Source organism: Sciurus carolinensis, chromosome 1, assembly GCF_902686445.1.
Source record: "Sciurus carolinensis chromosome 1, mSciCar1.2, whole genome shotgun sequence".
Taxonomy (NCBI): Eukaryota; Metazoa; Chordata; class Mammalia; order Rodentia; family Sciuridae; genus Sciurus; species Sciurus carolinensis.
Window position 1 is genome coordinate 179,621,567 of NC_062213.1, and position 143,886 is coordinate 179,765,452.

Consider the following 143,886-nt stretch of genomic DNA (forward strand, 5'->3'; position numbering starts at 1 on the left):
GACTGCCTGGGGGAGATGTATAAGTTTCTTAATATCAATTTTCCCAACTATCAGATAGTACCTTCCTCACACAGTTTTGTGATGATCAAATGAGTGGATGTTTGAACAGTCCTCAGAATAATGAACAGAAGATAGAAAGTAGTATGTAAATGTTAACTATTACATTTGTTTTCTTCTCCTTGCTCCTATTTTATACATAAGGAAACCAAGACTAAGAAGTCAAGGGTTTTGCCCTTGATGTCACAATTACATAACAGGACTAGGTCTGGACCTCAGGTCTCCTGATCCTAAGATCGATGTTCTGTCCATCACTGTGCATATCCTGTAACCAACACCTATTGCAGAGTTGCCTTGGAAGAGTGTTAGAACCCAGAGGGTGTGTTTTAGTCTGTTTTGAGCTGCTAGAACAGAATTACACAGCCTGAGAAATTCATAATTAACAAAAATTTATTCGGTTCATGGTTCTAGAGACTGAACAGTCCAAGACCCAGGAACCATATCTGGTGAGGGCCTTCTTGGTGCTTCATAACATGGTGAAAGGCACCACATGGCAAGATAAAGCAGGTTAAATTTACTTTCATAACAAACCCATTCCTGCAACAACAAGCCCACTCTTTTGGTAACATTAGTTCATCCAAACCTTGAACTCTGGGGGATATATTCAAACACAGCATTCATTCTCATAGGTGTTATGAGAACGAATGAGGAAGCATGCTTCTGCTCCTGATTGGAGTACCAGACTATTCCAAATTGACCTAGCTGGGCTTTCGTGCCTGTATAATTGAAGAAGAGGAAGAAGGCTTAGTAATAATAATAAAAGATTTTGAGAACTATTTTTCAAAAAATTCTGCAGTTGAAAATATATCTTCTAATGTTTTAGAAATCAGGAAGTGCATAAATCACAAAGAACCACTACCAATGATCTCATCAGCCAGAGGCAGCAAAGTAGGTGATTCACAGGAAGATGCCTGGGAGCTGTATTCCAAACTCCCAAATGCTGTTGTCTACTGAAGCCCTAGGCCTGTTCACCACTGATAGAATAATAAGGGCCTCTCCTTTCTTCTGTCCTCTAAATCTCATGTGAGCACCTCTTGTTGACAGAAAACAGTCGGCATCCTATTGTCAAGGGAGTCTGGGAAATGTAGTTCTGAGCCTTCCAGCCCTCAAAATATAGGGAAAAACCTAGAAGGAAATGAGAATATTACTAAAAATGTCAAAGTTTGGTATGATCTATACGTTGGCCAGTGAAATTCATGTATGCTCTTCCATTTATATCTAACTTTCAAATGATATTGATGACAATTTCATGTTTCCTCCTAATATGATTAAACTATCCCTCATACAAATAAAAGTATTATTATGGGATGAATTGTGTTTCCTCAAAATTCATACATTGAAGTCCCAGCCCCCAATATCTCAGAATGTGACTGTATTTAGAGACAGGGCCTTGACAGAGGTAATTCAACTAAAATGAAGGGGTTTGGGTTGACCCTAACCTGATCTGACTGGTGTATTTTTAAGGAGCCATTGGACACAAAGAGGGACATCAGGGGTATGCACATGTAGAGAAAAGACCATGTAAGAAAATAACCAGAAGGAGGCCATTTGCAAAACAAGAAGAGTAACCAAACCTGCTGACATCTTGATCTCAGACTTGCAGCCTCCAGAACTCTGAAAAATGAATTTCTGTTGTATAAACCATCTAGTCTGTGATATTTTACTATGGTAGCCTGCTATGCTTTGAATATGACATGCCCCCACCAAAACTCATGTTGAGGCATAATTCTTCGATGCAGCAGCTTGGAGAGGTGGGATCTGGTGGCAGTGTTTTGGATCACAGGGATTGAGCCCTCATGAGTAGAGTAATACTACTCATGCTCAGAGTGAGTAAATTCTGCCTTTCAAGGTAGCTACCACCAGAACATGCTATTATAAAGCAAGACTGCCTCTGCAGCTTTGTTTCTTCCACATGTTCCCTTCTACTTTTCTTTCTTTTTTTTGGGAGGGTGGTGGGCGGTTGGTACTTGGGATTGAACCCAGTAGGACTTTACCACTGAGCTACATCCCCAACATCTTTTTTTTTTTTTTTTTTTTTTTTTTTGAGACAGGGTCTTGCTAAGTTGCTGAAGTCCTCAGTAAATTGCTGAGGCTGACCTCAAACTTAGAAGTCTTCTGCTTTGAACTCCTGAGTTGCTAGGGTTACAGGTGTATGCCATTTTGTGCCTGGCTAGCTACTTTTCTATCATGAGGCCCTCACTGGAAGCCAAGCAGACATAGCTGCCCATTCTTGGACTTGCAACTTCTAGAACCATGAGCCAAAATAAATCTCTTTTTTAAAAAAGTAAATTACCCAGACTTGGGTATTCTGTTTAGCAACAGAAAACAAAGATGTAGCCCTAACAAACTAAGACCAGAATGTTCACACCCTCTCCAAAAGACACAAAGTCCCAAGGTTATTGTATCCATTTGAGGATGGCATCAATTCTTCTAGTTGAGTCACAATCCTACCTCAATATCTTGTAAGTTAAGGGGAAAGCACAAAATTAATCACTATCAATGTTCCCTACATAAGACGGTGAAGAAAGAAAAAAGAAAAAAGTGGTTAATATATACAAATATGTGGGCTGGGGGTATGGCAAGTGGTAGAGCACTTGCCTAGCATGCAAAAGGTCCTGGATTCAATCCTCAAAAAATATCCCAGGACTGGGGTTGTGGCTCAGTGGCAGAGCACTTGCCTAGCATACGTGAGGCACTGTGTTTGAACCTTAGCACCACATAAAAATAAATAAATAAAACAAAGACATTCTCTCCTGCTACAACTACAAAAAAAAAAAAAAAAAAAAAAAAAAAAAAAAAATCCCAAACAGCTGGGCACAGTGGCACACAACTGTGATCCCAGAGGCTGAGGCAGGAGGATTTAAGTTCAAAGCTGGCCTCAGCAACTTAGTGAGACACTGTCTCAATATTAAAAAATAAAAGAACTGGGATGTGGCTCAGTGGTTAAGCACCCTGGGTTCAATCCCCAGTACCCCTTCCCCGTAAAAAAAAAATATATATATATATATATATACACATGCATGCACTTGTGTGTACAAACAAAGAACAAAAGATGTAAAGTTGTAACAGTCTCTACTTCTGTATCAGGACACATGACAGTAGTCAGAATTTATAACTTACTTCAACTCCCCATTCCATGTTCACTTTGCTTTCAGTCAACAGCACCTCAATGACCATGACTTACTAACCCAGACACTGGGAGTGCTGTAAATGGCAGCAGAGAAACGTAGCGCTTCTAGAGAGAAGTCTTTCTCTTTTTTAATATGGGAGAAATGACATTACGGTTTTTGTTTGTTTATTTGTTTGTTTGCTGTGAGGAAAGCCAATGTTGCAGAAAAAACAGTAATTTTGGAAGCAATGACCTTGACAAGAGGAAATAGATTTGAGTGGCCTTGTAAAGAGATTGGCCTAAGGTAAGAGCACATTCAGTTTTATCCAATGAAACAGAAAGGAAGACAAAGAGCATGAGTAGAGGTGCCTGATAATGTGTGAACTTTAAACAGTGGGGAATTAATGACATTTTAAATAGGGGCGTCTTCACAGGACAGTCTTTGCTTAAGAAAAATCTCTCAGACTGGGGTGGGGGTGAGGGAGGCAGCAGGGTTCAGTGGTAGAAGTCTTGCCTAGCATTCAGGAGGCCCTGGGTTCTATCCCCAGCACTGCCAAAAAAGAAAAGAAAAAAAGAAAAAGAAAGAAAAGGAAGGAAGAAAAAAAAAAAAAAAAAAACCTCTATGCCTTCTATGTGGAAAATAGATTTAAGAAATCAAGATGGAGGATAAGGAGACTTGGAGGAGGGAGGAGGTTGCCATACCTTCCCAGATCAGAAATGCAGAAATGATAATGATCTGGACCAACAGGAGGACAGTGAAAAGTAGACAGATGTAAGAGGTATCGGGGATATGAAAATCAAGCTCAGAGAGCTAAGAGGAAGAGATGGACTAGAGCTTTAGCAGCCAAAGACTTTGACTGTATGTGAAATGGAAGTACTGCAGGCCTGCTCTGATCCAACGCATGTTTTTAAAATGATCACACTGGTCGTCATGCTGCCCATATAAACTAAGGACCATGGTGGAAGCAGGGAGACCATTTTGGAGGATGTTGTAACAGTTCTGGGAAGGGTAATAGTAGTTTGGATCAGGATAATGGTGATGGAAAAGAGTGATCAGATTGGAATGTATTTTGAAAGTAGAGTCAACTGAATTGACTGATGGATCAGACATAGGACATAAGAAAAAGAGAGGTCTTGGGGAAGTGTCTAATCTTTTTGATCTGACAACTATAAGAACGGAATTGCCACTTACTAAACTAAAATAAATCTGGGAGAGGAGAAGGGTGGAGGTATATGGGTTGAGGAAACTTAAATTTTCAGATGCCACTTAGTGATGTAAATAGAGACACTGAGTAGAAATTGAATGTAGGAAAGTGTACTCAGGACAGTGGGTGTGGATGTGTAAATAGCTTGGAAAGCATCCGTTATTTAAATCCACGGGGCCAGAGGAGATCCCATAGGCCAGTGGTTCTCCATCAGTATAATTCGCCCACTAGAGAAATTTTTGGGAAATTGCTAGAACATTGTTTCTGGCAGGGGGTGATTGGGATGGTTACGATGATCAGGATTGGGAGCACTACAAGGTTCAGTGAGTGAGGGTGGGACTGCCAGGCTTCCTGCAATACACAGGACAACCCTGCACAGCAAAACCTGTCCCACATTCCACAGAATTTTTTTTTAATGTTCTCTCAGACATTTATTTTGTGAAAACAAAGTTATTTATTTCAACCTAAATTTAACTCTGTTTTGTGCATGAATACTAAGTATTTTTGTATGGTTTTAATATACACTGAATTTTCCAGAACCCCTACTTCCATGTAATCCATGGAAGAGCTTACTTTGTTTTGTTCAAAAAGTCAGCAACTTGGCTGCTTGCTATATTTGAGGCGACAGACCATTTCTCCTGGATCAGTCTGCACGTGCAGCTTGGGCAGGTACAATGATTTTACGAATGACTGCAAGCATTTGACGATAACATAGGAACTCTGATGAAACTGCTTATCGTTTTTATATGTTCAAATTAATATTGCATGTGTTAATTTCCTCTTGTTTCTCCTTATATTGTGTTTAGGATATGAAATTCATTAGTTTGAAACTACACATGAACACTGGCATGGGGATAGTCTCCTTTCTCCCCCTCCAGATCCAACTGCTCTTTTGCACCCTGTTTCTTGCCCTAGGAGAAGATACTAAAGACGGCACCAGTCAGCTGTCTTGCCCAGTGGCTTCCAGTTGGGTTCAACCAAAAGGGAGCTACCACTTCCTCATCTTGACCCGTCAGGCTTAGGGGTGGCAGAGACTCTCCCCGGTGTTCCATCATTCCCTGTGGGTTCTCTCAACTTTGCCCACATCTTTGGCAATAGTCCCTTCATTAAGCTGGTCTCAATTGGACTCATTTTGAGTGCACCATCTGTTTCCTGCCAGGCCCTAACTAACACAGTAGTTATATTATCTCTGAATTTCATTTTAAGACAGTAAAGTTACAAAAGATTTGCTATAAAAAAAAGGAGTCAATCAGAATGTGGAACATTTTACAGGACAATTGAACTGGTTCTGCAACACATCAATGTCATGAAAAGTAAAGGGGAAAGGAGAACTGCTGCAGCTGAAAAAGCACAACAAAATGTAATGTGTGGACTTTTTCTGGATCCTAATTTGAATGAATTCAACTGTAACAAGACATCTCTGAGACATCAGGAAAAGAGTAATTATATAGATTGGTTACTAAATGACATCTAAGAACTATTTACACTTCTAGTAGGTATGATCATGGCATGATGGATATGTAGGAAAATAGCCCCTGTTTTTAGGAATGCATATTAAATACATAGGAGTGAAATGATATGATGCCTGGAATTCACTTTACAATATTTTGGAAAAGAAAAAGGAAAAAAAAGAGATAAATTAAAAAAAAAACTGAGAGAAATATGATTAAATATTGAATCTAGGTACAGGTAGTTGAAAAATACATTGTATTGTTTCCTCTACTTCTGTGTGTATATTTGAAATTATTTACAATAAAAGGTTTAGAAAATGGACTGGGAATATAACTCAGTGATAGAGTATTTGCTTAGCTTTCATGAGGCACTGGATTTGATCCCCAGCACAGTGAAAATGAGAAAAAAAATTAATTTGAGGTGGATCAGAGACCTAAATACAAAAACAACAACAGCCAACTTCAAAATAAAAACATAAGAAAACACTTTTTATATTGGGGTAAGTAGGTTTGATTCACTTAATTGGATCACAAAATAAACCAAACTATAAAATTAGACTTATTTAAAGTCAAAAACATCTGATCCAGATCTGAAGGGGAAAAAAAAAAGAAGACATCATTAAGAAAGTAAAGCAAATAAACATATTAAAGTAAATAAATTGATTTTAAAAAAAACTCATGCTCAGAACATATACAAAACCCCTACACATCAATAAAAGACAGTCAATTTAAGAGTGAAGCAAAAGACTTCAAAAACATTTCAGAAAAGAGGATATTCGAATGACCAGTAAATATGAAAAACTGCTTTAAATATCTCATCAAAGAAATGCAAATTAAAACCACAGTGAGGGTGGTAAGAATGGAGGAAGGAAGGACTGTATAGAGGGAAAAGAGGGGTGGGAGGGGTGGAGGGGAAGGGAAAAAAAATAACAGAATGAATCAAACAACATTACCCTATGTAAATTTATGATTACACAAATGGTATGCCTTGACTCCATGTACAAATAGAGAAACAACATGTATCCCATTTGTTTACAAAAAAAAAATACAGAAAAAAATCAAAAAAACAAAACCACAGTGAGACACCACATACATTTAGCAGAATGACTAAAAAATTTTTTTGCCAACAGTCATTATCAAAGGTTGCTGAGGATGGGGAGTTACTGGAAGTCTCATACGTTATTATTTGGCAGTTTCTCATAAAATCGAACATTTACGTACACTACCAATTCCACATCAAGACATACCGAGTATTGTCCTTCTGTGTTAACACAAATGACCAAACCCCATCTACTGCAAGTCATAGAATGTTGGGCAACTAGCTATGAAATCTGGGCCTTGATAAAAGTGAAGAGGGAAAGGAAGACACCAGACAAAATCTGATTTCTTAAGAAACTGACAAATTTGGTGGGAAAACAAAAAATTTGGTGGAGAAAAAAATTAACTCTGTGCAGCAGGTAACACCTGGATTCTATGTCTCTGGCTTATGTGCAATCTATGTAACTCCCTTGCTCTCTGAACATGGAGGTAGGCTAGGTGGTTCCTATGGCCTCTCCAGTCCTGGTATACTTTGAGGCTGCTTGGGAAACCCTGAGGGTAAAGGAACTGACAGCACAGCTGTCAAGTCTGTAGTGGCAGATGAGTCAAAGAGGCTCCAGGTCTCATTTACAGTGGACAGTCCAATCCCTCCATACTTCTCTCACCTTGTCACCCTAGAACATCACACTACTCTCAAGTCACTCAAACCACCTTGAATCATCTTGGGGCATGGACCTCTTTTACCCACCCTAGGCCAGTTTCAATAGGAAAGGCAACTTCCTGGACAGTAAGCAATCAGGGCTCAACCTAGGCTGTGCCTCTTTAGGGCTTGGGCGTCACCCCGGAAAGGGCTTCAGGCCACAGCAATCAGGGACTTCCTTGATTTCCCTAGAGATGTGAGTCCTACCCAGCACTGCCCAGCTGCCCTGTAAGGAAACAGGGAGAGGCTCTGGCCACTGTCCAAACTGTTACTCCTAAACCTGACTCAGAACTTGCCATCACTGCTTCTTTCTTCTCTCTTCCCTGCCTCCCTGTTTTTCTTCAACATATAGTATGATTCCACTCAGCAGGCACTGAGCTATATCCTAGAGGCACAGAGATTTGTGCTATAAGACAGGCCTTGCCCTAAGGAGCTCACGGTTCAGGGAGGAAAAATGAAGAGGCACATGGACCATTGATTCTCGTTATTTACCATGATTACGTTCTATAGACTCACCTCAAACACTGAATTAGCAAATGATAGACCATTGCTTATAGGGGAAATACAAGGTTGGGTTTCTATGAGACTCTGATTACATTTTTGTCAACTGATCGATACATAGCCTTATTTTATGTGTGTACTTTATTGGGTGGGGGGTGTGGCTTAGTGGTAGAGCACTTATCTAGCACGTGTGAGGCATGTATAAAATCACCAGAAAAGAGCACAAAGATGTAAAAAACAAAACAAAATAAAACAACAACAAAAAACCTGTGGAGAGCAGGCTATGTCCTGTTTTGAGTTACTCCACAATGAATAGAACAGTAGTATTCAGGCTGTACCTAATTTGGAGCTATTCATTTTATAAAGCAGTAGTTTGCCATGACCTGCTCCATTTTGAATATAAGTGCTGAGGTAGAATGATTCTATACCTTGTTTGTCCAAGTAAACAATCACCATCTGCCTAGCACAACCCGTAAGGCACAAACTGATAAATAAATTAACTATGCTAATAAAAATGACCATCTGTGAACTTATTGAATTAAATCATGCACATGGATACATGGACATATCAAACCCATACAGGAAAATCAGGCCCATGAGCTTATCAAACACACCAGAACATGAAATGAAGGAGACCCCTCACCTGAGACCCATAAACAGGGGAGCACCCCAAGACTGCTTGCAGCGGCACACATTGACCCATCATCATGCCATCTGGTGAATGTGTCACAAGATTGGCAGGCATTGAATCTCTGACTCTTTATCCCCAGCTTCGGCTCAGATCTATTTCTCTTCTTGATGTAGCTTACTTTGAAATTGCCTGCATCTGGACCCTGGTCTAGAATAAGTTCCACCTTCTGTCATCTCTGTGCCTTGAACAAGTTCTTCAGTTGGTGCTGGTTGGTGATCTTATCTGACCACCTGTAGTGGCTTTTACATTTGTATCTGCTTTCTGCCTTTCTCTCAATTCAACTTCCTGAACCCTATTGGCCACCTTAACCTGTTCTTAGCCATTCTGTCATATATATATATATATATATATATATATATATATATATATACACACACACACACACACACACACACACACACACACATATATATATACACACATATATATAATATATCACACACATATATAAATATGTAATATTCTCTATATATACATAATCTATGTGTGTTTTCTAATTTGTATATATGTATATATGTTAATATATGTGTACATATGAATATATGTATATGTTCACATATATACATATATTCACATGTATATGGATGATAAATCAGTGTATCAATATCTACAACATGCAAGTCACACAGTATTTTATGCATATGTATATATATAAATATGTAGTGTTTTTTATATGTATTTATGAAATACTGTGTGACTTGCATGTTATAGATTGTTAATTGTTACTAGATATTACTAGTTAAGATTGAAATAAGAGAACCCATGATTACCCAGTTTATGACCATCAGGTGAGTACTTGGTGAATAGCAACAAGTGAAAGTGGTGTAGCTTATGAATTTATTATTATTCAATAAATTTTGACATTGTGGAAAAAGACAAATGTGTTTGGTCTATGTTGATGGCATAGCTGGCTCACGACAACACCACAGCACTACATAGACCACAAAAAGGACACTTGAAAATACTGGAGAGTGAAGAAAAGAAGACAGAGTATTCAGCCTCAGCTGGGAACATGCACATCAGACAACTCAAATTTTTTTGCTTCTTTGTTCATGTTCATGAGTTACTGCAAGTATTGCTTTTGGGGTTACAAATAATTTTAGCAAGAAGGCAACTTCTCAAATATGAAATCTGTGAATAATGAGGATCAACTATATGTTGCACTGGAGCCCAGAGGAATCTCAGACCCATATTGGAGGAATCAGAGAAGACTCCGCAAGAGATGATACTCTGGCTCTGTTCTGAAATACAGGGAGGTCCCGGCAAGGGACCTGTGACCAAAAACTAAGTCATGTGGTTTGACAAAGAACTGTCTTTCCTTTTCCTAGGTATCATTTTGCTTCCATAAACGAGGTCATCTCTTTTCACAGTATCTTCTAACTCAGCACTGAACAATAGAACTTCCTGCAATGATGGAAATGTTTTATCACAATATAATGTGGTAGCTGTAGTCACTATCTATGAGAACTGAAAGGTGACCAATGTGATTGAGGAAATGAATTTTAAATTTTAATTATTATGGATTCAAATAACCACATGTAGCATTCTGCTGTCATGTATAACTAAATAGAACAAACAATAAAAAATACAAAAGAAATAAGCACATGTAATAGTGTTTATCAAGTTGAACAATGCAGTTCTAACTTATTGAAGTTAGAATATAAAGGGTATGGATATTTGTATGTTTTGTTTTATTTTTATTCTTTTATTTTATTCATTGTACCCAGGGCCTTGAGTATAGTGGTTTCATACCCCATTTTCTCTTCTTTCTTTCTTTTTTGGCAGTACTGGAGATTGAACCCAGGGACTCTATCACTGAACTACATCACCCACCCTTTTTATTTTTCAATTTTGAGACAAGGGCTTGCTAAATTACCCGTGCTGACCTCAAACTTGCAATCCTCCTGTCTCGGCCCCCTGACTAGCTGGGATTACAGACCATCACACACAGCAATACCCCCTTGTTGTTGTTAATAGTAGTTTTTCTGTTGATTCATTTGAGTTTTCTTAGAACACAAACATCAATGACAAATAAAGATAAATTTACCTAATCCCTTTCCGATTTTTTATTGTTTCTTTTCTAATGGCATCAGTTAGTACAATTTGTATTGGTCAATGGAATGTTACCTGGCAGTAGTGGTGATAGTATTTATCCTTGTACCTGACAGTGGACTTTCCAAATATGATTCCTTCCAGAGTTATTTGAAAATGACGCAAATGAGTAGCAAATAAATTGTTCTGTCTTCCATGCCTGCTTCACCTACTTCCTGCATCACTGAGTAGAGGTGCCACTCATTGTTTTCCAAATTAGAAATCTAGGTATCACCTTCTTCCCTCTCTTCCTTCCTTTTTTCTTTTCTTTTTTTTCCTCTGTCAATTATATCTAGCCCAACCAGCTGCTGAGTCAGCACTCTTCTTTCAATCTCCGCTACCACCACCCCAGGCAGGATTCTCAAAAGCGTTCATTCTTGGAAGAGTACATAAACAGCCTCTTCATTAGTCTCTCTGCTTCCACTCCTTCAATCCTTTCCCCATAGAACAGCTGACATTGTCTTTCTAAACTCTTCCTCTACCATGGTTCTCCTACCTGAAACTATTAATTACTTCACTTTACTCTTAGGGTAAGGACCAAAATGGTTACAGGGACCAAAAACCATGTATGCCCATCCTCAGCCTCGTCTTGTATCTCCTCTTCTCCATCTTGTGCTTCAGTCACCCCGGCTTTCTTTCCATTCCTTGACTCTATTATCTTCTCCCTGCTCTCTGAGTTTAAATGTGTATTGGACCTCCCCTCTAAAAGCCCCTCCTGCTCCTGTCTTCTCTTTGCCTGGCAGATTCCTACTCTTTCTTTGAACCTTGGGCCAAGAGATCTCAACCGAAGTTGATTCTGTTACACACTTTCCATAGCTCCTTCCTCTTCTGTGGAACATTCACAATGTGAATGTTCACTTAGTTAATATCAGTGTTACCAGGCAAGGACAAAATCCATAAAGTCAGGATCCTGCTGTATCCCCCCGGCACACGGGAGGGGTTCACCCAGTAGTTTTTTGAATAAACTAATACCTCTGCCCCTGGAGTTCTAATACGTAAGTGGCAGTGACACACACCTCATCTGATTTTAAGGAGTCAGTGTTGTTAGGCCCCACTCTGTGGATGGGAAGTTTTTGGGTGGCTATGTGGTATATGGGTCACTACCTCCAGAGTCATCAAAAATTTCACAGGAACTGTTAGGAGAGGCTTGGAGTATTCTCTTCCACTCAACTTTTGTCCCTCCCTAATGGATTTTCCACACAGAAGTCAGGGAAACATTTTTATTTTATTTTATCTTATTTTATTTAGTACTAGGAATTGAACTCAGGGGTATTTCACCAGTGAGCTACATCCCCACCACCTGCCCCCTTATTTTTTTCAATTTCAAGACAGTGTCTCAGTTGCCCAGCCTGGTCTCCAGCTTGCAATCCTCCTGCCTTATCCTTTTCAGTGGCAGAGATTATAGGTGTGTGCCACCATACTCAGCAATACCCCATTTTCTCAGTTCCTGTATCATATCACCCCTCTTATTTCTTTCATGGTGTTTTTTATAATCTGAAATTGTCTTATTTATCTGTCATTGGTTATTTATTTGTCATTGTTCTCCACAGAGAATGTAAGCTCTATATTTTTCACTACTGTTGTGGGAGGCTAGCAGGTACATGACATATAATAGACTCATTGTAAATACCAGTGGAATGATATTCCAGATCATTGACATCTGGAATTCCTTCTTTGCAATGTTGAGGTCTTCCACCTTTCTTCCAGTAGGTGGCACCAAATCCACACCTGGCCCTCAGCAGAGGTGTTGACGGGAGCGTAGTCGGCATGAATGAAAGCCTGGATGCAGTGAAGAGACAGGGTTTAGCTGTGATTATGCAGAACCCAAGTGTAGATGAAGTCAAGATGTGTTTCTCCCAAAGGATAAGTAGGTCTGAGCTGTCCAGAAGGGGCCTGGAGTAGCCAATGACCCAAGGGATTTCTAGGATCCCAGATTGCTTTTCCTTGTCCCAATCTGTCCCACCAGAACCCATACCCCATGAACTAACTCATCAGGGACGTTCAAATAGGAGAGCAATTTCCTGTGGGCATGAAAGATAGGAAGGCTTTTCAACCTAAATCTCCATAGAACATTTGGGGAAACTGAGCTCCAGGCAGAAGCATCCTATTGAGTCAGTAGGAATTTGGTCTGACTCCCAAAGCTCACTTTCATTCAGCTCCACATGCTCATCCCACCCTGCCATGCCTAGTCCTGGGCTTGTTGTAAGAGACCATGAAGAGGGAGGCTTGGACTCTCAGAGCTGGCCCAAGAGGCAGAGGAGCCGGAACCGCTTCAGAGAGGCTTTCTGAGTATAAGATGTATTGGAGAAGTGTCTGCCAGCTGAGACAGAAGTATATCCAGGGCAGGCAGGTAGGCTGGAAGGCTTCATCTAGATATGGAGCTGGGGATCTCATTAGGGCCCTCAGATTCTGTCCTGAAAACAAAGGAGATTCCCTTTTATCACAGGAGAGTTACTCAGTTGCCTAGGATAATTTGCAGAGGGAATGTGAGTAGATCCAAACAAAGACAAAGACCAGTTGGGATACTGGTGCAACTATCCAGGTGAGAGGGCAGCTACAGAGGCAGTGGAACTAGACTGGTGAGGGCCAAACTGTCAGTTCCTGTAACAGCTTAAGTAGTGGATAAGGGCACAGGACCAGGCCAATGAGCCTGGATTTAAGTATCAACTTATCCACTTACCACTGTCTGGTGATCTTGAGCAAGTTACTGAACTTCCTTGTGTCATTGTGTAAAATGAGCATTATAATAGTAACTTCCTCATAGGGAAGTTGTGGAGACTAATTGAATTAATATTTGTGAACACATAACAGTGTCTGTTAGTAATCCTTCATGGAATTTATAAAAGTGACTTGGCAAAACGTCATCAGCAACAATGGAGCCCCACATTCAAGGGAAAAAACCAAGTCTGAAGAATCTCACCACTTCTGCTTTCTGGGCTTCATTTGTCTGTCTATGAAATAATGAGGTTGGACTGGTCACCTCTGATCCTGCCAGCTTTGCTTTCCTGTCATTTTGGAACTTGGCCTATGTGTGTGAGAGCCAGCGGTGTGCTGGGAAATCCTACCAGGTTTTGGAAGCCAACTGGTAAATGTTCAGAAATTTGGCAAGATGGTACAACCATGGGTAACTTGAATTGGCTATGGTATGAGTATTCACACCACGGAAATGGGACAAATGCTACAACTAGGACTTCCCCATCCCCCTGCTCCCCACCAGAGGCAAGAGCCTTCCTCATCTGACACGCAGCCCCAGCCAGGTCCATCCTTCCCCCTTCAACACTGGCAATAACATTGTGGGAAAAGAATGACATGTCTCGAGGGATGCTTCAGGGTCCCAGTCAGCCTACACCAGCACAGCCAGTCCCACAGGCTCAGGCACCACAGACCAACCATCTATCTGCCAGTCCCTTGGTAGTCATCAGACACAGAGGAGTGAAGAGTACTAGGCAGGGTCCTAGAGTCACACGGCGCTGGGATGGGGTTCCAGTTGGATTGCTCTTGGCTGTGTGATGTTAGCCACGTCTCCCTCTATGTCAGAGCTCCCTTCTCTTATTTTTAAAACAGGGGCAGACTCGATCTGCCAGTTTTTTTTTTTTTTACTGTTTTTTTTTTTTTATTTTTTATTTATTTATTTTTTATTTTTTTACATTTACATAGGGTAATGATGTTTATTTTATTTTTCCCCTCCCCCCGATCTGCCAGTTTTGAGGGTTAAATGAGAACACCACTGAAGTGCATGCAAAGCCCCCCACTGAGCAGGTGTTCAGCAAATGTCAGCCAAAGCTGTCATCATGCTCCAGACACATTCTGCCCACACCGTGGTACTTGAGGCTTACTATACCCTCTATCAGTCTTGGCACAGAAGGGCTCGGTGAGTGGTCGAGGATGCAAACAAAAACAGGCAGCTCAGTTTTTCAGTTTTTATGAAAATTAATAACATTAATAGCTCATAGACATATACATACACACACATTGCTATGTACATGGTCATTAAGTTATTAATTAGTCTCTGTATAAAACATCTCTACATTAGTGTTCCGGGCTGGGCCCGATCAGTCCTTGGCATATTCACAGTAGCAGTCCCAGGGCTTAGCCCTGTGGGACAGGAGAGAGGAGGCAGGAGGCTGCAGGATGGCCAGCCCCATGGTGGGTACAGATGTTCTGGTCTGCTCACTCTCCAGTCTTCAGTCCCCATCCTGACACCTGGAGATCAGTTGTTCAGTGAGTGGGCAAGCAGGTCCTGGTCCTCATGTGGTCTGGTGACCCAGGCCCTCTCCATGGCAACTTTAGCAGGCAACACAGCAGGCCCTAGAGGATGCTGGCTAGTTCTGTGGAGTCTGTGTCAGAATAGCCTGAGCTGCTGGCTTCATCCCTGCAAGAAAGCCAGAGGAGATAGGTTGGAGGAAGCCTTCTTATCCTATCCCCACTGCCACCTGCCTCCTTCTGCAGGAATCGTGACCTACTAGTAAAAGTCATAAGGAAACCACAAGACAGTTTGCTCACTCCCACTTTCAGCCCAGAAAATTGCTGTTTCCTCTATTTGCTATTCTTGCTGTACATGGGGCACCACAAGCCCCAGAGCTAGGTACTGGCCCTGGCTGGTTGATAGGCAGAATGACTCACTCTATCCTACCCTCTGGGCTTGGTTCACACCCCAGGTCCTGCATGCCAGGAGAGCAGCAAAGAGTGCAGGCTGTGGTCAGGACACCTGCAAGGCTCAAAGCCCAGCTCCACCCCTTAGCCACTGGGCCCTTCACTCTTCCTGGTTAAGCCTTAGTTTCTTCATCTGCAGAATGAGAATCATAAGAATCTAGGACACCAAATGTTGTTGGAAGAATATGGGAGATCATGAACACCTAATCCTAAAACACAGGTTTCTGAAGGGCAAGAATTTGGCTTGCTTTGTTCACTAGAGCAAAGCTGGCACCCAGTAGGCACCCAGGAAGTAGTTGTTGAGTGAATAAATTTAAAGCCACTCAGTGCTGGCAGAAAGCCAAGTGCTGGAACTGTTGGGAGAAGGTGTAAATCAAGTGTGGATTTGGCCACAGGAGATTAGACTGGATGGCACCTCTCCCCACTCTCACCGCAGAGCCTGCAAGGCCTTCTTATTCTGCCGCCGCTTCTCCTCGTCAATGGGATACAGCTTGAAGAGCAAAAGGCCCAGCAGGATGAGGACTATGGGAGCCATGGTCACCAACATCTTCAGTGTAAACTTGACCCGTGCCGGCTGTGAGCAGCCTTGCGTCTTGTACCCAGCAAAACTGCAGGATCCAGAGGGCAAGGGATTGGTGAAGGTGCAGCTTTTGGGGTCTGGCTTTGCCCCGCCCTGTCCTGCCCCACTCCTCCCCAGGTTCCCACTCCACTCACTCAAGACTGAGGGTGGAGATACCCAGCGAGACTCCAGAGGCGAACTTGGTGAAAAAAACATAGAAGGAGAAGAAGATGGGCTCAGTGCCATGGGAGTGGGGCTGCTTCAGGTGGAAGTCGTCAATGACGTCAGGCAACATGGACCTGTGCAGAGGGGGTGATGGCAACCATGAGGACTCCACAAACAACTAGCTGCCACCCCCATTAGCCAGTATGGCCCCTGTGTCAATAAGAAGAGGCGGCCCTCTAGGAGCTTGTGGCACCACACAACTCCATGAGGGGATGGCACCTTCATGTGAATAAGGTTCCTTTCCCCAAGATGAAGGAGTCACAGTCTGGGTGCTCGATCTTGAAAATGAGGTGCAAGCTAGATTTTAGCTCCATTTCTCACCGTGTGACTAGGGTGCTCTTGCACAGAACACAAACTGTACAACTCTAAAGCACAGATCCTCTCCACCCCAACTTGAACCCATAGACTGGTCTATAGGAGAAGAAGTCCCCAAAGAATTCTCCCCAAGGAGCTTCAGAACTGGAGTGGGAAGGCTGGGGAACAGGCACAGCTAAGCTTGAATATACCTACCAGGGTAATAGGAAGGCAGCTGCCACACTGACGCCGGCTGCTATAGCCACCACATATGTGACAATTAGGTTACTCTCCATAAGGGCCACCAGGATGAGAAATGGCACTGCTGACTAGGGGAGGTAATGTGGGAAGATGAGTCAGCTGGGAGGCTCCCCCAGAAACCCCCAACTCAATCCAGGCCCTATCCCTAAAGCCCCACTCACTGAGATCCCAACATATACAGCTGTCTTCTTGCCAAACCGCGTTAGGAACCACTGCCAGATAGGAATGGTAAAAGTGGCAGAAAGCTGTGGACAGACAAAGTGGGTGAGGGAGGCAGGTTAGAACCATGGAATCCCTCTTGCCCTTCCCAGGTACCCAAAGATGTTCCTATCCCTGCCCAAGTGCAGCCAGATGACATCATCCAGGTGGTGCGGAAGTGAACAGCATGCTAAGGCTCCTGGGGAGCTGAGGGAGGTCCTTCTCCCTTCTCACACATCTGAGCACAAAGTTACAGAGTTCTTGGTCTCCATACTTTTGCTTTTGCTGTGCTCTCTAAACATTCAACCCTAAACTCCTGCTTTCACAGTCCTGCCTAAGCAAGTGCAGGTCAGTTCCAAAAAAATATTCCAAGAAGCTTCCCTCACCCCTTTCTGACCATGGACCAGTCTGGGAACATCTTCTGACTGTCCAAAGAACCATCCCACACAGTCTAAGCCATGTCAGCCCAGGCTGCCTGCCCCACCTTGAGTCCCACACTCACCATGATGGCCAGGAGTAGGTTCTGGAATTCATTGCGGAAGCCCAAGGTGTAGGTGCAAAACAAGGCAAAATTGCCCTCCACCAGCTGGGGAACAGGGCAGGGCAGGGGAAGGAAATGTAAGGAAGAAAGTGATGATGGGGCTGAACCTCCCCAAGACATTGCCCACGCCCCACAGACCTCTGCTCATGCCCTTTCGTTCCATCTGTCCCTCAGCTTCAGCACATCCTAAATCCTCTCCAACCCCCTCCCACTATACTCCCCTCTCAGGCTAAGCACTTCAGGCCCCAACTCACCATGAAAGCCAGGGAGGTGAAGAGGAAGCCAGCAATGAGCTTGACGTAGGGGCCATGACTCATGACCTGGCGGAGGCCCCGGAAAAAGGATATTGGCTCAGTCTTCTGGGTCTCGTAGGGTTCTGGGGACCAGAGGGGACAGTAAGGAGGAAGCAGAGAACCCTCCCAAAGCCTGAGGGTCAGCCAGAAAGACACAGCCACTCTGTGCTGGGGCCTGTACCTCTTCCCAGTTGGGCCCATCTCACCTCTCTGCTCCCGCACGCCCAGGGTCAGGATGACAGCACAGATGACATAGATGGAGGCAATGACCCCTGCTGCCAGCAGGTATGCATTTTGCTATAAAGGGGTGAAGATGACATACAGAGACTGTCAGTCTAATCTCATCCCAGCAGCCCCATTGAATGATCTTGGGCCAGTCCCTTTTCCTCTGGGTGCCTCACTATCTCCATCTGTGAAACAGGAGAAGCATTCTGGGTCTGCTGTTACTCTCTATGGTTGGGCAAAGTTCAAATGTACAAAATGTAAGAAGTCAGGCTGTGGGCAAAGAAAGCTGAGAGCCTGCAGTTCAAATCTCCCCCAAATCTCTGCAATCACCAGTTCTGTGACCCGTGGCAAATTCTTCAGCCTCTCAGCTTCAATTTCCTTATCAGCATTTTGGGTGTATTCATAGTTATGTATATCAAATGCCCCATAATTAACAAATATTAGCTGTTATTACTACTTTTAGGATGACTACAAAGCATCTCACTGTCCCCCGTCTTACCAAATCCCTGCCATGCCAGGGGCCTCACCGTTTCTTTGAGTGAGGCGGTGCTGTATGTGCGATTGGCACTTTCTGAAGCCACTGCAGAGCCATTGTGGTCCTGGAGACAAGGTGCGTTTGCTTGGCCCACGATTTGCCCCTGGATTGCCGTGCCCAGCACTGTGCCCAGCACCTCCACGGTCATCCCTGGGCAGTGAAAAAGTCTTTTGAAGGAGCTTCATGGCTTGTGGGCCCAGAGAGGAAGGTCAGATGGATGGGAGATCTAGATACAGGTATGGTGAATTCAAGGGACAGGGCAGATGGCACCTTGGCCTGTATTCATGGCCTGCTCTGTGTGACCTCAGGTTAGTCCTTTCATCTTTCTGGGTCTTACCTGGGCAATAAGGGGACTGAATTGTTTTTAAAATGGTTTCATGGGGTGGGGATGTAGTTCAGTGGTACAGTACCTGCTTAGCATGTATCACACCTGATTTAATCCCCAGCACCACAAAAAAACAGACAAACAAAAAAGATGGCTTCACACCCATGCCCAAGGCAGAGCAAAAAGCTGGAACTTCCAGGAATGGTCTGGGAGTGCAGAGGCTGGGGATCCCTGTGGGTGGGGTCAGGTGGGCTGACGAGACACTTACGATAGGCAGTGGCAGAGTCCCGCTCGCTCTGCTCGGTGCTGATGAACATGGTGAGGGCTGAGTAGGGAACGTGGAAACACTGGTATGGAAGAGAGGCCCTTGGCCAATCAGATGGATGGACAGATGTGGAAACCCTAGGGACTGCCCTCACCCCTGTCCCCAGAGATACCCAGGGGTACACTCACCGTGACTAGTGTCTCAAAGAGGCAATAGAAAAGCAGGTACCAAAGCTCTTGGCCCTGTGGGAAGTCAGGCACAAACCAGATGAGGAAGTAGGCGATGATGGCCAGGGGTGTGGAGAAGATGATCCTGAGGAACGGGAGGGTCTAAGTGGAGGCTGGAGGCCAGAACCCCAGAAATCAGGCCCTTCCAATACCTGCTGGGAAGGACACTCCTCCCCCTAAACCCACCTACCCCATCACCTCTGGGAAGAGGCTGATGGCCAAGTCAGTAAGCACAGACTGGAATGGGGACCCTGGACTGAAATCCTGCACATGAGGCATGAGAAGGTCAGACCCTGAGTCTCATCTACGTCTCCCCAGGAGCAACAGCTCCAGGACCAGGGGCTTCTGGGTTGCAAGAGCTAAGAATGAAGGCCAAGACTTCAGGGCAGGGATAAGGAACAACCCTAGCAACTATGTGTTCTTACATGTGTACATGTATCATCTGCACACACAGGGAAGCTGGGGTCGGGTGGGTAAGCCAACTCTGGGTGAAGGAAGACAGAGGAGCCACCTGGGAGGAATGGGCCTCATGACATAACTATAAAGGGGGCAAGTGTATGCCACCTACACATGAGTTGTACACATGTGTTAGGTTAAACCTCAGGATGGACTAACTTCACAGCATAGAAAAGCAGTAGAGCACAAAGTTAAGAGAAAGGTCTTAGAAGAAGTCTCACTTCTGGAACTCAATTCTGGTTCTACCAAATAACTATAAAAACTTAGTCTTAGGGATGGGGTTGTGGCTCAGTGGTAGAGCGCTTGCCTAGCATGTATGAGGCACTGGGTTCAATTCTCAGCACCACATATAAATAAATGAATAAAATAAAGGTCCATCAACATCTAAAAAAATATTTAAAAAACAAAACTAAACTAAACTTAGTCTTGGGTATCCAGGCCTGCTAGGTGAACAACTACAATGCCAGAGGCTTGGGAGGCTAAGGTGGGAGGATTGCCAAGATGAAGGCCAGCCTCAGCAACTTCATGATGCCCTAAGCAACTTAATGAGACCCGACTCCAAAATAAAAAATAAAAAGGGCTGGGGATGTGGCTCAGTGGTTAAGTGCCCCTGGGTTTAATCCTTGGTACCAAAACAAAAAACAAACAAACAAACAAAAAACACCTTAGTCTTGGGTTAGTTATTTAAACTCTCTTAGACTCATTTCCTCATGTGTTAAACGAGAATTAAAAAATAGCACATGGCTTACATTCGACATTTACTTGAATACTTATTAAGTGTCAATTATGTGCCAGGTCCTATTCTAATTGCTCAGGATATATCAGTGGAAAAAAAAAAAACCCACATTGCCCTGATAGGCACAGCGGTGCACATCTATAATTCTAGTTATTCAAAAGACTGAGGTAGGAGCATCACAAGTTTGAGGCCAACCTCAGCAACTTAGGGAGACCCTGTCTCAAAATAAAAAATAAAAAGGGTTGGAGATAGCTCAATGGTACAACACTCCTGGGTTCAATCTCCAGTACCCATCCCCACCAAAAAAAAAAATTTCTTTGTGGAACTTACATTATTGTTGATGAACAGAAAAAAAAAAAAAAAAAAAAAAACACAAAATTAAAAAAAATATATATATATATACAATTCAGCCTTAAAAAGGAATGAAATTCTGACATATGCTATAACATGGATGAACTCTGAGGACATTAAGCTAAGTGAAATAAGCCAGTCACAAAAGGTAACGATTATATAATTTCACTTATGTGAGGTAAGCAAATCTGACTGGCCAACCTCTTGGAGACAGAAAGTAGAATGAGGATTAGCAGGAGCTGGGAGAAAGGCAGAATGGAGATTATTGTAAAGGGTACAGAGTTTCTATCTAGGAAGATAAAAAGAACTGGAGATGGAGGTAGTGATAGTCAAGATGTGAATGTAACTTAATGTCACTTTATACTTAAAAATGGTTATAATGATTGATGATCATGTTATATTACATATATTTTGCCACAGTTTAAAAAATAAAAAAGGCTGCATAACATGTTAGAAGGTGATTAAGAGCTAAGGAGAAAAGATGTAAAGCAGCAGCCAGGTACAGAGGCACATGCCTATAACCCCAGAGGCTGGGGAGGCTGAGACAGGATTGATAGTTCAAAGTCAGCCTCAGCAACTTAGCAAGGCCCTAAGCAACTTAACAAGACCCTGTCTCTTAATAAATTTAAAAAAAGGCTAGGAATGTGGCTCAGTGGTTGAGTGCCCCTGGGTTCAATCCCCAGTACCCTAAAAAAAATAAATAAACCAGACTACAGGGAATTGGAAGTGAGAACGGGCGGGTGCAATTCACAATGGGTGGACAGCACAGGTCTCACTGAGAACGCAATAACTGTGTGGACCAAATGGGACCAGGGAGCAAACTTTGCAGGCATCTCAGGCAGGACTGGACAGGGCAAGGGGAAGTCAGTGCAAAGATCCTCAGGCAGAGTGTGCCTGATAGGGTTGAGGAAGAGCAAGGCTGGAGTGTGGTGAGAAAGGGAGATAAAAATAGGAGATAAGCTTGGAGAGGAAACTGGACATCTTAGGAGCCATGGGAAGGACTTCGGTTCTACTTCACAGGGTTGAAGTAGTCTTGACACTTAAATAAGTTGGTGTGAAAATGTAGAGCAGTGCTTGGGACATTGTTTACAGCGATCACATGAGGGAACCTAGCAGGAGCTGGACTGGGAGAAGTGGTGCAGGCCATGACCAGGGGGCTCCAAACACACTGGAGGTCCAGCCTGCTGCATCTTGGCCTTTCTGCATGTCTCTGCGGGCACCTGTCTCTAATAGGGTGGACTTGGCAACTCCAGGGAAAGTAAACCTCAAAGTCTGTCTGGTTTGAAGGACAGAATTTAAGTACAGATTTAGAGGGGGCTGCCCTGAGGCTTGGAAGGAGAGGGAGTTCTAGGGTTTATATACCCTGACAGAACCAGCCTCTTTCTACACTGAAAGGAAATGGGGTGCTACAGTCCCTGAGTTTGCATTCAAACATGTACACAGACACCTGCTAAAGCAGAAAGCAGTCTGTAGAGCCCCCAGTGACTTTTCCAAGCTGGCTGCCACACCTGCCCAGCAAGAGTCCTCAGATCCTGCCTCCCATAGGGTGGGTCTACTGGGTGCTCCGCCTCCTCCAACTCGCCCAAATCCACGTGTCTCCTCAGAGAGCAAGGGCTCCCCAGGAGCCTTCCTCCAACGTGGCCATCCTTGGTTCATAAGCAGACGAACAGAGCAACACTGCCCTGCCTGAGGAGCCCAATGTGACTGGGAGTAACCCCGCAGCTTCTGTGCTTCTGTGCCGGGGAGCCTGGCCTAGCAGCTGCTTCTCATTGGCTGGGCCTCATGAGGCGATGTGGCAGCAGGGCCCCGCCTTCCACTGGCTGCCAGGAGATGGGCACGTGGCCAAGTCTCACGGCTGGCGCTTGGGGAGCCCTGAGCAGTCTGCCCAGGTAAGGCAGGCCATCCTGCCCTCTGCCCTGAAGCCAGGATCAAAGGCTCCAACCTGGGCCTTTGCCAGGGGTTGGCAGGATTGGGTGGGTGGGGGGCCTCGTGGGAAAGGAAGCTGTGGGAATACAGGGGCTTCGGGAAGAGCTTTGAAGGCCGGAGACCAGGTATGGGCGCCCCTGGGGCAGGAAGGCGCCCACTTGAGCTTGGATGGGCTAGAGATGAAAGGGGTATGCCCCCCCCCACCCCCTGAAGCAGGATGTCCTGGAGGGAACCAGAGCCCCGGCCTGGCCTTGTCTTGTATGTCTCCCTTGCTGTCTGATCTATGGCAACCGCCTCCTCCCACCTTGCCCACAGCCTGAGTTTGAGTACTACAGGCTTTATACCAAGGGAAAAAGTAGTTCATATCATCCAAAGCACCAGAGGTTAGGGGCCTGCTACCCCATTCCCATGTAGTCCCCAACCCCTGCCCCACAAGAAGCCATCCTGAAGGAGTGCCAAGTTATACATCACTTAATATGTGCCAGGTAATCTGCTGAGTACTTTACACATTAAAAACCATTTAATCCTCACCACAACCCTGTGGGAATTTCCTTATCCCCATTTTACAGATGAAGAAAGTTGAGGCTCAGAGATATTGACTTGCTCAATATTGCACAGCTGTTATGTAGTGAGGCTGAGATTCAAACCCAGGCAGTCTGGCTCAACTATTCTGGAATACTAGCTCTGCCACTATGGAAGTGACTGAGTGGGGAGAAGTCAGAATTCCTGCTTCAGCAAGGGGAGTGAGTGGACCTTGGAAGTCACAAAGCCTGGGCTGAGGGAAGGTTATAGGCCCAGTACTTTGGCTAGTCTGGGAATGAACAGGCTAGGTGTCTCAGTGGCTGTGTATGTGGCAGCTGAGACCTCCAATGGGGTTTCAACACCATTTTTACAACATTCCTTCTCCTCACCCCCCAGCCTGTGACAAGAGATGAAAGGACCAAGGGGTAAACATGCCAGAAGCCTCATCTTCTGGTACCTGGAAGGAGAGCCTCTTCCACTCACCAGGGCATGAGGCGGCCCAAACGGGTCCAGGAAGATTTGCTAATGCAGAAGCCCACCAGAGGATCAGTGAAGGCATCCCAGGCTCGGCCCACAAACAGGATGATGGAAGCCGAGAAAGGGCCCACCTGGAATGGGAAGAGACAACTCCTTCATTCTTTGATTCACTTCAATTCTAACTGTAAAAGCAGGGACTCCCTCCCTGCCTCAGCCAGGCCTTGAGCTCCTATGCTGCTCCCATCTGTACTTTAATCATCTTCATTTTCCTTGTTAATAATGACAATAGTGGACCTGGGGGTGTAGCTCAATGGTAGAATATCTGCGTAGCATGTGCGAAGCCCTGGGTTCCATCCCCCAAAAATAATAATAATAATAATAATGACAGCAGCATTTCTCTGATAACAGTAGCACTGTGTACTCCCTTAGAAGTTTCCCTGGATTTATTTCCTCCCCTCTGCTGCCCTTGAAAACACTCCTATCAAATAGAATGAATCCGAAATCATTTCCTTCCCTCCCTCTCACACCCATGACCACCTGATATCAGAACTAGCATTCACTGGATAAACACAGTGGGTCTCAGTTTCCTCATCTGTATAATGGGAGTTACAATCTCTATTGTAGAGGGTCAAGCTCTACTTGGATGAGGAAGGAATCTATAGAAGCTTTTGTATATAAATATATATATATACACATATATGTATGTGTGTGTATATATATATATTAGTTGTAGATAGACACAATACTTTTATTTATTTATTTTTATGTGATGCTGAGGATCAAACTCAGTGCCTCATATGTACGAGACAAGCGCTCCACCACTGAGCTACAACCCCAGCCTGAAGATTTTTAAACAGTGGCCCATCATTACCTATTCAAGCTATTCCTCTGTCTCCAAAACAGAATTTAAATGCAGATTCCTTGGACTCATACTCAACCATCAGGTTATTGGTCTGGGAAGCTAGAAACTTCTCCCATACCATAGACGCCCCAGTCTGACCCCCAAGCTCTAACACTTACTACATTTTTATACTGCAATTGTAAATTTCTCATATTTGCACCTCAATTAAGGCCTAGTCCTTGGATGTTGCACAAAAACTATCTGCTGAATTAAATCATTTGTCCTTTCTGGGGCTCAGTGTTCCTTACCTGTAAATGGCTACAACCCAGACACTCTGCTTGCCGAGTCAGATGCTACATAGGAAAGACAGCCAGAGCAGGATCCCTGGTAGCCATGACTATTCAGCCTCCCACTTTCCCATCCAGACAGGGTGAATTCTCAGGATGCCAGGCTTCTGGCCAAGGCTTCTCACAGCACAGAGTAGCTCTGCTTCATCCTTAGAATCCCTCCCAATCAAAGCCCCTGTGCTCTGGGGTATTCTAACTTAGCCCAGCACCTGAGGGTCCCAATGCCCACAACATTTCTCTGCTCCTCAGGTGAAGGTGGGATACACATCCTCCACAAGCCTGGCAACATCCACTGGACCCTGAGCCAAGCCAGCTGACTGTCTTCCAGCCAGGGACATGGTGTGCCAGTCTCTTCTAAGAACAGCGTCACCAGCGGGTCCCATTCTCCCTCACACCACCGCCTACCCCTCCAGGCTCTATTGCTCTTGCCAGGCAAGGAGGAGTTGCCAGCTATCCTGGGGCAGATAGACTCCCCTCCTGGATACTTTCTAAAGACTTATTTCTCATCCACCGTGACTCTGAGAGGTAGCAAAGTAGAGATTTTAGTCCTAGTTCACAAATGGGGAAAACTTAGTAGTCCTACCCAGGGTGCCTAAATTTTCCCTCAGGATGCTGGAGGAGACTTAGAAGGCTCAGGCCACTCACCAGAGCCACGTCCAATAGGTAGATCTGCAGGAAGAACCCTAGAGCACAGCCCGTCACCTGGTAGGGGGCCCCCCCAACAGCATAGCAAAGCTTGTTGCAGATGGACAACTGCTGCTTCTTCTTTGGCTCCTTCTGGGAAGAAGAGGAAAGGATGAAAAGAGGCTCAAGTTCCTGGCCTCATCCTAGAGACAGGACCATTCCTCCAGTCAGCTTTGCCAGGAGGAACAACTCTGCCTTGTCCTGTTCCCATCCAGGGAGATTCCACTTCCCATAAGAAAAGAGAAAAGTATTCTCTATTCTTGGGAACCTGGAAAAAAAGGTCATTCATATTCCTGAGGAAGTTGCCCCTAAGCCACAGTCCCCAACCCCAGACTGAGGAAATCTATCAGCCCACCATCTCTAAATAACTACTCCCTCCCCTCTTCCCCCAGAGCTCAGCCACTGTTCCTTCACAAGTTACAGAGGGGGAGCATGTTCAAGCAACAGACCTGTCCCCACCCGGCATCAGCTGCCACAACCTGAAAATCCTCTTGCTGCCAAGAGCTGCCTGAGCCCAGCCCAGGCTCCCACCCTGGCTCAGAGGCCAGGATCCACCTGCCTACTGGGTGAGAGCTGGAGAGAACTCTAGAGGCCCATCCCAGCTGGCTGCAGGCACAGCTGTTCCTTCCATCTGTCCCAAAGTGTCCCTGGTCCCTATAGGCAGATGGAGCTTCAGGCAAACTTTGGAGTGGTCCTACCCTCCTGCTCCTAGGGGACCTTGAAGAGTGGAGGAAAGGACTCCAGGTGCAGGACTAGGCCCTCTCTGGGTGGGGCACTAGGGAGGCTGGGGTTGCCCAGGAAAAGTAGAGATTACTCATACTTGGTAACAGCATAATTGCTCACCCGGTTCCTTCCAAGGATCAGCTAATAAAATTAAAAAGAAAAGGCAGTCACCTCCCAAGCAGTTATCTATTGCCTGAGATCCGTTCCTGGGACAGTCTGGTTTTATTCGGTCGTTAAATAAGTCCATAGGGCAGGGGCTGGGACGGTTGGATGATGGGGTTGGGACGGATGCAGAGCACTGAACGCGTGAGCCCCCACACTTACAAACGCCGGAGGAATGCGGCTCCTTTAAGAGCAGAGCCCTTGTTCTTATGAATGAACTTGAGTGGCCCGAGAGAGTTGAGGCGCGAGAGTAGGTGGTGGGGGTGGGGTGGGGGGAATGAGGAACCAGTGAATCCCCCTGGGGGGGATTTCCAGATTTTTGGGGTCTCTCTAACTTTTAGGGCAGAAAATCCGAGCCGCTCGGCATAGAAGAACCAAAACCGGATAGGCAGAGCCCGACACCACGAGAAGCTGTCAGCAGGACGCTCCGCCGACACGAAAAGTGTGTAGGCAAAAGTGGGCGCCAGTTTCTACAGATCTCCATCACTTCCTGGCCCGGGGCATTCCCTGGCCTCAGGGCTCCCCCAGCTTCTCCTAATTCTAGGCCCTCCTGTCCCCAAATAATCCCGAGTGTCCCAGAATCAGGCCTAACTTCCGACGCCCCCCAGGCCCATCCTGGCCTGCCCACTGCCTCTTGCCCTCCACTCGGGGTACTGAGTCCTCACCTTCACCTGGGCCGGGCGTTCACCGGCTTGGAGGACACCGGTGGGCAGCAGCCCCGCCGCGGAGCCGCTCTCGGCGCCCTCTCCTTTGGCCATGACCCGCGGGCCACGCCGTCTGGGACCGGGACGCCGGGATGTTCCTCTGCTCCTCAGGCCACCTCTCTCCCGCGACTGCTGTCGCTGCCTCAGCTACGCTAGCGGCGCACTGGTAAACCCCGCAGGCAAGCGAGGCGAACACTCTCTGCACGCCCCCTCCGCGCTTCTTAAACGTTCGGCCCTGCCCTTTTGGATCAGGCCAATCCGTGAGCCCTACTACCCCACCTCTAGCCAATCCCCGCGCCTGCCGGCCCTCCCGCCTACCCCTCCCTCCCGGCGGCGCCTTGCTACTGAGCCACGTTCTCAAAGCCCCGGAACCGGCATCCGGCTGCGCGCAGCAACCTAGGGAAGTCTGCGGGACCCTCCTGACACGCCCGAGGAAACTGAGGCCCAAGGCTGAAAATGACCTGCCCGAGGTCCCCCAGAGTGAGTTCTCCCTGAGTCGAGTCTGCAGCCAGCCCATGAATTCTAACCCCCAGACCTAGGAAAGGTGGGGACTTGGTGGTCCACTGCCCCCTTTTAAAATCTGAAGTCAGGTTGCGTCTCCCTCTCCCTCAAACCTGAAGGATTTAGGCTGGCCCTTTCCCAACCGATGTCCCTCTTTAGTTCCCAGAGATCGACCATTTCCTCTTCCTGCCTTTGGCATCTATGGGGACCTTCCCGATGGGGCAGAAAAACGAGGCAACCCAGTGTCTGCCCCCGTTGGCAGGGAGCTCCCGAGCTATAGAGTCCAGTATGGTAACAGCAGCCTTTTATGGATAGCTTCCTCCACGCTTAACATGATCTCATTCAGCCCTCACAACCACCATATGAGGGTGGTACTATTATTATCCCCATTTTACAGCCGAGGAAAAGGAGATTCAGAGAAGGGGAACAGCTGTTACGTGGCAGAGCCAGGCCTGGAAGGTTTTGTCTGATTTGTCTTTGCTCTTAATAGCCCTATTCTGTTCCTTTAAGCATAATTACAGAAGGCTGAATGGGGTACGTGTGCCTCCCCAACAAGAAGCCCTGGGAGATACAAAGCTACAGACACACTCTGGCTTGAAACTATCAGGATAGGTTTTCAGAAAGAGTGTAGAGTAGTATAACCTTTGAAAGAAGATGGGAGGACATTATCTAGTACAGAGACCAGGCACAGATGCCAAAAAAGAAGTCTTTTTCTTCCAGCTCTGCCAGTGTCACCCCATTCTCTTCCCAGATACTCAGGAGACCCAGCGGAGGCCAGTTCTGATTAGTGATGGAACTGCTGAACTCTCAAAGACCACTCACCCATGTTCCTATGGTTCTTTTTATCAGACTGGTTTTGTTTGTTTGTTTTGGTTTTGTTTTGTTTTTTCTTTCTTTCTTTCTTTAAATCTCTGGTTACAGGGAGGAGAGATAAGATCCCAGGATGGCCACACTAAGCTGCCTTCTGTGCCCTAGTAGACCCCATTTGGGCACACAGTTCTTGGTCATTGCTGAGCAAAAGTGAGTGAAAGTGAAGCACTTGAACACCATGAAAAGGGCATGGACAGGCCCCTGTGATTCCACCCAGAGCTGGGTGACACCATTCTGTCTCCCATTCCTTCTATGGGCTTGAGATGGCCAAGGTGGATGCTATGAACCCTTCTGGCCTAAAATCTCCGTTCCTATAGAATCACACCATCTCATAAGTGATTTGGATTCCACTGTTAGATCATGATGTAGTGAAAAGGAATTACATCTTTTTCACTTCTATATCCCACTAACTAGTTTGAAGCCCCTGGTGCACTGTAGGATATTAACACATATGTGTGAAGTGAATGAATGTTCACATCTCAGGTGCAAGCACAAGAGGTGCCCATTTGGAAAAGCCTCAGTTTCCTCCTGCACTAGCTCTGTGGTTGATCCTGGATAACTTGGTTAACCTCCTAGTGTGTAAGGTGGGGACTTTAACAGAACCTAATAGGATTGGTTAGGGGATGAAACAAGAAAATGCACTGGAAGCATTTAGCACTAGTGCCTGGGAGCTGAGGCTGGGCTGGTCCCCCTCCTGGCCTGATTCCAGTCTGTCAGTGTAGCAACGCAAGATTCCAGATATGGCCTGACTAGGCCAGCACAATAGGCCTATTATTTTCCCCAGTCTGGACACGACACATTGTTAATGCAGCCTAAGACTGCTGGGCTTCAGAGCCTTTCTCTCCCATGATTAGTTCCCATCAGGTTGTGGTCAACTAAATCATTCAGATCCTTTTCACCGGAGCTGGGGTCAAGTTAGGTCTCTCCCCCATCCTCTGCTTTGTGTAATGTCGTCAAGCTCAGAGTAGAACAATGTCATCTTGCTTATTCCAGGCTGTGGAAACTGTTTTGAATGCTGGCTCTATTGCCCAGTGTTTTCTCACTCCAAATTTAGATCTATATGCCCCTTGCAACTTCAACTCCACGTTTCATATTGGTCAGAATAGAGCCCCGTACACACCACTAGAAATACTCATTCTCCATTAAGTAAATCAGGGCACTGTTAATTCAATAGCTCTCAGTTATCAAGCACCCTCTGTATGCTGGGCCAGCATTGTGCTAAGTAATTTTGCCTTATGTAGATCATCTTATTTACCTCTTAAAACACCCCTGGGGAGTGGTCCCATTCTATAGGACAGGAGAAATGGGGATTATATTTTACAAACCTCAAGCCAGCCCCCTTTTTCTTACGATGAACTTGGTGGTTGTCCTCCAGGTGCCTACAGTCCTGATGACACGACACATTGGGCCTGTAGGCACTCTCCTTCCACCTGCTTACCCCCATACCATCAGGCTTGGAACCCAACAAATTTTGTTGAGGCTCAAGTCCAGAGTAGGCAGCTGGCATTCTCTCCAGCTTGGTTACCTCAAGAGCCTGGAACAGAAACCTGGGCTCATTCTGTGCAGTAACATATTCTCCATCTAGCACAGCAGTGAAAGCTTCTCCCTGAGAGGCAAGCAGCTCCCCACTTTGTGGTGGGACACCCTCCCGGCCATCCTTATAATTTCTGGGCCTAGTTCATCCTCACAGCCAAGAACAAATGAACTGCAAATCTCCCCTGGGTGTTCTCTACCTATCTGTTCCCTTACAGGGCATAAAGGCCCACCTAGTAGCCTTCGCAACGTGCTCTAGCGCACTCCTCAGAGGGCCACTGGGGAGGCTACTGGGCCCCATGAGCTTCCTGGAAGGGAGAGAAGCAGTGTTAGGTGCAAAGATCCCAGAGATGATTACCTGGCTTCAGACCCCATCTTTATCATTGTATTTTACTCTTGGGCAAATAATGAATCTCTTTTAGCCTCAGTTTCCCCACCTGCCAAATAGGGATAATAACTATACCTATCTCCTAGAGTTGGCATGAGAAGTAAGTGGAACACTCAGTGTGCCTGACATGCAGTAAGCACTTAAAAATGTTGTTTATTGTTATTATTATCATTACTTGGACGAAAATTCATCAAGTAAGACCACTCAGGCCAGAGGGAAGGAAATTTGCTTGTAAATGATTAGGGGTTAGACTTATGTCTGGTCACTCAAGGTGGTATTTCTAGTATAGTGGGCTGATGCCAGGACAGGATTACCAGGTAGAGCTGTTGGGGAGTTGGTGCTAGGATATTGTTGCTGAGTGAAAGTTGTTGGTGGATTGCCATAGTTGCCAGGTGGAGTAGCTTTTGATCTGTTATCCAGCGGTAAGATCTTTTTAGTCGCTACCTGACAGACCTACCACCCTGTCTTCTGTAGAAAAGGAACCAAGCCCATGCCTTGAAACATGCATGTCTCAGCAACCATGAACAAATTTACATCCCAGGTGGTGGTACTCCAAGAGAATGGACAAGTTGAAGAGATAAGGGTTGGGCAGGCCCACAGCAAGGGCTTCCTGGAATAGCTGCTGTGATGGCAAGGCCTCAGCCTATTCCCCGTCTTGTCCCTTTGTTTGCCCTGTGGGGAGGAGGTAGGGCAGCAGGGTCCCAAGAGAGGTTCTTTGGGGAGGAAGTATCTGAGGGCCCTTGAAGTCACTTGAGGCTGCCAGTTCCTGCCTGGATACTGGTTGGGTAATTGTGAAGCAGGAGAGGCCTCAGGACTGACCCATCTGATCTCAGGAGGCTAGAGACCATGCCACAGGGAAGCCTCCTCTGCTGGCTTTGAACTGGGTTATGGGTCTGACTTCTGAGCCCCAGTTCTCTCAGAGATCAGGGGTATAGAGAGTGCCCAGAGATTCTTTGGTACAGCTCATGCCCCTCCACACACACTGCCCGCCACCAATCAGTGTCTTAGGGTCTTTCGATCTTAGTCTTTTTCAAGTTCACGGTCCTTTTCCCCAGAAAAAAGAGAGCCCTTTCTCAGACTGCTGAGAAGATGTAAGAATGACGGAGTGGAAGGAGTTGGATGATATCAGTTTTGGCTCAAAGAGCCACGCTTCTGAGGCCATGGTGCAACACGCAGGAAGGTCTAGTAGGTGAGGACACACTACTAGGTGTCCTCAGGATACCTTACATCAGGGAACAAGTTCCTTGAGCAAGAGCCCAGATAAAGCCTGGCCTTGGAGGAGAGGTCAGGGACTAATGTCTGAGCAATGCCTGTCCCTTTCTAGCTGGCCAAAACTCTGCCCTCCTCCTGCTCATACTATGTTCCTGCAAGGAAGCCCTGCCTTGGTCTACTGGCCTTGACCCTCTGAGAGTTGGAAGAGTCTAGACATGGGTCAGTTCAACAGGTGCAAAACCTTCCTTGGATACCTCCTAGAGTCCTGCCTCTACTTTGGGCTTCCTTTTTATCCGTATGCACGCACACACACACACACATCAGGCAACCTAGTACTATGTGAATTCTGTGTCCCACCCCCACTGTGTCAAGTCAGCGCCTCCAGCTTCTTGTGATAATGCTGTGATCTCATGCTGATTGAGAGCAAGAGATAATGGCATAACTGGGACCTAGAGTCCAGCTTGTCGGAGTTTGAATCCAGTTCTGTCTCTGGTTACCTGTGTGACTTTGGGCAGGTCACAACTTCTCTGAGCATCATCTATCTGATTTGTAGCAATGCCTTATGGTGTTATCCTGAGGATCTGGTGAGATGATGTTTATGTGCAAAACAGATGATAGTTTCTTTTTTTTTTTTTTTATCCTTTCCCTGATTGGCAGGATGTATGTCTTTGATTAACAGATACCAAGAAAACAAATTTCTTGCCATGCTCTGAGATTTAACACTTAAGCAGAATTGGGAACACCAGATTCTGTTTGAGGGGCAGAGGTCTAAGAAGGCTCCATAGAGGAGGTGATGGTGGAGCCAGGCCCTATCAGGTGAGTAGGAGTTCCTGAAATAAGCAATGGTGTATGCCCAGGAAGAAGGGAGCACCACAGGCATGTAGGTGTGAAGAAGGGTGGTGGGTGTTAGACCAGTGAGCAGCCAGGACTGGTGGGGCTTTTGGTGGATGAGAATCAGCACTGTGAGATTAAGATGGAAGCATTGCATCCTCATCCTAAAGAGAGTGGGAGCCATGGAAGGGACTGAGCATAGCAGTGAAATGACTACATCTGTGCTTTCTAAGATAACATTGCCATTCATCATCTTCAGTCCCTGAACCCTCACTGGTCTGATCCAATCTCAGGTGACTTTTTGAAAAAAAAAAAAAAAAAAAAAAATCTGACCATTTTATCCCCCTCTCTAAAATTAGCTATTATTTTGTTCAATAAATGATGGAAGGCTGGGGTTGTGGCTCAGTGGAAGCGTGCTCACCTAGCATATGTGAGGCCCTGGGTTCGATCCTTATCACCACATAAAAATAAAATGAAGGTAATGTGTTCACCTACAAATAAAAAATATTTTTTAAATAAATGATGGATTAAAGAATAATTGGATGAAGAGATTATAATAGTCCCTTCCTCTGTTTCTGGGTCTGTAGGTCTAAATAAAGGATATTCTAATATCCTTTCTGGGAGCAGTGAGACCAGAGAAGGGAAAGGACTTACCCAAGGCCACACAGCAAGTTAACAGCAGCAGGACTCTGCATCCTGTCCCTTTAGGATTCTGATGGGCTACCCTAGCAGAGAAAGCCCCAGGCTGTTTTGCCTGGCCTCTGAATTCCTATGATTTGGACCCTCCAAACTAGGAGTAGGAAAACCATCTGCCCTACCACTGATCCCCCTTCCCCAAACATCAGCTCCTCATCTCCTCCTACTAGAAGGGATGGGATCTGAAATTCCCTCTCTTCTGCTTATGGCCTTGGCCTCTTCTTTTGAGGCTACCCCCAGAAAGATCAGCAAGAAACTACTGGACTGGGTATAGAGTTCTAGGTCACATTGACTGTTAAACTGGATTCTGAGTTCTGGAGCTAAGTGTTAAGTTCTAGGCTTTGGGGTAGTTTCTGAGCTGGACTCTGGGCTGCCTTGGGCTCTAGATTTTGAGCTTAACTTTGGTCTGAATTCTGGGCCCTGACTCTATGAGCTGGGTTTTAAGTCTGGACTTGGCTCTAAGTTCTGATTCTTTTCTTTGGCATAGGCTGAACTTTGGGCCTGGACTGAGTTGTGCTCTGAGTTCTGTCTGGGTTCTGGGCTCTGAACTTTGGATTAGGGTTGGGCTGTCCTGGGCTCTGAGTTCTAAGTTATAGACTGTTATATGCACTGGAATGGCTTTGAGCTTTGGTGTCTGAGTCTAAGCTTTTGAGCTGAGCTGGGTTCTAAACCTTAAGTAGTAAGCTGCATTCTTTGTCCTCTGAATTCAGAATTCTGGGCTTATGTTGAATGGGAGAGGGAAGGGTATCACAGAGGACAGTCACAGCTTCTGGAGCCTCCCTTTACCCTACTTCTCTTCCTGGAGACTGTCAACATTTTCTTCTCCTAGGAGAGCAGACCCAAGGAAAAGTGGTAGGTAGTAGGTTCCTCCAGCTGCCCAAGGACTTCCTTGGTCACTAGGGAGAAGTGGGAGGTGAAGGATAGGGCAGGTGACAAGTGGGAGTTTCCTCAGGTAGCCAAAGACCATCCTGCTTGTTATCAGAACCTTTCCACCAAGCAGAGAGCAGTAAGGAAGCCTAGTTGCAGCCCATAGCCTGGCTTCCTGTGGGACATGGTGGGAGGGAGGCAGTACCCAGGGCCTGGGACTGCATCTGAGGGATGCTCTCCCTCACCTCCTTTACCTTTCACTGAGACTTTGTCCTGCCCTGGGGCTTGAAGTTCTCTATCCCCAGAAGGACCCATTGCTGGGCTCACCTGAACCTCTGCTGGATCCACATTGCTTACCCTGACTGCCTTCTCTATTCCAATGGACCTCTCCATATTTTATTCCCTTCAAGGTCCCCTTCCTCTCCCCTACCTCTGCTCCAGGGCATCCTGCCCAGCAGGATTCCTCACTCTGTTGGTCTTGAGCAGAGCCTGATGCTTCTTCCTGCCCATCAATCTACCCAGATCTGGCCTGGAGCAAGCTAACCTCCTTTGTAGTCTCCCCCAACAACTTCCCTTCCAGCACCAGAAACCTGAGGTCCATGTGAATGCAGTGAACTTCACTGAAGGGCAGGAATTCCTGTAGGGAAATACAACTAGAAGAAATAATCTCAAATTGTACCTGTCACATAACTACCCAAGGGGAAGACAATCGAAATCTGTTAAACTGTTTCACAGGATGTCCCCTTATGAGTTCACTTTGTTCCTAATTTTTTCCCCCTGTCTCAGATCCTTCTTCCCTACACACCCCAAAAGAAACCACCTTTTCATTTCCCCACAGGCAAAACCTCCATCAGGTTTGTAGGAAACCTCACCCCTACAAGCCACATGGGACAGGATCAACAGGATAAGAAACAGTCGAATATTTTCCAAAGTCTGAGTTACTTAGTCTAGAATAGTATCACAGCAGGAGAACATAGGGAAACAGGCTTCAGCCAACAGCCTGGGGGAGGTGTGGCCATTTTGATTTTTGAGGTCTTGCCCCTTTAAAGTCTTTATATCAGTGAGAAGTGACAAGCTATGCCTCCTCCTCATTGTTCTGACTTGGACTTTTGGAGAAAATAGGGATGACAATGGGGTGGTTGAAAGCAGATCAAACACACACACACATGCATACAGACACACATGCATACACACACACAGACACACACACACCTACAAAAGTGTTTATTCTCAGCAAAAATAGTCCAAATCCACATCGAGGAAGAGAACCCTTTTCTAAATGCCCTATATATAATCTGTTCCCTACCTATGGTAGTACTAATGCTCAAAAAAAATTTTTTTTTCCCCTTTTCTGCAGTGTTGGAGATTGAACTCAGGGCCTTGCACATACTAGGGAAGTGCTCTAAATTGAGCTAAGCCTCTAAGCCTCAAATGATATTTTAGAGCAAAGTGAGACCCTCTGGTTACATCCTCCTACTTCCATGCTATACTCCTGCCTACCATGCATATAAAAATAGGCCTGGCGGGCTGGGGATATAGCTCAGCTGGTAGAGTACTTGCCTTGCAAGCACAAGGCCCTGGGTTCAAATCCCCAGCACCACAAAAAAAAAAAAAAAAAAAAAAGGCCTGGCAAAGAGCATTAGCGCAGGTGGTTCCCTGTAAGACCTTTTTTTTTTTTTAAATCTTTTTTCAGTTGTTGATGGACCTTTATCTTATTACTTACATGTGTTGAGAATCGAACCCAGTGCCTCACACATGCTGGGCAAGTGCTCTACCACTGAGCCACAACCTCAGCTTCCCCACTCCCACCTCTGTGAGTTCTTTAAACTAATTATTTCCTTCATTTTAGACCAGGTACAAATTGTGGGATAGGGAGCGAAGTGTGGGGGCCTTTGGTTTTATAAGTATCTCATTCTTCTGTCCTTGTACCAACCTCCCATTGACCACTGAATTGCCCCTTGCAAGTCTGTTTGTCTTCAAAAAATCTCAGGGCTGTGAACCTCTGGTGATGCTTACTTCTTGACACATTTTCTGGTGGTTCATTCTGTCTCCCCAGCCAGCCTAGGAGCCTCAGGATGCAAGAACTAGGCCAGGATCCCTCCACTCAAGACAGCATTCACTACACCCTGACTATGTGTCAGCCAGAGTCCTCAAGGAGTTCAGAGTCTGAAGGAAGGTAAAGGATAAATAAATCATTACAGTAAGCATGTGATAAAAACCATGATAGAGGGAACCAAGAAAGATAATGAGCAAAGTTGTCACGTTGCACAATGCTGGGGGTCTATATGATTGGTCCTTCCTTCAGAGTTGTGCAATGAGATAGCCGTGGGCATATGGGAACCCAGAGGAGGCATCTGATCCAGGCTGGAGAAAACAGGCAAGTGCCTTGATTCTTGTTTCATTTATTTATTTTGGTGCTGGGAATTGAACCCGTGTCTCCTGCATGCTAGATAAGTACTCTATCACTGAGCTACATCCTCAGCCTGAGGGCAAGTGCCTTGAGAAGATCAGGCGTTAATTGAGGCTCACATTTCAAGTTTGCCAGCCAACTAAGGAGTGAAGGGCAATCCAGAAAGAGCAAACCACGTGTATAAAGCCAACATGTGAAGTGTTTGGAAATAGCAGGAAATGCATTTTGGCTGACACACTGGGTATATGTGAGGGAATGCCTAGAGCTTTTTGTTAAATGAGTTAATGAACGCAAGGACGATAACACAAGTCAGAATCACCAACATTTGTTACCCACTTGGTTTATATCCAGGTCATGCTAAGGGGTTTGTGTGCATTTTCTCATTTGAACTTTGCAACTACCCAGTGAAGGGTTCTTTGTTATCCTCCTCTCTGCAGTTCAGGAAACTGAAGCTGAGAGAAGTTAATCAACATGCTCAAGGTCACAGAGCCAGAATGAAAACCCAGATCTTCTGATTCTAGAATCCTGAGCCGTTAATCACTTCATCCCTCAACATGAGTGCTCTTGACTTTGGGCAGTGTTGTTCTTAATGCAAACAGTCACATCAGGCCTGCTTTGAGTTTTGCCAGTGGCAGTACCCTGGGTGGGTACACTGCGGTCTTGAGTGGGAGAGGGCCTCATGAACTAATTCTATGTGCATCTGGAAGAAGCCCCTGGGATTCTCAGTACTCTCTAGGAGGAATCTAAGTTCCTGCAAAGCCAGAAAAAACACTACTTGGTGAATTTAATTTTATCCTAGGCATGCTAGACATAGTTATACCCTTAAAAATAGTCAAAAGTCAAATACTCACCTTACTCAAGTCTGTATTCCCTCCTACATCACCTGTTTTCCAACCCCATTAGGTCTTCCCATCCCTCTACCATCTTTTTCCAGCCTAACAGCCCTCCTACTTTCACTCTTTTTTCTTTCTTTTATTTATTCATTTTCCAGTACTGGGGATTGAACTAAGGGGAACTTTACCACTGAAATACATATTTGGGTCCTTTTTTGAAAGGACTGGTGAGACTAGTCTCAAAATTTTTTACTAAGTTGCAGAGCTTGATCTCCAATTTGTGATCCTCCTGCCTTGGCCTCCCAGGAATTACAGGTGTATACGACTGTACCTGATTTCACTGGCATGCCTCTTACCAACACCTTTCTCTACCCTCATCCTGGGTCACACCTGAATGATTTTTTTCCTCTGCTCCTATCCTAAGTCACTACGTGTGACTGGAGGAAACCATGTGTTTGTATGTGGTCTCAGAGCTCCTCTGCTCTGCAACCTCAGCCTGGTCCTTGCCAGCTTGCTGCTGAGGTTTGTGTTTGTACAGTTTTTTTTTTTTTTTTTCAGCCTTATTTTAGGACATTTTCTCCTAAACTTGACCTTAAATGATATCAAGTTCAGGGGACCTCCTCCTTTAGTCCTCTCTTCTCTTCATCCTATCCTTTCCCACCACTTTATTGACATTTATACTAATAACCCCAAATTTATAGTCTCATCCATATCTGGATACCTGAATGTGTATTTCACTCTTTTATTCACACAAGTAACATTTTTTGGTTTTTAGATACTGTTTTTGGAAGACGACATAGACCCTGCCCTTGTGAGCGCAGTCTAGTGAACAGATAAAGCAAGCAATTAGTTGAATATAGTGTGTTTGCAGAGAGAACTGAAGGGACCAGAGAAAAGATAGTTAATCCAAGGAAAGTGTATCCATTAGACCCAGATTTGGTTGTGGGTGACAGAAAGTTCCAAATCACAGTCATGATAACTGGTTAGAAGTCTGAAAATTACTAATCCAGATGGTGGATCCATGATCATCAGAGCCCCTTATGCTTTCCATCTTATTGCAGTACCATTCTTTGTTGTTCTTTTTTTTATATATATATATATATATATATTAGTTGTCAGTGGATCTTTATTTTATTTATTTATTTATTTATATGCAGTGCTGATAATTGAACCCAGGGTGTCACACATGCCAGGCAAGCACTCTACCACTGAGCCACAACCCCAGCCCCATCTTTGTTGTTCTTAATATGCTGCTTCTACCTCATTATCCAACAGAGTTGCTCAAACTCTAGTCATCATGTCTGCATTCCAGTCAGCCTAAAGGAGGAAAGGGTGAAAAATGGCACACTGTCCCTTTAAAAACAGTTTTAAAAACAGCTCCTGGAAATCGTACAAAACACTTCTGCCTACAAGCTGTTGACTAGCACTTAGTCACATAGCCACACCTAACTGCAAGGAATTCTGGAAAATATGCTTTTTGTGCCAGGTCCACCATAGGTACATCTAAAAATCAGACCTCTGCAACTAAGGCCAAGCCCAATAATGGATATTAGCTGACAATGAGCAGTTTTAGCCTCAGAAAGCATCCTGATAAGCTGACACTTAACCTGAAGTTTGAGAGATGACCTGAGTTAACCAGGTAGAGAGGAGTATTTGGGTAGCAGGTTGCAGAGGGCATTGTGGGAAATGCACGTGGTCCAGGGTTTTTGCAGCATGTAGCATGTATCCCGACGTGGCAGGAGGTAGATGGGATCACACTGTTTAAGGTGTCATTCTGAGTCAGGTTCCTTCAGAGGTCAGCAACCTGGGTGCAGGTTGGACCTAGAAGTCCCTAAACTCTCCCCTCTCACAGGCCTTGAGTTCTGGGGGATGTGGATTTGCAGTTGGGCCAAGTCCCCTTGGCAAGGAGGCTCTGGAAGTTGTACAGCTGGGCTAAAGTGCTGAGGTAAGAACCTAGGACAGGGCAGTCACCGCAAGGCCATCAGCCCCAGTAGCCTCAGTTGCTGGTCACGGGCAGGGCATTTGTGGGGTACAGAACCCACATGAACTGCCAGCTGTGAGGCCTCCTGTCCAGACACATTGCAGGACTTCCAAAGGTCATGTTTATTCCCCTGACGTATTCACAGACATCAGGGCAGGGCAGCCAGCTGGGTGTGGGGTGTCCAACTCTCTGGAGAAATTAACTCAATCCCCTGATCCCCTCAGCTTAGCCCCTACTGTCCTTCTGTGTTCCTGCAGGAACAGAGTGAAAAATGACCTTGGTCCAGGCCACATCAGAGTTCAGCAGGGAATCCCAAATGCTCCAGCAACTGCCCACTGCCTAACAGCTCTTCAGCTCACAGGGCCCCCCTGCCCACTCCCACAAGACACATATCACATACAGACCCACAACATAAATTGCTTATACCACATTCCCAGTTCCTTGTCTTTCTCTACATATACAGTCCTTCTCACAGAAGTCACAACACACATGCTGCATACAGGCAGAGCCCTCCCATGACCCACATCACAGAGACCCACACATATACACAGTAAGCACGTGGTGTTCTAACATGCCTGTATTCACAGCATGCCATGCCATATATATGCCTTGCACATGCCCATCCATAGCCACCCACTCACACATCACACACAGACCTCCATTGATGTTTGGTCCTATGTTTGGGGAGTAAGGTCCCTAAGGGTTCTTATCCATAGGAATCTTTGCCTTTTGTGATGAAACAGAGACTTAGTAAGCAGTTGAAAGGGAGAAGGAAGCACCCTATCACCTCAACGCAAACACATCTGTTCATCCCACAGCAAAAAATGGAGGTTGACCTTTCCCCCACTGCCCTACGAACTGACGTTTGTCCAAATATCAGGCACATGGAGTTCTGGACAGGAGATCCAGTACAATACTTCAGCTCTACCCCACTGCCCAAAATGTCCTAGGGACAATAGTCCCAGCCAGCAAACTGGAAGCAAAGTTGTGCCATGCCCACCAATGTCATGGTGGCAGCGCCTTATGCAACAGGCGCTGTGAGGTATACAGGGCACTTACAGGAGCTGACTCAATGGATCTGGGAAAGGGTGAAGAGAAAGGTCCCCTGGGTAGTTATCGCTGTGCTAGGCACTGCAACCAGAGCTCTGCAGCCTTGTTTCATGTGGTTCACATGTCAACTGTTATCCCCATTTTACAAAATGAGAGAACAGGCCCAAAGAGGTGCATGAAGCCTCAGAGACAGTCAATGGGAGGGTCTTGCTTTGAACCCAGGACTCTTGGTTCCCACATCACTGATGAGTGCCCTGAGATGGGACTGGATGCTGCAGCAAGGTGGCTCCAGGCAGGCGTGATGACCCCAGGCTGTCTGGGCCTCTGTCCTAGGTTTCTCCTGCTTTCCCTCTCCCCCTCTGATTGGAAGCACAGAGACAGCAAACTTCTGCCAAGAATGAAAATGAGACTCAGAAGAGAGGGAAACAGTTGGATTCATCATGAATTTGATCCCAGTGCCATAGGCTAAGCCCACATTAGTCTGGGATACTGAGTCAAAGCTGGCAGCAGGCCAGGAGTTAGAGCTAAAGTTTGAGGCAGGTCAGAACTAGAATTAGAGTTAGAGCTGAATAAGGAGCTAGACCTAGAGTTGCCACCACTGCTGGAGCAGATCCAGGCTAGGACAAGGGGCTGAACCCAGACCCAGAGCCAGGAGGGAAAGGGTGGGGATGGAGGAAGGCACTCCCACCACACATGTACAGAACTCTCCAGAATGTCATCTACAATGCTGGGCAGAAAGGGTGGGACACAGAAGTTCACACTGCATACAGGAGACAGGCATGCAAAGCACTTTATTATTTTTAATGTTTTAGTTGTACACGGACACAACACCTTTATTTTATTTATTTGTTTTCATGCAGTGCTGAGGATCAAACCCAGTGCCTCACAAGTGCTAGGCAAGAGCTCTACCACTGAGCTACACCCCCAGCCCCACACAAAGCATTTCAATCCAAGGCCATTAGGCTCTGGCAAAAGGGCCCTGCATAGAGCTAGGCTTAAAAGGTGGCCAGTACTTCAGTTAGCAGAGATAGGTAAGAGTGTGACGGGCAGAGCTGGTGGTGGTGGTGAGAGCAAAGTCCCAGTGGCAAGAAAGCCCAGGCTAGGGCCTTCAGAGGAAGATGGCCAAGCTTTCTGTCTGGCTAGAGTGTGCAGCAGGGCAGTGGGCATGAGCTGCTGAGGTTGGCCATGAGAACCCACAGAATTTGGTGACCTGCTCAGGAATTGAACTTTATCCTGAAGGCAAGGGGATATCATTGACAGGAGGTAAGAGGACAGTGACGCGATCAGACTTGTGTTGTACAAGAGCCCTCTGGCTGCTGATGTGGAGTAGGAACTGGGGGTGGGGAAACCAGAGCGGAGGCTGATGTCATAGCCAGGGCAGAAAGCACAAAGGGAGAGTGACCCAAGCAAGGAGGGAAGGGGTCAGGTGCAAGGGATAGGACTGACATGATTTGGTGACTGTTGGGAGGTGGAATGTAAAGGAGAGGGTAAAAGATAGTAAGATACCTGGGGTAGTGTCAGGCAGGCTGAGAGGCCATTGCCAAAATGGGGCCACCTCAGGAGAAACCTAAAGGACAGAGCCAGAGCTCCAGACTTGTCCTCCCAACTCTGCTTCTTACCATTTATGAATCCTTATGTGCCTTCTGCTTTCTGAGCCCGTTTCTTCTTCTTTAGAATAGAGGAAATTGTGTTGTTCTCATAGGATTTCCATGAGAATAAGACAAAATACATATGAGGGCTGGCATATAACAAGTCAATGTGCCAGATCTCTAGCTCCCAAGCCAAGATACTGGCCTTCCTCAGTGATGATCCCAATACCTCCTGGCCACCAGGGGTAGGACTCTGTACCTGGCCTGCAGCCAGCCTGGTATCCCACCTGGGGCAGTCTGAGGGAGTCAGCATGGCAGCCCTGGGCACCTCAGACCTCCCAACTTCATTCTCCCAACAACCGAGAAGAATGTCCTAGGTGTCCTGTTTGCTCCCTCTCCAGCCACTGGGGCCCAAGAGGGCCCCTTCCTCTGAGCTTTCCTTCCCAGCAGTCCCCTAGGGGCCCACCAAGTGGCCCTGGAGGGCAGGAAAGAGCTACTGAAGAACACTTAGAAGTCCTGACTTGCCTAGGATATTGCCCCACCTCACCATTATCTGACTACAGTAAGCTCCAATCAGATTCCCTCCTCCTTGCCTGTTCCTCAGTCCACCTGTGCTGAGATACTGAGGAGAGGTGGAGTCCTTCAGAATGGAAGCTAAGGCCACTTGAGGAGGAGCTGGACCCAGTAGTGTTTCAGCCTCCTCTTCTACTTTAACATCCTTCAAACTCCCCATGAACATAATCCCTTAAATATAAAAGGTACTGCAAAATCTGGCCCTTTGCACACACTGCAGGGGGTGATTTTACAACTTCCCAGGCCCTGCCTCACTCCACCAACCCCATCCCATCCCACCAGATGTCTTACCAATGATGAATCTGAAGCCCTTGTATGAGTGAGCACCAGGGCCCAAAGCCCAGGTCCCTCTCCTGAGCACCAGAGTGTCGTCCACCTCCTCATGGTGACCTAGTTTCTCACACTCCATACACCTTAAAGCACACCCTTCTCTGGACCCTCAGGTCAGTGAATGGGTCCACCTCCCACTCATTCTCCCAGGACAGAAAACCAAAATCAGCCTTGTCTCCTCTCTCAGCCTGCTATCCAGGCTGTGCTAACTTACAGGCCTACAATTTTTTTTTTATTGGTTCAAGGGACTCCAGTGGCATATGCTGCCCCATTCTGACACATTTATGAAATCTTTCGTTAGAAGATGTCTCAGACGGCAACGTTTTAAATCAGTCAATCAAGAATCCCAGTCAAATAAAAAAAAAAAAAATCTGCCTTTTAAAATAAATTTGCCTTTTGGACCCTTGCAACAGGGAGATTGCAAGAATTTTTTCACCAGTTAACACCACTTTGCAAAATGCATGTGAAAATACAATATTAAAAAAAAAGAAACTGCCTCTAGTGTAACACCAATGACAGCTTATAAAACAGTCTCTCAGATCTTCAATCTTCGTAAGAAGCCCAAATCTGAGTTTCAGATGAAGCTGCACGACTTTTAAATGTTGAAGAATTTTTAAAACCACTGTTCAGGCCTCTAGTTTGCAACTTTGGATCCCTCTAATTTATCTTCTATAATGGTCTTTTGTAATTTTGCAAAAATAAAAATAGGGCTGGGGTTGTGACTCAGTGGTAGAGTGCTTGCCTGGCATTTGTGAGGCACGGGGTTCAATCCTCAGCACCACATAAAAATGAATAAGTAAAATAAAGGTATTATGTCCATCTATAACTAAAAAGAAAAATATTTTTTAAAAAAATAAATAAAAATAATTTTTAAAAAACCCTACTTTTAACTAATGCTCACTAGTTGCTGACATATTTCTAAGTGCTTTACATAAAATTCATTTAATCTACCACTCCACCAAGAAGTAGAGCTACTTCCACTCATTTAATCCAGCACTCACCAGCTGAGGCCCAGAGTGGTTAAGTAATTTGCCCACGCTACACGCTACACCGAGAGTCAAGTAGAGGAGCCAAGATTCCAACCCTGCAGTCTGCACAGAGCCACGAATTGTGAAGATCCTCGAGACCATGTTTTTCTGCACTAACTCCTGCCACAGCTCAATAACCGATGGGTACCTGAATGAGTGAATGCACGAGGCAATGAAAGTACAGCGCTCTTCTTGTCCAGTTAATACCCGCCTGAGAGTCGCCAGCCTGGCCTGTCGCCGCAGCCAAGAACGTGCTCCTGGGGGTCCTTGGCTGCTCGGCGGGGAGCGGGGCTCGCACAATGCAGGTGCGGGCTGCTCCCTCCCTTCCGCTGCTTTGAGGCTGTTGGACAGCCTGGACTGCTGCTTCCTGCGCTGCAGACCCGACTGCCGGCCCTCCCACCCCCAGGCTCCAGGCCGAGGTGCGGGGGATGGTAAGGGAAAAGGCGTCCCTTGTCGGGCACGGAACTTTGAGCAGAATCCTGGCCAGAAGGCTGGTGTCCAGTCCCAGGGTCTGCTTCCTGGCTGTGTGACTGGGGCACTTCTTCCAACTGTGCCTTCATGGAGTTGTTACCTCCTAGTCCTTCCCACCCGGTCCCCCGCTCCACCCCCATTCTCTATCTCCCTCCTTGACACACAGTGTTATGGTAGTCAGACACTGGGAACTGATTTAATTTAGTATCCCCCTTCCTCCACAAAGATGATAAGAGCTTCTACATCAGGAAATACTTTTTAGGTGACTGAAACAGCAGAGAGCTTTGCATGGATCATCTCATTTAATCAACCAGGTAGGATGAGTAGTAGTCTCCCAATTTCTCCAAATTGTTTAGGTGTCTTTCTCGAGTCACACAACTAAGAGGTGGTACAGCCCAGATCCCGCTTCCATGTCTTTTTGTTCTGCAGTGTTCTATGTAGCTGCTCCAGTATTTCATCCCAAGGATTTGAGCCAGGCCCAGGGATATAGACCCAGGTGGGGGTTTTCTCTGGCGCCAGCAAGCTCCCTTTCTGATGGGGAACATGTTCTAGTGCTGCAAGAGCTAGAAACTCACTTCCTTCCTAGGCAAGTAGAAAGGCATGCCTGAGCACTGAAGCACAAGAGGATTTCAGGAGGAGGGAGCAGCTGGCACAAAGCCTGAGCTGAGCCAAGCTCCAGCAGTGGGACCCCCTAATAGCCACTGTCTGCAGAAACAGGGTGCTTCTTCCACAGGGAAATCTCTGAGTGTCTCTGGTCAGACTTTTGGAACAAAATTGCATGCCCTCTGCACAACACCTGATGTGGGAAAAGGCCTAGGCAGTGTTTAACCCTGGGGATGGGGGTGGGGGGAGGGAACCCTGATTTGTAGCATCTCTGGGTTTCCATGTAGTAAATATTATGCATAGCCAACTTTAAGTTATCAAAGCTGATGACTTTAAGTTACTTCCACTGTAACAGATAGATACATATAGTAAAATACAGTAAAAACAATTAGGAAATGAATTTGGAGTCTTTGTTTTTTATCTAGTTAATTTAAGTGTAAGTTTACATAACTTAATTTTTAATGATCATGTCAACAACATGATTCCTAAAAATGCAACAACTAGCTCCCACCAAAGCCAACTAACTCCAGGACAGCTCTACTAACCCTAGGTCACTCAAGTCCTAGGGACTCTCAGCTCCTTGGCTTCCTCCAGTGTCAGGCCTCCTGGGCTCCCAGTCTCTCTAGCCTGTGTTTCCCTCTAGTGGACAAAAAAGTCATTTCCAGGTGATTCCCTTGCTCTACCTGTGCCCAGAGTCCAGCACTCAGAGCAGAGTGGATAGTGCTCGTCATCACTCCTGGCAAGAGTTTATTAAGAAGAGTCCTTACAGTTTCACAGTTGTCCTCAGGCACTGAGTTTGGTGGCACACATCTGTAATCCTCCCAGCTCAGAAGGCTGAGGCAGGAGAATCGCAAATACAAAGCGAGCTTCAGCAATTTAGCGACACCCTAAGCAATTCAGTGAGACACTGTCTCTAAAATACAAAAAAGGGTTGGGGATGTGGTTCAGTGGTTGAGCATCCCTGGGTTCAATCCCTGGTACAAAAAAAAAAAAAAAAAAATTGTCCACAGGCACTAGGCACTTGGTATTATGTGTCTGTGATGGGCAGTGCCAGGAGGCCCCACTGGGCTTCATTCATTATCAAAATCTCTAAAGCGCCTCAAAAAACCCACCTCATCCCCCATATGGCAGCTCAGGCTGGTGACATCAGCCCTTCCCCACCCTTCCCCATCCGTCTCTCTTTAAAAAGGCAAACTGGAAGAGCCAGTTTGTGTTGGGATTAAGCTCTCACACAATTCATAGCCCTCTGGGGAAATGCTGATGGCAGCGATTCATGTATTGGGCACATAGGAGAGAAAATGGAGCAAATCAGATGGGGTTCAGGACACACCCTTCTGCATTTCGCCTGGACTCTTTTCTTCTGGAAATGATTCTTCCAAAGCACAGGTACATCTGTGTCACTCTTTCCTCACAAACCTCCTGTAATTCACTGCTTCCAGTTTCAGTTCTAGCTCCTTAGCCAGGAATTCAGCTTTGGTTAGAACTCTACTAGACTGAGCCAGGCACGGTGGCACACACCTGTAATCTCAGTGACTTGGGAGGTGGAAGCAGGAGGATTAGGAGTTCAAAGCCAGCTTCAGCAATTTAGCCAGGCCCTAAGCCACTTAATGAGACCTTGTCTCTAAATAAAAAATAGAAAAAAGGGATGGGAATGTGGCTTAGTGGTTGGGCGCCCCTGGGTTCAATCCCCAGAACAATAACAAACAAACAAAAAACTCCACTAGACTGTTTGCCTTAAATCTCCCAAGAAAGAGAAAAAAACAAAAAAGAAAGAAAGAAAGAAAAACTACTGACATTTTGGGAACTCTCCTCTGGGCCAGGCACTCTACTGAACACATTGCAAACAGTTTAATTCTTCAATAGTGCTTCTAGATAGGCTGAACCACTTTACAGGTAAGAAAACTGAGGGTCTGTACAAGCCAGTTGAATGTGATACAGCTTGCATACAGGGAACTTTTCTATTCAACTTTTCTATTCTTATTTTTGAAAGTTGCTCTTCTCTCTCTGGGCCTGGCCTCTTTGGGTTGACTGCAGAGGGAGGTGCAAAGTCCTCAGAACCCAAGGAAAGAACTGCTTTGCAGTGAAACCCAAGCAGGTGCAACAGAGCCACAGACATGGGATGAGAAACCAGACTTTATTTAAATTCTTCTGGTGCTGACTGCAGGGCCCTTCCCCCACCCACCCACAATTCTCCTTTCTCATCCTCTCCCACCTTCAGGTCTTTACTTCTGCTGGAATCCTAGACATCTTTAAGGTTTAGATCAAATTTCCCTCCTCCAGAAAGCCCTCTCAGACCACCTGGCTCAGGAATCTGCCTAACAAAAGTAAGAATTGTTGGCAGTTTGAAAGAAAGGACAGATTTCTGCCTAAATATGAGGATTGATCTCCACTCATTCCTGAAATTCCACTCAAAAAACAGCAAATAAATTAAGGGGGAAAAAAGTTCAAGCTGGGTGAGGTGGCACACAATATTCTGGTGGTTGAGGCAGGAGGATGCAAATTCAAGACCAGCCTGGATAACTTAGTGAGACCCTGTCTCAAAATAAAATTATAAAACTCACTGAGGATGTAACCCAGTGGTAGAACACTTATTTAGTGTGTGTAAGGCCCAATACTTGGGGGGGAGGAGTTTAAACTCACATGAACAAAAAGAAATAGAGGGGCTGGGGATATACCTCAGTTGGTAGCGTGCACACACAAGGCCCCGGGTTCAATCCCCAGCACCAAAAAAGAGAAAAGAAAAAAAAAAGAAATAGAAGTTGGGCCAATACCTCATACCATAATGAAAATTAATTCAAATGGATTGAAGACCTAAATATAAGAGCTGAACCTATAAAATTCTTAGAAGAAAACATATGACCTTAGATATAGCAATGGATTGTTTACTTAGATATGACACTGAAACTCACAAGCAATGAAGAAAAAAAAATAGGTGTGTTATAAAGCCATTTGAAAACTAACTCAGCCAAGCTTGTGAATGGAGATGTAGTACCCAAGTCACTTTGTGCTTTAAAGAGTAATAAATACAGATGAATTTTCAAAAATAGATAAATTGGATTTCACTGAAATTAAAACCTTTTGCATATCCAAGGACACTAATAATAAAGTGAAAAGACAATTCAAAGAATGGGAGAAAATATAAGGGTCTAGTATCCAGACTATAATGAAATCTTATGACTCAATAACAAAAAGCTCAATTTAAAAATGAGCAAAGTATTTGAACAGTCATTTCTCCAAAGAAGATATGTTTATAGTCAATACATACATGAAAAGATATTTAATGGGTTGGAGATGTAGTTTAGCAGTAGAGTACTTGCCTAGCTTACATGAGGGCCTGGATTCAATCTCTAGTACCACCAAAAAAATGTTCAGCATTCTTAGTTGTTAGAGAATTGCAAACCAAAATCACCATGAGATATGATTTTATACCAATTAAAGATAGCTGTAGTAGTAATAATAGTAACAAACCCGAAAATAACAAACATTGGCAAGGATGTGAAAAAATTGGGACCTTTCTACATTTCTGGTGGAAATATAAAATGTTGCAGCCACTGTGAAAAACAGTTGCAGTATGACCCAGAAATTCCACTACTATGTACATACACAAGAGAACTGAAGACATATATTCAAATAAAACTTGTACACTAGGGTCTGGGAGTGGTGGCATGCAAGGCCCTGGGTCAATTCTCAACACCTCCCTCCTCAAAAAACTTTATATAGACTAATGTTGGCATCAGCATTATTCATAATAGCCAAAAACATGGGAAAAATTCCAATGTCAACTGGTTGATGAATGGATAAACAATATGTGACAAATCCATACAGTGAATATTATTCATCCATAAAAGGAATGACATACTGAATCACGCTAAACATGGAATTCCACTCAAAAAACAGCAAATAAATTAAGGGGGAAATTTTTTTTTTTTTTTTTGCAGTACTGGGTATTAAACCCAGGGCCTTGTGCTTCTGAAGCAAGCACTCTACCAACTGAGCTATCTCCCCAGTCCTGGATATTTCTTTATATAAAATATCCAGAATCGAAAAATCTATGAGACAGAGAGACAGAAATAAGTAGTCACCAGGGTACGGGGTTTCTTTTTTGGAGTGATGAAAATGTTCTGTATTTATAGTAGTGACAGTGCTTAACCTTATATACTGAATTGCCCTTTAAATGGTTATAAGGGTGAATGATACATCACATGAATTTTACCTCAATTTTTAAATAGGGTCAAGCCAGTCACAGTGGTGCATGCCTATAGCCCCAGCTTCTTAGTATGCTAAGTCAGGAGGATCACTTGAGCCCTGAGTTCAAGTCTAGCCTGGACAACATAGCAAGACCCTCTCTCAAAAAAAAAAAAAAGAAATTTTTTAAAAAAATTTTTCCTCAACTTAAAAAGAGAAAAAAGAGAAAATAACAGCATCTGAGAGAGGTCCACAAAGCTTGCCAAGCTGGAAAGCAGACAGATAAGGAACTAGCTGATTTAGCAAAAGGCCAGAGAAAGAAGAAATTGTAACTACTTATGGTAGGAATGGTGAGAAGAAGAGAAAAGTGTCAACAAGAAGCAAGTCCATTAGTGCATCTGAACCCAAGAACAGCTCAGAACAGGCATCAAAGACTTCTGAAGGGAGGTCTGTAGGAAGGGTCCAAAAGGAGCAGAATTGAAGTATAAGGAGTTCGATTCCTAAATCTCCCCCCTTGACCTTTGTAGCCAGGTGACTGGCCTCTACCAACCTGGCTGGAGACAGTTTGAATTGAGAGGCTCTGGATTTGGAAACACTAGGCACAGCTGAGAATAGGAGTGACAGACTGTACTGAGCTCAGGGGGATTTGCTGAACTATAAGATCCCCTCATCCTCTTTCCCCTCCTGGTTCCCAGAAGACTGGCAACCAGGCTTATAACCTTGCCCTGGTAGGGTAGAGGACATCTCTAAAGGAAAATTGAAAGACATGCAGGCAAGAGTCCCTGGTGAAACTGCCAGGTACCTGCCTAATAGCCCTTTAGTGAAGTTCAATAATCAACACCCTGCATCCCAAACACAAGCAAATAGAGCTTTCAGTTAGCTAGTCCCCTAACACCCCCCCCCCCACACACACACACACTCCCAGTACTAGGGACAGAACCCAGGGACTCTCTACCACTGAGCTACATCCCCAATCCTTTTTCTTTTTTATTTTGAGGCAGTCTGGCCTGGAACTTGTCCTTATCCTGACTCAGCCTCCTGAGGTGCTGGGATTATAGGTGTGCCTTACGGCACCCTACTCAGTTTTTAATGCCTTAATCTTTAATATAACCAAAAACAGACAGTAAGGATCATCCCACTTTCCATGAAGGCCTCTAACAAAAACCACAGTGCCAAACAAAAGGGGGAGAATTCAGTGGAAACAAAGAAAAAAGGGAGCAAGGAAAACTTTCAAAAGCTGGGTGCCATGGCACATACCTGTATTCCCAGTGACTGGGGAGGCTGAGGCAAGAGGATCGAAAGTTCAACAACTTAGTGAGACCCTGTCTCAAGATAAAAAATTAAAAGGGCTGCGGATGTAGCTCAGTGATAAAGCCCCTGGGTTAAGTCCCTAGTACAAAGAAAAAAAATTATAATTAACATAGACACTATTAATAGCCTCAGAGGGAAAAAAGGCAAACAATTATGTTCATAGAAAAAACAGAGGCTATAAATAGGGAACATCAACAACAACAAAAGTTCTAAATACTAAAAAATATATAATAATCAAAAAAATGTTAAGGCAATAGGATTGGAAGTTGAGAAATTCTTCCAGAAAGTCTAACAAAATACACAGGTACAGATGAAATAAGAAACAAACAAACAAAAAAGATTAGCAGGAGTTTCAGAAAGAAAGGGTGGGAATGAAAGGGCTGGGGAAATTTTCAAAGAAATAGTTGTAGAGTAAATGGATTTCCAGAATTAAAGGCTTAAGGCAAAGAATGCAAAAAGATGATGCAATGCAATTCTGAGACTATCGGGAGTTAAGTGGAATTTAACCTAATGGCACAGTTTTCGTAAGGCTGCCCTTGTCACTGGAGGAGGAGGTCCAAGGAGTTCCTGGAGAGGGGAACCTCAATTCAGGACAAATGAAGTTGCAGAAATGAACTTAAGGATGAGTCAGTGAGAGGCATAGAGATTTATTTAGGAAAGCAAAGACAAATTCAAGGGCGAATACGGGCCATCCATCTCAAGTGTGAGATGCGCTTTTGGGGTCCTCGGTTTCTTCTTTTAAAGGGAACCTGGTGAGGGGTAGCATGGGAAAGTATATGGGAATGATGTCGATCTGGTGGTCACAAGATGATTTATGGTGGTCTGGCATTTTTCAGGATCATTAGATTGACATGGTCTCCAGTATCTGATCACATTGGAAAGTACCCTAGATCAATAGATTTCTTAAAATATATGTCTTTGCTTAATCTATTTATTTCATAGGTTAATTAACACTGCACAAGGTTAATTATCATAAGTGAGTGAATTTCCAGTAACACTAAAATTATGAGTGAAGATTTGTAGATTTCCCATAAATTTGGGAGTGACAGGTCTGGGAGAAGAACTGAGTTGAGGACTGACAAGTCTAGAGACAGAAACTAGCTTGGGAAGAAAAAGTATCTGGAACTTTAACACAAGGCTTTAGATGAAAGTTATATTTTCCTTGTCTTCCCTTTTGTCTCCTTTCTTCCTATTTTTAATTTCTTTCTATCCTATCTCATCCTTACTCAGACACCAGCTACAAGCTCAGGGTTTCCCAGGTCACCTATATTTCTGACCAGTTTAGGACTTCCCACTACCCCCTCAGTTTCAATAATTCCCTAGAACACCTCCCAAAAATCAGGCAAGTACTATACCCTCAGGAAAGTGGTTACCATTTCATTTCAGCAAAAACAATACAAATCAGAATGAACCCCCAAAAGAGACACATACGGCAAGGTCTTAGAGCATCTGAAATGCAAAGCTTTCAGTATTTTCTTCCCATGAAATCTTCCTTCTTGCATACTGATGTGCAATACAAAATATTACTATCCAGGAAAGCTCAACAGAGCATCAGTGTCCAGAGTTTTCATTGTACTCCTTACATAAACATGATTGATTCAATCATTGTCTACATGATTGAACTCAGTGTCCAGCACCCTGCTCAGAGGTCATACGATATCACATGGCACAAAGCCACAGTCTGCTAGTCAAATTATAGGTCTTCTAGCACAGATAGCCCCCATGAGGAGTCATCTCAAACTATCTATGGGTCTACCTTGAGACACTTTATTAGCATAATCCATCAGAGAGGCCACCATGAATAATGAAGACACTCCTGATACTTGGGGAAATTCCAAAGATTTAGAGGCTATTTTCTAGGAACTGGAGACAAAGACCAGTCAAATTCTTTATTATAACAGATCCACACCAAAGCACATCATTGAAAAAATTCAGAACTCCAAGGACAAAGAATATATCCTAAAGGCTTCTGGAGAGAAAAACAGGTCATATACAAAGGTTTGTAGATCAAATGATGTCAGTCTTTTCAATAATAACTGGTTGCTAGGAAAAAGAACAGCAATACTTATAAAATTCTTAGGGGAAATAATTTCTAATCTAGTATTCTACACCCAGCCAAACTATCAACCAAAGGTGAGGGTGCAATAAAGACAATTTCGAAAATGCAATTTCAAATATTTTACTTTCCAAGCACCTTTTCTCAGGCAGATGTAGAGAATGTGCACCACCAAAGTAGGTAAGTGAATCAAAAAAGAGAAAAAGATGAACTACAGAAAAAAGGGAATCCAACACAAAAAGAGAAGCTGAGGGAATTTCCAGAATCATGTTGAAGGGAAGTGGCAAGATGACAATTGTGAAGCAGGCAACAGACCAATAAGTTCAAATTGGAGCAGGAAGACAAAATGTTCCAAGAGGAATGATTCCAAGAAAAAAAAATGTAACTGGTAGATTAATTACCTGATCTGTTTTACCATATGAATTGCTCCCTGTAGCTCTGATGGGATGCATAGGTTAAACTTATAATAGATACAAAGCAAAAGAAAAATGAGACAATTTAACTCTGATAAAAATGTATAAGTAGGGTTGGGATATAGCTCAGTTGGTAGAGTTCTTGTCTTGCAAGCACAAGGCCCTGGGTTCAATCCCCAGCACCGAAAAAAGAAAAGAAAAGAAAATGTGTAAGTAAGGGCCAGGCACGGCACGGTGGTCCACACCTGTAATTCCAGCTCCTTGGGAGGCTGAAGCAGGAGGATCACAAGTTCAAAGCCAGCCTCAGAAATTTAGGGAGGCCCGCCCTGAGCAACTCAGTGAGACCCTGTCTCTAACTACAATATTATAAAAAAGGGCTGGAGATGTGGTTAAGCATCTCTGGGTTCAATCCCTGATACCATTAAAAAAAAAAAATAATAAGGAAGGAAATGTAGTCAGAGTATACTTGAATAGTCAAAATGCTGTAAGCAGTGAATAAATATTCATTTAAAAATTAATTAGTGAGGCCCTAAGCAACTTAGGTAGATCCTGTTCCAAAATAAAAAGAGCAGGGGATGTAGCTAAATGGCAAAGTGTTCCTGAGTTCAGTCCCTAGTATTAAAAAAGAGAAAAGAAAGAAAAAAAGTAAAAATTGAACTACTGGAAGAGTAAGAGGAGACCAAGTGTGGAGGGAGGGAAGGGAAGTATAAGAAATATCTTCTTTTGTTATAGGATATTAATAGAAATTTAAAAGCCAGGAAAACAAAACAAAACATTATCTGCATTGCTCAAAAGTATTAGGAAGAAAAAACAAACAAACAGTTTTTAGGAACAGGACTCAGAAGTGGCAAAGGCAGGGCAGAAGACTGAGTTTTTTTTTAACATTGTCATGTGCCTAGTTGATATTCTAAAAAACTATGCACATGTATTATTGTGATTAAAAATATGTTTTAGGGGTTTGGGAATGTAAATTTGTGGTAGATTGCTTGCCTAGCATGTACGAGACCTTGAGTTTCAATTCCCATCACTGGGAAAAAAAAAAAAAAAAAGATTAAAGATACATTTAGGTCTTCCTTCTCTGCCATCTTTCCATGCTGCCATAATGGTGCACATGAATGTCCTAGAATATTCAAAATGTTGTGAAAAAGAGGCAAATGTCAGGGTTTGGTTGATTTTTGTTTTGTTTTGTTTGCCTTAGGAATTAAACCCAAGGGTACTCTACCACTGAGCTATATTCCTGGCCCTTTTTATTTTTTGAGTCAGAGTCTTGACAAATTGCCTATGTAGGCCTCAAACTTGTGATCCTCCTACCTCAGCCTCCCAAGTGGCTCGGATTATAGGTGTGCCCCTTTATGCCAGGAAAATGCCAGGTTCATATTAGATTGTGCTCCCAAGTCATCATCCAGTTTCTGATTGTGATGAAGAAGCAAAGATACATTGCTAATTTAAATTATTGATGACTGTGGAGCTGGGGATATTGTTATGAGCTTCACAGGCAGGCTAAACAAGTGTGGAAGGACCATCCCTAGATTTGATGTACAAAGATCTTGAAAAATGGCAGAAGAATCTGCTCCCTCCTGTCAGTTGGGTTTCATTATACTGAAAACCTCAGCTGGCATCACAGACCACAAAGAAACAAAACAAAAACATACAGGAGGGAAAATCCTGGGATTCTTTTTCCAGTGATACAATAGATAATACAAATAAAATGCTTCAAAGGACAAAAAAAAAAAGTTTTAAGAAAAATAAAGGAAATTTCAAAAATTTCAGTTAAATTGGATATCCCTAGGGTAGCATTTGTTACCTTGGTGAATTTATCACCATTCTGGGTCCAGACATGAGCTCAGAAACCACAGTTGTTAGTCCTAAAAGCAGCAGCATCTCTATGGAACAGACACACATTAACCAGGCTCATGAGACTGATATTTCAAATCAGATGCCAATTCATTAATTTATAAGGGGAAGTAGAGCTTTGAAGCAGACTGGATCTTCCTGTTCACTGCTGAGTGCATTCACTCCCTGTGGGCGGATCTACATGGGGAACAGAATGGTTTATCAGAAGGGTTGCTTGGTGATCCAGAACATGAGTGAAGTGGGGGATGAACTGGATGGCTTCAAAGAATGATGCCTCCATCTCCCCTCTTCCTAGACCAGCATTTTTTTTGTCCCCAGAGAGTGCTATGATGGAAATTGCTGGTGATTACCTTAGCAACTCTCCCTGATCTCTGGCTTCCCTGGTTGCCCACTCCCTCCTGACTGGCACTTTCTTTAGTTATATTAATACTTTTTTTTTTTTTTTTTTTGAGATGGGGTGATCTATATTGCTTAGGCTAGCCTCCAACTCCTGGGCTCAAGTCTCCTCAGTCCCCCAAGTAGCTAGGATTATAGACACATGCCGCTGTGCCTGGCACTACATTAATACCTTTAATCAGGCTATTGTCTAGACTGGACCAGAGAGTTATTGTCTCTACCAGGCAAACTGGCACATCTCTGTGCTAAAGCGTTACAGGTTTGTGTTTAGTCAAATAGGCAACACATTTACTAAACACCCATGCATGATATACTAGGTTCTGTTCTAAGCTCTGGGGTTATGATAGTGAACAAGACTGACATTTGTCCCTGTCCTCATTGAGTTTACAGATGGCTGAGGAAGACAAATTAAACAAACAATTAAAAGTATGCTAAGTGAAGAAGAAGCATAATTCTCAGAAGACAAATAAATTGCTTTTTCCCTACTTTTTGAGATGAGGGCATCTTTCCAGTTTAGCACAGATATCCTAGTTGCCCCTAGATATCATCTACGAGAATGAAGAGGGACCGCCAAGTAGGGGCTCCAGTGTAAAGAAGGCCCAGAGATTACAAGCTTCCCATGAATTCTATACCACAAATTCTCCCAATAAAGCAGTTTTTTGCTTAAATGTAGATAAGGTTCGTTTCTCTTTTTTGTAACCAAGAACCCTGACTGATATCAAACTCATCCCAAACACCTGTAAACCAGACAGCAAGTCACCGAAAGGCAGCCCAATTCTTCTGCCTTGAGGCTGTAATCAAATTTAAAAACATTTTCTGGGGTCTGGGTATATAGCTTACTGGTAGAGGGCTTGCCTAGCATCTATGAGGCACTGGGTTCAATCCTCAGCACCACATAACAATAAATAAAATAAAGATATTGTGTCCATCCAAAACATATATGTGTAAGTGTGTGTGTGTGTGTGTGTGTGTGTGTGTGCGCGCGCGCGCCTGTGTATGTTTATTTATTTTGGGCTTTCCAGTTTAGCACAGAGCAGGGCATATAAGCTGACTCAATAAAATCTGATTGGCTAGGTCAACCAGTAAGTCAGTTCACAAGTATCTGCCAGAAGTCCTTCTAGGTGCAGGAATTACAAAGCAAGTAAGAGTTCCTGCCTTAAGGATGTTCCACATGCACCTTAGACCCAAGAACTCCAAAACTGAGGGTGCAATCTTCCCTGCCTTCTCTTCCTGACTCATACATCAACTCACACCTCAAGGTTCTCTGCTCCAGCCTGCTGGCATGCCAACGTGAGTAGTTTGGTGTTCGTGGACCACAAAGGTGGGAAGAAAGAGAGGCAAGAGCATGCATCAGGCAAGGACAGGCTGACACCCCACATTAGTGCCAGTTGAAGAATTCTATGTATATTGGGTACTATCCTGAGTTACTTGTTCTGGGCTTAAATCTCAGGAGGTAGTGCACCAAGATGGCAAACACTAAAGGATTATGCCTCCATCACACAAAGGAATTATATGTTCATCATGTTGACCAGAAAAAGGCGCAAAGCTTTAAACAGCAAATGGCCAAGCAAGGATTTGAACAAAGTTTTCCGACTCCCAGACCTCTCCCCACACACATTATTTTTTATTTTTTTTTTGGTACTGGGAATTGAACTCTGAGGCGCTTAACCATTGAAACACATCCTCAGTCCTTCATATATATATATATATATATATATATATATATATTTTTTTTTTTTTTTTTTTTTTTTTTTTTTTTTTTTTTTTTGAGATAGGGTCTTGCTAAACTGCTTAGGGCCTCACTAAGGCTGGCTTTCAACTTGGGATCTCTTGCCACATTCTATTTTCTATTTCTATTTCCTATTCTATTACCTATTTCCTCTACTAGAAAAGCTCCTATGAGTGTTTTTTGTTTGTTTTGTTTTGTTTTTGAGGGAAAGGAGGGATGTGAGCCCTGACGTTGCCAAGAGGGAAAAATGTCCCCCAGGGGCGGGAGTTAAGCCAGTGCTGCTAGCCTCCCTCTTGGTGCAATTTCCTTCCTTAGGTGTTGTATCTTCTTAAACCCTCCCAAATACCCTGTGAGGTATTACCAGCCCTTCATTTTACAGGTGAAATTGTAACCTTAGAAAGGTTACGTTGCCGCGGGACGCGGAGGCGCACCCCTGTAATCCCAGGGGCTCCGGAGCCTGAGCAGGCAAGAGGATCGCAAATTCAAGGCCAGCCTCAGCAATCTAGGGAGGCCCTAGGCAACTGAGTGAAGCCCTGTCTCTAAATAAAATATAAAAAAGGGCTGGGGATGTGGATCAGTGGTTAAGCTCCATAGGTACTCCACCCCCCAAAAAAAATTATGTTGCAGGCTTCAAAGCCCAGAATCCCCACCACTTCCCCTCGCTGCTGTCCAGGTTTGGGCCACCGAGCTAAAGAAATGAGCTAACGGGTGATAAAGCTGACGACGGAACAAGCTCCAATTCGGGGCTGCGAGCCGCCAGGTGGCGTGGTCGAAGTGCAGTTGCCGGTGCTCCACACCCCGCTATCCCCTCAGTCATCCCGCGGCTGGTCTGACGCACCTGAACCCAGCAGGGTGCGCCCGGGGAAAAAGGCTAGTGGGGTGGGGCTGGAAGTAGCCTTATTCCTAGCCCGAAGAGGCCGGCAGAGCGGCTTATTCCGCCTGCCGGGATCCGCGAGCGTCTTTCTAAGGAGTCGCTCCTCTGCCAGGCGACCGCGGGGCTGCATCATCTCGCCTCCAGCGAGCTCTGCTCTCCCCAGCGAGCAATTGATTTGGAGGCTAAAGGAATAGAATAGAGCCGGGGAGGGCAGCCAGGAGGTGGGGACGTCCCCACCTGTCGACTGGCGGGAGAGGGGCGGATCGGGGGCGGAGCTTGTCCCTTAGGACCCACCTCCGGGTCCCGGAGCCCCAAGCGTGCTACGAGATATAAGGCAGCCGGGAAACAATGCGCCTGTAGCTCGCGCTCCCGCGCCAATCCCGGGAGCGTCCAGGCCGCCGGGCGCAGGCGAGGCAGGGAACGCGCGCGCGGGGGACGCGCTTGTGAGTGCGGGCCGCGCGCTCGGTGGCGCGCATGTGTGTGTGTGCGGGCTGCCGGGCTGCCCCGAGCCGGCGGGGAGCCGGTCCGCTCCAGGTGGCGGGCAGAGGGAGCGAGGTGAGGCTGCGGGTGGCCCCGTCACGGGCGCAGATCCTGGGGGGCGCGGACAGGCTGCAGGCTGTCTTCTGGACACAGCGCGCCCCCGCCCGACCTGGCCGGGCCCTGAGAGCTACGCTCCGGGCGGTGCTGGCAAAGTTTGCTTTGAACTCGCTCCCTGTAGCTTGGTCCGCGGCGTTGTGATCGTCTCCTCTGGGCACTCTGACCCAGGGCCAGGCTTCCCGGGAAGCGAGGGCAGGGCGCGGGCGGGCTGCAAGTCGGTGGGGTTGGGGAAGGACGAGAGCCCCGGAGCCGCCTGTGCTGAGGGACCCGGGTTGCCTCTTCCCTCCGCCGGCACCTCAGTCAGCACGCCCCTCCTTCCCTCCCACAGGGAGCGGACATGGACTTCGACTCGTACCAGCACTATTTCTACGACTATGACTGCGGGGAGGATTTCTACCGCTCCACGGCGCCCAGCGAGGACATCTGGAAGAAATTCGAGCTAGTGCCGTCGCCCCCCACGTCGCCGCCCTGGGGCTCCGGTCCCGGCGCCGGCGACCCAGCCCCTGGGATTGGCCCCCCGGAGCCGTGGCCGGGAGGGGGAGCCGGGGACGAGGCAGAATCTCGGGGTCACTCGAAAGCTTGGGGGCGGAACTACGCTTCCATCATCCGCCGTGACTGCATGTGGAGCGGCTTCTCTGCCCGGGAAAGGCTGGAAAGAGCAGTGAGCGACCGGCTCACCCCTGGCGCGCCCCGGGGGAACCCGCCCAAGGCGCCCGCCACCCCGGACTGCACTCCCAGCCTTGAAGCCGGCAACCCGGCGCCCGCCACCCCCTGTCAGCTGGGCGAACCCAAGACCCAGGCCTGCTCCGGGTCCGAGAGCCCAAGCGACTCCGGTAAGGACCTCCCGGGGTCATCTAAGAGGGGGGCTTCCCATGGGTGACCAAAGCTCTACAGCTAAGGTCAGGCACTCAATCATTCTCTGTCGCCTCCCCCTTTTCTGCCTGAAGCTGCCGGTGTAGCCCCCAGCAGTGTCTGTCTGGCACGTGGGTGTGTTGGTAAACAGTTTGGAGAAGTGGGGAGGGAGCCAGCGTCCCTTCGATGATGATTGGAGCCCCGGGGGACAAGGGAGACATAGTGAGGATTGGCGCTTAGAGAGGACAATACTCCGGTTGGACTGTAGGGGATTTCTGTCCTTGGGAGGTTGGAAGGGGTCCTTTAAGAGTCACTCCAAGCTTGAATCTTTTTGTTGCCGCCTATTTCCCTGGGAAACTCACACTCCCCTTGGGAGAGAAGAAACTGAGGAGCTTTTTGTGCAAAGCAGAGCCTTCATTCTTAAAAACCTAGGTCTCCTGCCTGCTTTACTTTAAAATGCCAATAATACTCTTTCCTTGCGCCTCCAGCTCCTTACCAGTTGTGCATTTTCATCATCACTCCATGAGACAGACCGGAGAAATGAAGGTTCCCTGTTAAGAGATGGAAAAAATGAGGCTCAGAGATAGGAAATCACTAGAAATGAGGCCCAGCTTCCTGCCATCCAGCCAACTTCTTTTCCTAACCCTTCATCCCAGTCAGACATCACTTCCTTGATGATTAGAGAGTCTTGGTGGGCACTTATCTGAGAAGGTTTACACTGTGCCTGCTGCTTTGGCCTAAGATAGAAAGGTGTTCTAGCTCCCTCTGAAGATACCTCTGGGCTTCAGCTACTCCCTTGTATTCAATAAATGTTCACTGGCCCTACTTGTGCCAACCCTCTGGGCTTTGTACTGGGATCATGGCCTAGAGCTCCAGTCCCTCCTCCCCCATCTTTGATACAAGTGCAAACTTTGATGAGGGCAGACTGGAGCATCCGGTGCCACTAGATTACATTCTTATCCCAACCTCTTAGACCCTTGTATCCATGAGAAATAGCAGAAAGGATGCTCTTGTAGAGTGTAGACCAAGGCTAGCCTACACGCCTACATAAATCAAAACAGAGAAAACTCACTGTAGCTTTTAAGCATAACTTTTATGTGAACATTGAGAGGGAATTAGGGAATAGGGCATGGAAACTGTCATACCCTTAAGGAAGAAAATGAAGTTAACAAGAAAAATTAAGTTGCTTTTTCCCCCTTGCCTCCCTCCCAAAGATCACTGTTTTGGATCCACTGAGTTAGGTCATTTTTAATCTGCTTTTTGCTACACCCAAGAGCTTGTTTCTTTAATGTCTGGAATGAGAACTTGAGATCAATAAAGATGTATCGCTATAAAGGCTGGTGGAGTGGTAAAGTGGAAAGAGCATTGTTTTTGAAGGCTAATTTCAAGATCCAGAACATTACAAAGGTGATATGTGAACTTGGTGATCTGGACCTGTTTCCCCCTTTGCAGACAAGAGGGTTGTATTTGATTGTCCTACTGAGGGTTTTTACTGGGTAGAATAAGATGCTACTCTCTGAAAAGGAGGATAGTGTCTTAAATTTTTTCTTTCTTAGAGCCATCCCAGCCATGAGGTTTGACACTGAAAATTGAAGTTTGGGATGTAGGGAAGCCTCTTAAATCATTTTCTGACCTGCCCTTTAACCTGAACCTGTTTGTGGGCTCCTGCTTCACTCTCAGGCCACATGGCCTAGAACAAAATGCAACAGATTGCAAACAATAAGGGGGGGCGGGGAGTGTGATTGACGGCAGAATCCAGCCAATAGAAGTTAGGGGCCGGGTAAAACAGCATTCCAAACACAGCTCAGCCAGCCAATCACAGTCTTTGGGGCCAGGAAGGCTGAATGGTCAGGTTTTATTAATGGAGAAATAATGCGATTGTCCACACAATGGAAGCCTTCCTGACAAAGGGGCTCAAGCTTCCTGATATGCAAAAGAGGCTGAGAACGGAGCTCTTCTGTTGTCGGGTGGGAATGCATTAAGGTGGCCTTCTGTGTGGGGGCTGCAAAATGTAGAGAGCTGGAGGGTTTTTCCCCAATTGTCTCTCCCCCTGTTGGGTTAATCTACAGACCTTCTAGCCAGGGAATGGTAAGGATACGTCGAAGTGTCTCCAGATACCTGGTATTTTGTCTGGGTATCTGGGTCATTCTGCTGCTGCTCATTCTCTCCCTCTGGTACAGGTTGCTTGGAAATGGTCGCTTGTACCTTTGTGAAGTTCCTGCAGCTTTCCCGGACCTGCGATTATGTTTCCAACTCTCTTCTGGTCCAGGAAAGATAGTCGGGTGGGGGACCTATAAATGATGGATGACTTTAGAAACCCATTGAACCCAGGAGCAAAATGCTCCTAAGGGAAAACCTTTCCCTCCCCTCAGTGGGTGAGGAGGGATGGTTGTTGCTCTCACTCTCTGAATCTTCAACTGAAAAGATGGCAGAATAGAGAGGTGGGGGAATAATAGGATTTATAACTTGTGAAAAGTAACAATTCCCAAGTGCAGGCTGTGCTGGGCAGGAACAAAGGGCAGCTCTGCCCACAGACCCCTCATTTACAATTCTGATGGGGCATGAAAGAGCCTGACTGGGGAAGATCTTTATAGCTAAACTTTGTCCCAGGCCGGTAGCTCTTTCTCTCCATCCCCTCAGTGGGGGAAGGGAGAGCCTTTGCAGACTGGGGGCTGTTGGCTTGGGTCTGCCTTTTGTTCTTATCTAAGCCTTGCTGTGCAAAAGGAAATTGGAGAATATTTTCCTTCTTGCCTATTTCCCCTCTTTTCCTTCACTCTGCCCTTACCCCATGAATCAGCTGGCTTTCTCCTAACTTCAATTTGTAGATAACTAAATTGGGAAAATGTCTTCTATCTTCCTAAGTCCCAACATAGCTAAAGCTGTAGGACCTATGTATGTTTCTCATGGGATGTGTTTTTTGTTTTTTGTTTTTTTTCCTTCTTCTTGATCTCTCCTCTTGGACAGAGAGTGAAGAAATCGACGTTGTGACGGTGGAGAAGAGACAGTCTCTGGGCATACGGAAGCCGGTCACCATCACTGTGCGAGCAGATCCCCTGGATCCCTGCATGAAACACTTCCACATCTCTATCCATCAGCAACAGCACAACTATGCTGCCCGTTTTCCTCCAGAAAATTGCTCCCAAGAAGAGGCTCCAGAGAGGGGTCCCCAAGAAGAGACTCTGGAGAGAGAAGCCCCTGAGGAGAAGGAAGATGAGGAGGATGAAGAGATTGTGAGCCCCCACCCTGTGGAAAGTGAGACTCCCCAGTCCTGCCACCTCAAACCTGTCAGTTCTGATACTGAGGATGTGACCAAGAGGAAGAACCATAATTTCTTAGAGCGCAAAAGGCGGAATGATCTTCGCTCCCGGTTCTTAGCTCTGAGGGACCAGGTACCCACTCTGGCCAGCTGCTCTAAGGCCCCCAAAGTAGTGATCCTGAGCAAGGCCTTGGAATACTTGCAAGCGCTGGTAGGGGCTGAGAAGAGGATGGCTACAGAGAAAAGGCAGCTCCGGTGCCGGCAGCAGCAACTGCAGAAAAGAATCGCGTACCTCAGTGGCTACTAAATGACCAAAAAGCCTGACTCTTCTGTCTTACAAAGACAGTTTATTTTTTAACCTCCCTTTGCCCTTTAGTAATTTGCACATTTTGGTTACGGTGGGATAGTCTGAACAGTAGATCCCAGAATGCATTGCAGCCAGTGCACACACAATAAGGGCTTGCATTCTTGGAAACTTTGAAACCCAGCTCTCCCTCTTCCCTGACTCATGGGAGTGCTGTGTCCTCTCTGGCGCCTTTGGCTTCTCAGCAGGCAGCTGACTGAGGAGCCTTGGGGTCTGCCTAGCTCACTAGCTCAGAAGAAAAGGCTGACAGATGCTATGCAACAGGTGGTGGATGTGGGGGGGGGGGAGTGGTCCAGCCTGCATGAAATCGCACACTCTGCAGGAGCTTTAGGCTAGGAAAGGATGCTACCACTGGTGTCTCTGGGGGTGATGCAAGGACAGCTGGGCCTGGATGCTCTCCCTGAGGCTCCTTTTTCCAGGAGACACACGAGCTGTCTTGGGTGAAGGCAAGCTCACAGACTTGAACAACATGGACCATTACCTCACTGTCAGACACTTTACAGTACCTGAGGAGTGCAGATGTTTAGTATATATTATGATGTTAGGTGATACCCGTCTCCCTACTCTGAATGCTGCGACCTTGAGAACATTTAAAGAGCTTAGCCTCAGATTCTTTGTCTTAGAGCCCTGTGGTCCCTCTCCTCTGAGGGAGGGACCTTTTTGTCCTTACTTAAGGAACTTTTTTAGCTCATTCTGCCTTTGTTATGCAATGGGCTCTACAGTGCCCTTTCCCATAGGTCAGGAATATTTCCCCTAAGAAACAGGAAAATGAATCCTGGCTTGGAGCCTGGGGAAGGCTTGGAGTCCTGGCTCATGAACTTGTGCCCTGCCCAGGTGTTTTCCAAGGGGCATTTGAGGCCCATCTTGGGAACTTTTCTCAAGGCAGGTATAAGGCACCTCAGAAGGAAGCACTCTGTAACTCTTCCTCTTCCTACATGCCTCTCATCTCAATCCTTGACTCCGTTTGAAGTTCTACTGGAACCGTGCAAACCTGTCCTTCTCATGCAACTCCAAGGAGCTGGCTGGCTCTGTAGCCACCAGCCTGGTTCTCTGCCAGTCTGACATGAATCAGATCTTTTTCCCAGAATCTGGGCCTTACCAAGGTTCTGAGGCGAGCCATTGGGACTCATCCAGTGCTCCAGAAGGTGGACTTACTTCCTGGTGGGTCTTAAAAGCGTCTGTAGGAGCTCTGTTTAGCCAACCATGATGGATTTTGCCCCAGCTGGACTCTGTAGCTCCAAGTGAAATCCAGGTGCAGCCTCCAATCTGGGAAAGTCACCCAACCCAGCAGGTGTCATGTGGGCAAGCACAGGAAGCCCTAAGCCTGTCCTAGAAGAAGGACCAGCCCCTCTGCTGCCCAGGACAGCAGGTGCCTTTTGGCTCTGGGTTTAGAAGTGGGGGAAGGGGAAAGGAAAGCACGATTTGAGGCTCTGTAAAACCAGCTGCTACTTCTAAACCTACTGTCCACATTGATTTCTTTCTGAGTTTGCTTCCTGGCCTCAGAACCCCAGTGGATGTCTTGGAACTAGCCACTCTACCTTCTGGAGCTGGATTTTCAGGAGCCAACTGACTTCTGGAATTGTCTTGGGAGGACAGGTGGGGAGTAGTTACTGATGTCTCACCTTAATAGCTTGTGTTTTATAAGCTGCTGCTGGGTATTATGCTGGGGTGAGTCTTTTTTTTTTATACTGTATTTTTGTATGCATTTTGCAAAGTGGTGTTAACTGTTTTTGTACAAGGAAAAAACAAACAAACAAACAAAAACCTCCTGGGCAATTCTGTTGCAAGGGTCCGATTTTATTTTGAAAGGCAAGTTTACCTGAAATTTTGTATTTAGTTGTGATTACTGATTGCCTGATTTTAAACTGTTGCCTTCTGGGACATCTTCTAATAAAAGATTTCTCAAATATGTCAGAGTTGTGGCAGCTTATGCAATGCCAGTCCTCCTGAACCAAGAAAAGCTATTTCAGGGTAGCCACAAGTGATCCAGATGGCTGCATTTCTCTAACCATGTTGCTAACCTGGTCATTCCACTCTGGGTTCCTAAAATGCCATTTCAGACATGTCTAAACAATGTAGGCTCAGTACTTGGTGAAAACGAAATTCTCTTGTGAATTGTAAAGAGTGCTGAATTTGTACTTTAGAAGGCTTGAAATCCCAGCTCCACCACTACTGTGACCTCTTAGCTCTGCCTTTCTGAGTTCTAGTTTCTTTAACTGTGAAATGGGAATAAATGCTATTTCACATAGTTTTTGTAGATTTAAATGAAGTAGATTTCAAACTGCTTTCTGAACTATAAAGCCTTATATTCTTTATGTTTTTACTTTTCTCTGGTACTGGGGATTGAACCCAGGGCCTTGCACATGATAGGGCTTTGTTCTACCACTGAGCTGTATCTCAGGCCCTTTTTTGTTTGTTTAGTTTTGGTCCTGGGGATTGAACTTAGGGGCGGGTACTTAACCACTAAGCTACATCTCCAACCCTTTTGATTTTTGATTTTGGGACACGGTCTCACTAAGTTGCTGAGGGCCTTGCTAAATTGCTAAGTCTGACTTTGAACTTGCCATATTCCTGCCTCAGCCTCCCTCAAGCTGCCCTGATTACAAGCATGCGCCACTACACCTGGCTAGCTCAGACCCTTTTTATTTTGAGACAGGATCTCCCTAAGTTGCCCAAGCTAGCTTGAATTTGCAATCCTACTGCCTCAGCTTTCCAAGGTGCTTGAATGGGACTGTTTTTGTTTTAGTGGTGCCATGATCATTTTACAGGATCTTTTCAAGATCTGAGAATTTTCATTGCATTGTGACTTTTTTCTTCCTTTATTAATGACAGGAAAATGAAGGCTCTCTTTCCTGCCCATAGTTTTCATAAACTTGCTATAAAAGCTACATGGGAGAAATAACTATGGCTTTTCCTCATGAGGCATTGCCTAATTTCTAAGTGTTCTGCTCACTCATTCACACTGTGCCCCACCAACAATACCAGGACTACAGATGAGCAAACTGAGGTCCTAGGAGTAAACAAAACTAACCAAGGTCACAAGTGAGTTGGAGTTTGAATCCAGCTCTGCTTATCTCCAGAGCCAGAAGTCTTAACCACTACATTATAATTACCAGCTTGCTTGGTCAACAAAGGGTGTATAGAACATGGAATTCCATCACTTTAAACTGCTTGCTAGAACTGTCTTTGAGGTCATTGTGCCTGGCACTTACTGGGATGAAATAGAGCAAATGTTCCATGACCAGCTACTATGTAGCTTTTGTTGTAGGGTTAGATAGTCTTGCTCCAAAGAGGCCTCCTCTGGGAAAGTGGGGAAAAAAGTTGCTGTTTGGAAAGGCAACCAGCATTACATGAGAGGCCTCTCGGCCTCCACTAATTCCACCTTATAGCTGGAACCCAGGTTGGTCTTGCTCACCCTAAGTCCTAGGGTCAAGAAACTACTCTACTTCCTCATATTTACAAGGGCCCACTCACCACAACTTGGTAAGTAAGCAATATCTGCCATCGTCACTGTCATACCCAGGGAGTTTTCTGCTCAAAGTATCAGTCGAATCTGGATTCCAAGCTGATCAGTCTCTTATCAGGTAAACTTTCCACTTGACCCCACACTACCCCTAGGTCACAAACCCAGAAATGAAGTGGGTGTTTTATAAAAATAGACTTGGAATAATGGAAAACATCTTAAAACTCCCAATTTATCTTTTTTTTTTTTTTTTTCTCAGTGCTGGGGAATGAGTCCAAAGCATGCTATCATTAAGTTACACCCCCAGCCCTATCCTCCTTTTTTGAGGCCATTTATCTTCCCCCTTTTTTGGTCATTACTGGGGATTGAACTCAGGACTTTACATTTTGAACATGCCAGGCTAGCGTTCACTACTGAGCTACATCCCCAGCCCAAGTCCTTTTATCAAGAGACTACTTTGTAAGACTTTTCTCCCTTTACTGGACCGCCAAAGAATTCACGGGCATTCGATAAAATGGCTGAGACTTGGGGACAGGCACTGATGCCAGTTGTTTGCACTTCTTAATCCTTAAAATAACCTAGTGAACCAATGGTGTCAACCCCATTTCACAGAGAAGCAAACTGAAGTTCAGATATTTAAACCATTTGTCCAAGCCCACACAGCTAGTACCAGCTGCCTGGCTCCAAGTTTCTGCTCCTTTTGAGTCAACTCTGCTGAGAAATGAGTGGGAATAAAGCCATCTCCTGGGGGGAAGGGAGGGTGTTTCTGGAATGTGAAGTATTTTAAGCTCCTTCCTAGCTCATTTTTACAGACTCCTACCTCTATCTTTGTCTGAAAATAGCCAGGAGTTTATTCCTGGGCTTCAGTGAACAATTTCTACAAAGCAGGTTTGCCTCTGAATAGTATACCTAAGGGACTGCATGCCCAACTTGGCATGCAGACAATAAGGAGCGGCTGAGATGAGAAGTCATACTTGATATGGGGAAGAGAGGTCATCCTCTCCACTAAACAATAAAAGACTAAGATGCATGCTTAATCTTGTCTCTAATGGCAATTATTTTGGGGGAACTGAAACAAACTGAATTATCTTAGATGAGCTGAATTTGTCTGAAATGCTTCTAAGATCAGGATATTCCAGAATATTCACTTTAGAAGGGGAAAAGAGAATGAAGATGCCTTTATTGATCTGGAAGGTGATAGGAGTGACAGATATTCCTTTCTAGGAAAGAAATAAGCAGTTGAAGCTGGACGTGTTGGTGCACGACTGTAATCTCTGATTCTGGAGGCTGAGGCAGAACGGTCACAAGTTTGAGGTCAGTCCCAGCAACTTAGTGTAGTCCTAAGCAACATAGCGAAACCCTGTCTCAAAATAAAAATAAATATACAAAAGGACTGGAAATGTGTTTTAGTGGTTAAGCACCCCTAGGTTCAATCACCAGTTCCAAAAAAGAAAGAAAGGGGAAAAAAAAACAAACAGTTGTGAGATGATTGGTGACTGGGTGACTGGGGAGGAAGAGGAGGGCATCTAAATGTGTCAAAGTTCCCTTGGTGTGTGGGTGTTTCTACTGTAAACCCAGTGGGCTGCCTTTGTTAATGTTTATTTATTTAGAACTACTCACACCAAAGGGATCAATTGTATTAATGTTACCATTCCCTTGGCAAGGAAATGTAAACATGTTCTTAAAGTCTCTAATCAGGTGCATTATTAAACAAAGAGCTTCAGTTCCAGGGGTCCAGTGTGCCTGAATTGCCTTTAAACTTCTGGGAAACAGTATGGTTAAGTGGTCACTCACACCCAACGGATCTCAGTTCCAAGTCTTTACTGTACAGTTTTCTAGTTGCATGACTTTGGGCAAGTTATTAAGTTTGTCCAGCTCCAGCTTTCTCATCTATGAAATAGGTATAAATAAATAAGACCTGCTCTGTTGAGTTGGTGTGAGCAATGGTAAGTGCTCAGTAAATGATTAATCTTCTTTAAACTATATTTACAAGTCACACCTAGAATACAGATTAGTCATATTTGAAAGGTGATGGACAGAAAGAATTGGCAAAACAAATCTTCTCAGAAGGAGTCTTTAAAGCAAATGGCTACACACATTGATACCTCAAGGAGTGGCAAATCATTAGAGAAGCAGTAACCAGGGTTTGGGGGAGATTGAGATAGGCAGAGAAGGAAGGGAGGGCAAAGATCTGAGTCACTGGTCCCCAGTGTCCTTGGCCCATGATGGGCAGAGATTGTGTCTTTAATATGTTGACCACACAAACTCTCCAATGCTCTTCCTTGCACACTGGTGGAACCAACTGACTCCACCCAGTTATTAAGTACTCAAAAGCAAATCTTGTTAAGGCAGTGATTCTCAATCATGAGTGTGTCTGTGCACCCCCAAGAGTCTCCTGCAGTAGATCAGGGCCAGGAATTTGTATTGTTAAAGGCAAGCAGGGTGGTGGACTCATGAGTCCACGCACACTTTGGAGAACATGGGTATAAGTACATAGAACAGTGCCAGCAATGATAAATCAGGCTACAGTTTCTTCCCTCTGAAAGTTTTTGAGCTTGCAAAGATGTTTACAAAAAAGGCAATATATGTGTCAAATAAGGGTTACAGCTTGGAAGGGAGAGAAAATTTCATTTGCTGGAATCATCAATAAAGCTCTTATTGGAAATTGCTCAAACTAGAAGTACAGGCAAGGTCTGGCTAAGTGAAGAGAAGGAGGGTGTCCTAGGTTGCAGGAATAGCTATGGTGAGGAGCAGTTGGGAAGGATATATCAAATTAGGGGAGAAGAGAGGAGTGTGGTATGGTCTGGTTTGCTAGCTGGGTAGTCTGATTTTTTACCAAATGAGGACTACGCTAGGTTTCCAAGGGAATCCTTTCAAAAGCAAACATCCTCTTGTAATTTTTTGAAATAGAGAAGTCAGGGGAAGAAACTGAGGTTTAGAACACAATGAGATTGAGGTGATGGGGTCATCCAAAATGAAGCACCCAACAGAAAGTTAGAAATGTCACCTTGGAGCTTTAGAAAGGGGTTTGAATGGAAGACATCAACTTGAGGCTTAAGATATAAAGATAAATAAGGATCTGGGCCTATCTGGGTCCATGCCTATAATCCCAGTGACTCTGGAGGCTGAGGCAAGAGGATTGCAAGTTTGAGGACCGTGTGGGCAATTTGGTTCTCACCTATCTTATCTCAAAATAAAAAATAAAAAGGACTGGAATGTAGAACACCCATGGGTTCAATCCCTAGTACTGCCAAAAAAAAAAAAAAAAAAAAAAGTAAGACCCAGAATGAGAAGTCATCAGAGAAGAGGAGAGAGCTGGAAAAAGCCATGAAATTAGAACTGGAATTAAAAAAGGGAACTCTACTCCCTTTCTTCCCTTCACTTATTTTCAATAATTTTGATGTCCCACATTTAAATTGGTCAATCACCAATGGAAACAGCAATTCATCAGAACAGTGTAAGATATTATGATTATTCACAGACACTGTACTGGGGGGAATAATGCCCACCCCACCCTGGCCAAAATTCACATCCTGCCAGAACCTGTGAGTGTGACCTCATGTGTAAATAGGGTCTTTGCAGGTATAATCAAGTTAAAATGAGGACATACTGTATTGGGTGAAGTGAACCCTAATCCAATGACTATTGTCCCATCCCAAGGAGAGGGAAGTCCAAACAAAAATACACACAGAGGGAAAATGACCATGTAAAGAGAGGGTAAAGATGGGGAACATCACAAACTAAACCAAGGAACATCAAGAATTGCTGGTAGCGACTAAGAGCAGAAAGAGGCAAAGAAGAATTCTTCCCTAGAGGGAACATTGGGAACAGAGCCTTGCAGACAGATTGATTTCAGACATCTAGCCTCCAGAACTGCCAGAAAATAAATTTCTGTTGTTTTAAGTCACTTCGTGTATGGTAATTTGTTATGGAAGCCCTATGAGTCAAATGGAGGCATCAAGTTCATTGTGAATGATCTCCCACAGGAAATATTTTTTTCCCTTTTGGGATATCTAAGAACATAAGGTCTGGGTTGCAGGCTGCAAGGGTATCTAGAGGTGCCAGGGATTGAACCCAGGACCTTGTACTTGCAAGGCGAGCATTCTACCAACTGAGCTACATTCCCCAGTCCAAGTGTTCAATTTTGACCCAACTTTCTTCTCTTACCACGGAGATAGATGTTTCAGTCCTCCCATGGCACATTCTTCTTTTAGCTCTAAACACCACAGCATCCTCTAGAATTCCATCTTATGTGTTTGAACTTCCCAGGTGATCTGCTGTAAATCAACCTTCACCTTTTGCCTTTCTCTTACATGCTTCTTTTTCTAAAAATAAAACAATAACTTATTTGTTTACTTATTTTTGGTACTGGGTATTGAATCCAGGGATGTTCTACCTCTGAGTTACATATCCAGCCCTTTTTATTTTTTATTTTGAGACTAAGTTGTCCAGGCTGGCCTCTAATTTGTGATCCTCTTGCCATAGCCTCCTGAATCACTGGGATTACAGGTATGCACCATCACACCTGCCTAAAAATAAATTTATTTAAAGTATGCAGATAAAAAATATAATAAATGTTCATGGAATCATCACCCAGATTTTTCTCCCTACCCCTACCCTTGCTTTCTTTCTCCTTTCCTTTCTTCTTTTTTATGATATTCCTATGTCCATTCCACCCCACATTCTGCTCCCAATTTCTTAAGGAAGGTGAGGTAGATGCAGAAGGACCCAGCCTGACTATATGCCTACTCTAAGGATATAATACACACACACTGAGGATGAAAATTAGGTGGCTGACAATGGGCGCAGTGGCACATGCCTGTAATCCCATTGACTCGGGAGGCTTAGGCAGGAGGATCCCAAGTTCAAAAACAACCTCAGCAATTTAGCAAGGCCCTAAGCAACTCAGTGAACACTGTCTTGAAATAAAAAATATAAAAAAGGACTGGGAATGTGGCTCAGTGGTTAAGTGCCCCTGGGTTCAATTCTGGGTATCAAACAAACAAACAAACAAACAAAAACAAAAAGAGGGAGAGAAAGAAAATTAGGTGGCTGACTGTGGAATTTCAGAAAGACAGGCAAGGAATTTATACCCTCCAAGTAATTTGAATATTACTAACACCTTGTTCCTGTCTTTTACAGATGTTCTTAGAATGAATCTATATTGGTATTTTTACCTTTAAAACCGGAGTTTTTGGGCTGGGTATTTAGCTCAGAGGTAGAGTACTTGCCTAGCATGTGTGAGGCCCTGGGTTTGATCCCCAGCACTGCATAACACAACATCAATAAACTAAGAAACTAAAATTTCTTTGCTCACAATAATCTATATTGCATGAAGTATGTTGGAGATGGGCTTCTATAGTCTTCTTTTCTGGATATATACCTACATTTTAAGTGAGAGATTCTCTTCCCTTCTGAGACCCCTATCAGAAGAGAGTAATCTACTTCCCATCTGGCCTTATATAAGACAGCAATGAATCAAGACCAGTACCTGGACATGAGTACAGATTGTTTTCCTGACTCCTTTTGCCTTCTTTTGTCTTCTTATTGCCCTGTAAAGCTTCCCACTAGAGGGTTTTATGTTGTTGTTTTAGAAATACTTATTAACTTCTGGTCATAGACTTCAATTTCCTAATTTTCCCTTAAATGTGATGTCTCTGATTAGAATTTCAAGTTACAGATTATCTTTCAGGAACTCTTTTTGGTATAATTTAGAGTTCAGAAGATCATTAGGAGACAAGTAGAGGTACAAACAAAACAGCCTAAGGTATTTTTAAAAATATGTTCCTATTTTCTTTTAGTTTTACTTGTAGAAATGCAATGAATGGAAATGGTACTATGTTTTTCTCACTTCTCCTCATTTGTTTTGGATCACAGACTTCATTCTGATTTAGGAGTCTTTACTGCTCAGCATTTCAGTGATAATTCTCCCCATGGTCTACAGGATCCCTGTTCTCCTTGTTTCTATAGCAACAGTCCTGTGTTGCTTGGCTAGAAGTAATTTTCTGCTGCTGTGGTGAAGCCCTATTTTTTTCATTCCTTTCTCTCTGGTTGCCTTGGTAACTAGCCTCTTCCTCTTCTGGTCTCTTGGTGGTAAATTCCGCACCCCCCGCCCCTTTTTTTTCTCTCTCTAGTAACAGTCACCTGGTCATGACTTGGACAGTGTTATCCCATCTGTTGGTGAGCACATTCTGTCATCATCAGGTTGTCATCATGAAATCAACATCCCTTTTCCTTTATGTCCATCATTCTCTGGCCTGCCATCTTTCTGGAGGTTGTCATGGTAACCATACCCTCTGAAAGTATCCAGGCAAAGACTCTACAGTTAACAACCATCATGTGAGAGTGTCTGCCAATATGAGGCCACACATCTCCATTTTAAATCCAGCCCCAGGCGAGTACCACAAATTGGAGAGAACGTGGCTTTTGATAAAGCAGGCTGGATTGAGAAAAGGAAGTACTGGACACCCAGAACTGGAAACTGATGTTCCTCCCAAAACAGGAGACTTCAAGGTTCAGGAAGGGATCTGCGAGAGTGGCCATTTTGCCAAAAGAAATTCAAGTGATAGAGAAATGTATTGACAATTATTCCAGGTAGGCCCATCATATGCTCTAAATTTCCAGAGATCACTCACTCCTTTGGCACAAGGGATCCTGGTCTGACCTGAGAGCTAGGAAGAGCCAATAATAGGGAGAAATAAATTGTAACTTTTTTTTGGTAGTGTTGGGGATAAAGCCCAGAGCCTTGCACATGCGAGATATCCTGAGCACTGATTAAACTCTGATAGACATCCCCAGCCCCAAAACTCTTAATTTGGCTAATGAGGGATTATCACAATAGGTGTATAGGCACTTTTACACATTACCAAAAATTTCTCTGCCTTTAGACTGCTCTTATCTCTTTAGGGAGGCAGATGGGATGTTAAGATTATAATAATACAAAGTGTTCAACAAATGGTGGTTGTTATACTCCGCGGCATTGTAGCAGGGACTTTTCAGACATTAATTTTCTCCTTATGGCAATACTGGAAGAATACTGAGGTTAAGAGGTGAAGTTAGGGGCTGGGTGTGTAGCTCAGTGGTAGAGCATCTGGGAGGCTCAATGCTCAGAACCCGGCAGGGTCATGGTGGAGTGATGGTGGTGGTGGTGGTGGTGGTGGTGAACTTAATGAAGGTCACAGGTTCATCTGATTCCAAAGTCATTTCTTTAAAAGGGTGTGTGAAAACTCCTGAATTTTCGTCCTCTTTGGTTCTAATTTTTTCCCACCCACACTTTAATTGGAGGGTTGTTACTATTTTATCCTTTCTGCCTTCCTTCCATTTCCCCCTCTAATATTGTGGGTTGTTGTTTATTAGCTTGTTTTTCTGTTCTCAGCCTACCTCTTTCATCCTTTGGTCAAGGGGATGGAAAGTTTTGTCCTGCTTTCTGACTGTGTTTGAGGTTGTAGTGTGGGATGAAATCAGCAGAGCAGCCGCCCTTGCTTGAGGACTGGGCAGACCTAATTCTAGAGAACGTCACATCATTAAGCTTACTAGCGCCAGCAACAAATAGGAGAGGCATTTTTCTGTCCATTTAACGATTATTGGGTGTTTATTCGCTACCAGGTACTATGCTAGGCACTAGAGATACAGCAATAACCTAGGCAGGACCGTCTTTTGCCATTGTGGAACTTACAGCTGCAAGTAGAAGTCAGGCAATAACCAAGAGGCCAATAAACAATTTTTATATTCTAATTAGTGCTATGAAGAAAAAGAATTGGGTGCCGTTAAAGAAAGAATAATAGGGACGCCTCTATTTTAGATGGGGCTGTCGTCCCACTTTTAAGAGAGCAGGTAGTTGAGGTTCTGATGCCAGCTAGCTTATGGCAATCACGTCGCGAACCTCCTGAGTTGGGACCTTTGTCCGGTTGCTCCCTTCTAGCTTAGCATCCTCCCTTCAGAGCCTGAGATCCGCGCCGGCGCATTGACTGTTGCCATGGGGACAGCCTCCGGCGCACGCGCAAATGTCGCCAAGATGGCGGCGATGGCGGCTGCGCGAGCCGTTCCTGTGGGCCCTGGGCTTTTGGGCCTGCAACGGACACTGCCTCTGGTAGTGATTCTCGGGGCTACTGGCACTGGCAAGTCCACCCTGGCTTTGCAACTAGGCCAGCGACTTGGTGGAGAAATCGTCAGCGCTGACTCCATGCAGGTATGACAGTGCATCTGACCCGGGGCCTGGGAACCCTGGAGGCCGCGTGCAGGCCTCTGGAAGAGTGGACGTCCTGTCGCGTGGTGGTAATGGGTCAGCCGGAGGCTTGCGGGGCACAGAGGCTAGGTGAAGGGAAACCATACTTGCTAGGCGTCCACCATATACCGATGCAGTGCCGAGAGTTTTTCATTCATGAACTTCTCACGACACTGTAGTTTGGTACATACTGTAGTTATCTTTCCATTTACAGATGAGAGTGTTGGGGGGAGATGAAACGACTTGCCCCATGTCACATAGCAAATAAATGGAGGAGTGGGTATTTGAACCTACAAGGTTGACATATGGGCGTCCAATAAATATCTTTTTAAAAGAAAATTATTGCAGAGCTTTTGCTGTAATTCTAACTTTAACCCAGTGAGACCAGGAAAAATTAGATGACACCTGTGAGTGTCTCCTGGTATAGTGGAACAAGGCAGGCAGGAGACCTGGATTCTAGTATAGAATCTGCATTGGCCACGTGACTTCTAATTAACAATGTCCTTTATTTGGACCATATAGTGTGGAGGAAATGTCATCCATTTCACAAGGTGGAAGTGTTTAGAATATGAGATCATGAATGTTTGAATGAGGAACAGGATGGCTGCCCTGAAGAAGTCCACTTATGCGGTAAATGTTTGCTGAAGTCCATGTTGACTGAGCCGGCTTGATGGGTCTTGCCCTCTTCTTTGACCTGGGAGGCACAGAAGGGTATCTTGCTCATTTCATGTGGGAGCATTTGTGCTTGATTGGAAGTAGGTGACATTTTGGGCGAATGCAGTGAAGGAATTACAATTATTTGTTCAAGAGAATTTACAGTTGTGAGTGTTCACAGTAATTGAGATGTTGAACATGAAGTGCTTGTCACTGAACCTACCCTCTGATGAGTACTTAATCAGGAAGGGCAATTCTTTTCACCACTTCACTTAAAAGCCCCTTAGCATGGGTTCTACCTTATTAGTTCATTTGGGGTGACAAGACCACCAGCACATATGAAATGAAAGAATAATTTGCAATTGACTTTGTGCCAGTTTTGGGAGACAGAATTTAGCTAAAATTCCAGCCCTGTCTTTTCCAAGTTATGCAACTTTAACCTAAATTCCTTGTGCCTTTGTTTCTTCTGTAAAGTAGGAAAATAGTAACATAACATTATTGTGATGATTAAATGAGATAAAGTATGTGAAGCACTTAATATACTATATAGTACAAAGTATGAGCTAAAAATATGGTAGCTACTGCTTTCTGCAACATCTTATTGCAGAGACAAGGCCATGATCCCTGTACTTAAGGTGTTTCGTCTGTATATATATGAAATAGGGTTAGAGCTAATAAGTGTTTGAACAGAGATATTTATGGTGCTTTGCAAGGTGGACAGGATTGGGAGAAGTGAGATGCAAGTGCTAGACTGATTATAAACTACTAAATATTATAGAATTTATGAGAAGGGAGAAATCATTGAAGACTGGCATAGTCATGGAAAGCTCTCTAAAAGTGAGTTTGAGAAATAGGTCAAGTTTGGATAGGTAAGAAAGAAGAAAAGACATATCAAAGGAAGGAATACAAGAGTTAAAAGGTGAGGGCTGGGGGTATAGCTCAGTGGTAGAGCACTTGCCTAGCATATGTGAGGCACTGGGTTCAATTCTCAGCGCCGCATAAAAATAAATAAGTAAAATGAGGGTAAGGTGTCCATCTATAACTAAAAAAAAAAAGAAAAAAGAAAAGAAAAAAGTTCAAATGTGAAATGGTCATATGGCATATGTAGTAAAAAGACGTGTTAAATAGCTAGGTATCATAGATATTATGGAGAGATGAGTAACATGATGAAGGCAGAGTGTGAGGAGTGTGTGTTTGTGAGCAATATATGTGTTGAATTGGACGTGGGGATGGGTGGGAGAGGCATACAAAAAAAATTCAAGTATGATGTTAATAATAGATCTATGGCCTAATACTTTGGAGACATGATTAATATGGATTTTAGTAAAGATGGAATTCACTAATGATATCTAAGGACCATTCCAATTCTTTTTTTTTTTTTCTGGCTACAAGTTTATTCAAAACAAAATTATCCTGTCCAACTTCACTGAGGCGGCTGACCACGTCCACTACCAAATCCTCTTCTAAACTGAAATCTGGTTGCTGACCCAGCCCCAGCCTCGGCTTTCTTGTCAGCACCAGGGGGCACAGCACTCTGTCTGTAGGTGTCTCTGTCAGCTTCCCCTCTTGTGAGCCTTGCAGGTCGCTCGCCCTCCAGACCTTTGGGCTGAGGCCTGCCAGTTTCTGATCGACTATGGTGTAGAGTGGCAAGCACAATCTCAGATGGCGGAGATACTGGATGCCCTTGTTGGTCAGGTACTAGTAGAAATGTCTCCATGCAAACTGTTCCTTCATATAGCCTCAAGACTTGAGAGACTCCATGGCCTTCATATGTGAAGGTTGGGCACATTCTTATCTGCCAACTCTGGGTGCTTGGGCATGTGGACATCCTTCTTGGCTACCATTACTCCCTCCTTATTGTGGAGGCTTCAGGGTCTGAGGACGATGCTGGAAAGGCCATTCCAATTCTTATATTCTATAATTTCTATATTTCGAGTTGGTGTGGTGTTAGTGGGGATGGAAGAGAAAAGAAAGATAATGTTTTGAATATTGAAAAATAATATTATTTTACAAGTATCAGTTGGTCACTGAGAAAGGAAGAGAATAATGGGTACAGTGTGATTGAGGATTCAGATTGGGTGCCTGAGAGTATGGTGAACTTGGAAATCAGGAAGATTTTGCAGTGGGAATGGCAGTAGGACATCTAAGGGGAAGTCTAGTTAGTGGATGTTTGGAGAATGCTCTAGAAAAAAACCCACTACAGGACTCTTGCACTTGTTATCTCTGCCTGGTGGAACCTCTGCTCTTACTTCACAATGTGGCTTTCTCCCCCTTCAGGTCTTTTCTCAGATGTCACCCCTCCTATGCCACCAGTATTCTCTGTCAAAAGTGTTCTTACCAGATGTGGTGGTGCATGCCTATAATCCCAGCAGTTTAGGAGGCTGAGACAGGAGGATTGCAGGTTTGAGACCAGCTTCAATTTAGTAAGCAGTTTAGTAAGGTTCTAAGCAACTTGTGAAACCCATTCTCAAAATAGAAAAATAAAAATAAAAAGCCTGGGGATGTGGCTCAGTGGTTAAGTGCCTCTAGGTTCAATCCCAGTACCAAAAGGGGGTAAAGTGTTCTCAATAAATCACCTTAATTTTACCTCTATTTTGTTTTTTTGGTACTGGGGGTTGAACCAAGTGGCTTTCTACCTCTGAGTGTTATCCCCAGCCCTTTGTATTTTATTTTTTAATTTTGCAGCATTGGGAATTGAACCCAGGGGCATGCTACCATTGAGATATATATAGCTATGTATGTATATATGTGTATATGTGTGTGTGTGTGTGTGTGTGTGTGTGTGTGTATCTCCCCAACCCTTTTTATTTTTATTTTGAGACAGGGTCTTGCTAAGTTGCTGAGACTGGCCTCAAGTTTGCCATCCTCCTGCCTCAGCCTACTGAATAGCTAGGATTACAGGTGTGTACTACTGTGGCCGGCTTTACATCTATTTTAAAGTAATTTATTGGGTTATGGTAATGAGGGTTGGGTATAACTCTGTAATAGCTACTGCATACTCAGAAATGTTTCTTTACTCACAACTGTGTACCTAAAGTAAAGTTGCTAGAGGCCTTGCTCACTGTAGAATAGGCCATGTCGGTGGAATAGTTTATGCCTATATAGTGGTGATGATATGGTAGATGTTTAATATTTGGTGAAATATTTTATTAAAAGGGTACATCTTAATTTTAATACATTCACGTTCTTCCAGTGGTTGTACCTGGAATATGAGAGTTAAATTTCTTTTATCCTTGAGATGCCATGAGAATTAATTAATATATGAAAAACAGTGAAGACTGTTAACTTTCAGAACTGGTTATAAGTTGTGTTTAATTTTGATTATACCTTGGATATTCATAAAATTTTCTTTTGATCCCTACTAAAATTTTTTGCCTTTATTTTTACTTTTAAGTTTAAATAATGGAAATGACCTATCTATGTGCCATTCTTTATGGGTATGCACAATTCCTCATTTCTCTCATTGCTCACCATCCTGCCCGAACTACTTGTTAGAGTAGTGCTGCTCTGCTTGTTTTTCTGCCAATGAAATTATATGCTGCTTTTTTAGTACTTGAGGTTCATTTGGAATAAATTTGGCAAGTGTGAACAAAATGCCATTCTTGTGTGTGTGTGTGTGTGTGACAGGGTCTTGTTCTCAGCTGCCCTTGTTTATAAGATGATTGCCTTAATATTTCTTTAGAATTATAGTAGGCAATATATATTTTTTTATTATTTATTTATTTTTTTAATTATTGTACACAAATGGGATACATGTTGTTTCTCTATTTGTACATGGTGTAAAGGCATACCATTTGTGTAATCATAAATTTACATAGGGTAATGTTTGATTCATTCTGTTATTTTTTTTCCCTTCCCCCCACCCCTCCCACCCCTCTTTTCCCTCTATACAGTCCTTCCTTCCTCCATTCTTGCCCCGCTCCCTAAACCTAACTCTAACCCTAACACTAACTCTTCCTACCCCCCATTATGTGTCCTCATCCACTTATTAGCGATATCATTCTTCCTTTGGTTTTTTGAGATTGGCTTATTTCACTTAGAATGATATTCTCCAGTTTTATCCATTTGCCTGCAAATGCCATAATTTTATCATTCAGTAGGCAATATTTTTGCCTTGACTCTCAGAAGCAATTTAGAAAACTCAAGGGGAGGAAAAGATGACTATTATAATCACCCAAAAGAAAAGACTATTATAGGGCTGGGGTTGTGGTAGAGTGCTTGCCTAGCATGTGTGAGGCACAGGTTTAGATTATCAGCACCATATATAAATAAATAAATGTCCACTGACAATCAAAAAAAAAAAGACTTATAATTAGCTACTTACAAGACCAAGAATGGGAATTAATTATTTTTTTCTGGTCTGGGGATTGAACCCTGGGCCTCAAGGATGGTATGCAACTGCTGTACCACTGAGCTATATTCCCAGCATGAAGATCAGGGATTTAGGACTGGGGTTGTGGCTCATTGGTAATACGCTTGCCTAGCATGTGTGAGGCACTAGGTTCAATCCTCAGCACCACATAAAAATAAATAAATAAAATAAAGGCATTGTGTCCATCTATAACTAAAAAATATTTTAAAAAAATCAGGGATTTAAAAAATTAGAAGCGAAATTATTTTTATATAGGAGATGCTACAGAAATACAAACAATAATCTTATTATGGCCTTCTGCCTAATTAAGACTAATGTGACAGTTAAAAAGGCTAATGGGGCATGGTGGCAGGCCTATAATCCCAGCAGTTTGGGAGGCTGAGGCTGGAGGATCACAAATTCAAGGCCAACCTCACCAGTTTAGTTGGACTTAATCTGCAGCACCACAAAAACAAATAAACAGGGCTGGGATCATAGGTCAGTGGTGGAGCGCAGGGCACTGGGTTTGATTCTCAGCACCACATATAAATAAATATGTAAATAAATAAAGGACCATGGACAAGTAAAAAAAATAAAAACCTGAGCAAAACAAAACACAAAAGGGGTCTAATTTCCACATTAAGCAAAAGGCAAGAGGAAAGTGTACAGTGCATGTGTGTAGGACTTTACGGGAAAGGCGGTCTGGAAGGAAAACTTAAGGAAATATTATTTAACTTTGAAAATTAAGGTAATTGGATTAATGGTACAATGCAGATACACCATGAAAATATGCTATATGAAATACACCAGTCACAAGAGGACAAATATTGTATGAAGGCAGTGAAAAGTACTGTACTTGCTTTTGTAAATACTGAGTAAGTAAGTACTTTAGGTATTGAGGTAGCTCTATGAGGTAAAACCACAATACAGTCGTTAAGGGTCTAGAGCAGTAATTTTGTCTTGGAGCCAGAAATACAAAGACTTGCATCTATAGCCACCTAGCATCTCAAGGTCCTGCCTGGCCTCTGGCTTCTCATTATTCTTATGCATGTGATTTGTGGAATGGAGTGTCAAAATTGCTTTCTGAGGGATTACATGATTAGGGATTCTGTTGGGTTCTACTTTGGATTTCTGCATGACAGAATTGATAAGTGGGAAACCTTTGTGCTTAATTTTCTGTTTTTTCCAAACCCTGATTGTTTTACAAATTATAGGAACATGAATATTTTCATTCAGTAGTGAGAGAGTCTGAATTCAAGTAGAGACTGGTAATACAATCCCTGTTTTCCAGGATGGAAAAACTGAGGTACAGAAAGATTAAAGAGCTGACCAGAGATCATACTGTAAAAGACTCCCACACCTGGGAATTGGATCTGGGTCTTCTAACTCATTTGTAGAGTCTGATATACTGCAGGAAGATGATACTGGAGGTCTTCTTTTCAGTCTGAGTCATCTCCTTGGCATGTAAATTCAAGGTACAATGCTTTGCCTTCAGTGACTGGATGAAACATTGTACTGAGAAACTTGAAGGCACTTGCCAAACATGTATAATGTCTGCCTGGAAATACTATCAACTATACGCTAAGAGAAAATAAAGTGTTCTGTTTGGGTTTATAGAGAGGAAGTATCTCTGATGCTTTAACTGTGGAGAAGCAGTAATCAGACATGGGAGCACAGTTAGTTCCCTTTGTGTTTGCCTAAATCTATAAGAGGAGGAGCAAATGATTTTTGGCAGTCTGACTAGTAAGCAGGGTATGTGTCATCTAATAGATGTGGAACTCTGTGTTCTTTTGTCTGCTTTGGGACATAGTTTAGGAATAGTGTTTTGTACTAAAGGACTGTCTGTCTGATAGCGCTCAAGGGAGTTGGGATGCATGGAGGAGGGAGGTGAAAGGAGAGATGGGATGGAAGAACACAGTAGTTTAATAGGACATGAAATAAAAAGTGCAAAGACCTATTGGCCAGGAGAGATGGGGCCCATCCAGAGGCTTTTGGCACAATTGACAGAGGGAGTGTTTTTAAAGGACTGAGACTGACAAGAGGCTAAGTGGAAAATCTGAAAGTTTTTGACTCTTTTTACTATATATGTGTGAATGATGATTTTCTAGGTCCTTTGATTCACCTCTATTGTAAGTGAATTTAGTTTTTCTTTGACTGCAGTGTTAAACTGGTAAGCAGCTAAGGGGAGAACTCTGAAATTGAACCTTCTGTGTTGTATAAGGAAAGGGAAGTGACTATTGGACAAATGGGAAAACACAGAAGAGCACAAACAAGGCTTGCAAATTCAGATTCCTTTGATGAGTTGCTGCCCTGATGCTTTAGTGCCTGGGGTAGGATGTTGAAGCAACTTTGCTTCCAAAAGTAATATACATTTGAAAGGTTAAAGTTACTTGTGACATATAAGGAATTCATGTATGTGCTGTAGTGTGATATAAATGAATTGGGTTCTTATGTCATCTGTTGAATTCTGAGATACATTTCAATCAGAACATTATTCTGTTTGCCACTATGCTTCTGAGCAGGTGCCTCACTGCTCCATCCCATTGTGGAAGACAGAGGTGAAGCACTACTGCACAATAATAATAATACTGAAGGTGGGGTGTGGTGGCATATGTCTGTAATCCTGACCTTTCAGGAGACTAACGCAGGAGGATTGCAAGTTCAAGGCCAGCCTTAGCAATTTACTGAGATCTCAGCATGTCTCTAACTAAAAATTAAACAAACAAACAAACAAAAATAAAAACAATGGGGATGTATCTCAGTGGTAAAGCACCTCTGTGTTCAATTCCCATTATCAAAAAAAAAAAAAAAAGGAAAAGAATAATGAAAATAATAACAAGAATAACATACATATTAGGCAATGTTCTGAAAGTTTGACATATGTTACACATATTTTTTGGTACCAAGAATTGAATCCAGGGCACTTAACCACTGAGCCACATCCCCAGCGCTTTTAAAAATATTTTATTTGGAGACAGGGTCTCATGGAGTTGCTTAGGGCCTCGCTGTTGCTGAGGCTGGCTTTGAACTTGTGATCCTCCTGCCTCAGCCTCCCAAACTTCTGGGATTACGGGCATGTGCCACTGTGCCCGGCTGTTAAACATTTTAATATCCTTACCACAACCTTTTGAGATAGGCACTATTACTATTCATCCTACCCAAAATTACTTTCTTGAATTCTTACCTTGTGCTGTTCTGTATTTTCCCTCCAGCTCCTCCTGTTTATTTATATATTTGTCTTCCACTCCATTCTTCCTCTGTAGCACTTTGTGTATTTTATCAGGCACAGAAGAAGGAAGAATATTCCTGACAAAAATAACAGCATGAACAAAGTGAAGGAACGGAAAAGTGCATGTTCTTTTATGTGTTTTCAAGGAATGGCCAGCAACTATTTAGAACAGAGAATACTTGAGAGACAGTCATAGGAGGTGAAACTAAAACTACAGGTCCTGGTCACAGATTGTGAGGGCCTTAAGAGCTATGCCATGAAGTTTGGGGTTTTAAACAGGGAAGCAATAGTAAATCTATTTTATGAAGTAACTCCAGTGTCTGGGTAGAGATGGGTTAAAGAAAGTAAAACAGTTTAGGATTCTTTTACATTAGCCTAGATGAGAGGGGCAGGGGTTGGGCTGTGGCTGGAGAGAAGAGGTAACCATTTTGACATTTTCAAAACAGAACCAATAGTTATCGAATTGGAAGCATTTAGGGGAAAAAGAAAAAAAAGATAAGAACAAAGCCTTTTTTTGTGTTTGAAAAAAAATGAGACATACTTATTGAAAATAATTTCCAAATAACACTGAAAAGTACAAAGAAAATATAGTCTCAGCATCCAGGAGTAACCATTCTCTGTCCTACCCCCTCCCACCCCCCATGCTGAGATTGACCCCAATGGCTCTTTACCTCTACTAAAGGTACTAGCCCCTTTTAAAAATAATATTTTATTTATTGTTGTTTTTTGGTACTGGGATGGAACACAGGGGTCCTTAACTACTGAGCCATATCCCAAGCCCTTTGTATTTTTTATTTTGAGACAGGGTCTTGGCAAAGTTACTGAGACTGGCCTTTAACTTCTGATCCTCCTGCCTCAGCCTCCAGAATCCATGGGGATTACAAGCATGCCACCACTTTCAGTTTACACACTGTTCTTAGTCTGCTTTTTTTTTCCTTTTAATAATGTTATGAATTTTTTGTTGATGTATATGACTCAATATTAGCAGTCTCAATCTGGAGCAGTTTTGCCCTATAAGGAAGATTTGGCAATTGCTGGAAACAGTTTTGGTTGCAATAACTGAGGAGGTGGATTCCTGCCTCTAGTGGTTAAAGGCAAAAGACATTGCTAAACATCCTCCTGGGCATAAGACAGCCCCCCACAACAAAGAATTATCTGTCTCAAAATAGCAATAGTACTAAGGTTGAGAAACAACGTTCTACATTATTACTAGTTTTAAAAATTTTGAAGTAACTGTAGATTTACACAAGAGTTTTAAAGATAGTACACAGAGTTCTTGTGTATCCTTTATCCAGCTATTAACATCTTACATTATCATGGTACAGTTATAAAAACTAGGAAATTGACATAGATATGATACTATTAACTAAACTGTAGACTTGGATTTTACCAGTTTTCCATTAATGGCCTTTTCTGTTATGAATCCAGTTTGGGTTCCCATACTGTATTTAGTCATCATGTACCCTTAGTTTTCTCCAATCTGGGGCAGTATTTTAGCTTTTCCTTGTCTTTCACATCCTTGATACTTTTTTTTTTTTTTTTTTTCTGGTGCTGGGGATTGAACACTGTGGACATTCTACCACTGAGTTACACCCCCAGCCCTTTTTATTTTTGAGAAAGGGTCTCACTAAGTTGTCTAGGCTGGCCTTAAACTTGTGGTCTTCCTGTCTCAGCCTCCTGAGTATCTGGGATTGTGGGTATGTGCCTCAGTCTTGCTTTCCTTGATACTTTTGAAGGGCACTGGTCAGCTCTCTTTTAGAATGTCCTTAAGTTTGGGTTTTCGTTTCTCAGGATTTAGATAGGCATTGTAGATTTGGGGAAAAGAAAGACGTTAAGTACCTTTCTCATTGCATCATATCTCACTGCATGGTATCATTAAAGCTTATTACTGGTGATGCTAGCCTTGATCATTTGGTTAAGGTTGTGTCTGTCTGCCAGGTTTCTCCTCTGTAAACTCATATTTTTTTTCCCTTTGCATGCTATTTTGCCTTTCCATTTTCATAATATGATAGTATTCAGTCATATTTACTAGAAATGACTTGCCAAGTTTATTCACACAGAATGGGAGAATTAAGCCTCACCTGAAGGAAGGAATATAAAGAATTTGTGGACATGTTACAAACACCACAGTAATAATATGTATTTCAGGGGAGATACTTAGAGGTTATGCAGGTGTCCCATTTCTCAAGCTTCTCACACTGATTTTAGCATTCACCAGTGAATCCCATTGCAATTGCTATAGTAATTTTCCTCATTCCTTCTCATTAGAATTGCAATTCTTTGAAGACTTGCCCTGCTGGATGTGGTGGAGTACGCCTGTAATCCCAAATCCCAGTGACTCTGAAGGCTGAGGCAGGAAGAGTGCAAGTCTGATGCCAGCCTCAGCAACTTAGCAAGACCTAGTCTCAAAATAAAAAATAAAAAGAACTGCAGATATGGCTCAGTAACAGGTGCCTCTGGGTTCAGTACCCAGAACCAAAAAAAAAAAAGACTTGTCCTTTCTTCTCCATTTATTTGTATCATTTACTTAACATATCATTATGGGTATTTATTGTATTATTTGATTTATACTCTAGTACTATGTTAAAAAATATATGAGATAAATTTTTTGGTGCTGCTGAGAATCAAACCCCGGTCCTTAGGCCAGTTCTCAACCAGCAAGCCACCCCACCCCCACCCCCCAGCCTGTTGTTTTTATTGCTTGCTGTCTCTCTCTCTTTCTCTCTCTCTCTCTCTCTCTCTCTCTCTCTCTCTTTTCTTTTCTAAACTTGTTCCACCTTACTTGCTTTCTGGCACTATATTTCTTGTTCCTCAGTAGGAAGAATTATACACCAATTCATGTATACACACATATCTGTATTTATTTCTGTATCTATCTGTATATAAAAGTAAGCATTAATTTGTATCATTATCTCTCACACTAATCCAGAACAACAGGGTTAATTCTAGGTTTCTCTCTTTGCTTATTTGTGCCTTCTTTCTTTGAGAGTAGGAAATCTGGCTTTTGTTTTATATATTTACTTATTTATGTAACCTGAAAAGTAGTTTCAATGGTTACTTCTGTGAGAAACATTCACCAACTAGAGTACAGTGTGTACCGATTTTGTTTTTAGCCTTATAGTATCTAGAAATAACATTGTTTTACAAAGTTACTTAGGTCAGCTCCTTTTTTTCCCCCTCACCCCCATCAGTGAAGTTATGTCTGACATTTTTAATACAGTTAGATTCATTTGTTGCAGTTTGTAGTCTATCTTCAGTTTTCCAGACATTCCTATTATTTTGATATTTGTATACAAGGAAAGTGCAGTCTTTGTTGTGTAAGTTTTTTTTCCTTCAACCCTGGGGTTTGAACCCAGTGGTGCTATACCATGGAGCTCTATACTCCTAGTCCTTTTTAAATTCTGTTTTGAATCAGGGTCTCACTAAGCTGTCTAAATTGGCCTCAAATTTGTGGTCCTCCTGCCTCATCTTCCAAGTAACTGAGATGGCAGATGAGCACCACCACAACCAGTTCTACACAGTTTTAGTGTGTGTGTGTGTGTGTGTGTGTGTGTGTGTGTGTGTGTGTGTTTGGTAAATGCTGGGAATTGAACCCAGGGTTTTATGCATGCCAGGCAAGCTCCCTATCACTGAGCTATATCCCAGCCCCAGAGGATGTATTTATTTTATATTATTTTGCTTATTGAGGTTAAATTCCATGTAACATTAATCCTTTTAATATGAACAATTCAGTGGCATAATCACAGCATTATACAGCCAATACTTCTATCTGATTGCAAGGCATTTTCCTCATCTTGAAAAGAAAATCCCATACCCATTAAGCAGTTATTTCCATTTCTGCTTTCCCTCAGTTCCCAGCAACTACCAGTCTGCTTTTTTTCTCTATATATTATTTAATCTGGGCATTACATATTAGTGGGATCATACAATATATAATCTTTTGTATCTGACTTCTTTCACTTACATTAATTGTAGCATGTAATCAATACTTTATTCCTTTTATGGTTGAATATGTGTAGAACACAATTTGTCCCTGTCTTGATGGACGTTGGCACTTTTCAGTTGTTGTAAATGTGCTGCTGGTTTGGAATGTAGCTCAGTTGAAGAGTACTTGCCTAGCATATGCAAGGCCCTGGTTTCAATTCCCAGCACCACAAAACAAGCAAAAAAGGGCTGCTATGAGCATATGTATGTCTGAATTTGTTTGATTACTTATTTTCAGTTTTTTTTTTTTTTTTTTTTTTTTTTTTTTTTCCTTTAATTACTTTGGCTATCTACCTAGGAGAGGAATTGCTGGATCACATAATTCTGTGTTCAACTTTGAGGAACTGCTGTTTTCCACAGTGGCTACCCCATTTTACATTTCTGCCAGCAGTATATTAGGGTACAGTATCTCCACATCTTCTCCAACACTTTAAAAAAAAATTATAGACACCCTAGTGGGTATGAAGGTGGCATCTAATTATGGTTGATTTTTATTTCCATGATGATTAATGATGGTGTGTTTGTTGGCCATTTTTATCTTCTTTGGAAAAATACCTATTCAAGTCCTTTGTTCTGTTTTTAAATTGGGTGGTTTGTCTTTACATTTTGATACATATTAACATACTACTTTTAAGAAAGTTTGTTCCTGCCAGTATTTCCCCTCACTCTTATAATTTTGTAATGTTACCCATCTTTTTCATTCTTGTCAATCTGGTAAACAAGTAGATTTATTTCTTTCTTTCTTTCTCTCTCTCTCTCTCTCTCTCTCTCTCTCTCTCTCTCTCTCTCTCTCTCTCTCTTTTTCTGTGCTGGGAACTGAACCCTGGGAAGTTTTGCTGCTGAGTCACATCCTCATCCCTTTAAAAAATTTTTTTTTGGTTCCCTGGAAATTGAACCCAGAGGTGCTTAGCCACTGGGCCACATCCCCAGCCCTTTTTTAAAAATTTTATTTTATTTTATTTAGAGACAGGGTCTCACTGAGTTGCTTGGGGCCTCACTAAGTTGCTGAGGCTGGCCTTGAACTCTTGATCCTCCTGCCTCAGCCTCCTGAGCTGCTAGGATTACAGGTGTGTGCCACTGCATCTGGCCCTTTTTAAATTTTTATTTTGAGACAGGGTCTCAGTAGTTGCTAAGTGCCTTGCTAAGTTACTGAGGTTGGCTTTGAACTTGTGATCCTATTTCAACCTTTCAAGCTGTTGAGGTTTACAGGTGTGTGCCACTGTGCCTTAAATTTATGTGTTCTTTTTTTTTTTTTAATATTTTTTAGTTGTTGATGGACCTTTATTTTATTTATTTTTATGTGGTGCTGAGACTCGAACCCAGTGCTTCACACATGCTAGGCAAGTGCTCTACCACTGAGCTACAACCCCAGCCCTTAAATTTATACATTATTGCATGCTTTTTTAGTTTTAATATTGGTTGATTGATTTTTGTGGTACTGGGGATTGAATTCAGGGCACTCTACCATTGAGCTGTATTCCCAGTTTTTTTATTTTGAGAGTTTCACTAAATTGCTCAGGCTAGTCTCAAACTTGTTATCCTCCTTCCTCACCCTCTGGAGCAGCTGGGATTACAGGTGTGTGCCACAGTGCCCAGTTTAACATTCTTTTATAAAAAATTCATGTCTGAAGTCTATAATCCTTTGAGCTATTGGAATTTACAGATTGAATAAAGAAGTCATGGATTCTTTAGTGTCAGTGAACATATATTGAGGTCTTCCTTGCCTTATGTGTCTGTTGCTCTTGTCTTAGAGTGCCCTACACATACTTGTAGGTAATTGGAGATAAGTTTGAGGTCCTGAATTGTCCAGGCTTAGGTCTGGATTCCTCTGGTTAGCTACCTAGTCAGTTTCCTTGTCTTTCATGTGCTCACTCGCACATTCTCCCCACCCGTGTTCTTAATTACATCTCATTGCCTAGCACAGTATTTCTAACAGTGGTTCTGAACCCTTGCTACCCATTAGAATTACCCAGAGAGTGTTAAAAACACTGATACATACACTTATAGCAGTCATTAAATATCTATTGATAAGCATTATGTCAATCTTCAGGTGTAAGTATTCTCTCCAAATTCATTCTGTCTTTAAGGTCTTCATTCAGCCTGGTAGACATTTTTATTTACTGGAATAACAGGATTTTAGTCTCAACTTTGCTACTGTATACACATATACACATATATACACACACATATATATATACATACACACATTTATATATATATGTAACCTCTCTGGTTATATATGTATATAAACTTGAACAAATCATTGACTTTCTTGGGGACTTGCTTAGTTTCCTCTTTGGATTTGTTAGGATGAGGAAACTCATTGGATAAAATCAGGGACTGTGGATAGTATTTGTCCCACAGTCTAAAGCCCCTTTCAGCTATGGTGTTTTTTTGTTCGTTTGTTTGTTTTGTTTTGTTTTGTTTTTTGCAGTACTAGTGATTGAAGCCAGGGGCACCCTACCACTGGAGCTACATCCCCAGTTCTTTTTTTTAAATTTTGAGACAGGGTCTCACTAAGTTGTACAGACTGGTTTTGAATTTGCAATCCTCCTGGTATAGTCTCCCAAGTAACTGCCACCAGGTCCAGTTTAGTATTTCATGGTTCTTTTCTTCAAACCCTACCTAGCCAAGGCTGTCACCTCCAGGAGCCAAAGATTAAGTAATTTATGTAATGCTTATCATCCGCTTGGCACTGTTCTAAACATTTTACATGTATTAACTCTGATCCTTGTAATAATTGATAAGGAGTGTAGATGGTCTTATTATCCCCATTTTACAGATAAGGAAACTTGAGGCAAAGAAAAATGAGATATTTAACCTACCAAATGAAGGCTACAGCTGGGTAGTAAAGCCAAAATTTGAACCCAGATAGTCTGGCAACTTTATGCTATATACTGCATTTCCCCAGCTTAGATATACACTTGCAAATGATGAAGACCTCAGATATCATATTTTATCATAGGTATCTTAAGGTAACGTATCACTGAAACTTCCAGAAATGGGCCCATCTTAAGGCCCTAAAGATGGCCACAGAATGATAACTTTATTATGAAGTTTATTTTCTCAAACTGAGCCCTTCCTTTCTGTATCTGTATCATAGTCACATGGCATTGTCTGTGTGTATGTTTTTCACCTTCTCTCAAGCTTGCTCTTGAGAACCTGGAAAGGGTTCAGCCTGTCCTCTTTGGTTTCTGAAATTTTGTTTCACTTTAGTATGAATTCATTACTTTAAGCAAAGAAACAGACCTTGGTCAAAGATGAGTAAAAATTCTTCTGGAAAGAGGCAGAAACAATTTGGGGTATAGGCAGAATATCCAGGATTGAGTGTGTTCTTTACTACCAGCCAGTTATATATGGCCAGGGCACTCTCTGAACCACAACCTTCTGAAGTGTAGAGCAGCAAGTGACTGAACTGGATGGGTGACCTCTGAATTTCCTTAAAGCTGTACTTCTCCAGTGTTTGCATGCAGATTTCTAAGCAGCCACTGCAGAGGCTTGGCATTGCAGTTTCTCATGTTTTATCTTAAAAGTATGTGCCAATGTTGTATTCTCTGCCTTAATCTGTTTATATATATTTTGATGTAAAATTGATTCAAAAAAAGTTTTTCCCACTTTGTAAAGTGGTCTGGAAGAGTGCATCACATATATTATGCACTTCTCAGTTTGAAAAGTATGCCCTTATATGATTCTGGCCCCTTTTCTCTTAAAGACACAGCTATAAAAAACCATGATCTACACTATGAATTCCAAACCATTCCTCTCACCACATGGATTGAACATCACACCGACTGAACAGGTCAGGTAGAGATCCTCCTGCTTTCTGAGCCTCTTACTCTATCCAGTTTATTCAACATGTTTACAGTAGAATTTTTGCTGAGCAAAACTAAAAGGTATAATTGCCATGATGTTTCCTGCAGCTGATTCATTCTTTCTAACCAAATAAAGTTGTAAGTTAAAACAAAAAAAGTTTTCCTTTTAAGAAAGCAAAGTTAGCTAAGAGATCAACTTTTTCCCTACTCTTCAGCTTCTCTTTTTAATTGAGTTTGATTAAATTTCTTTAGAGGAATTTTTTTCCCTTTCACCCACCTATGCCCAAACATTTTTTTCCCCTGAAACTTAGACTATTAGAACTAGAAGTAATGTTGGATATGAAAAACTGGAGGTTCCAGAAGAGAGAGTGATTTCCCAAAGTCATAAAGCTGATTTGTATGGAACAGGAACTAGCAACAGGGTGGGAAAAGAACACTGTGAGATCAGAAGACATGTATTCACAGCTTACCACTAACTACGTGTGTGACTTTGGGTAGGTTTCCTAATGTATCTGAGTTTCAATGAGGATAGAGTCTAGCAGTCTATGCTTCATACATGTAGTAGTCATTGAGTATTTTTTCTTAGATGTTCTAGATGCTGGGATTAGAGGTACGTGTATAATTTCTTCCCTTAGAATTTGTAGTCTAGTGGGGAAGATAGAACTATTGTGAAGTTGTATACAGAAAGTTCCATGATACAGGAAACTGCAGGCTGCTGTAGGAACAGAGGATAGCATAGATATGGAGACGATGGGGAGAGATCTTAGAGACAGCTTTCATAATTATAGAAGTGATGCTAATGAGTTTAGGGCTGGATGGGATCTGATTTTCATTTTAGAATGATGCAGTGTGGACATAAGTTGAAGAGGTTATACCCTAAAAGTAGGAAGATCAGTGAGGAAGCTAGTAGAATAATCTATTTGAGAAATTGTGAAGATTCCAGTTGATGTAATGACAGTGGGAAATGAGATGGTGGTTGACTTTGAGATAATGTATGGTATTAGGAACTAGTATGGACACAGGTTGCAACAAAGGAAAATATGGGAAGAAAAAGTCTGAGATACTAAGAGTACTTCAAAATTTTTGGTTATCTAGGTGGTTTACCTAAGTATGGATGAGAAGACAATAAATTCAGTTTTGAAAACTTTAGGTTTCAGGTATCTGTTTGAGGTGATGATGATGATGACGTGGTGGTGAAGATGATAATGTTAGCTAGCTAACATTGGCTGCTTCTAGGGGAAGGCCGTATTCCATATGCTTTGCATATATTAATCATTTAATCATCACAGTAACACTTTGAGGTTAGAGTTAAGATTATCTCACTGTGTAAATGAGGGATCTTGTCATTGGTTTTTCTACTGATTACATGATCTCAGAAGACTGAGCTAACTTCTCAACCTTCCACTTTCTGGTATGTTATCTCAGTTTTATAGCCTTGAAGACTGCTCTTTTAAACTTCTAACTTGGTGGTATGTCTGCTAAACCTGTAAGACTGAGAGTGAGCTTGACTATTACACAGAGAAGTAACTTCCAAATGTTACATAGCTATTAAATGGTGGAGCTAGGACCTAAATCTTGGCAATCCAGCTCCAGAGATCATACTATACACCTTTCACTGATGATGGCAATGTCCAGTTGAACATACAGGTCTGGCATCACAAAAGATAACTAGATTGTGGACGTGGATTTCAGCAGTTATCAGCACAAAAATGGTTGTAGAAACCATAAGTGTCAACTTAGATGTAGGTGGATGTCATAAAGACTGCCATTTCTCAATATTGTTCCTATGACAGACATTACTAATAGATTAGTGATTGGCCTCAGTAAAAGAGACCAAGGGAGGTCTAGTGAAATAAGAAATCCTTAAGACAATGGTGCTATTGAAGCCCCAGGACAGTGATTTATGAAGGCAAGAGAGCTCAAAGTTATTAGGTTATTACTTCTTTTTCTATTACTTGTTTTGAAAACTTGGTAGACAAATGTTAAATTTGGTGGTCAGGGTTCATTACTGATTTCATTGAGTAAGATATCCATGGAAAGATAGGGTACAGTAAGCAGAGAAGTTGAATGATTATATTGATCCATAAATCCAAGGATGTGGTTTTCAAGGGGTGTAACCCATAGAGGCAAGAAAGTGATTGAAGGACTTTAGGATCTAATTTGGAATGGGAAGGAAATGAAGTCAAAAAGGGGAAGATGACTTGGAGTAAAGGAACCAAATTAGGCGGCAGCCTTTCTTTTTGCTTGTGAACAGGTGCTGTTGAGGCATCACAGCTGGTGCTTGGAGCTCTAGGTTCTGCCCTGAGCCCAAAACACTGTTGATTACTATACTCATTAGGTTACAGCATGGCAGCCCTGAAGGGTTGGAACCTTAAATAGGTGACATCTTTGTGGCTGTACACCTAACATTTTGGGGAAATCTCTCCAAAAGTGAAATTTCATTAGATAGGACTTCTCAGTTCAGGGCTATTGACATTTTGGGGTCAGATAATTGTTGAAGAGGTGGGGGTTGTTACATTGTAGGATGCTTAGCAGCATCCTTGGCCTCTACCTACTAGATGCTGGGTAGTATGCCCACTCCCACAATTGTGGGACCCAAGCCAAAAATGTTTCCATATATTACCAAATGCACATTGGTAGACAGAATCACTTCCAGTTGAGAACCACCACTCCTAAATTCTCCTGGTTTTCCTGGTGAGAGGTTTCTCTCACCTTCATTAGCTCCTCTGGGTACTTGAGCTCTGTTATTTGAAGAGTTAACATTATTTCAGCCTTGTGGGCTTTTCCCATAATTTTTTTAGTCTTGAAATAAACCCTTTAGTACTCAGTTCAGTGCCTAGAACATTAAATGTTTAATGGTTATGATATTTAGAGTAGACTGCACAAACTTTAATATCTCTCTTATAAACTTTTATATCACCTTCATTTATTTCGCTTATTTGTGTCTCTTGCCAGCTTAGACTCCTTAAAGACAAGAGCTCTTTCTTAATCTTCTTTGCATGCCTTACATCTTACAGAGTACCTCGCACATTATGGACTCAGTAAATGTTTGCTGAGATACGTCAATTCTGTTAGATAGTGGGACTAGGTGAGTTAAACCACTAAATTTTCAGAATATTTCAGTGATCAGGCTTCACAAAGAAACCAGGTCCTTTAATATAGTCAAAATATAATTGTGCAGAGCAAAGCATTTATTCATTGTCATTTCTTTTATTTATTTATTTACTGGTACCAGGAATTGAACCCAGGGGCGTTTATCAACTGAACCAAAGCCCTGTCCCTTTTAATTTTTTATTTTTGAGACAGTGTCTCACTACATTGCTTAGGGCCTTGCTCAATTGCTAAGACAGACTTTGAACTTGTGATCCTCCTGTCTCAGCCTCCTGAGTCACTGGGACCACACCCAGTTTATTCACAGTCATTTCTGTGAACACAAATCATAGGTGTCCTCTGGGAGAGGGGGATATAGAATAGTGGCATACCTTTGAAAAATAACACAGATCCTTTTAGCTTTTCCCAGCGCCCAGGCTGATCATTTTATAGGCAGAACACTGAAATTATAATTGAAGTTGTATAATAGGGGACATGTGAGGCATTCAGCTACAAACTAGGCTGACTGGGTAGAATAGTATTCTAGGCAGGTAATAAAATTCCAAGCATGAGTGTGATATTTACACTATTAGTATTACCTAAACCTGGGCCAAATGTGACATTTACAAAACTAATTGGTTTCTAGCTTTGTTTAGATATTTATCTTCCATGCAAATGTATATAATGTTGCTGTATTTTTGCTTTGTTTAACTCTGCAGTATGATTTGCATTAATACCTATTAAAATGCGTAATTTATAACTATAGCTCAATAAATTATCAAAAGGTGAAAATACCTGTGTAAGCACACTCACTTTAAGAAATAAACATTACTAGCTCTAATAATTTCAAAAATTTTATTTCATAACTAATATGCACAGGTTTTGCCTTGTGCCTAAAAGCTATCATCTAGCTCTTTTATTGTGATTAACTATACATAGGGATGGAGGTAGATTATAGCTTGGTGGTAGAGTGTGTGCTTAGCATGTGTGAGGCCCAGGGTTCAATTCCCAATACACACACACACACACACACACAAAGGTAAAAATGTATACATAAACTAAAATTTATCACTTTAACCATCAGGTACATTCACATTTATGTATGACCACTACTACCTTCCATTTCCAATATTTTTTCATTTTCCCAAACTGAAACTCTGTACCTATTAAACCCTATTAAATAATAATCTCCATTTTCCCTTTTCTCTAGACCCTGCTAACCATCACCCGACTTTGTCTCAATGAATTTTACCATTATATGTACCTCATATAAGTGGAACCATATTTTTGGTACCTCATATAATTGTGTCTTTTTGTTACTGGTTTATTTCACTTAGTAATAATGACTTTGAAGTTCAGTTGTGTTGTAGCATGCATCATAATTTTCTGTCCTTTTTAAGGCTGAATAATATTCCAGTATATGGATGTATACCACACTTTATTATCCATTTATCTGTTGATGGATGTTTGGGTTACTTCTACCTTTTGACTGTTGTGAATAATGCTGTTATAAAAATGTATGTGTGGGCTAGGGGATGTAGCTCTGTGGTAGAGTGCTTCCTTAGCATGCTAAAAATCCTGAGTTCAATCCCCATACAGGGTATGGGGATAGGAAGATGTATTAATATTTGTTCAACATTCTGTTTTCAGTTCTTTTGAACTTATACCAGAAGAATTACTATATGCTGTGTCATATGGTAATTTTACTTTTTGTATTTTGAGGAACTGCCATATTATTTTTCATAGTGACTGTACTATTTTATTTTTTATGGTCTTTTGTTTTGGTACCAGGGATAGAACCCAGGGGTACTTAACTACTGAGCTACATTCCCGGCCCTTTTTATTTATTAGTTTTTATTTTAGACAGGGTCTCATTAAGTTGCCGAGGACCTTGCTAAGTTGCTGAGGCTGGCCTCCAATTTGCAATTCTCTGGTCTTAGCGTCCTGAGTCTCTGGGATTATAGGTGTGTGCCACCACACCCTGCTCTGCTAGGTTTTATTGTAGCCTGGTGAATTTGAACTAGAAAAAGTTGAGAAAAAAAAAAAAAATAAAGTGGTTTGGAGAGCATGGCAGAGCCAGGGGATGGGCTGATGGATGTAGGTCCCTTTTCCAGACCCTGAGGGAGCCTTTAGGTGGAGGAGAGGATCCCTGAGGGGCAAGTCCAGGAAGAAGGCAGCAGAGCTGTAACTGGGAGAGCTAAGGGTTAGGTGGTAGGACTTCCCTTAACCTAGGTGCCTGCAGGTCTTAGTCCCTGGGGTCATACACCTGCTCCCTGACTACAGGGAGCTTATGTTGCTGATTCCCAGAACGGGAAGAGGAAGGACTGCGGACCTCAAAGACCAGCCAGTTGTGGATCACAGATGGCAGAGGACATAGCTGTGTCTATATACCTGTCTCCATCAGCTCCAGCATGGTCTGGTGTTGCGTTGTTGACACCTGAAGATCTCAGCCTTCTGTCAGCCTGGACAGGGAAAGATCATAAGTAAAGTCAAAGAATTATAGTTTTCTCCATGATTGACAGTATGTTCTGGCTGCTGTTTACTTTTATGAAGGCCTTAAGGAAAGTGAGAGGAACTTACATAACTTTCAGCTTCTGGGGCACCAGGTTCACAAAACTCAGGTTGTGGGAGAACTGCTTCTAATCCATCTGGCCTTTGGTATCAGGTCAGTGAAATGGACTACAGGATACTTCTTGCTACTCTTTCTGGGCACTTTTATTACAGGTTTTGAAGTGAAAGGACTCCTATTTTTTTATCTTTTTTTTTTTCCCCCCTTCTACTTAGCACTCAGGTAGGCAGCATTGAGGACAAGGCTGGTGTCTGCAGGCAGGCTGCCTAGCAGCTAACTGATCTTGTGGTTGGTGTTTTCAACCACCCAGGTGTGGACAGCTCCAAGTTGGCATCGCTTTCCTTGTTGAGGAATCAGTCTCCATCTGCTGCCATACAGGCCCTGAGAGGTGTTCACAGAAGTATCTTTTATGGCCTGGTCTGGGCTATAGAAGAGTGGAGAGACTGAGGTGATGCCTTTGGACATGAAGGCCTTCAGGGCCTGTTGGACACAGGCAACATCCTTGGAGTAGGAGAGGATGCTCTCCAGGCTTCTCTTGATGCTGTCCCCAGCCCCAGGGAGCACCTGGGTAAGGAGACTTATCATGTTGAATGGAAAAAAGGCTGTGTTGGTCTCAGCCTTTATCATCTCTGAGAAGGCATAGTAGAGCTTAAGGGAGAAATCTATCAATGCTCCCCTCAATATGCATTCTGCTTAATGACTATCCAAATCAGAACAGTGTTCTGGGCCTGGGGCAGCAGGCCCTATAGTGGGTTGGATAGAAACCGTGGGAGCCAAGTAGTTGGTTGAGTGTGTTGGTTGAGTGAAAGACTAAGTGGTGGATTCGTCAATGGTACTAGCTGTTATTTAGGTCATTGAGTTGTTTGTCAAATTGGTTGTTGGCCAGGTAGGGGACTTCATGATGTGTTGAATGGATATCTCCCTCCAAAATACTTTTTTCCTTTCTTCTTACATGCTTTCTGGATCCCCAGAGTTGTGGCTAGTGGTGTTTGGATTTGAGGTGGCTTTATTTCCAGCCAGCAGCTACAGCAGAAGGATCAGCAGGATCAGCCTAGATACCATCTGGTCATTGACGTCGACTACAACCTGCTGAGCCAGCCAACATTGGAATCTGCCCATAGGGAGCTAGCCCAGAGCCTAGAAGCTCAGGAGGCCTCCACCCTATTCTGAGAGCTACACCATTTTAAATTACCAAGGATTCTGATTTCTCTGCATTCTTGTCAATATTTGTTATTTGTTTTTTTCCTCCCCACCCACTTTTTATGTCTTGTGGTGCTGGAGATTAAACCAAGCTTTGCTCATGTTAGACAAGCACTCTACCACTGAGCTACACTTCCAACCCTGTTTGTTTATCTGATAGCCATTGTGATGAGTGTGAAGCATATCTAATAAGACTTTTTTTGGGGAGGGGTGGGTACTGGGGATTAAACCCAGAGGTGCTTACCACTGAGCCACATCCTTAGCTGGTTTTATATTTTATTTTGAGACAGGGTTTCCCTAAGTTACTTAGGGCTTCACTAAGTTGCTGAGGCTGGCTTTGAACTTGCAATCCTCCTGCTTCAGCCTCTCAAATCACTGGGATTACAGGCATGCTCTGCTGTGCCTGGCTAAACTCATCATTTTAAGAACCTTTAGAAGATATACCTAAAGGCAAATCGCAGGATGACAGTTTATTTCATTCTTTTGGGTCTCTGATAGAATGTGCTACAGAGATTTTTATAGTTAGTTTACCATTTTGGAGAGTTGGGTAATTGAACATTTGTAACTGTGCCTTTCCTTAACATTAATCTCAGTGTGAAAATGAGAATCCTTTCAACTGTAACATTCTTACCAGCATTTAGAAATCCTCTATTGGCAAAATCGGAGTTGTTGCTGTGTAAGCTCTTTAACATTGGATCATGTGGAAGTCTGAGCTACAGCAGAGCCAAGGACTGTGGGAGAACAGAGAGAGGGAGAACACAGTTATTAACTTTTTTCCTGTTTTCGTTTTCTTAATTTGCACAGTGAAAGACACTGGTGTATAATACACCCTATAATGCTTTATAGTAACAGAAGGAGATCTTTCTCGTTCAAGGTAGGCAGAAAACAATATCCTATGATTTAAGAGTCCATCAATATTCATCTGTAAGAATGCAGTTTTGTTGGCAAGCATAGTTTAAATGAGATAAAAAAAATAACTAATACTTCCCCTATGGCTGGTTGCTTTTTGTTTGTTTGTTTTTCTGTGCGCCATTTTACTAATTCACAATTTTATTTATTTGAAGATAGCTTATATCCTTGCTAGTTAAATAACCTTAGTAACTAAGAGTGCAGAGGCTTCAGAGTGTTAAATAATGACACTAAAATTATCTCCCTTTCTCCTGGTATTATCGTGATAGTAGTAATGGAGTGAGTGATAATAATGTAGCTAGTTAATATAATAACCCTCTCATAGTGCTTACCATAGTACCAGGCAAAAACTAAGTGCATTTTACATGCATTAACTTATTTAATTTTCACAACAATCCTATGAGATAGATATTATTATCTCCGTTTTACTAATGAGGGATTGAGATGCAAAGAGGATAGTAACTGAGTACTCCAGGAACAAATAACTAGTAAGCGGCAGAGCTCGGAATTGATCTGAGGCAGCCTGGCGCCAGGGTTCTTTCTCCTAACCATAACACTGTACTATACTTATTTGACACCCATTTAAGTAAAGGGAAACGTGAGATAAAAAATGCTTTTAACATCTTTGTGGGCTCTATGGAACTTATTATTTGTTCATTCAGTGCTCCACATAGAATCAGTGATTACAGAGAGAACATTTAATCCCAAAGCATTCATTCCTATTTTCAAACTAGTATTTTCAGATCTGTTCTCCATCAGAGACCTTGCATTTAGACAAAGTACATTTGAACTTTTTAGTTGAATTGGCAGATCAAGAGCTTACAGACAGGATATTGCCTTTGAGTATTTAGACTGTATGCACTGACCCCCTGAAGCAGTAATTTGGATAGATCACAGTGTTTCCACAAGAGTGCAGTAGTATTAGGGGTTCTGACTTCAAAGTGTATACATGTATATTTTATATGTATCTTTGTAGATAGGCCACTTCTCCACAAAATGGGGACCAATCTTATACAAATTCCAAAAACCTTTTAGAGCCATTTAAATCGAAGAAATACATAAGCATTCTGAAATTAGAATTATGAACAATGCAAAATGTTACCTTTCTGGAGACTTGTTGTAAATAGAATAAGACAACCTGCTCGATCCCCCGCCCTACCATATACCAGGATTGAACCCCTCAGGGGCACTTAACCCCTGAACCACATCCCTAACCCTTTTCATGTTTTATTTTGAGATAGGTTCTCACTGAATTGCTCAGGGTATCTCTAAGTTGCTGAGGCTGGCTTTGAACTTGGCAGTCCTCCTGCCTCAGCCTCCTGAGCTGGTGGGATTACAGGCATGAGCCACCACACCTGGCAACCCACTCATTTTTAAATGTTTAAAGTTCAGGCCTAGAGAACCTCTTTTTTTTTTTTTTTTTTTTTTTGTACCAGGGATTGAACCCAGGGGTGCTTAAACACTAAGTCATATCCCCAGTTCTTTTATTATTATTATTTTTTTTTTTTTTTTTCCTGCCTCAGGATTTATTTATACAAACAGCACAGGAGGACACCAGTCCCCATAGACAGGGGCTCAGGGGTCATACCAGTCCTTCTGTCCTCATATTCACAGTGGTTTTTACTACAGAGTCTTCACAGGGACCTGGGCACCCTTGGGGGCCTGGGCACCCTTGCGGGCAGGAGCAGTAGCCGGAGCCAGAGCCAGTGTTGATACTGGAGCTGGAGTTGCACCCTGGGTCTTGGCTTGGGCTTTGACCTTTGGCCGGCAGAGCCTGTGCTGGCCATGTGGGCACAAGCACGCTTCCCGTGCTTGGGATGGGCAAGCAAGGCAAGGCGATCAAGCTTGAGGCTGGCACCCTTCAGCATCTTGGGCTTAACCTCCTTAGTCTTTACCAGGGCCTTGACAGCCTCAGCACATGCACTCATGACTTTGTCATTGTTTGCCTGCGTCTTTTTCAGGCCCTTCTTGTTGTTCTTCTTGGCAAAATGCATATTTCTCAGGAACTTGAGGTCTGCCCCCTTAAGAGATTCATGTCTTTGTGATTGGAGTTTCTTGATGCTATTTCTGTGCTATTTTTGGGATTGGCTGTGTAAGGTGTGGTTCTTGGACTTGACCATGTCTGTACCATAAGCCGCTGTTCCCGGAGCGGTTGAGATCGGAAGAACCAGTTCTTTTATATTTTATTTTGAGACCAGGTCTTGCTAAGTTGCTTTGGGCCTTACTAAGTTGCTGAGGCTTTGAACTCACAATCCTTCTGTCTCAACCTCCCAAGCAGCTGGCTTACAGGCATGTGTCACCACACCCAGCTAGAGAATCTTTTTTTTTTTTTTTTTCTTTGATGGTCGAAAATTTTAATTACCTTTAACCTTATGAAATTAAAATGAAATACTTAAATCCTATGTAGACACATTACAATTTCATATCACGTTCTTGGGTTCCTATCAGCTTCCCAACTCAGTAAATCTCAGTTCTTATACCCAAGGAGAACCTCTTTTTAATCTTGCAGAATTACTTCATACTTGGTCACTAATTTACATTCCCTTCTTACCTTTAAGTCTAAACTAATGACTACTATTTGATAAGAAAGCCAATGCTGTTTTTTTTTTTTTTTTCTTTGATTTAGTCTTTGTGGTCTGACTGTGCTCTTAGATCCAGGGTTGACCTGGTACTTTGGGTCAGTCAACTGTTTGACTGGAGGGAGGAATAGATCACTATTTCTACCTATCAAATTGTGCATTTTATGAAGGCAGATGACTTTCTCACATTAATTTTCTTTCCCTTAGGTCTATGAAGGGCTAGACATCATCACCAACAAGGTTTCTGCCCAAGAGCAGAGAATCTGTCAGCACCACATGATCAGCTTTGTGGATCCTCTTGTGACCAATTACACAGTGGTGGACTTCAGGAACAAAGCAACTGCTCTGATATCCTTAAGGAAAGATAGCAACTAGGCTTGTGGGTGCAAAGAAACCTAAGCTAAGAAAGAGCTTTTGTTTTAGTGGCAGTTTCTTCCAAGCAGGGGCACCTAAGATGTAACTACCAATAGTTAGTGTTGCTTTCATATGTGTATGGATTGAAAGATAAAATGCTGTTGCTACTCAGAGTCTCATTTTTAGACCATACCACTTGGAAATGGTTAGAAATGCTGAATCTTGGGTTTTATTCTAGACTTTACTGTATTAGAATCCACATTATAACAAGAGGTCCAGATGACTCTCAATAAAGAATTAATACATTAACATTTGAGAAAAACTGTTTTAAGTACAAGAACACTGATTTATCAATCAGAAAATGTATATTCTAGTCCTAAAACTACCTCTTTTGACTGTGTGAATTTTATTGGGTGAAGTTAACTTAACTCCAGTTAGCTTCAGTTTTTCCATCTCCTTTAAGTGGGGATACAAAATTAATTTATAAGTATAATGAGGTGACAGTTAAAATTTCAAAGGATTATTGAGTAGGGGAGGATTGGAAAAAATAGTTCCAAATGACTAAGAAAATTTTGAAAAAAAAAAAAGACTATATTTTAAAATCGAGACTGCTTTTAACATTTGAACTGCCAGATATTGTATTAAAAAGTCATAACAATTATAATAGCATGGAATCTGTATAATACTAGATAAATTTTATGCCACAGAACAAAAAACCTATTTGCATATTCAAATGAATGTATTGTCTTATATTCATTTGAATCTATTTGAATAGAGAAATGATGAGATAGTTAGTACTTGTTCCTGGAAGTTAATTGTTTTGGAAAAAAAATAAAGTCAGGTCGTAGCTGGGCATGGTGGTACACACCTATCATCCCAGCTACTTTGGAGGCTAAGGCAGGAGCATTGCAAGTTCAAGGCTAGTATGGGCAATTTAGCTAGACTTTATCTCAAAAGGAAGGACTAGGGATGTAGCTCAGTTGTAAGATGCCATGGGTTCAATCCCCAGTACTAGAAAATCGTAAATACGTGAATAAACAGATAAATAAATAAGACTGGGGACATAGCTCAGTGCTAGGGCACCCATGAATTCAGTCCCCAGTATCACAAAACAAACAAGGGAAGATCTTCATTATATGTGATGCTTTACATGTAATAATAAATTCCAGATAAATTTTAAAGTTAAATGTAGATATTTATTTTTATTTTTTTGTGGTGCTGGGGATTAAACCAGGGCTTTGTGTAGGCGAGGCAAGCACTCTACAAAACGAGCTATATCCCCAGCCTAAATGTAGATATTTATAAGGAAACTCTGAAACAAATGGGAGTATGTACAATTGGTTTGAGTAGTTATGTGATTTCAGAGTAGGGAAGGGCTTTGTTGATATATTAAAAAGAAAAAAAGAAAATAACTAGATTTGAATATGTGATTTAAACCTTTGTATTAATGAGAATGTATATCAAGCAGAACATGTAGGTATATGCCCTAGAAAAACTCCTGCCGAGTTTATCAGGAGGTATTTGGTAAATTTTATTAGAATAGTATTGCATTTAATAGGAAAAGTCATAAACACCCAAATTTCCATTTAAAGAAGAATGTATAAAATTTGCTTTACTTACATGAGCTAAGTACTTTTTAACAGTGACATTTAATAAATTATAGCTGCATATGTCAATCAATATGAAAAAATCTCGGAAACAATATAAATGTGGAAATTTCAGAAGTGCACATGTCTCTTTATATCATTGCATGATACCCTAAAGGTTACAAAATAAGCAAATTAACCAATACATACAAATCAGTGATACATACATACCAGTACTAATTAATATAAGAAAAGTGAGGGATGATGAAAAACAAACTAAAAAGCCAAAGCAATTCCAAATGGTGATTCCCTTTGAGAAAAGTAGAGGTTGGGAGGGGAATGAATATACAGGAAACTTCAAAGGAATCAGGACTACTTCATTTTTTACATTGGGTTTGTGAGTGTTTTATTATTAGGCTTCATAATTTACATGCATTACATATGTTCTTTTGTATGTATGGAATATTTTATAATTCAAAAAGAAGGAAAATAGCCCACTATAAAAAATTTAAGAACATACTACAGCTGGATGTGGTGGCGTGTGCTTGTGATCCCAGCAGTTTGGGAGGGTAAGGCAAGGAGGATTGCAAGTTCAAAACCAGCCTCAGAAGTTTAGTGAGGTCCCAAGCAACTTAGCAAGATCCTGTCTCAAAATAAAAAGAGCTGGTGATATGGCTCAGTGGTAAAGTGCCCCTGGGTTCAATCCCTGGTACCAAAATAGAAAAAAAAGAATAGACTATAAACCTAAGGGAAAATAAGGTCATATATATGCATGCACTGGGAATTAAACCCAGGGCCTCACAAATGCCTAGGCAAGTGTTTTACTTACACTTTCAGCCCTAATATTCATAATATATGAAGAACTCTTGTGAATCAATATGAAAAATATTAAAGGGCATGAGCAATAATTCACAAAGGAAGAAATACAAATGGGGATAAACATGAAAAAGGTTTACCCTTGCAGTTAACCAGGGGCATAGAAATCAAATAATGAGAGAATTTTTTTGTCTATCAAATGGTCAGAGATTAGAATGCAGATAATAATTCCTGCTCTATCTACTTTACAAGGCCATTGAATCAGATGAGATAATGTATATGAAAGCTGGTTACAAATTAATACATATCAAATGTAAGTTGTTGCTATAAGGCAGTTTGGTTTTTCAGAAAGAACTGATACAAAACAAAGAGCCAATTAAGATTTTTAAAGGACAGAACCAACAGGGGAAGACTTCATCAGATCACTTTTAGGCTAGATTTGTGAATTTTGGTAAAAACCTAGATTCAGAATGTCACAGCCTTTTGGTTTTGTTTGTGATAGGATCTCACTGTGTTGCCCAGACTGGCCTCAACTCTTGTGCTCAAGTGATCCTCTTGCCTCAGCCTCCTGAAGAGTTGGAAGCTACCCCGACCTGCAACCCAGTCAGTCTTCTTTTTGGGTGATGCTGGGGATCCAAGCAGGGCCTTGTGCATGCTAGGCAGGTGCTCTACCACTACCTTCTGTCAGCCTTCTTAATTTGACAGGTGAAGGTACTAGTTGCTGAGGCCCTGAGAGGAGAGTTTTAAGAAAGATTATAATAGTTTCATGTCTTGGGTGAACAAGTTAACCCTTTTCCCATCTAATACTTTAAATTGCATATCCTTTCCTCTTCTACTCTCTCCCCTTCTGGTATCACATCAATTTCCCTCTCTTCTCTTTTCTTGTTTCCTTTCCCTTTGTTAATTATAATATATAATTGAAGTTTTATTTTACTCTGCTGTTTTTGTTATTATTATTATTATTAGTAGTAGTAGTAGTAGTAGTAGTAGTAGTAGTAGTAGTGATTGAACCCAGGGGTGCTTTACCACTGAGATACATTGCCAGCTCTTTTTTATTTTTTGAGGACTTTCAATCCTCCCACCTCAGCCTTCTGAATAGCTGGGATTACAGGTGTGGGCTGTTGCCCCTGGCTTTACTCTGTAATTATATGTTCCCTATACTTAAAGGGAGAATAGAGAATTTGTTATTCTTTTTAGAAGAATATAGGGCTGGGGATATAACTTGGTGGTAGAGTGCTTGCCTAGCAGGTGTGAGGCCCTGGACTTGATCTCCAGCACTGCAAAAAAATAAATAAAACAAAAAAGACAGTGTTATTTCTTTGTGATCCTTGATTGGTAATATCTTTCTTTCCACTCCATCCCAGCCTACACCAATACCCCCCCACACCCTCTGTCTCTTTCTCTCTCTTTGCCTTGAACTAGAAATTGAATCCAGGGGCATTCAACCATGGAGGTATTCCCCAATCCTTTTTATTTTGATTTTGATACAAGGTCTTGCCAAGTTGTGGAGGCTGGTACTGAACTTGCAGTCCTCCTGCTTCATCCTCCCAAATTGCTGGGATTTTAGGCATGTGCCACTATGCCCTGCCTACCTCAACATATTAAGGGTTAGTGGGCTTCTGTAAAAATGGATCATCTATTTCTATGCCCACAGATTGGCTGGAAAAGGGAAGCATTGTGTATGTGATTCCTTATCTGGATATTAAAAGTCTTTCTTTTAATTAAATTAGTTATTCTCAGAAGCAAAGCCCTGTTAAAGCAGATAATTATCTGTGCAACAGAAGTTTTAAAAAAGAATTCAAAGTAGCAGAGTTTTAAAAACAATAGTGACTAATGTAAATTGACTGCTTACTATTTTCAGGAATAGTAGGGAATTTATATATACATTGTTATACTAAATGTTCATAAGAACTCATGGGGATTTTACAGATGGGAAAACTGAAGTTCATTGTTGAGAACTTGCCCAACCTGGAGGTTGATGTCTGTTTGTTTCAGAACTTGTGCTTCTCAGTTTATCTGGTGAGGTCTCAAGTGGCTGAAATGTTCATTGCTACCACATAATGGTAAAAATAGGCCAAGAACTATGGCTTGGAGAAACCAGGTTCTGTTTTTTCTTAGAAGGGAAAAGTCTCACACTGGACATCACCTTGGTGGCTTCCTGAGCAACTGCCACTAGAAAGTTATAGAACTGGAAGGAATTGCCATCATGCATTTGTCTCTGGTTTATTTAAGAACCTCCAGAGCTAAGTGGAAATGATTCTGAATTTATAGGAAATGTTCAAGGTTGGTATAAATTCATTTTGGTTTCTACCTCTGCAAATAAATATGCTCTCTTGCTAATACTCCCTTTCCCAAGTGAGTCAGACTCCTCTCTCTCTCTCTCTCTCTCTCTCTCTCTCTCTCTTTCTCTTTCTCTCTCTCTCTTTCTTTTTTTTTGACAGTACCAGGGATTGAACCCATGTGTACTCTACTACTGAGCTACATCCCCAACCCTTTTTATTTTCCATTTTGAGACAGAGTCTTGCTAAGTGCCAGGGCTGGTCTTGAACTTGCAATGCTTCTGCCTCAGTCTCCCCAGTAACTAGAGTTACAGGTGTGCACTGCTGCACCTGGCAGGGTTCTCTTCTTAATTTTAAATATCATGGTGTCTTTCTTAATGTTCACATTGAAGATATATTTGCTCGAGACAAAATTCCTATTGTCGTGGGAGGAACCAATTATTACATTGAGTCTCTGCTCTGGAAAGTTCTTGTTAATACCAAGGTATGTTGACTTATAGCACAACTGAAGAAATGAGGTCCTCTTTCATGCAAGCTAGTTTTAGTGGGAAGAAAGTTGACTCTTGCCTGTTTCTTGTACTCAGCAACTGTAATTTTCCTACTTAATATTCTGAAGCAAATACCACCTTCATATGTGAAGTGTGCTCTCAAGGCTGCCCTAAGGGCAGGAGCTATGTGTGGGAAAAATGTTCTTCTGTGCATTAATTAGCATTTCCATGTAAGTTAACAGTCCATTAGTCTGATTCAGCATTTCCTGGCTGGCAGCACAGTATCTATGTCAGAGAGATGTCCAACACTGACCTTTCTTGTGGAGATGCTACTGTGTCAGGTAGTACTTTACATATGCTAATGTGCTGGCATTTCTAGCCCACTGTTTGGACTAAATTCATGGAAATGTTAAAATAGATGTGGTAGCCCTGGTACCTGTGTGCTTATGACAAGGAAGCAAGGGTAAATGAGTACTTACCTACATAGTAAGCCCTCCTTCCTCTTTGTTTGCTGTGATCTCATAGCATTTACCACAGTGTATTGGAATTTTTGGTTTATCATCTGTCTCTCACCATATGCTAAGATCTGATTCATCTCCATTCTGTATTCCTAACACTGAGCAAAGTGCCTGGCACATATGGTCTCTCAATGTTTATTGAACTGTTGAATTAAATTTACTCTAAACTTTCATTTAATAGCCCCAAGAGATGGGCACTGAGAAAGTGGTTGACCGAAAAGTGGAGCTTGAAAAAGAGGATGGTTATGTACTCCACAAACGCCTAAGCCAGGTAGACCCAGAAATGGCTGCCAAGTTACACCCACATGACAAGCGCAAAGTGGCCAGGTAAGAAAGACTGGGCCTGCTGCCCTGGAATTCTTTTAGAGTTGGAGGGTAGTGAGATGTTCAGTTTGTCTGGGTCACAGAGAGGCTTGGTAATAGCAGTTAGGGGAGATTGATGTGTTGTTCCAGCTCAGCAGTTTAGGAGGCCCTGAGTTCCTGCCTCAGCCCAACTCCCTCAATAAATAGTTGCACCCTGCTTTGTTGTTACATTTTAAATGCATAATACAATATCATTTTCCCCTAGGGCCTATGTAATCTTGCTTCATTTTCTATTTGATCTTTGCTTGTATAACAGTTTTCATATAAATTTTTTCTGGCAGGCAGTCCATTTACATTGTGATTTGGGTTTCATAATTGGTTGTGCAATGCTGAATTCTGCCCTAGCAGCTTTCCCAGTGGGAGGTGGATTTTATAAACTGTCTCATAGCTCAACTCACCTTTGTACACAGAGACTTTCTTTTGTAGGGAAGAGAGGTGGTGAATGAACTCATAAGGTCATGTTTTCTAAGGTTATTTTGGAATTGCAGCCTCATCTGTTAGCTTTGTTTTTCTGCAGTGTTGGCAGTGATTACCGCATCTGGCAAAGTGAAACATCTAGTGAAGAACTTACTATATGGATGGTTATTCATATTAAATATTACAGTAACTTCTGGTATTGATAGGGGTTATAAAGTATTCCACTCAAATGATTTTTGTATATCAGTGTTTCTTAATCCTTTTGAGAAAACTTTCTAGAACTTTTCTTCCTAATTGTAAACCCCCGCTCCTCCTGGTGAAAGAAACTTCACACTAAAGAATAAGATCTTGGGGCTGGGGATATAGCTCAGTTGGTGGAATGCTTGCTTTGCAAGCACAAGGCCCTGGGTTCAATCCTCAGCACCGCAAAAAAAAAAAAAAAGAAGAAGAAGAATAAGATCTTGAAGCTGGGTGTGATGGTGCATGCCTATAATCCCCAGGCAACTTTAAAAAGATTTAGGGATATTGGTGGAAGAGTATTCCTGGGTTCGATTGTGAGTACCACACACACACACACAGAAATAATAATAAGGTCTTTTCAGGTGGGGTTGTCCTTTGGAGTGCCACAAAACATTGTAAGTTTTATTTACCCCTTTGAAGGCAGTATCACCCTGATAAAGAATGCATGTTCTAGATTAATCAAGTTATACTTGTATTTTCAGCATTTTAATAGAAATCTTTCAGTTTTTATAAAACTCAAGAACACATAGATGAACATTCATTTTTATATTTTTTTATTCTTTTATGACAAGTTTGATTTTTATTATTCTCCCCTTTGACTACTCAGTTCTTTCTTTCTTATCAGCTCTCTGTATTTGCTGCTTCTAAACTAGTAATGAACGTGAGAATTGTGCCATACGGGGGGTTACTATTTTCCAAGAAGAGTCCTAGAATCTCTTCTTTGTTTTTTTTTTTTTTTGTTTTTTTTTTTTACTTTTTTGTGGTACTGGGGATTAAACCCAGGGATACTCAACCATTGAGCTACACCCTAAGCCCTTTTAATTTTGTATTTTGAAATAGGGTTTTGCTAAGTTGCTTAGGCTGGCCTCAGACTTGCTATCCTCCTGCCTCAGCTTCCTGATTGCTGAAATTATAGGCATGTGCCACTGTGCCCAGATAGTCTCTCTCCTTTAGAGAGGATTGCAGGATAGATTTTTTTGTTTGTTTGTTTACTTTTTGGTAGTAATGAGAATTGAACCCAGGGCCTCATACATGCTAGAAAAGCACTTTACCACTGGGCTAACTACACCCTTAACCCTGTAAAAAAAATTTTTTTGAGATGGTTTAAGTTGCTCAGGCTCAACTTCAATCTGCAATCCTCCTGCCTTAGTCTCCTAAGTAGCTGGGATTATAGGCATGCTCCATTACACCTGTCTGAAGGCCTTTTTATTTTTCTTTAGGGTTGAGTTTGTAGTCTAAAGTCTAGATAAGTATGGTATTCTTTACATTTGCCTTTTTATGTGTGCTGGGATTGAACTCAGGGCCTTGTGCATGCCAGACAAGGGCTCTATCACTGAGCCACTCCCCAGCCCTGTTACATTTTTTCCTCTTATAGATCCTCTTTGACCATTAATACTGAAAGACAAGGGGTTTCTACTCTTGTGTTTGGGTTTTCAGGAAGTGGAATTGGGTCAGGAAGGGAAGGATCACTTTCAGGCTGATAAACTGCAATCACCCAGAGTGGTGGAGTATAGATTTGGGAGTTCAGTTACCTGTGCTGCATAATATAATAGATCTGCACAGAAGTGGATGATTCTTTCTTCAGTGATCTTTGTACTAAAAGAGTACTGGATTAGCCAGCAGCATTCCTCATTAAATTTAGGCATATTTAAAAAGAAAGTTGATGAGCTGGATATACAGCATACTTTTATACTGTGGGAAAGGAACTCCAGCGAGACCAGACTTGTTAGCTTGTACAAACTGTCCCAAACAAGCTCTTTTACTGCTCACTTGAAAGTGAGTCCCATTCTATTTATGTGGAAGAAACCTATTGTACTGATTTTAGAATGCATTTGTAGAAGAATAGCAGTTTTTCTCATTCTACCTAGAATTTTCTTTAGAAATCTTTCTGCATAGCTATAGGAATAGAATAACTCTGGACCTTGTTTTGGGGGACTTATGCAGTGAAAATGAAAGTGAGACTTTCTACTATATACAGCTTTTATCCTTGTTTCACTTGAGAGTGAATATTTCCTAATGGTTTTTATGGGTTCCCTCATCTCCTTTGAAACAACTTAGGAGCTTGCAGGTGTTTGAAGAAACAGGAATCTCTCATAGTGAATTTCTTCATCGTCAACATGCAGAGGAAGGTGGTGGTCCTCTTGGAGGCCCTCTGAAGTTTCCTAACCCTTGCATCCTTTGGCTTTATGCTGACCAAACAGGTAAAAGCCTTTGTCCTAGAGACCATCTGAGGTAGAACTTAGAATCTAAGTTACTGTATATAAAATGCTTGGAACTATCAATGCCTCATAATAAGCACTAAACTAGTGTTAGCCATTAAGTTTATTACACTATTATTACTCATTGACTTAGATACGTGCCATTCTCCTAGTTGTCTGTCTAGAAAGGCAGGAAGGGCAGTACTAGGATAAGGTGCCAGGGGTGGGAAAGGAGGGGATGGGGGGAATGGGAAAGAAACTGCCAACCAGGAAGATCTAAAGAAGAAAGAGAAGGAAAAAAAGGAAGGTTTCCTCTGGAAGGAGGTCTGACTTCAGGGTTGGCTGGAGGCTGGATTACTAATTATTCTAGAAGTAGTAGGCCTGGAAAATGGATATTGTGATTAGTTAGCTTGCCTGATGGTGTTTTATTGCTGAAGTATAATAATGCCCTGTGATTGTAGTAACTTACTCATCCAGCAAACATTCAGTAAGCATTCAGTGAAGTGCTGAGTACTCACTGTGTAGTACTTGAGTTTCAGAGATGAATAGGAGCTATACTCAGAGTACTGTGGAACCACAGGAGGGATGATGAGCCTTCTTCCAGGGGGAATCAGGGATTAATTGTAAAGGTATCCTATGGGCTAGGACTGGGAAGATATTATTATGTGGATAGGTAGTGTTATGTAGTAATTAATAGCATAGGTTCTGAGGCACACTATTTCATTTCAGATTCTTGCTCCATCATCTAACTATGTGAGTTTTTAAGACAAGTTGGTTTACCTTTCTGTGCCCCAACTCTCTTATAACATGGAGATATTTATTGAGGATTGTATGAATTAATACACACAAAGTTGCATTGGGGGTGTGTGTGGCTCAGTGGTAGGGTTCTTGTCTGGTATGCCCAAGGTCCTGGCTTTGATCCCCAACACTGCAAAATAAGTGAATACATAAGTAAAGTACTTAATGCAAAGTGCTCAGAATATGCCTTGGCACACATGGTGCTCAATAAATGAAAGGTTACTATTATTAGGAAGAAGAAAGGTTACTATTATTGCAGGCCAAGAAATAGTAATGATAGAGATATAGAAGAACATAACTGAAATGGTGAAAATTTGCTGCTAAATTATTCTCAGTTTTGAGTTTATAGAAAAATATAATTTTTAATAATGACTTTTTAAAATAAAAGCCTATAATTCATCATAAAATAATAATATTTGATTCATAATAAACCTGTTTTTGGCCACCATATCTGAATAATTATGACCTCTCACTCCTTGCTTCTTTTTTCTAGCTCAGTTTAAGATAAACCTAGGATGATTTTGTATTAAAGTTCCTCATTCTTACCCAGGGTGTCATCTGGGTGGGGGTCTTTGTTTAAAAAATATTTTTTCAATTTGTTATAATTAGTTATACATCATAGAAGAATATATTTTTGTATTTTGACACATTATACATTTATGGAGTATAGCTTCTTATTCTTCTGGTTGTACATGATGTAGAATTACATTGGTCTTGTAATCATATATGCACACAGGATAGTAATATCTGATTCATTCTACTATCTTCCCTATTCCCATTCCCCCTCCCTTCCCTTCATTCCTCTTTTTCTAATCCAAAGTACTTCTGTTCTTCCCTACCTTACCTCCCCACTTATTGTGAAATTACCATCTGTGTATCAGAAAACATTCAGCCTTTTTTTAGGATTGGCTTTTTTCATTTAACATGATATTCTCCAGTCATCTGGGGGTTATACATGTATACATATATATGGAAAGTAATACAAAGTTAGATGAACAATGACAAAATTATATAAAATAAAGGTAAACCAGGGAACCTCAGCTGCCTCTAAAAAACAATGAATATATATTTCATACAATAATATTTATCCTTCATAATATCTATAATTATATGCTTTGCTTTATATAATGAGAATATATGTGCTTCATTCTGGCTGTTTTTATTTGGAGTTGTTGAAGTTGAGTAAATATAACCTGAATTACTCTAAAATCTTTGAAGTGTGAATTCTTTCTTCTATTTGAACAAATTCTCTTCTCCATGACAGCCTGTTCATTCATCATATAAGTGTATTGTAGTCACCTTCAATGTCTTACTGGTTCATGGGCTAATTTGATTCAAGTTCTAGATGAGCGCTTGGATAAGAGAGTGGATGACATGCTTACTGCTGGACTCTTGGAGGAACTAAGAGATTTTCACAGACGCTATAATCAGAAGAACATTTCAGAAAATAGGTGAGGATTTGGCTATTAACTCTGATTTACTCTCCATCCCTTGTCTGTGGTTAAAAGACCATAGACATAATCCTGGTTTTGGATCTACTTGTTTATTAGTCTTTGTCCTTGGCATTGGCAAGTGTTTTGAAAGGAGGTTTACTGTACTTGTTACAGTTGCAGTTTCTCTTCTTTCAGACATTCAAAGGAGTTACTTTACAAGGAAGTAATTTGGGAGATGGTGGGGAGGGGAAGGGAGAATTTCAGAGTCAGGAACTACTCAGGATCTGTTTCCTATGAAATGAAATGGCTCTATGAAATGAAATGGCTCTACTAGATCATTCCAAGGTCCCTGCTAGCTTTCAGAGGCAATGGCTCATCTGCTGATGCTCTCCTATTCCCAGCCAGGACTATCAACATGGTATCTTCCAATCAATTGGCTTCAAGGAATTTCACGAGTACCTGATCACTGAGGGAAAATGCACACCAGAGACTAGTAACCAGCTTCTAAAAAAAGGTGTGAATTCCTCCATCTAACCTAGTCTTGGACGTCCTTGGGTGACAGAATACCCTGCTGGTATGATCTGAGCAAGAGCTGAGTCTAGAGAGTCCCAAATTACCTTCAGCTCAGAATTGAGATTGTCATCCATCAAAGCTAACATTGTGCTAATTTTTTCTGCTACTGGGCTGGGAGGGCCTGCCTTTTGGCAGGGAAAGATGTACTTACCTCGATGTTCCTATATCTACCATATCTTTCAGGTATTGAGGCTCTGAAACAAGTAACTAAGAGATATGCCCGGAAGCAAAACCGATGGGTTAAAAACCGTTTTTTAAGCAGTAAGTCTCATGTTTATCTTTATTCTCTGGGCCCATATTTTTTTAATAGAATATAGGTATCCTCTGAGCACCTGTTCTAAAATTTGGGATCTGACCTGGGAGAAGATGTATTGCATAAATGATTGTTCAGGGATATTTTTTTTGTGTGACATTTCAGAAAAAAATAGTTTCCATTGAGCAGTATTCTTTATTCCTTGACCAGATGGTACTTACTACAAATAGGTAAGAGGGAAACAGCAACGTCTTTGGCAGAGTTGGTGTTTGGAGCTGATTTTAGCTTCAGGTGCAAAAACGGTTTTTGGGCCAGATGATCATTATAAAGGAGTAAAACCTTGCTGAGTGTGACGATGCTCAACTATGATCCCTGCTACTCAGGAGACTGATGCAGGAGGATTGCAAGTTTGAAGCCAACCTTGGCAACTTAGCATGACCCTATCTCAAAATAAAAAATATGTTTTAAAAGGGGCTGAGGATGTAGCTCAATGGTAAAGTGTTCCTGGATTCAGTCTCTAGTATGGGGTGGGGACAAAACCTTCCCCACTTATTCCAGTCTTTTCTTTATAGTCAGACATGGTATTTAAGTTGTTTCAACTGAAACTTTAGACAAGCAGACCTCTTAAATGAAGAGGAAGGAAATTCTTATTATTGACTCTATACTGTGTCTTTGGCACTGAATTTGGTGTTGTACATGTATTATTGAACCTTCAAAGTGTAGGGATTAGTCTTTTCTTTTTACAGATGAGAAAATGAAGGCCCGAAGAAGTTAAATAACTTGCCTCAAATCCTCCAGCAGTAGAGATTGAATACAGGCCTGACTCCAAAATCTACACTTTTGTTTCTGTTAGTTATACTATTAGCTAGACAGCATTAGTATTGGGCCTTGTTAAGAAATTGTGTACTTACAAGGTAAAAAGAGATTAATTTAAGTGAAACTCCATTTAATCTTGTGAATACTTTTTAAATATACTACTGAATCATCCTCTATTTACTGTTTGCCAGTAGATTTCTGCTTTCAGTTACAGGTAGGATTACCGAAACCTTCACCCCTGCTCCTTAAGTGTGTATGCTCTGAACACATAAATACCTTGATCCATATTGTAGACCACTGGATTGCTTTCGTCTACATAGTCTTCTTTCCCTGCATATCATGGTGGAGGGGAACTCTGTGTCATTTGAAGTTTAAGTTCAGTAGTATAAATTTCAAGTGCAGTTTCTCTTCCCAAGTCTGACAATAAGTGTAACAAAAAGTTTGTTTGTAATAATTTGGAACTTCCTCCTGTGGTAAAGCCACAGTCACTCCCTTATCCCTGAGGGGAGGGGTCGATAGCACAGCGTGTCATATGCCTGTTCCTCATTCGTGTATGTGCCAGCACAGTCTTGGTGCTAGAGTGAAAGGCACAGCTGCTCTGTAAGTCAGGAGCCACATGTGATTGGCCAGGGCTGGTCTGCTGGGATATGGTTCTGGCAAAGAGCCAGAGGGACTTCCCCACCCCAGCTTGGCCTTGGACTCAAGCCAGAAATAGCAGCTGGGAGCCGAGAACTTGTTGAAAGGTGCTTAGACAGGGCACAGAAGCCCAACAAAGGACTTAGAAGAGAAAGGAAAATGTAGAGTGGCCTGGAAACAGGTGCATAGCTTAGCCAAGGCCAGGTGTACTGTGGGTGCTGCCTGCAACCTCCCAGTCTCACCTTTCCGTGTGGTGGCAGGTGCAGCCCAGTCTAGTTTATAAAGAATCTTATTTGTGGTTGGCACAATCAAAAGGCCAACACCTGCCAGACGTTGGCATTCTGATGCCTTTGATGTTTTTTGTCCATGGGGCGATGCTCTTTGCCTTTAGTCAACTGAATTCGCCTACCTGTAGATAGCAATTTAGTTTGTCTATAGACTGGGGAAGCTACAAGCAGAGACTAATGTCCTGGTACACGGTGACTCAGTTGGGTGAAATGCCTGCAGCTATACTGTGTGCATCCTTCAGCCACATTTCCATTCATAAGTATTTACCAGTAGGTATTTCTTGAATAGAGTAGGCTCTTAAAAAAGGGGGTTCAGCTAGATTAATTCCAGGACATGTTTCCAGTTCTCAGATTCAACAGCTCACTGTTGTTCCCAGCCCATGGTCACCGGCATGCTGTCAAGGATTTTTATGAATGCAAGGCTGCTGGAGGGATATACACTCCCTGAGACTAATGTCTGCTTCTAAAGAAAGCTGAGAACTCTCTTGCCACAGAGTGCCATAATTATAAGATGACATGGAACTCAGACACTTAAAACTCTTAATTTATTTCTTCCTATTGTGTACTATATTCATATTGTAGCCCACATAGTGTTCACTAGAGCTGTTACTCCATTTTGATTTCTTGACCGATTAGAAAGATTCTGCACCTGAGTCTCTGGATATGTAACCAGACTTACTGGCTTCAGACAAGTTAACTTTCAAGGTGTTGCCAGGCATGGCACACATGGAATCCCAGTGAGGCCAAGGCAGGGGATCACAAGCTTGAGACCAGACTTATTGGCTTGAGACCAGATTCAGAAACTTAGTGAGACCCTGTCTCAAAACAAAAATAAATAAATAAAAAGGGCTGGGGATATAGCTCAGTGGTAAAGCACCCTGGGTTCAATTTCTAGTAAAGGAATCAAAAAACAAAACACAACTTTGAAGGTCTTTCTTGGATTGTGGTTAATTATGGTGGGATGACAGGCATGGTCAGAATGTTTATTTCTTTGGCCCTGTGTGTTACCCTTGAGGGTTGTAGAGTCCTAGGAGTAGAATAGATTGGGTCTTGGAGGATGATCTCTCACAACTTTTCTTTGTCATCATTAGGACCTGGTCCCAGTGTCCCTCCGGTATATGGCCTAGAGGTGTCTGATATCTCAAAGTGGAAGGAGTCTGTTCTGGAACCTGCTCTTGATATAGTGCAAAGTTTTATTCAGGTGATTATTAATCATGGTAGTGTTCGTTATAATTTTTGAAGCACTTTCCTTCACTAATATTTTTGGTATTATGTTGGGGACCAAGCCTCTTTTTCCAGGGAATAAAGCAGAGGGGCTGACTGCTTTTAGATCCCTGGAGGTTGTGTTTCTACTTTCACATTTGGAAAGGTTATTTCTAGCTGGGCACACACCTGTAATCCCAACAGCTCAAAAGGCTAAGGCAGGAGGATCGCAAATTCAAAGCCAGTCTCAGCAACTTAGTGAAGCCTCAAGCAACTTAACAAGAGCCTGTCTCAAAATAAAAAATAAAAAGGACTGGGGATGTGACTCAGTGGTTAAGCACCCCTGGGTTCAATCCCCTGTATCAAAAAAAAAAAAAAAGATTCTGACAAAATTTGTTCACAGCCTACCTGCTCTACTAGGTGTGAAAAAGGAAACTTGGGAAAATCCCACTCCCTTAATATCAGAGAATTATACCCAAATCTCTAAATTGATTGTTCTCCCCCTCTCTGCCTTTGCTGTTTTTAGGGTCACAAGCCTGCAGTTGCTCCCATGAAGATGCCATTCAATGAAACCGAGAACAAGAGAAGTTACCATATGTGTGATCTCTGTGGTCGAATCATCATTGGGGACCGTGAATGGGCAGGTAGAGTGTGGGAAAGTCATGGAGAAATATGTAAGGGTGGGTTACACTGCCTTCCTGAAACTTAAGGTCTTTGGTAGGTTGAATGCTGGAGTCTGCTCATTTGTAAAGGGACAGCCAGATTCCTCTAAGAGCCTGTGCTTAAAATACCTGGGAGGCTTTCCCAAACTGGGAAGTTGTCTCTGCATTCTAAAATGTAAAGGAATATCTTATACCCTCCAGCTCTAACTGGAATAGGTAATTTCTACAGAGAGTTTTGCAGTTATCTTTCTAGAGCTCCTTTGACTTCATAATCCTGCCTGAGAGAAATTTCTTGGCCTTTCATGTTTAGAACTCAGTGGGGGTGAGATACAATTGTAAGGCAGTCAAGGCACCTCCTCCAGGACCTGAAGAAGTAGAAGGGTAGCTGGGAGGGAGCAGGAAATGCCATTACTTCTCCCAAGCATATTCTTCTGAAGTAGTTATCTCTTTAGTACTTCTCAAGGTAATTTGTTGAACTAGTTGGTAATGGCTCAAACAGTGATGAAAGATGGAAGGGAAACTGACAGCATGTATAAAGCAGGAAGAGGGTAGTGCTCTCCACCACCAGGGCTACCTGCCCTAAGGCTCTGCATTTTTGCTTTAGAACTTGGATCTGTCCCACTACAATCACTTCCCACCCCCATGTCACTCTCCTGTGAATTTCTGTACTCATCTAGGCGAAGACCATGGAACTTCATCCCCAAGCTTTGAATTTAGAAACATGTGAGGCTCGCTCCTTTTAAGTACAGTGGGGCTTGTAGTTTACCCAGTGGCTGGAATCCTTCTGTTCAGAATACCACTTTGCTTGGATTCTCAGAGAAGTAGATTTTTCTCCTCATATCAACCAATAGAATGATTAGGTTTATTAACTGGTAACTGGCAAAATGAACTCCATTGTCAGAGGCTGGGGATGGCTGTGATTGCCTAGCCAGCAGAAGAAGCCTTGATTGTCGTTGGTTTATAATGATGAAAGGGGAAGGGAAAGAGAGTGTCTGATTGTTTCGTAAAGGAAACTTAGTGGTTCGATTTGTTGAATGTCATTCAGGGGGAGCCTTAGAGAAGCAACATTTGTGAGCCTTTGTGAGCTTAGCTGTGTAAGCCCTTCTATAGTGCCATCTGTCATGTCCTTGCTCCCATCTCCTGCTGCCATGGAGAGCCAGTCCAGAGCCTAGTTTTTGCCTTAGGCTGTATTTGGAGAACAAAGCTGACTTTTCTCCCCAAGAAACTGTTCTTTGACTTCTAACCTCTTCCTTACTTAAGCGTGCTTCTAAGCCCTTAAGAATAACGTTTTTAATGTGTATAAAAGAAATTAATCAAATCATCCCTAACTTTAGGTATTTCTAGGAGACATTTCCTTGAAGAACAGGATAGTAAAAATGAGACTGTATGAGTTAGTCAGAAGTGAGAACTGTCTTAGGGTGAGAGGTCAACAATTGAATCATACTACAGCTCAGCTTCACTTCTGGACCCAAAGAACGAATAGATGGTCAGAGATAACACCCCTTACTATGTCTCTGGAGCACTGTATGCTAACAGAATGGAAGCTTTGTGGGTTAGTCCTTCAAATGGCTTATTTGATCTAGGCCTAGAGATATCAGACCAAGAGAGACAACCTATGAGAGTTGGGCAGGAGTGGGAGAGGCACATGATAGGTTTGATGCTGCAGTGTGAGGCATAGACAAAGATTTGAATTTCTAACAGTTTAGCCTTGTGAGTTGAAACGCATCTGTAACAGGAAGCCCCATATATCATAGAGACCTGATTCTGGAAAGTGGGATCTCCTTTTGGAGCCATAGTTCTAAGCAGAAGAGTTTATCTGCTGTGTGATCTTGGACAAAATATACAACCTCTGTGAACTTCAGTTTCCCTCTACATAAAATGAGCAGAAGAACTGGGCATGGTGGCACACACCTGGAATCCCAGCGACTTGGGAGGCTGAGGCAGGAGGTTCCCAAGTTCAAGGCCAGTCTAAGCAACATAGTCCTGTCTTAAAATGAAAAGGACTAGGGGGCTGGGGAGATGGCTCAACTGGTAGAGCGCTTGCCTCACAATCACAAGGCCCTGAGTTCGATCCCCAGTACCGCAAAAAAAAAAAAAAAAAAAAAAAAAAAAAAACAGTAAGAAAAGGACTGGGGTTGTAGCTCAGTGGTAAAGCGCTCTTGGATTCAGTCCCTAGTACCCCCCAAAATAGTAAAATTTTTAAAAAGCAGAAGAGACCATCCTGCAAGATTGTTGTGAGGGTTAGTGATGTGATATTACCTAGCACTTGATACATGGAAGTTCTTTCTGACTTTCTAAGCTAGCTGGCCATAATTTATTTTTCCTTTAAAAATTCTAAGCAGCTCTGCTGGTTTATTTGTCAATCCTGTTGTTTATTATTAAAAACAAAAATTACGTAGTGGAATTGCTTTTAGGGTTAATTCTAAAAAATTCTAATGAGGCTTTCGTTTGTTTGGTTTTGTCTTATCAGCACATATAAAATCCAAATCCCATTTGCACCAACTGAAGAAAAGAAGAAGATTGGACTCAGATGCTGTCAATACCACAGAAAGCCAGAGTATTTCCCCAGACTGTGACAAAGAACTTAAAGAGAAGAGATCCTCAAGGCAGAATGATGAAGAGCTAAAATTCAGCATTTAAAAGACATGTTCAGTGATTTTTGCAAAGGTGGTGGGAATCTAGTTGAGGATGGAGTCCTGTGCCTATCTCCCACATCTGGGCTGAGGAGTGCTGTTCAGAAAGTCCTATCATTTTATTTCATATAGTGGTGTGGTTTTAAAGTCTCATGTTGTCCATAATGGAAACAGCAGGTCTTCAGCTCCTTGTATGGCTGTTGTGTCAGGGTAGGATTTTTTTTCTTTGAATCTTAAAGATTTTATTTTAAAAAGAAGCACAGAGGGCTGGGGTTGTGGCTCGGTGATAGAGCGCTTGCCTGGCATGTGTGAGGCACTGGGTTTGATTCTCAGTACCATATACAAATAAATAAATAAAGGCTCACCGACAACTAAAAATTAAAGTTTTAAAAAAAAGAAGCACAGATTTGCACATTTTTATACTTGAGGATTTTTTTAGTGGTGAATATCAGCATTCATTACAAAAACTTCATTTAAAAAAGAAGTTTTTTTATCCCTGATGCTGGCTAAAATTTCTAATTTCCAGATGCTTTTGTAGGTGACTGAGATATTGTGAGCCATAAATCAGGAGTGAATTTGAGGGAATGACAGGAAAGGACCATCCCCAATAAGATGATTCAGTGAACCAAACAAGTTCTTGGAATTCCACAGAGAAGGAGGGATTCAAACTGAGGTGTTGTTACCTGGTACTTGAATTCTAAAGACTTTGAAAATTTTTGAGCTACTACTGTGTGATAATTGCTATCACTGTTGTCTTCCTGTTGAGTTAGAAATCTCTATTTTTATTGAAAACCAAATAAAGTAAGTTAACAAAAGCCTCTTTGATATTTAAAAAAATATTGCCCATGTCCAGTTCATACACAATATGCTGTTATCAGTTTGATAACTTTTTCCTCAAATTTAACATTATTCATAGACTTACATAGCAGACATTAAGCATGTATTCCTGGAAGATATCCAGAGTCAGTCTTTTATTGAAGATTTGTTATTTCAAGTTGAAGCGTTCTTTCTAGAGTGACTTGAGCTGCCAACAGCATTAAATAAATATTTACTTATATGTAACAGAAAATTAAGCATTTTTAGACATATAAGTCAGGAGCATTATACATTCACATTATTTTGGCAATCATCACTGCTATTTGCAAAACCTTTTCATTCCAGACAGCAATAACTCCTCCCTTCATACTTGTTCACATTCTGTTACATAAGAGGCTCTTGGACTAGCCTTGAGGGAATACAGAGATGAGATGTGGTTCTTGCTTTCAGGGAATCTTGTAAATATTATATATATACATAAGCCAGTAGTCTAGGAAAGAGTATCAAAAGCTGTAAAAACTTTAGAATTTTAGTTTAGAATCTACAAGAAAGAACTTGTAGAAGAAGGAACATTTCTGCTGGATCTTAAAATGAAATTTTTGGTAAATGTGTTAATCTATGTATAGAGGACTACATAGAAGAGAAGGTAGAGTCAAAGAACTATGTAACTTGATGGGCCTTTTATCAGTAAGGGCTGAATTTCAGAGCCTCACCACCTTTCACTGATTTGATTCTCAAGAATAAGTGTTTTCTCTGATCAGAGAAGAAACTGTCCTTATACCCAACCCATCCTGTTCTTTATGTGCTGATTTTCCCAGTTTATTTAGTACTTTCAGGGGCTAGCAGGATGGGAAGCCACATCTTCTCACTGGGTGCCAAAGCACTTGAGATACATTATTTGCCCATAGAGTCCTGGTGAGAGAGGCTATTGGCACTGCTGTAAACCAGTTGGAGACCAAGGACAGCAAGGGAATGCAGTTTGCAAGCGGCAGAGCCAGAATTGGGGTGAGACTGGAAGACACGAGCTGTTAAGTCTTGTGTTAAGCTAGCTGTTTCTAGGGAGGAAGCTTAGTTTCTGAAATACTCAAGTTGCTAAATAAGTTTTAAAAGGTTAAAAAAGTCTCAATGGGCAAGCAGGAAAAACTAGTTTTAATAATCTTGCCCCAAAAGCCTTTAATCCTTCCATCTGAAATACCTAGAGCAATAACTTCTCATTGAACTCATCACTATCTCTATGACTATCTCTATGACAATTGGAATTCAGGAATGTTTTTATCCTCACCCCCCAAAAAAGAAAAAAATCAAAGTGCTTATATTTATGAAGAATCTGCTAAGTTCAAGGCAACATGGTTAAGCCTACTGTGTATAGTCTTAGAAACAGTTAAGTTTGGCAAAAAAGAATTCCTTCACCAGTAGCAAAGAACCTGGGCTAGTTAGAAATTTTATTAAGAAATCTGCTGAGTGCCCAGGTGTGTGGCATTGCCTTGAATAGGGTTCACCGCTGCCCACTGCCCAATAGCTTTGCTGATGACTATAGGAAAGGAAAGTCATTTTTCTGCCTTGTGATTATCATCAGTGTAGAGATTAAAGATGGGGAAATTGAGGCCCAAAACAGATGTGCCACAGTCACAAAGCAAGTTGTGGTAAAGCCAGGACAGACCGACTCACCTTTTTGCTCAAATACAAAAATTCCTTAACAAATCTCACTGGATATCTGGGAAGGATTAGTAATACTCGCTTTGGACTATTTGCTCAGCCTGAAGTGAGGATGAGGAATCTAGTTTGTGCCATCTGGCCTCAGCTGATCCCCAGATGAACAGAGTGCTTCAGTCCAGGTACCTAGTTTCCAGTCCATCACCAGCAGTGCTATCTAAATGGCTTTGGTAATTAATTCCAACAGTGAGTGTGCTATTAGGTTAATCTGCTTCTGCCAGTAAAAATCTTGATTTAGTCTTTGGACACTTTTTGCAGTTTAGACAATGTTGTTTTAAGCAGGTAAGAAGTACTTTGAAAGAGTTGGATTCTTTTTTTATGTGTTTTGGTACTGGGGATTAAACCCAGGGGTGCTTTACCACTGAGCTACATCCCCAGCCCTATTTATTTATTTATTTATTTATTTATTTTAAATTTTGAGACAGGGTCTTGCTAAGTTGCTTAGGAACTAAAGCTAAATTGCTGAAGCTGGCCTTGAAGTTGTGATCCTCCTGCCTCAGCCTCCCAGGTAGCTGGGATTATAGGCGTTTGCCACTGTACTCAGCCAGTTAGATTCTTAGTTAAAATACTTTGCTTGATTTTTAGGCCTGAGCAAGGAAAGGGTTCACTGATAGCCTAGATACATAGTTCGAGCTTTTCTAACTCTCAGTAATTAATTTTACTCTTCTAAAAAATATATATACTCAACCTCAGTTTCACATTCAACAAAAATAATTTTTCTATTTAAAGCATACACACACATACAATCCCCAAAGTGGTGGGGGTGTAGCTCAGTGCCTAGCATTTGCAATGCCTTGGGTTTGATCCCAACACTGCAGAAACAAAAACCCAAAACCAAACCACACAACACAACATTAAAAACCAACAGCAGTAACATACATAAAGACATGAAAGCAAGTTTATGAATTCAGTGACTATGTCCTTAGCACCAGGAAGCCGTCAAATATTGAATTTAACGGCTAAATGGGTCTTTACATAAGTGATCTGATTCAGTCATTAAGTACCATTTAACCAGGAAGAAGTCTTGGAGTAATAGCCACATGTAGAAATTCATTAGTTGATTATCACCTACTTGGGCAGTTAGGACTATTTTCTAAAATGTTGGCTAACTGATCATTTGTAAAGCTATTCTCCATGTGTACAAAGGAAAGTACAAGATTGTATTTGTTAGGTAAGACTAAGCTGCTGTAACAAACTATGGTAGCTTAAAGAACAATGTAGTTGATTCTTTCTCGTATAACAGCTCTGGGGAGTTAGCCTTTCTGAAGAGAGCAGTCCAGGTCAGTGGGGCAGCTCTGCTTCAGAGGGTCATTCAGGGACACATATCATGTTGCTTCTCCATCCTCTGGAGCATTATCCTCATCTGTGTGCTTAAAGCTAGCATCACTGGTCCCAACCAGTGGGAAGGGGAATGGGAGCAGGAAGGAGGCAAGAGCCAGAGGCACAACCTTCACCTTTAGGATTAGAAATTGCAGTAGCATTCCCAAGTCTGCTCACTTTCTATTGGCCAGGACTTAGTCATATGGCCTCATCTATCTGCCAGGGAGGCTGAGAAATGGACTCCAGCCATGTGCCAAGAAAGAATGGGAGAACAGATTTTGGTGGACAACTTGCAATCTCCACTAAATTGATATTGTGGAAAGAACACTGAATTCCAACCTCATTTTACTAATTAGCTCTGTTAATTTGCTAAGGGCAAATCTCTCTATTTTGCCATCTGTGAAATTCGTGAGTCATATGAGCTGACCTCTGAAATATTTCAGAAAGTAAAGCTTGACAAAATCCTGGCTGTGGCACTTTAAGACAAGAATGGAAAAAAAAAAAAAAAAGCATTACCAGGAATGTGAGACTATATGAACCTTAGGGTCAATGGTGAATATGCTAAAGATGGTGGGGAGGAGATGGATGCAGTGTCCAATGGCTTGTGCCTGTAATCACAGGTACTAGGGAGACAGAGATGGGAAAATCAAAGTTCAAGTCCAGCCTAGGCAATATGGTGAGATTCCATCCACCAAAAATTAAAAAAGAAAAGATGGTGGGGAGAAATGATGGAAAGTGTTTTGATGACTGTGAAATAATTGAGCTAATGACTACCTGCTCACCTCCAGACATTTTTTTTTTCTCCCTTTTACTGGGATTGAATCCAGGGTTACTCTACCACTGAGGTACATCCCCAGCTAAGTTGCTGGAGCTGGCTTCAGAATTTGCCATCTTCCTCCTTCTGCCTCCCATCCAGACTTCTTTTTATAGGGGGAAAAACCCACAATTTGTAATTTTGGCTGAATACTATCCTATTCAACATACTATGTGGGAAATTATTCAAGCGGCCTCAGTTTCCTCATGTATAAAATGGAGTTATCTCCATTCCAGGGGATATCATAAGAATTAAGTAAGTTCCTTTTTCTTTTCTTTTTCTTTCTTTCTTTCTTTCTTTCTTCTTCTTTTCTTTCTTTCTTTCTTTCTTTCGTATTGGGGATTGAATGCAGGGTGCTCTACTACTGAGCTACATCCCCACCCCCTTTTAATTTTTATTTTGTGAGGATCTTGCTAAGTTGCTGAGGCTGGCCTCCAATTGTTATCCTCCTACCTTACCTTCTCAAGTTGCGGAGATTACAGGGTGTGTGCTGCCATGCCTGGCTGAGTTCCTTTTGTAAATAGCATATTGGATTGGCACTGTGGCGTCGAGTAGTCAGTTGGTATAATTGGATTTATTTGCTTCATTGGGGAAAATTTGTTAATGCTGTGGAAATGTTGGTTTATGGTTTGTTGTTAGTTAAAAATAATACTATTAGAGCAAGCTCTGACTTAACACTGACTAGTAATGACCAAAAATGGTGACTTGGCGTTTATTTGTCACCCAGCTAGTCTTCAACTATTAGGTTATGTGTGTTCTTTTGAATGCATATGATTTGCCCCATGGCTCAGCTTACTTGCTTGAATTGTCTTCTTTACCTGAAATGCCCCTTTCCCTGCTCTTCACCTAGAAAACTCCATATCCTTCAAGGCCTAGATCTGATGTCCGCTGTTTAGAGAAAGTTTCCGTGGCTCCTCTTAGGCAGCTTAGTTTTTCCTTCCTGTGTGATCCCTAGCAATATTCATATTAGCAAGTGCTTATGTATCACTTGGTGTCACTGTCATAAGTGTTTTCACACATACTAACCGGTTTAGTCCTCACAGCAGCCCTCTGATAGTGTTGTCATTGTTATTAATAGCTCAACTTTACAATTGAGGAAATTGAGTGGAGTAGATAAGCAAGGGCAGGCTGGGATGGGAAAATAAATAGGTGACTCCAGAGTTTATGCTTTACCTCCTTGTCTTGCCCACATATCACCTTTAACTGTCTCTTGCTCCCATTGGATAGTAACTTCTGCCAGGATGTGAGTTCTGTTTTAAGACTAGTGTGAAACAGTGGACATGTAGTAGCTACTGAGGCTGCATCCTGCGAGGCAGCCCTTCTAAACGTGGCTGCTCTTCACTGCCTGCTTGCTGTGTGTTCACCATTGTATGTTAAACACATACAGACCTTATGATGTTTCCTGAAAACAAACAGACCAGGTAATTTATTATTGCTATTTTTATAAAGGTATAAACATATTCAGAGAGTTTAACAGTGGCTGGGACAGAGCAGACATGCAAGTAGTCCTTCCATTCTAGACAGACGCTCAGGTAGAGATGAGATTTCTGTCCCTTGTTCACTTCTTTATCCTTGGCACTTGCCAGTGCCTGCTGCTTCAAAGGCACTCAGTAAACTTCATGTGTTTTTGTATTTCACTTTAAGCCAGTGTTTACATTTTTCCAGCTTTATTGAGGATATAGTCGACAAAGTTGTATATATTTAAGGTATATAATATGATAATTTGATGTTCCTACATTATAAAACGATTATTACAATCAAGTTAGTTCACATGCAGTTACATTTGTTGAACTAGAATTTGAAGCCAGTTTAGGCTGACTTCAAACCCATTGCTCTAACCACTACATTCTGCCTCTCCAAGGGCATCTCTATAGGGTGTGCGCGCTTGTGTGTGTGTGTGTGTGTGTGTGTGTTTGGTACTAGGGATTGTCCCCAGGGGTGCTGTGCCACTGAGCTACATTCCTAGTCCTTTTTATTTTGAGACAGGGTTTCACTAAGTTGCCAGAACTGGCTTCAATCTTGTGATCCTCCTGCCTTAGGCTGCTGCCCTGTAGGGTTTTTTAAATATACAAAGTATTTACACCCCATCTACTTCTAATAAGGAGTCAAGGGAATAAAATGCAAAAAAGATTCCTAAAGAATCTTTTGCTCTACTAAGTTTAGGTTAAAGGCTTATGGTTACAATGAAATAAGCCCAACTCAAACTAGTTTAAATAAAAAAGTAAATATATTATCAGGTCACTGAGGTGTCTGATCAAATTCAAGGACAGAAACAAACAACTTGTCCCAAACAACTTTGTGTAAACATCCTCTCCTTTGTCTCCAAATTAGCTCACCCTCCTCTCACTACCAACAGGCTTTCTTTCCAGGCAGAGGCAGGGCTGCCAGTAGCACTCAAGCCTCACTTTTTACAGCTTTGACAGATGGAAAAAGGTTGTGCTAGGCTTTCTCTAGTTCTAATTTCCAAAGCCCCCGATAGAATGGCTGCTATCAAAAAACAGACAATAGGGGCTGGGGTTATGGCGCAGTGGTAGAGCACTTGCCTGGCATGTGTGATGCACTGGGTTTGATTCTCAGCACCACATAAAATTAAGTAAAAAAAAAAAAAAAAAAAAAAAACAGACAATACAAGTGCTGGCAAGGAAATGGAGGAATGGAACAACCCTGTGTATTGTTGGTTAGAATGTGAAATGTTGCAGCTGCTGTGGAAAACAGTATGGCAGTTCCTCAAAAAAGTCAATCCATAATTGCCGTATGATCTACTGGGTGTGTATCTCAAAGAACTGGAAGCAGGATCTTAGAGAGATATCTGTACACCTGTTTTCATAGAAGCATTCACAAAAACCAAGGAATAGAAGTAGCCCATGAATGGATATATAAAATGTAGTATATACATATGATGGAATATTCAACCTTAGGGAGGAAGGAAATCTTTAAACATGCTACAACATGAATGAACTTTGAGGACATTCTGTTAAATGACACGATCTTACTAAGTTGCTGAGGCTAACTTTGAACTCACAATCCTACCTCAGTCTCCCAAGCTGCTGGGATTACAGGCATGCACCACCATGCCTGGTTTACTGTATTAAAAAAAGAGAGAGAGAAAGAGAGAGAGCAAGAGAGAGAGAGAGAAGAATGAAAGAAAAAAAAAGAAAAAGAAAGAAAGAAAGAAAGAAAGAAAGAAAGAAAGAAAGAAAGAAAGAAAGAAAAGAAAGAAAAGAAAAAAGAAAAGAAAAAGAAAAAATTCCAGGAAAGGGATCTATTAGTCCAGCCCGGGTCTAGTGCTTACCCTGAGGCCCATCAACCAGGCTGAGATGGATTCCTGAAAGGACAGGGCAGTGTCCATGGAAACCAAAGGATGGTATACAGGTGGAGTGATTCTCAGAAGAAGGATGTGTGGGTGGCAAGAGGGGAGGGCAACTGGACAGATAAGTTGCAGATCCACTGTGAAGTTGCTGCCTGTGAGGTAGCAGGTCACTTGTTTTTCTATAGCAGGGTCGAGCTTGAGCTAATTCCAAACCCCATTTAGGTAGCACTTGCCATCATTTTCATTGTCAGATATCTGCAATAATTATCCCTTACAGGTTTATAGCTTAGCAGGGTTTTTGCAAAGTTACATATCTCATGAGTCCTTGCCAAAAACCTTTGAAGTGATTTGTACAAATGAAGAAATAAGACTCCTTAGTATTTAAGTGATTTAATGTAGGGTTGGTATTATTTCAGTGGTAAGGAACCAGAAAGAAGGCAGTTTGAACTAATTTAGGTATAAAGGAGAATTTATTGGCTCATGGAATCCAAGGAAGAGTCAAACATTTGAGCCCCCCACCCCACCCCCGAAAGGCAGACAGTGCAGCTGGGCCTTGGGAACAATCGCCACCAAGGACTTGGACACTACCAGCACTGTCTCTGCCCTGGTTCTCTTCTCTGCATGCTGACTTCGTTTTTCTCTCCATGCAAACTGGCTTTCTTCAACTGGTAATTGGGTGCTTCTACACTTGGCATCTCATAGCTTTTCCCTACTGCAAAGAAGTAGACCCCAGTACCAGATTAAACAATCTTCCCCAGGGAAAGACTGATAGAGCTGAATTCTGTGTGTGTTCTTGGATGAAGCAGGAAAGTCAACTTTCTAGAACATGGCAACTCCCTGTATGACCAGAATGGGCTTGGGGGACAAACAGCTTTACAGAAGCAGGTCGGGATGGGATGGATGCCAAGTTGACCAAACGGTGGACGTCCACCAGAGTGACTCAGAGTAAGCTGCAGTTCAAGTGAGCTAGGTATTCTGACTATAGTCTTTAGTAGCCCATGCTAACTACTAAGTACTTGCTTTCAGAAGGACCCAATTCCATAAAGCCCATGAGATGGTGCATGATCAGGTGTGAGGCAAGGGTCACTCTGAGTTACCAGATCTTGGGTGATGGGCTGCCTGAATGCAAGACTTAAAGGAAAACCACTTAGGCCTGTGTCTTCTGCCTGATCTTCCTTGTTGATTTCAAGGGGTTTGAGGGATATAGGCTTGTATGTAAATATTATCTGTGGGGCGTAAAAAAAAGTCTGTCTTGCTAGATCTGCATAATGAGATGGAGTTGAATGAGAACCAGTCAGTTCATGATGGGAAACCAACATGCCAGCACAACCCTCCAGACTTCTGCAGTCAGACTCTTTTTTTCTTTTTTTAAATTGAGATGGGGTCTTGCCATGTTGCCCAGGCTGGTCTTGAATTCCTGGGCTCAAACAATTGTCCTGCCTAAGTCTCCAGAATAGCTGGCACTACAGGTGCATGCCAATGGATCTGGCTTGCAATCAGAATCTTCAAGTGCATTTCAGAAACAACCTTATTAGTGACATTCATGGCTTACCGTGTTTCTGATGTTGGCATGTAAAGGGGGAATTCAGTGATTATCTGTTTCAGCTGTTTTCAAACTTATTTTATGAATTCCCTTTTTTTCTCTTCTCCCAAATAAAACTATTTGATAATACAGATCAAAGTAGAGCAACTTGGGGGTCTTTGTGCTACACAGTCCTCAGGGCCTTCTGATTGAGTCTCCTCCCCTGTGGGACACACTTTGAAAATCACTACTCTAGATTAGCCACTTTACATAGCAGCACATGAAGAAAGTGAGTCCAAGAGAGGCAAGTGATTTGCAGCAGCATAAACAGTAGCAGAGCTGTGACTGGAACCTTGGTCTCCTGGTATAGGAGGAGGGTTCTTTTTCTTGTATTGTGCTGCTTCTAGCCATTTTCAATGAGCCTCCAACTGAAATAGTGTGTTTTTCCTCAGGTACATGGTAATTAGAATTGGACTAACATGAAAGCAAGTAGAGGACTTTGGGAACCTAATCTAATAAACAGATAAGAGCGTTATAATTAGGAACATCTGTTTGTTAATGTACTATGCAGATTTAATAAGTGCTTGTTCTTTACCATTTGAGGTGCTAAAGATCAGTGAACAAGTCCTGTCTTCAAAGAGTTCAAGCTTTCCATGCATTTTGGTGATGATGCTAAATGCTATCAGAAAGGTGTTCAGGGAACACACGATTTTACCTGACCTGTTCAGAGGAGTCTGGGAAGTCTTTCTCAAGGAAATGCATCTAAGACAATATGAGCAGGAGTAATGGGAATGAGCCAGGTAGGGGAGCATTAGGGAAAAAAAGACTGGAAAAATGTGCAGGGACCGGGCTGTAGAGCAGGCTGTAACTATTGATGAGATAACAGCATCACATGTATTTACTGGTGAGATCATTCTGTGCAATGCAGAGTGGATTGACTAGAGACACTCTAAAGGCAGAAGAATAGTTAAGGTATTTAGCAGGTGAATTTATAGGACTTGATGAAATGGAGGTAAAGGAGAGGAAGGGGTAAAAAATGAGACTCAAATTTCTGACTTGAATAGTTGACTGTACAGGGTCACATCCTTTGGTCACAATGAGAACTGGAGGTAGAGTGGGTTTGGGCTGAGGATGAGTTCATTTTGGGACTTGCTGAGATTGAGGTGTCTTCACAGAATCCTAATGGGACTGGATATTCAGGTTAAGCCCAGATTGCATTCTGGGTTGGAGATAGGATCTCTAAGTCATCAGTGTTGATGAAAATTTGAAGCTGTGGAAGATGAAGTCACTTGAGCAGAGGGCATAGTGAGAAGAGAAATAGTTCAGAGCAGAACCTTGAGGAACATAGACACAACATCTCAAAAAGCTTTGAAAAGGGAGCAGACAGCAGGGAAGAAATTGGAGAGAGGCCACGTATGATAAGGAATGAGAAATATCCATTGGATTTTGGTGGGGAGGACATCAATGGTAATCTTGGTTAGAGAAGATTCAGTTGAGGGTTAGAAAATGGAAATGGTTCAAGAAATCAAAGGGAGGAAAGTAGTGACAGTGTCTTTTTGAAATTATGAAAGGAAGGAGAGACCGGTTTGCTAGGGGGAGGCTTGTTGTAACAGGAAATTTATTTCCTTTATTTCTGAGAGACCTTCACATGTTTAAATGCTTTTTGGAAGGAGTTAGTAGTTCTAACTACCAGAAATGGTTTCTTCCTTTTGTGAAAGATTTGGAGGACCTATCTCAGTATGAGAACTGTTCTTATTTTCCCCTCTTGGTACTGGGGATTGAACCCAGGGTTGCTTTACCACTGAGCTACATCCTCAGCCCTGTTGTTGTTGTTGTTATTATTATTATTATTATTATTATTAATTTATTTATTTATTTATTTATTTTTGGTACCAGGGATTGAACCCACGGGTGCTTAACCACTGGACCACATTTTTCCTAATGTTCCCCTACCTGGCTCATTCCCATTACTCCTGCTCCTATTGTCTTAGATGCATTTCCTTGAGAAAGACTTCCCAGACTCCTCTGAACAGGTCAGGTAAAATCATGTGTGTTCCCTAAACACCTTTCTGATAGCATTTAACATCATCCCCATTGGACCACATCCACAGCCGTATTTTGTTGTTGTTGTTGTTTAATTTTGAGACAGGGTCTCATGAAGTTGCTTAGGGCCTTGCTGAACTGCTGAGGCTTGCTTTGAACTTGTGATCCTTCTGTTTCAACCTCCTGAGTTGCTGAGATTATAGGTGTGCACCACCATGCCTGGTAACCAAGCTTTTCTTTATGCTATCTACAGGTGAAGGTAGGGAGACCAATTTGTCACATTTTGCCTGAGACATTTTGGTTTTAGCACAGAAATCCCATGTCCTGGCAAAACCCTTAGAAGGGATAAACCAAGATGATTGGTCACTGTAGGTGTAGCCTAAATAAATAAGAAATCCAATAAGAATATGTTACTTCTAGATTTGGAGGGGCCCCTACCTCCAAAAAAAGACCTGCCGCAGGAACAGATGAAAATGTAGGTGATACCTGATTGATATTTTGATGGAGTTAAAAAATGGTACATAATTAATTTAGAGCCACCAATCCTGTGAAAAGAATAATCTGAGATAATAAACGATTAGGAGGAGATTAAAGATGTGGCTGCTGAAATAAAACCTGTACAGAAGCAAGGAAGACCAGGTTGAACACAGTAGATCAATTTAGTAAAGAAAATGAACTTCAAATGGTCTCCCTAAAACACAGGAAACTGATAAGCATGTAAAAATAAATAGGAGTTGTGGAGAGTAGAACAATGAAAAATTTTAAGAATTCAAAAATGAATGGACTCTTGATTAATAATGAATAAATAAAAGTGAAGACATATGTCAAGTGCTTATTCTATGGCACGTCCATTCCAAGCCCTTTCTGTGGGTGAACTCATTTGATCCTAACAATGCCATGGATGGGGACTTGTATCCTCCCAGTTTTGCATATGGCAAGAATGAAAGAAGCTAAACAATGTGTGCACGTTCACACAGGTGGGAGTTAGAAGCCTGCTCGGAAGTGCTGGACTGCATTACCCTGTGTCACATGGAAGCATAATTGTTCAGGTAGTCTTTCTGGTATTTATTTATTTATTTATTTTTGTTCCCAAATACCAGACTGTTTTGCTGCTGGAAATTTATCAAAGAGGAGACAGACTAGGTCCATGCTTAAATGGAAATGATGTGCCGATAGGGACAGAGAAAGAAAATACAAGTAAAGAAACGAGAGTTTCGAAAGTCAAAGAGAAAACAGCAACCGGGTAGAGTTGTGGGATTGGGGACAGTGTGTTGCTACTTTAAATGGGAGGGTCTGGGAAGACCCTCTAAGGAGATGGCATCACCTGCATTGGGCATTGTGGCACCTAGCCATACAACGGTGAGGAAAAGAGGGAACAGCAAGTGTGGAGGCACTGAGGTGGAAATGACCTTGGCATAGTCAAGGAATAGAGAAGGCCAGTGTGGCTCCAGCAGTGTGAATGAAGGTGGAGATTTGTAAACGCCAAAGTCAAAGAAGTAGCTAGAGGACAGATCTTGTAGTGCTTGATTGACCTTAGTAAGGATTTTGGATATTTCTCTAGTTGCAATAGAAGGAGTTGAAGAATTTTTTGGTTTGCCTAGCAGAAGAACATGATTGGATTTACATGTTAAAAAATGAGTCTGGGCTGGGTACAGTTGCACATGCCTATAATCTGAGCAGCTCAGGAGGCTGAGCAGGAGGAGCGTGAGTTCAAAGTTAGCTTCAGCAACGGTGAGGTGCTAAGCAACTCAGTGAGACCCTGTCTCTAAATAAAATGCAAAAAAAAAAAAAAAATAGGGTTGGGGATGTGATTCAGTGGTTGAGTGCCCCTGACTTCAAACCCTGGTACCCCCACCCCAATTTGGAAAATGAACTGTAACTGTGTAATAAGGAGGACTGGGGTGTAGCTCAGTGGTTGCACACTTGCAGAGTATGCACAAGGCCCCAGCACTGCAAAATAAATACGCAAATGAAAAAATACAAAAAGGTGTAATTAAAGATGTGGAATGTGGAAGCAAGAAAAAACTTAACAGGATGTTCTGACTGGAACCAGGGTCTGGAACTTAGTTTTGGAGGGGTTAATGTTGTTTCTCTACCTGGGGTGCCCTCTCCCTAGTTTTGCTTATCATATTCACTAATTTACATAGAGATGAAGGGTCTTCCTATGGAAAAAGAGATCAGAATTAGCATAACCCCCTTAGAGAAATCAACTGCTCTGGCCCCCAAGTCCTAGCATATTAGAGTAGTAGAAGACCAACAGACTTCTCCCAGTTGCAAATAGCAACTTAGTCTAAGCTGGGCACACTTGAACACAGAAATATAACAACCATGTTTGGGTATACACTAAATAAACGTTTGTTGGATGAATGGGTGCCCGGCAGAACAGAGAAGAGTGATCTGCAAAGGAGAAACAAAGCAGATGTAGGAGTGAAGGCCAGACAAAGGAAGAGAACTAGATAAAGAGCTTCCTGTTGACAGTCCAGTTCCCCATTTCTGACGCTCCTGAGGCCTGCTGTGCTTCCTTGGCCTTCTGAGATACCTGTTCCCTTAACAAAACAAAACAAAACAAAAAATACAACAAAGAACCATTTTTGCCTAAGTGGATTTCTTCTATGGGCAACCCTAGGACCCTTATTCCAGGGTGCACACGTATATAACTCCTGTCCTTCAAGGTCATGCTGCTCTCCTCTGGGGCTGGTGTTGCCCTTGCTTTCCATAGCCTGGTCAACTTGTTATTTCTTTTGTTTCTAGTTTTATGGGCCTCCTTTCTCCATACTTCCCCTTCCTAACTATTCCCAGTCCTGATGATAATGGTCTCACTTCTGGCCCCAGCACTTAAGCCAAAATCCTGGTCATCATCCTCAACTTTTTTATGACCCCCCCCCTTCCTTTCCTTCTTTTATGACTACCTGGTCACAAAATTTTAACCATCTATATTAGGTTCTTATTGCTGATGTAACAACTACTTTGTGGCTTAGGACAACATGAATTTATTCATTATATTACAGTTGTGGTGGCTAGAAATCTGCAATGAGTTTTATGGGGCTAAATCAAGGTGTCAGGAGAGCTGGTTTCTTCTAGAGATCCAAAGCGGAATCTGTAGCTTGTCCCTTCCAGCTGCTAGAGGCTGCCTGCATTCCCTTCTTGAAGCTCCATCATTTCATACTGCTACAATCTCTGCTTCTGTTGTTATGTGCCTTCCTCTCCTCAGTCTGATTTCTTATCTCTTTCTATTAAGGACCCTTGTGATTACATTGGACCCACTGAGAATCCTAAAATAATCTCCTCATCTCAGGATCCTTAGTCATATTGCCAGGTTCCTTTTATCATATAAAATGGCATGAACAACTTCTGGGGATTAAGATGTGGACATCTTGGAGGATATCTTTCATAACATCCTACCCACATAGCCTTCCTGGAACCCAGCTGTTCCAACTGTCATTGTGCTTCAGGCCTGGCTATTTCTTCTCATCTAGGCTATTTCAACAGCCTCCTGATTGGTTTCTGCCTCGGTCCTGCCTCTCCCATTTATTATCTTCTTAATTCCATCTTCTGCCTATTAAGAGTTTTTCCTAATTCTCCTCTGCTATCAGGAGCCTGTCTATGCTCCCTAGATGTCATACACACTTCTGAGGTCCTTCTCCTGCTCACTTCTTCAGCAGACTCTCCCACCAGCCATACAAAGTTACTCTCAGGGCCTCAAGACAGGGTTGTGTGCTATGTATGTATGTATGTATGTATGTATTTAAAGATACTGGAGATTGAACCCAGGGGCACTCCATCACTGAGCTACATCCCCAACCCTTTTTATTTTGAGACAGATTCTCATTAAATTGCTCAGGCTGGTCTCAAATTTGCTATCCTCCTTCCTCAGCCTCCTTAGTCTCTGGGTTGTAAGTGTGCACCACCTTGCCTGGCCTCTGTGCCTTATTTTCATTGTTACGGGAAACATCTTGAAAAACTAATATTTGTGCCTTTTATTTTCAACACTTCCTTGTATGTGATCTTCCCATCTTCCCCCTAGTCAGCCAGAGACTGACTAGTATGTTCCTGAGGCTGCAGACAAAGCTCAGTGGTGGAGCACTTGCTTGGCATGCATGAACCCCTGGGCTTGTGTGTTTTTTCTCTCTCTCTCTCTCTCTCTCTCTCTCTCTCTCACACTCTCTCTCTCAAAAAAAAAAAGGAAAAAAAAAAAGAATTATTTTTTTGAGCTGGGCATGTTGGCATACTCCTGTAATTCCAGTGACTGGGGAGGTTGAGGCAGGAGGATTACAAGTTCAAGGCCAACCTTAAGACAACTTAGCAAGACCCTGTTTCAAAGTAAAAAATAAAAAGGGTTGGGGATATAGCTCAGTGGCAGAGCACTTGCCTACCCCAGGACACACACACACACACACACACACACACACGAGATAAAAGAAAATTTTTAAATAACATTTTTATAACAAAAAAATTTTAAAATAGCATTTTAATAACAAAAACAACAACAGAAAACTATGTTTAGTTTTTCAGCTTACAAACTAGGTTTCAATATTCATATCCACATGAATAGTTTTGAAAACCAAGAATAAGGCTTTATGAAGAGAAGGAATTTTGAGGACCCACAAAGGTGTCTCTGAGAAAGCAGAGTGTCAAATTTGTGACTTAGCATACTAGAAAGGCCATGGAAAGATATCTGGCCAGGTCTGGGGAGATAGCTCAGTTGGTAGAGTGCTTGCCTTGCATGCACAAGGCCCTGGGTTCGATCCTCAGCACCACCAAAAAAAAAAAAAAAAAGATATCTGGCCAATTCAGCTCACGGGGAGACTAATCTTGGGTGACTCAGGCTGGGAACAGGGACAAGAGTTGGTTTTGGAAGAGATCAGAAGTCCAAGATGGAAGCAAAGATAATGGGGAGGAGCAAAGTCAGCATCAAGAGGCTGCCCAGAAGCCAAGCCCCATGGGAACCAGCCATGTCCTTCGAGCAGCACTGTCATCACCTCTACTGAGGAGTCGGTCACTGTTGCACTCCTCCTTGCTGGTCAGGTCCTTTTCTCAGCTGCCCATCATTGCCCACAAATCACCCAGCAGAAATGAAACCCACCAGTGCCATGCACCATTGGAGCCATTGCCTGTGGGCCCTCACTCTTTCTAACAGTTCAGGAAACTTGGACTCCTCATCACACTAAGGTGAGATCTTGACATTGTCCATCTGGGAAGGTTCCCAGTTCCTGAACTTGGGAAGAACCAGGTAGTGAAACGGATTGATTTCATAAGACTATTTGCTAAGACAGACTGAACCTCTGGGAGGGCAACAAGCCTGGAGTTAGGTCATGTCCACTCCTAATGTAAGCCTGGTGCTCTAGAGATAATAATTATATTTAAAAAAAAGAATGAAAATCAGTCTGGTGAGGAATATGTCCCACATAAACAAATAATTATAATACAACTTAAGTGCTGCAATAAAGGACTGTAGAACTCAGTGCATGAACAGAAGCAGAAAGGGAATTTCCCATGGCAACAATAGGACTAACGCGCAAGTCTCTTGACTCCTTCTCCAGAGCACCATTGGAGCAGGGTACAATGGCACATGCCCAGTAACTCAGCAATTGAGGCAGGAGGATGGCAAGTTTGAGGCCAGTCTCTGTAACTTAGCAAGGCCCTGTCTCAAAAATAAAAAGAACTTAGAATGCAACTCAGTGGTAGAGCATCCTGGGTTAAATCCCCAGTATCAACCCTTTCCCAAAAAGGGAAATAGATGCCCCTGGAGAGCCTGCCTGACCCATACTGTTCCTCTGGGTTCCCAACCATAGTTGATGGGCTCTTGGTGCAAAGCCCAATTTGGTCAATAGGTTCATCCTTCTGTGATTTTGCTGCTAAGATTCAGAGATGCCAGTCTGTATTAGACTGTTTTACATTGCTATAACAAAATACTTGAGGCTGGGAAATTTCTAAAGAAAAGAGCTCACAGTTCTTGAGGTCCAGAGCTGGTAGGCTCAGGTGAAGGCTAGATCACATGGTGAGACAGAGAGCCAGAGATCCAAGAAAGGCCAGAGTTATTCTTTTAAAACACTCCTCTCAGAAGAACTAACCAGGGTTCCATGAGAACTAAATTAATTACTTCCAAGGTCAGTGGTTCAATGACCTAATTACTTGGCTCTAGGCACCACCTCTTAAATGCCTCATCACTGCCACTCTGGACCAAGCTCCCAGCATTTGAACCCTTGGTGGACACAGATCATAGTACAATCCACTTCTGCCAGTCACTTGTCCTGAGAACTGAAAACTGGTCATGTTTCACCAGGTTTTCCTAGGAGTGAAGAAAGTCAATCTGCTGAAAGAATGAAGCAGAAGTGCATAAAGAAGGTGAATAGGTGATGGCAAGTCCCAGAGAGGGAGAGAAATTTCCTGGCTGCTCAATGGCTTTTTATATTTATTTGTTTGTTTAGGAATTAAACGCAGGGTTGCTTACCCACTGAGCCACATCCCCAAACCTTTTTAAATTTTTATTTGAGACCGTTTCTTGCTAAGTTGCTTAGGGCCTCAGTAAGTTGCTGAGACTGGCTTTGAACTTGTGAATCCTCCTGCCTCAGTCTCCCAAACTGCTGCAATTATAGGCAAGTGCCACCACACCCTGCTCCATGGCTTTTAAGATCCTGGTTCCTCTTGAGGCCTGGTTGTTCCCTACTCTTGGGTTCCCTGTGACATCTCTGAAGACTTGTTATTCAACTCTCTTTTTGACTTGCCTGAGTGAGTTTCTGTTCTGTGCAACCAAGAATTTTGGTTAGCATTCTTCTCGTTGATGTCACTATGACAGTCTCAATGAACACTTCCATAGCTCTCAATGACTTGTTCTGAGAGCTTCTTAAATCCTCACAATAGTCCTGAGAGGTACAAATACTATTCCTAGCTGGGTGTGGTGATGCATGCCTGTGATCCCAGCAGCTCAGGAGGCTGAGGCAGGAGGATCTCAAGTTCAAAGTCAACCTCAGCAATTTAATGAGGACCTAAGCAACTTAGCAAGACCATATCCCAAAATAAAAAATAAAAAGGGCTGGGGATATGGCTCAGTGGTTAAGTACCTGGGCTCAATCCTTGGTACAAAAAAAAAAAAAAAAAATCCCTATTTTCAAAAGAAGAAACACAACACAGAGAGGTTAAATGACTTGTCCATGTCCTACTGCTAGTAAGTAGTGGAGCTGGAATTCAAATCTAGACAGAACCCAGATCCAACATTGCTGTTTTATTTTTATCACACTTTGTTGGGTAGGAATTTGTAATTTTTAACCTATTCTGGAAGAATGCAATTTTAGAAGCCAAAAATCGGGAGGAATCCTGAGTGCGTCCCTTCCGTCTAGGCTCCAGGGCCCTGCCAGAGTCAAGGGCTGGGTAGGCTGGGTAGGCTGGCCTACTCTGCCTGCCCCACAGGTCCTGCCTCTCACTTTGCCGGGCCTGGCAGAAGAAGCGCGGGAAAGAGTTGCTGAGCCAGGTACAGGTCTTGGCGGCAAAGCTACTTGTGGGGTGGGAGGACAGAGACGCGCCCTTGCACCTGGCAGGCAGCCCAGCTCCATGGTTGAGAAAATGCCTGGTACAAAGGAGTCCTCGCGCCATGCTGGCCGCCTCTTCTTGTCCCTGCAGCTCCTCAGCTGAGGAATCTAACCTCCAGGCCAGGCCAGGTCAGGTCCTTACATGGCCTGAGAAGGCTAGGGAGAGGCCTTGATGCAGTGCCCAGGCTGGAACACCTTCCGGCTGCCCCCGTGGGCATCTCAGAGGGAGGCCCAACGTCACCATACACTGCATGGATACTAGGCTGGTTTTCACCTGGAAACTCTGTGGGGCTCTCTGAGCTTCTGACCACTGCCACTCTTCTCTAGGGTGTCAGGTGCTATGGCTTCACAGCTCTGGGGCCTGGAGTCCCCCTGGCATGGTGTCTACCTGGTAGCAATGGTGTGTCTGAGGTGCAGATGACAGATGTGGGTCTGTGGTGAATAAGCGAAGGCCCTGCAGAGGAATTCAGACATAATCTATGGTGGGCATTTGGGAGAGTAAAGCCGGACTGGGGACCTGGGAGAAGAAAAAGTGGGAGGAGCTTCTGGGACCCTGGAGTGCTGGGTGCTCTTGGTGGGCATATCTAGAACAGAGCATCTGAAGCTCTGCAGAGGAGTGGCCTGCCTCCTGAGGGGTAGTCTCCCGCCAACCCCTTCCTTTCGTCTGAGCAAGGCCCAAGGGTGCAGATCTGGACAAAATAACATCTCTCTGCAGCTCTTTATTCAAACAGGGCTGCCTGGGGCTCCAGGCCAGTATCCAGCTTTACCCAACCCTGTGCTTTAGGGACTATTGCCATCAGGGTCACTGCTGGCCTGTGTGGTACCCACAGTGACAGTGAAGGAGCAATTGTGTCCTTGAGGTGGACACAGTCCCACTCCAGGGCCCCCTGTTGTGCTCAGTAGGGCAGGGTGTGGAGGGGACTTCAACCCCCACTTGCATCTCATCTGTGTGGTTTTGTACAAACCCATCCTGCACTGTCTTATTCAGGGGCAGTGCCTATTAGGGTGGTACTAAAACATGGCTTTGGACCCGTGATCCCTAGTTCAAACCCCACCATCTGACCTGGATATTCCCAGAGCTAGACAAAAAGTCAATCCTGACATTTCCCCTCTTCACTGACCCAGATTAACCTTAGACAGCAAGGCAAGGACTCAGGGGTGGGGGGATGCACCTTTGGTGGGAACCTTCTTCCCAGGAGAAAACTGGAGCCCTGCAGTTGACCCTGGTTGAGGGAGCTCCTGTCCCTGGGAGGTGCCTCAAAACTTTCCTGAGGGTGGGATATACTCCAGGGGACGAGCTGACCTCTGGTGTGTAATTCTGTATGGAAGGCAAGGGCTGGTCAGGCAGGGGTGGCACAGGCCCTACAATCAATCTTGGGCTTCAGTACCCAGGGCTTCCTGCTCAGTGCTCAGATCCGGAGATTCTGTAGGCCCTAGGCCAGGTCAGCCTGTTTCTGCTTGTTCCACTCTCCCTCACTTACCTTGTGACCCAGGGCGTGGCACCCTGTGCCCACCACAGGATGAGGCTCAGAGTGCATCCTGCACAAATGCCCATGTGATGAATGAGTAAGAGAATGGTCCAGAGCAACAGGGAGGCCCTCCTGAGACAGGAGTGGGCCTGCACCATGGCCCAGGGTCCTGTGAATCTCTAGCTGTGGGACTCAGAGCCTCACCTCCTCCCTGGGAAACAGTATGGAAGACACCTGCCTCACAGGGTTGCTGGGCAGCTGGCTGTTAATAATAACAGTAGTACCTACATTAGAGCTTCCCCTTCTCCAGGACTTCTGTTTTATATCGCTCCCCACAAGGCCACAAGAGAAGCACTCTTCCCCACCTCACAGGTGACTTAGTCATAATGAGCCTCGCCCAGAGATGGCAGCTGATGCGTTGTGCAGAACAATGTGGGTCGTGGGGAGCCTCAGTGTCTGTCCCCACAGTTCACAGGCTGAGCTCAGAATCCATGCCCACTGCACCCTGCCACCTTCCCCCAGGTGCTGAGGGGAAGCTGAGTCCAGGCTGGGGGCAGAACTGCTCGCCGACAGGTTGGGGTCCTGGGTTCTGGACCCACCTCTGCCCTTGGTTGAGTCTACTATGTGACACAGTCACTGTCCCTCCGTGGGCCTCAGTTTACCCTAGGGCAAAGTAAGAGCTAAAGGGTGGCCCCCCTTGAGCATCAAAATCTCTAACCACAAAGAAAGGCTAAGAGAAGTTCAGGAAAACATGGGGCCTGCCTGAATTCCTGGCCTCTTTCTGCCCCCTGGAGGACAACAGCAGCCTAGCAGCCAAAGGAGATTAAAAACTGAACACTAGGTGATGACTCCCAGGGACTTGGGGACTCCCTGAGACCTCTGCCAAAGACCCCATCCCTCTCTGAATGAAGATGATAATAATCCTCAATGCTGTGAGGATTAGGTACAATAACAAGTGAGAAGAGCTTGCCTGGTAAGCATTACTTATCTTGACCCCTTTTCCTTAAGCCCCAATCCAGGCAGTCATTCAGTCCTGCTGGTCCTCGCTCCACTCACATCTCCCCCGCCCGGGTCAGGCTTCACCATTTCTTTCCTCCAAGTTTCACCACCTTCTCCCCAACCCCTCTGGTCCTCCTGTAAGTCCATCGGTCACCCACCTTGCCCACTTCACTAGACCAGTCCTGCGAATGCCCCATCTCCGACTGTTGTCTAAGTCCTCAGCCTAGTCCTGGAGGGCCTGCCACCTCTGCAGTCTCAGTTACCTTGTGCCTTTCCGTTCCCTGAATTCTGACTATAACCAGATCCCAGCCTCCCTCCACGTAGCCCTGGGGCCTGGCCTCAAAAGGCAACTTCCCTGGTCTTCCCAGCTCTGCCTGAATGCAGAGCCCTGCCTAGGCCTCAGTCGTCTTCTCTGCCCGGTTGGACTTCTGTAAGAATGAAGCAGTACTACCCTGAAGCGCTTGACCCAGAGTAGCCACTAGATAGAAGGAGCCTACAGGTGGGACGCAGGGTCCAGTTCTGTCATCAGGGCTGTGTGGAGTCACAACCTGCTGTTTTGAAGGCGGAAGCAAAGACTCCCTTTCCTTTGTGTGTGAACTGGACTTTGTGACTTTCTTTTTACAAACATAATAAAGTGAAAATATTAGTGAGCCACTGGATCATTAGAGATATGTGGTTTCTTCCTAGCTCCTTCTCCTAGAGTGAGAAGCCAGCTGCCCTGTCATGAGGACACTCAAGCAGCCCTAGAGAAGAGAGATCTACAAGGTGGAGAAACAGAAGCTTCTCAGGAGTGAGTGGCTTAGCTAGATGGTTCTAGCTCAGGGTCTCTTGCGAGGATCAACCAGGAGGTCAGACAGGGCTGCAGTCATCTGAAGGCTCACCTGGAGCTGAAGGAATGGCTTCCAGAACCATCTAGCTAAGCCACTCCCAGACTCTCTCAGACTCAGAGCAAGATAATAAATGTGCATTATTTAAGCTGATAAATCTGGTAGTGATTTGTTATCAGTGATAGGCAACTAACATAAAGGTGGTAGAGTGCTCAGGAGTCAGTGAAGAATTACCAAGTGAATGAAGACCACTATGAGGACAGGTTCAGGGAGGTGAACCTCATGTTTGGGGCTACTTTCCCCTGAGGGCAATTCCTGAAAGGGCAGCTGAGAAACTGAGCAGTACCTTCATAAATCTGTGGGGTAAATGAACAGGGTTGGAGTTCCCTGGTAAACCCTCCTTACTTTGAGTTAGGACCCCAAGAGACTAAACCCTAGGATGAATAGGAAGGAGATAGATCCTCACAAAGAATGCACCTCAGCTTCACACTATCACAATTCCTGAAATTGTATTAAGGTGGTCCCAGACTGCAAGTCTCTCCAAGTGCCAGACAGAAGCAGAAGTCCTCTCTGTACTTATTGCTGAAGGAAGATCACATCACCCTAGGTATAAATAAAATAGTTTCTACAAGAGAGTTTGCAAATTCAGCGCTGCCCGTGTGTGTGAGTGCACACATGTACACGCACATCTCATGAAGAGGCAAGTTAACATGAACAAACCAGTAGAATCAAAAAACAGCAAGAAAAACCAACCCTCAGAGGCTTCAGATATTGAAATTATAGAAACAGACCTTTAAATAACTTTCTACATTCAAAAAGATAAGGGAAAGCTTGAATTTCAGCAGAAAACTGGAAACTACAAAAAGAATCACAAGGAAGGTGTTGTAAATTGAATTGTGTCTTTCAAAAAGACTTGTTGAAGTCCTAACCCCCAGTACTTCAGAATGTGTACTGTAGATGAGATTTTTAAAGTTAAAATGAGGTCATAGCAGAGTAGGGTGTGCCCTTAATCTTATATGACTGATGTCTTCATAAGAAGATGATCCGAAGACACACAGGAAGAGGACCTCATGGAACAGTGGAGGCAGAGATTAAGTGAAGCATCTACAAGCCAAGGACTGCCAGTGGCAACCAGAAGCCCAGGAGCAACATGGAATAGTCTCTTCAGAGCTAACTCTGCTGGCACCTTGATTTTGAACTTCCAACCTCCAGAATTGTGAAAGAGCACATGTGTATTGTTTTAAGCCACCCAGTTTGTGATACTCTGTTATGGAAGCCCTAGAAAACTAACACACAAAGTATAGAATTAAAAGATAAAGTAAAAGTAAAGACTCAAATGATAGGGTTCAACAACTCAGAATTAGTAGATTAGAAGATAGGTTGGAAGAAAATACCCAGGTATTTGGCTCAATTCTCAGTAGCACACACACACAAATGTTATAATGGCACATTAAAAGCGGCATAAAAGAAGGGGAATAATGGACTTCTAATGCTTTTGTGTCAGAAAAAGTGTACCAATCAGAATTAACCTTACATAATTTCTAGGTTAACCACTAAAAGAAAAATAAGCTGGTCAGAGTGGTATGTACCTGTAATCCCAGAGAGACAAAGGGATGGTAAGTACAAAACAGAGAGTGAGGGACTGTCAGGGGAGAACCCTATCCTTATAAAAAATGGTAAATAATCTGGGTGCAGTAGCACACACCTGTAATCCCAGCAACTTGGAAGACTGAGACAGGAGGATCACAAGTTTGAGGCCAGTTTCAGCAACATATCAAGGCCTTAAGCAAATTAGCAAAATGCTGTCTTGAAGTAAAAATTGAAAATAGAAAAAGGACTGGAAATGTGGCTCAGTGGATAAGAACTCTTGGATTCAATCCCCAG

At 42.9% G+C, this 143,886-nt stretch overlaps 3 protein-coding genes across 8 annotated transcripts; 2 read left to right on the forward strand and 1 right to left on the reverse strand.

The window, feature by feature from the left end:
- Positions 1-14,749: 14,749 nt before the first annotated feature.
- Positions 14,750-27,569, reverse strand: Mfsd2a (MFSD2 lysolipid transporter A, lysophospholipid). Of its 2 annotated transcripts, none has more exons than XM_047519812.1 (14): positions 27,335-27,569; positions 25,746-25,874; positions 23,919-24,043; positions 19,406-19,529; positions 19,221-19,299; positions 18,620-18,777; positions 18,074-18,164; positions 17,829-17,950; positions 17,536-17,619; positions 16,997-17,080; positions 16,791-16,903; positions 16,211-16,354; positions 15,928-16,104; positions 14,750-15,215 (listed from the first exon to the last, which is right to left on the reverse strand). In XM_047519812.1, the coding sequence occupies exons 1-14, from the start codon at positions 27,425-27,427 to the stop codon at positions 15,152-15,154; spliced, it is 1,587 nt and encodes a 528-aa protein (XP_047375768.1). In that variant the 5' UTR covers positions 27,428-27,569; the 3' UTR covers positions 14,750-15,151. The 2 variants fall into 2 exon arrangements, with proteins under 2 accessions (XP_047375768.1, XP_047375762.1); XM_047519806.1 differs by having other exon boundaries at positions 25,746-25,877.
- Positions 27,570-27,738: 169 nt separating this feature from the next.
- Mycl (MYCL proto-oncogene, bHLH transcription factor) lies at positions 27,739-64,937 on the forward strand. Of its 4 annotated transcripts, none has more exons than XM_047519279.1 (4): positions 27,739-27,853; positions 36,328-36,447; positions 58,883-59,387; positions 62,371-64,937. In XM_047519279.1, the coding sequence occupies exons 3-4, from the start codon at positions 58,892-58,894 to the stop codon at positions 62,967-62,969; spliced, it is 1,095 nt and encodes a 364-aa protein (XP_047375235.1). In that variant the 5' UTR covers positions 27,739-27,853; positions 36,328-36,447; positions 58,883-58,891; the 3' UTR covers positions 62,970-64,937. The 4 variants fall into 4 exon arrangements, with proteins under 4 accessions (XP_047375235.1, XP_047375243.1, XP_047375229.1 ...); XM_047519287.1 differs by lacking the exon at positions 27,739-27,853 and adding an exon at positions 32,542-32,693; XM_047519273.1 differs by lacking the exons at positions 27,739-27,853; positions 36,328-36,447 and adding an exon at positions 58,287-58,512.
- Positions 64,938-74,502: 9,565 nt separating this feature from the next.
- Trit1 (tRNA isopentenyltransferase 1) lies at positions 74,503-120,655 on the forward strand. 2 transcript variants are annotated; one of them, XM_047564114.1, is made up of 11 exons: positions 74,503-74,677; positions 101,298-101,438; positions 106,511-106,609; positions 107,313-107,458; positions 110,210-110,352; positions 112,493-112,598; positions 112,982-113,094; positions 113,337-113,414; positions 116,237-116,346; positions 116,875-116,992; positions 119,481-120,655. In XM_047564114.1, exons 1-11 carry the CDS (start codon positions 74,504-74,506, stop codon positions 119,648-119,650), a joined length of 1,398 nt encoding a protein of 465 aa, XP_047420070.1. In that variant the 5' UTR covers position 74,503; the 3' UTR covers positions 119,651-120,655. The 2 variants fall into 2 exon arrangements, with proteins under 2 accessions (XP_047420070.1, XP_047420063.1); XM_047564107.1 differs by having other exon boundaries at positions 112,487-112,598; positions 119,481-120,652.
- Positions 120,656-143,886: the final 23,231 nt, after the last annotated feature.

Coding starts and splice junctions, on each gene's coding strand:
- Trit1 (XM_047564107.1), top strand. CDS start 74,504: ATGGCGGCGATGGCGGCTGCGCGAGCCGTTCCTGTGGGCCCTGGGCTT. Junction 101,439..106,510: donor GGAACAAAGCAACTGCTCTG/ATATCCTTAAGG, acceptor CTTAATGTTCAC/ATTGAAGATATATTTGCTCG. Junction 110,353..112,486: donor GCTTTATGCTGACCAAACAG/GTAAAAGCCTTT, acceptor ATTTGATTCAAG/TTCTAGATGAGCGCTTGGAT.
- Mfsd2a (XM_047519806.1), bottom strand. CDS start 27,427: ATGGCCAAAGGAGAGGGCGCCGAGAGCGGCTCCGCGGCGGGGCTGCTG. Junction 25,878..27,334: donor AACGCCCGGCCCAGGTGAAG/GTGAGGACTCAG, acceptor TCTTCTTCCCAG/AAGGAGCCAAAGAAGAAGCA. Junction 17,620..17,828: donor TCACCTCCCTGGCTTTCATG/GTGAGTTGGGGC, acceptor CCTGTTCCCCAG/CTGGTGGAGGGCAATTTTGC.
- Mycl (XM_047519273.1), top strand. CDS start 58,432: ATGTGTGTGTGTGCGGGCTGCCGGGCTGCCCCGAGCCGGCGGGGAGCC. Junction 58,513..58,882: donor TGGCGGGCAGAGGGAGCGAG/GTGAGGCTGCGG, acceptor TCCCTCCCACAG/GGAGCGGACATGGACTTCGA. Junction 59,388..62,370: donor CGAGAGCCCAAGCGACTCCG/GTAAGGACCTCC, acceptor CCTCTTGGACAG/AGAGTGAAGAAATCGACGTT.